Source organism: Myripristis murdjan, chromosome 5 (genome assembly GCF_902150065.1).
Source record: "Myripristis murdjan chromosome 5, fMyrMur1.1, whole genome shotgun sequence".
Lineage (NCBI taxonomy): Eukaryota > Metazoa > Chordata > Actinopteri > Holocentriformes > Holocentridae > Myripristis > Myripristis murdjan.
The window spans coordinates 20,931,018-21,046,942 of record NC_043984.1 but is presented as its reverse complement, the minus strand read 5'-3'; the positions used below and the strand labels follow the sequence as shown (position 1 = coordinate 21,046,942).

At 40.3% G+C, this 115,925-nt stretch overlaps 7 protein-coding genes across 32 annotated transcripts in view; 4 read left to right on the top strand and 3 right to left on the bottom strand.

The window, feature by feature from the left end:
* Positions 1-2,671: 2,671 nt before the first annotated feature.
* Positions 2,672-4,111, bottom strand: LOC115358863 (insulin-like growth factor-binding protein 3). Its single transcript, XM_030050953.1, has 5 exons — positions 3,781-4,111; positions 3,739-3,746; positions 3,180-3,206; positions 2,949-3,068; positions 2,672-2,824 (listed from the first exon to the last, which is right to left on the bottom strand). Exons 1-5 carry the CDS (start codon positions 4,109-4,111, stop codon positions 2,711-2,713), a joined length of 600 nt encoding a protein of 199 aa, XP_029906813.1. The 3' UTR covers positions 2,672-2,710.
* A 3,582-nt stretch (positions 4,112-7,693) lies between these two features.
* Positions 7,694-29,165, top strand: LOC115358838 (SPRY domain-containing protein 3-like). Of its 2 annotated transcripts, none has more exons than XM_030050914.1 (11): positions 7,694-7,790; positions 9,603-9,749; positions 9,900-9,975; positions 14,865-14,989; positions 17,051-17,186; positions 17,334-17,522; positions 19,312-19,461; positions 23,452-23,509; positions 25,187-25,306; positions 25,440-25,561; positions 25,889-29,165. In XM_030050914.1, the coding sequence occupies exons 2-11, from the start codon at positions 9,622-9,624 to the stop codon at positions 26,021-26,023; spliced, it is 1,239 nt and encodes a 412-aa protein (XP_029906774.1). In that variant the 5' UTR covers positions 7,694-7,790; positions 9,603-9,621; the 3' UTR covers positions 26,024-29,165. The 2 variants fall into 2 exon arrangements, with proteins under 2 accessions (XP_029906774.1, XP_029906771.1); XM_030050911.1 differs by having other exon boundaries at positions 7,694-7,844.
* An 853-nt stretch (positions 29,166-30,018) lies between these two features.
* LOC115358816 (LIM domain and actin-binding protein 1-like) lies at positions 30,019-53,357 on the bottom strand. 3 transcript variants are annotated; one of them, XM_030050850.1, is made up of 11 exons: positions 53,318-53,357; positions 48,452-48,591; positions 45,283-45,328; positions 41,127-41,570; positions 35,187-35,241; positions 34,049-34,146; positions 33,807-33,885; positions 33,417-33,448; positions 33,188-33,321; positions 31,927-33,005; positions 30,019-31,881 (listed from the first exon to the last, which is right to left on the bottom strand). In XM_030050850.1, exons 2-10 carry the CDS (start codon positions 48,571-48,573, stop codon positions 31,940-31,942), a joined length of 2,076 nt encoding a protein of 691 aa, XP_029906710.1. In that variant the 5' UTR covers positions 48,574-48,591; positions 53,318-53,357; the 3' UTR covers positions 30,019-31,881; positions 31,927-31,939. The 3 variants fall into 3 exon arrangements, with proteins under 3 accessions (XP_029906710.1, XP_029906709.1, XP_029906711.1); XM_030050849.1 differs by having other exon boundaries at positions 30,019-33,005; XM_030050851.1 differs by lacking the exons at positions 45,283-45,328; positions 48,452-48,591; positions 53,318-53,357 and adding an exon at positions 42,693-42,814 and having other exon boundaries at positions 30,019-33,005.
* Positions 53,358-55,454: 2,097 nt separating this feature from the next.
* Positions 55,455-81,317, top strand: znf740a (zinc finger protein 740a). Of its 22 annotated transcripts, none has more exons than XM_030050854.1 (19): positions 55,457-55,819; positions 58,724-58,892; positions 59,115-59,297; positions 59,853-59,999; positions 61,060-61,180; positions 61,437-61,520; positions 62,310-62,393; positions 64,768-64,851; positions 65,610-65,693; positions 66,171-66,254; positions 66,643-66,726; positions 67,399-67,482; positions 70,620-70,703; positions 71,088-71,171; positions 71,562-71,645; positions 72,095-72,178; positions 75,840-75,923; positions 76,355-76,473; positions 77,435-81,317. In XM_030050854.1, exons 2-19 carry the CDS (start codon positions 58,848-58,850, stop codon positions 77,606-77,608), a joined length of 1,797 nt encoding a protein of 598 aa, XP_029906714.1. In that variant the 5' UTR covers positions 55,457-55,819; positions 58,724-58,847; the 3' UTR covers positions 77,609-81,317. The 22 variants fall into 22 exon arrangements, with proteins under 22 accessions (XP_029906722.1, XP_029906724.1, XP_029906723.1 ...); XM_030050855.1 differs by lacking the exon at positions 55,457-55,819 and adding an exon at positions 55,931-56,180; XM_030050862.1 differs by lacking the exon at positions 64,768-64,851 and having other exon boundaries at positions 55,455-55,819.
* A 2,018-nt stretch (positions 81,318-83,335) lies between these two features.
* LOC115358853 (single-strand selective monofunctional uracil DNA glycosylase) lies at positions 83,336-85,831 on the top strand. The gene is made up of 2 exons (XM_030050938.1): positions 83,336-83,780; positions 84,232-85,831. The coding sequence occupies exons 1-2, from the start codon at positions 83,463-83,465 to the stop codon at positions 84,760-84,762; spliced, it is 849 nt and encodes a 282-aa protein (XP_029906798.1). The 5' UTR covers positions 83,336-83,462; the 3' UTR covers positions 84,763-85,831.
* Positions 85,832-87,651: 1,820 nt separating this feature from the next.
* On the top strand, positions 87,652-93,246 carry LOC115359274 (calcium-binding and coiled-coil domain-containing protein 1-like). The gene is made up of 13 exons (XM_030051646.1): positions 87,652-87,710; positions 88,625-88,769; positions 88,858-88,960; positions 89,299-89,507; positions 89,644-89,856; positions 90,013-90,161; positions 90,250-90,319; positions 90,628-90,882; positions 91,037-91,162; positions 91,556-91,651; positions 91,864-91,927; positions 92,037-92,110; positions 93,163-93,246. Exons 2-13 carry the CDS (start codon positions 88,638-88,640, stop codon positions 93,244-93,246), a joined length of 1,575 nt encoding a protein of 524 aa, XP_029907506.1. The 5' UTR covers positions 87,652-87,710; positions 88,625-88,637.
* A 4,776-nt stretch (positions 93,247-98,022) lies between these two features.
* Positions 98,023-115,925, bottom strand: part of LOC115358830 (retinoic acid receptor gamma-A-like) — a 34,687-nt gene continuing 16,784 nt past the window's right edge. The window contains exons 2-9 of one of the 2 annotated variants that reach the window (XM_030050898.1): positions 115,121-115,530; positions 103,223-103,371; positions 102,412-102,553; positions 102,106-102,269; positions 101,782-101,958; positions 101,318-101,522; positions 100,824-100,982; positions 98,023-99,715 (exon numbers count right to left, since the gene is read on the bottom strand). In XM_030050898.1, the coding sequence (XP_029906758.1) occupies positions 99,396-99,715; positions 100,824-100,982; positions 101,318-101,522; positions 101,782-101,958; positions 102,106-102,269; positions 102,412-102,553; positions 103,223-103,371; positions 115,121-115,265 (1,461 nt within the window). In that variant the 5' untranslated portion in view covers positions 115,266-115,530 and the 3' untranslated portion in view covers positions 98,023-99,395. The remainder of the gene's footprint in view (positions 99,716-100,823; positions 100,983-101,317; positions 101,523-101,781; positions 101,959-102,105; positions 102,270-102,411; positions 102,554-103,222; positions 103,372-115,120; positions 115,531-115,925) is intronic. The other variant, XM_030050897.1, reaches the window with a different exon arrangement.

Genomic DNA, 115,925 nt, shown 5'->3' with positions numbered 1-115,925 from the left:
AGAGTGCAAGCTGATATAGAGCAGCATTTTACACTAATTAGAGTTAATTACAGCTCCAAGTTAACTGGTAATCTAAATTATCTGATCACTAAATAGGGAAACAATAGTGAAGACCAATCATCATACCTTTATTGAACCAGGTGAAGACACATTGGGATTCAAATCTATTTTCCAAGTGTGATCTGGAGAAGAGGCAGCAGCACACATATGCTTGAAAAAATTTCTCTCAGTCACTTAATTTTAATTATTGAAATGGCCTCTTCACCTCAAGTCATCCAACCAAAAGCACGTATGTACACATGTATTTTTAATCTTATTAGTTTTTCTTGTTGTTTTCATCATTTATAGTCACCAATCATGAATGCATTGCAACACTTTACTGTTTATGTGTGGCAAGAACATTCTCACAAAAAAAAAAAAACGTAAAAATTGGTCCATCTTGTCCTCATTTCCTGCTCATATGAATAAAAGATTGTCCGGTTAAAAGACCAAAAAAGCTTTATTTTCAGAGTAAAATAACTTTAATTTACAAACAAAATGGAACAAAATGTTTTTGTATTTGTAATATATTTTCATCTGTCTTAACCTTTTGTTTTTAAATGTCTTCCTCTTGCAGTTCAAGAAGTGAAATTCCTCCACTCCAGCCTGTTAGTAAGAATTTGCTTTAAGCTGCCTAGTTAAATAAAGTTAAATAAAGTGAAAATGAAAATGAAAAAAAAAAGACATAAAAGTAAAAACTAAAATAATGCCTCCATTTAAGTCTGAGTTATGAACAAAAAGGTTACATATTTGGTGTCTGCTAACACAGAAGCACAGATAAATTATTTGACAGCCACTTATTCAGAGCAGCATCAAAATGAACATAAATAGAGTATCATATTTAAGGGAACATAAATAGAGTGACACTGAGATATAGCAAAACAGTAATAAAATTACAGTTAATTACAGTAAATTAAAAGGTAAAAATCTTTAAAAACACTGCAGCACATGATGAATATAGACTATAGTAATAGCAATATCGAAAATAGACACTTTAAGTATATCAAATGTGTACAAATGATCTAATTTCACTTTGAAAACACACTGTATGTATATTATTGTTGCAGTAATGAACCAAAGTAACCAACCAAATCATTTTGGGTTCTGACGCTTGATTCATTGCAGGAGATATATATATATATATATATATATATATATATATATATATATATATATATATATATATATATATATATATATATACACTCAGTGGCCACTTCATCAGGTCCACCTCCACAATCTAATGCAGTTCAGGTCAACAGCTCTGCCATGAATTCTACCTTTTAAGAAAGTTTATAATGTTCAGTTTGTGTTGTCATTGTGGAATATGTGTAAATTTTAATTATATGTTTATTATTTAGGTTGTACTTTGCAGAGGTCTTGTCCTGAACTACATTATACTGAACTGTTTCTATTTTTTTTTGTCCTCCCTATTTATATACATGAGGGGGGACAGAATAGTGGAAACAGCTTCCAATAAAATGCAGTCCAGTACAACAGCAGCACTAACTATGAGCTCAAAGCCAAACATAGAATTGAATGAAGACCTCTATTACTGTGACAAAAAGAAAACCTGAGCATTACAGGCATCAGAAAAGTAAACTTTATGTCAGAACAGTTGCACTGGATTGTATTTGGTTGTACAGGTGGACCTAATAAAGTGGCCACTGAGTATGTGTGAGTGAGTGTGAGTGTGTGTGTGTATTTTTATTATTTTTTATGCTCAGTAGAGGGCGCAAGGATACCAAGTCACCACTGACTGTGGGGAAAAAAAAACGTTTTTTTAGGAGGAGAAATTCTACTTTCCGGTCTTGAAATATTAAAAATGTGAGGCAGTGTCTGGCACCTTTTCAATCAACAAGATGTTCTTTTGTCCATGACTTTTGCTCATTCAAAATGCATCAGTCAGTCCTTACACATACATGAAAACTTCAACATATTACTCCGCTACTTCAATCACTTCATTGGCTCCTGCTACAATACAGAATGACCTTCAAAATGCTGCCACTAGTCTATAAAGCCCTTAATGGTTTGGCTCCTCCGTACATTTCTGACTTGCTCACTGATTGTAACCTGATCAGCCTTCTCAGGTCATCAGGCAGAGGTCTTCCAGCTGTACCCAGAATTAGATCCAGGTCCGGTGAGAGTGCCTTCACTTACTGCGGTCCTGCTCTCTGGAACGAGCGTCCCGCTGACCTGAGGTCCAGCACAACTGTGCATTCAAATGAAAACTCAAAACTTTCCTTTCTATTCTCCCAGGCTTATGGTTAATTAATGCATGTGTGTGTGTGTGTGTGTGTGTGTGTGTGTGTGTGTGTATGTATGCACATGGCAGTTGGTTACATGTGTGGCTATGTGATAGGGTTAGGGATTTCTATTTAATTGTGTTGATGTTTTTGATTTCTAATTGCTGTATGGTGTGTTTAATGTACACTCTGTGTAATAGTTCATTGCTTCATTTTCTGCATTTTACTCATGCTTATATTCTTATATTTATATCGCTCATGCTACTGATATTTTCATGTTTATATCTATATTCTTATATTTTCCCTACAATGTAAAACACATTGAGCTTACTGTTAATGAAATGAGCTATATAAATAAAATCGCTATTGCCATTCTGTCTCAAACTGGTAATCAAACTTTAGGCTGCTCTGCTTTAGCCACGTCTTCATGCACTTTCACAAATCAGGGTGCCCTCCTGTTTTACATTTGAAGGCACTGGCACGCCATTCTCATCCACACACCAGCAGTTGCCACGCTGCATACCTCGAGAGGACCAACACTACACAAAGAAAACACACAAAGGTGCATTGGTGAAATCCTGCTTTAGAGCTGCACATGGTGTACATGCCAAGTTTCAGTCTAGCTGACATGATTAAAACTTCACAAAAATTGCACAAACTCACTTGCTTCTTTCTGAAGAAACCACGCTTGTCACAATTGGGCATGTAAATATCCTGATGTGACTGGAATAACTGGGCATCATGACGTTTCATAATTGTGGTAAGCAGTTTGCGACACGGAGCCTAGTAAAGGAAAAGACACAGATTTCAAGAGGTTTCAAAGTAACCCAATTTCAGGTTGTTCATTTAGTTTTAGTTTTAAATACTGCAGTCAGTAAGGAAGATGATTGTTACCTTCTCTGGATCCTGAGTGGGTGTAGGGTCTGAGATCCAGTGAAGAAAAAAAGATTTTAACATCGTGCAATTAATTATGATGTTATTGTTCAGTGAACTGCAATTATCATACTTGTTTTTACAAGGTAGTCTAGGTGGTGCATTTATTTTTTGTTAATAAACTCAGTGTTGTTGGACTCTATCCTCACTTGTTAATAAACTTAGTGTCTGAACCAAAAACCCATAACTAAACTGTGGTGTCTGAGCCATCAAATATAAATTTTCCCACAACTTTTTGTACAGTAAATGACGTTTCAGTATCCTAAAACAACTATTTTTACTTAACTTCCTATTCTAGAACGAGCAGTTGGGCCATGAACAAAGTAATTCATTACTAAGTTATGTATCATGTAAGAACAAGTGTTCTTAGTCATTTCCTCTAGACTATTTAGAAAGCTTCACTCACATTACAGGAAGAGAACCAAGCACAAGTCAGCACACATTTTATAAAGAGTTTAAAACACAACTCTGTACACCATGAACCTAACTGAAGCCCAAAGGTTGAATGACACCATTCTATCCTTGTAGCTACATTGTCCCCAGGTACAAATTAATATTTTACCTGCAGTGTGAGTCCTTTCAGTTGGGTTGATCCTGCTGGTGTTACTGCAGACACCCCTGCCTTCCAGCAGGGCCTGGAGGGGCCTAGCTTCGTCCTCTGGGGGTGTGCAGCGAGCACCGTTAGCACAGCTCAGAGTGTAGACCCCACACGGTTCTCCAATGGCCAGACTAGTGGTGCTGAATTCTGTAGACTGATGAGGTAAGGGGCTCCCCTGCCCCTGATTTCCTTTACAGGTGGGACAGTCTCTGGAGGGCATCCCGAGACAGGTCAGTGGCCAGGGGCTAGACAGAGCCAGAAGGAGCAGGGCCAGGGTGTGGGTGTAAAGAGGCATCTCACACAACGCAGCGGACAGGAAATCCCTCAAGCTAAGACAAAGTGATAATGAGGCCGACACACACCACTGACAGCAGCTTTTAAAGAGCCAAAACTAGAAAGGAAAGGTATGGGAGTGTACGTGATGGAGAATGTTAGTCTCCCCTCTCATTTCCACACAGCTGAGCTCCCCCCACCCTGATCGCTGACACATGCTATACACACTCACATTATGCTCATACCATGTCTTGTCTGTCATCTTGGATAGTAATGTTTTTTATACATCAACATAAATCACAAGTGATTACTGTGTATGCTACTCCACTGCTCTACTTTTTCCCCACTGGGAATGAAATGCAAAGCAGAGCTGACACTTGCATGTGATCCACCAATCATGGCTCAGTGGGCCAAGCTAGTGACATTTAAGTCTTGAAAATCATTGTTTATCAAAATATATGACAATATATTTTGATAAACAAAGAGATTAAGTTGGTCTGGCTATATGAACCACATTAAACTTATAATGAGTTAAATTGTGAAGTGTTCACTAAAAAATAAAGTTAAGATGAAGTGATATCAAGGTAGAATTCACTTTTGAGGTTGTCATCAGTTTACTTTGAATAGCACTTCAAGCCGTGAATGCGTTTAACAGTACACGATTGCATAGTCATCTGGCATAAGGATAGATTAGGTTTCACAGAAACTGCACAAGAGAGGCTGAAGGAGTGGCACTCAGGTTGCATGACTGACTAAAGCCATTATAGCCACGGGCAAAAGTTACACCTCACAAATTCCACTGTGTGTGAGTCAAAATGTAGACTACTGATCAAAGTAGAAGACCAGCTGTTAAATATTTAATAACCAAGACCTCAATAGGCTTTTGGGGCAACATTAGATCTTTGTCTCTTACACAATGTCAGTACTGATTGGTAGTGATAATAAGTAACAACAACAACAACAACAACAACAACAACAACAACAACAATAACAACATCAACAACAACAACAATTTAAAGAAATAATCTCATTATAAATGATAAAAAAATAAAACACACAAAGTGCAAAAAATGCACATGCAAAAAAAAAAACAATGTACAGAAAAAATCTATCTACATGTGTGTGTGTGTGTGTTATATGTATATGTATGTGTATGTATATGTATGTGTGAGTGTGTGTGCATATATGTATTATACTTATTATATATATTATTATTATACTTATAAACTTCCTTGTATCCTTGTATCCTTGTATTTCAGTGCAAATGAAACAGCTTCTAATGAATGGAGTGGCTTACCCAAGGTCAGATGGTGCAGATCAAGGACCTCCAAAAGGGAACAAACCCATCCAACTACCGACCTATAATCTGCGTCTCCACAACATGGAATCTCCTGTCGGGTATCATAGTGGCTAAGATGTGTGGTCACCAGACTCAATGCATGAGCAGAGCTCAGAGGAGAATTGACAGTAACACTAGAAGACAGAAACACCAGCTACTGGTTGACACAGCACTGCCTGGATCGACAACAAGAAAATCTACAACTCAATGCTACACACGCATACTGGAGTGCTTGAAGCTGTACAACCTCAACAGAAAACTGAGAGCCTTCATCAAGAACTCGATGGGAACCTGGAGGACACCTCTAGAAGCTAACTCAGAGCCAACTGCACAAGTTAGCATCAAGTGTGGCACCAAGGAGACGCCTTGTCCCCCCTGCTGTTCTGTGTATGCCTAAACCCCCTCAGCCAGATCATCATGAAGAGTGGCTTCAGATACCAGTTCTGATTTGGAGCAACCATCAACCACCTCCTCTACATGGATGACAACAAGCTGTATGCCAGGAATGAGAGAGACATCGACTCACAGATCCACATCATCAGGCTCTACAGCAACAACATCGGCATGTCATTTGGACTGGATAAGTGTGGCAGGATGGTATTGAACAGGATCGCAACTGAAAGGGTTGAACTACCTGAAGGCAACATAGCAGACATGCAGGACAGCTACAACCAAATACCTCCATAGAGTGAGGCAGGTCCTGAAGCGCCAGCTGAATGGACAGAACAAGATCCAAGCCATCAACACCTACACCCTGCCTGTGATCAGATACCCCGCTGGTGAAATATCCTGGCCAAAGGGGGAGATAGATGCCACTGAGGTCAAGACAAGGAAGCTCCTCACAACAAATGGAGGATTTCACCCCAATCCAGCACCTTGAGGCTGTACACTAAGTCGAAGTAGGGAGGCTGAGGACTGGTGAGGATTGGTTGTTTCATCCAGGATGAAACAACGAACATCCAGGAATACATCAGGAAGATGGCCCCCAGTGATGACCTGCTATGTGAATATCTCAGGCAGCAGAAGCCCAATCAGGAGGAGGAAGAGGAAGAGGAAGAGGCACTATCATGTAAGGACAAGCCCCTGCATAGCATGTACTACTGACAGGTAGCAGAAGTGGCTGATATTGAGAAAACGTGCAAGTGGCTCAAAAAGGCTGGACTGAAAGTCAGTACAAAAGCAGGCCTTAAGGTCTACCATACCAGGCAGGAGCCCAGTTGCAGGCTGTGCCAAGATGTCCCTGAGACAGCACAGCACAGCACAGCAGGGTGCAAGATGCTGGCAGGTACGGCATACATGGAGCACCATAACTGAGTGGCTGGCAGAGTGTACAGGAACATCTGCACCGACATGGCATGGTCGATGGCATCAAAGGAGAATTCACTCACCTTTATCTGCATGCATCATTTTTTCAAACGTGCACTGCACTAGTCTAACTAAAATGTAAGGAATCTCCTTCAGTTCTTTCTTTCGTCCTTCATTTATCTTGACAGTTATTCATCCAAGCAATTTCACACTTGGTGGGTATATTGCTGAGGACCCACGGAAGTGCAGTGTTGACTGTGAAGTTGTTTGGATGTCCAGAAAAGCTGTTTCCAGGTAGCTGCAAGCAGCAAAAGACAAGCAATGGGCCTGTCGCGAAGAGGCATGTTTTGAACAGGCACTGCACAAGTAATAATAATAATTATTTGTCTTCTTCCTCTTATTATTATAAACTTTATTTGTATTGCACCTTTCACAACATAGTTACAAAGTGCTTAACAACATCAAAATAAAAGACAGAATCCATTAAACAATAAAAGCATTATTAAAAGAACATAAAAAAGCACAGTAATAGTTTCACTTTTGATTACACTGGAGCTCTCCGAGAAAAAGTGAGTCAAACTTTCCATGATTATTCAAGCAGAGGAAATTTACAAGGCGACATAAATGATAGTCTTGGACATAGTTGTGAGGCGACTCTTCATTCAATTATACCTCTGAACTTGTTTCTTCTGTACAGCGTTAGGATTTTCTACAAAGGCGAGACAGTCTTCCTCTACAGTGGAATGCTATTAGTCAAAACAATGCCGTACAATGCCACACACACACACACACACACACACACACACACACACACACACACACACACACACACACACACACACACACACACACACACACACACACACACACACAGGTCTGTATCGCATGCGTGTCAGCACGCCATGGGTTAAAGACACTCACCCGCACTTGCCCTTTGATCTGATTGGTCGAGTGGGCGGGACTTCCGACAGCGCATGTTCGACGTAAAGTGACAGATCTCAGCTCGTCAAAATTGGAAACGAAAACAAAAGGACGACGCGCTACAAGTTACTAAACAGTGAGGAATTAATGTGATTCCGAGGGGCTTTGGATAATGTGTGGATAACTTAAGGTATATTCATGTTCACATTGTGTTATTAATCACACAGTCCGACATTTACGTTAAGCCAGCTAGCACCGCCGCCGAAGTGCTAGTTGTAGTCTGTTGTAGTTTGAGAAATGTGATGCTACCTTCAGGTGTGGCTCGTAAAATGGTGAAACCAAAGATTTATCATACCACTAGTCGTACTTGCGAGGTGATCGAGTTGGGTGTTTGTTTATATTTACAAAAATAAGTTATCAGTTCGATCTGAAGTGATAAATACAACTATTTGATTCAGTCGTACTTGAGCTCGTACCTTTTTGTCATCGTCGGTGAATATGTTCGTTTCCCTCTACTCTTCATGTTTGAAGCATAACCAAGAAACACACCTCGCTAAGCTTTTTCTGACGAAATCACGTTTGCTCTGCCTTAATAATAGATGCCCCCCACTCGTCCAGTGGTTAATAATGTGAACATTTTGAGATGTTTTGATGTGAAAGTATGAATCTGAATGCGTACAGACAAAGCTGGCTGTGTAGGATTGTAAGCTCACCTGGGTTGGTCTGACCTGAGTCCTGACCTGCCAAAATCACACCAGCACCCCCCACACACCCACCTCAACCCCTCAGTGAGGTAGAGGCATTTCACTGCTCCACGTTTTTTCTAAGAAAGAAAGAAAGAAAGAAACTACAAAACAAGGTGACTAAGCAAAATGCCGTGGCTGTCCTGTGTAACTGTATTATAACCGAGGAAGAAGACATCTTTACTTTAGAGTGAAACGTTTAACATACACATGTCTGTCTATATCAGCATACATTGGATGGCAGACAGGGAGAGACCAGTCCATCACTGGGGTAAAAATATTCCAGGATACCCTTGCTGGCATGTCTTCTTCATAACATGGGAGGAAATGGGAGCAGAAAACCCCACAAAAACCAGAAAGCACGGTTTTTGTCCTGGCTGTTGAATCTGGGTGCTTCTTGTTATGATATGACAATGTTAATCCCTTCATGGTCAAATATTTTCTCAGTCTTTTTAAGAGGGATCAGTGCTGTCATTTTGTCATTTGAATACATCCATTGCTGTCCCTTTCTCGCTGCATTTGTTCCATAACTTCCTTAAATGATGCAATGGCTGTGCTGATACACGTCACACTCTGATGGTCCACAATACTGCAGCTATTTTGTCCCACAGTTGTTCTTCATCACCAACTGAAGCTCCAGGAGTTCAATCAGTTTTTGAAGGCAGCTTCAAAATTTGGTAGAAATGAAAGGGTTATCTGATCTGGTTATTTTGAGCCTCCTACTAGACAGTGTGGCAGGTATCCTGTTCTGTGATCAACTTTTGAGGCTGGGTGCCAAGTGCTGACAGGATCTATCCATTTCCATTCACTTTAAATGATGTTGCATGCAGTTGCAAAAGTATCTTGCAATCAAGTTGAATCAAGTTTTTTATTTTTATTTATTTATTTTTTTTTAAGTTTTTTTTTAAGCTGTGCTATAGAAGTGTCAATGAATGTCAAAGTCCTAAAATGGTAATGTTAATATTGAGGAAGCACTTTACGTGACTGTAGAGGACGGGCTGATGAAGTGCGTTTCTGTCGCACATCACAACAAAATCTCAGAAAGAATTCTGACTGTCTTGAATATGTTTTTTGTGTTTTGGGGATATTGGGATGATTGTGAGCCCTGGTTAAATCATATCCTGTGCTCGTAACAAGACAGCTATGTGTGATCACATTGGCCATATCTGTAAAACAACATTTGATTTATTTCCCTTTTTTCCTAGACTGTTACAATATTAGGAGATGGACGACATTAACCTCCACTATCGCTTTCTGAACTGGAGGCGGCGAATCCGAGAAATCCGTGAGGTGCGCGCAGTGCGATACCGGGAGCGATTCAAAAGGATGCTGAGGGACGGAGACATACTGAGGTATCAGTGATGAGCAAAATCAGTCCAAGAGTTTTAACTGGCATCAACTATTAGTCAGATATGTGTTTGACACCAGGTTAAAGCTTTCATTATGTTTGAAATCATAGCCATATTTTTGTTTCTAATTGTCATTTTTATATCTATTTGTAGGTATCAAGGGAACTCAGATGAAGTTGGCTGTTATGTGGCTCCAAGGCCATTATCGAAAGGAAACCGCTATTTTGAAGTAAGCGTCAATGATATACTCTGATTATAGAGATGCAAAATTAAAAATACCTGGCCAGGGAAAGGTTAAGGTCATTCATGCATCTTGTTTGAGTACCGCTTGAAATTAGGACAATCTAACCTGTAACAGAAAAACAAACAAACTACTAATTTAGGCTATAGGCTAATTGATGACTAACTAACATAGTTCCTGCAGTCAAATTTTGTTGGTTGAAGTTTTCATACCTTGCAGTTATTTTAATAATGGCATTTATCAAAAATATTTTCATTTTAAAAGAATCTAGCATGACAGATCACTCCATGTATTTATCATTTTGTTCTAACATGAGTTGGTCCAGACTAAATAAAGACGGGATCATAAAAAGTCCTTGGACTTAAGTAATGCTTAACCAATATGGGCTTGGCTGTACATAGTGGGATATGCTTACTGTGTAATAACTGACAAAATGCCAGATTAATGAGCAGGCTTTGCAAAGGAGGCCTAGTTGTACGATGAGAAGGGACTTGGCAGACCATTGTGTCTGGCTGCATGCCCACGTCTTCTTGAGCCATAATCAACAGGAAATTATCATATCTCTTGGGAATAGCACCTTAGAAATGCACTACCCTATTTGGAAAGCAAAATTTGAAGATCTTTCAGCTTGGAAACAGATTAGTTGAATTACTTGGCAATGATCACTACATTGTGTGCTGGGACCGAACATAATTGCTGAAGCTATTGCTAAATCTTCAAGCGTCATAGATGCCAAAGATAAAGACGCCAAAGCCAGAGGCAATCTCAGCAGTGAAGTCCAGTCCCAGAACAAAAGTAAACCAATCACTTCTTCGTGATTTTTTTTACACCATTTTCTGTGCACCAGATTGATTCTGTGCACCAAATTGATACAAAACTATTGATGTGATTGGTGAGAAGGGACAACAGTATGGTGTTGATTAGTGGCGAAGCTTCATTTCACATGAAAAATGTTTGGCGACACAAGCTAGAAGCAGGTAGGAAGCCCCTTTACCTGCCGAACTGCTTGATTTCATGGAAGCAAGGGTTCAGCCAGGAGCTCCATTGGCAGTGTAGTTAACTAGCACCAAAGTCATGTCCGTGTAACCTTCTGGAGATGACAGTGGATTCTCATCATCCTGGAAATTTCCATCTGAAGATGCATGAATTGCTGCATTGTGAGGGGATATGATGTTTCGGCAACAATACTTCGATGCTGCCAAGGTGTCTGAAAGTGTATCAAGAAAAATTCCCTCTTACACCCCCACTATTGGAGTTGATCCATGAATTTATACTGTTTTCCCCAGATTCTGACCCTGCTAACAGCATGTCGCAACAGAAACTGGTATTTACAATTGTAAAAGAAATCTGACGCACTCGAGAGAGAAATGAATATTGAAGAAATAGCTACAGTTAAAACATGCCAGCCCGTTTCAGTCATTGAAATGTGTTGGCCTGGATGTGCATTTCAGGGGCTGAAAGGCGTTGGCATGTTTTAATTGAATAGCCATGTGATAATAAAGGCTTTTGAAATTCATCTCCCTCTTGAGTGCTCAGATTTATTCTAAAATTCTGAACTAACAGGATCCCCAAACTGAAGAGAAACAGAGGAACATTCATGTCACACCTGAGCAGAGCTGCGTACGTAAAGTTTTTTGAACTGGTATTTGTTTGACCGGGTGATGTATTTTACAGTCTTGAATCCTTCAGTCTTTGTGATCACATGCAGACTCCAGCGATCATGGTGTAGGTCTTGGCTGACAGTCCTCTGCCGCTGTAGCCCGTTTGCTTCAAGGCCCAATGAGTTGTGTATTCTGAGATGTCCTTGTGACCCTCTGCTGTTGTACTGAGCCGTTAACTTGTGGCCAGCCTGTTCACTTGAGTGAGTCTTTTCATTGTCCTCTGACCTTTCTTATCAATGAGGCATTTTTGCCTGCAGGATTCCAGCTGTCTGTGTGTTTTTAGCTGTGACCAACAGCCAGTATAAGTCACTCTCGGCTGGTCAGTGGGGTTAGAGGAGCTGCTCTATTAAACCCAAAAATGAACAACCAAAAAACTATGCCCAGTTATAGCCAGTTGTTACAAAGATATAATATGTATAAGATTCTCAGGCAGCCACACTTGGTAAAACAGAAAACCTTGATTGAGGAATCCTGAGCTCTAATCCCTGGCATGGGATACTCATACTTTGGTTTTCTGTTTGGTTTCACAGAGCCAAATAGGGCACAGTTTATGACAAATGGCGTGCTTGTTTGTTTATTACGCTATTTTGAGCAATCTCTAGATACTGTGGTGTGAAAACATCCCAGATGTGTGGCATTCCCTGAGAAACTGGAGAATTTAGCACCAGCGATCATGTTCAAACTTGTTAAAATCACACACAATGCTTAGCCAAAAAGTGAAGCTGAGCCTCATCTCAACCTCATCTGTATGCATTATACCTGTATGCTTTATGTCTACGTGACTCACTTTGTGGAGGAGGGAGTTGTTTGCGTTAATGGGCATATATGCCAATAAATGTTAATAAAAGCGGGTGCTGATCATAGATATGAGGTTAGATTTGAGAAGCCATCTGAGAGTTACACACCGACAGAACAGAGAGACGTATTGTCTGAGAAGAGTGGTGGTGAGGTCATGGGAAAGGACTTAAAGTTTCCTCTTTTCCTTGCCCTGGATTTGCCAGTGCTCCGATTACAATGTGTCCATGTAGTGCTCCCTGGAGATGATGTCATATATAATCATGGTCAGTATTCACTTTAGGTAATGAGGATGTTGGCCAGTTTGCCACTGGTGTTTTTTTTTTTTTTTTTTACTTCTGATGTCTATGTGATATTGTTATTTTCAAAGAGTTAATACCCTTTGAGGAATTGCCACTAAGTTAACAGGAGGTAAAACTTCTACTATTTTAACCACAAAGTTCAACAACTAAACAGCAAAATACAGTGGCATTTAAAGATACACTATGCAAAATTGTCAAGGGTCGATTGATGTGAGAAGCCTGTAGACTCAGTACAGGGTTCCTACACAGTCTGGAAAAGTATGAAAAAGTATGGAATACAATTTTGATCATTTACAGGTCTGGAAGTGTACGGAAAATCTTTTCCATTCCAGGCTATTGTTTTCGGTGTACACTTCTGTTTGACTGTTTGTGCTCCACATGCTCCACAAGACGGGAAAATGCAAATTTTCAGATGAGTGGCTGACCCATTCAAATTATTCAAAAAGGTTAGTGAAGGATCAAAGTGCAAAACAAAAGCTGTGTGTATATTGTGTGCTAAATCAAACATCAAACATGGGTGAGGCAGCCATTTACAGTCACACAGACGGCAGAAAGCACAGAGCTTTTCAAAATGCCCTCTGCACTGGGCGTATCATCTGTTTTAGGCTTCAGTAATTTACAGGCCTGATAAACATTTAGTTATCAGCAGTCAGATATAGCCCGAAAAAAGTCTACAGAAAAGTCTGGAAATGTGCATCTGGAAAAGTATGGATGAATGAATTTTGAAATGGAAGGTGTGTATGAACCCTATCAGCTGACAGAAAATGTGAATTAAGCATGTAAGCATGTATCAGTGAGATACTGCAATGATGAGAGCCACGTACACTCTACCATCAACCATGCTTATTCCACATTTTTTAGTCAGTTTAGTCTGAATGATCCTCACTTATCCTAACTAACCACACAACCATAATTGTTTTAATTTATTTTTATTTGCTCTTTACATATTAATTACTATCTATGTATTTGTGAATATTATATACAGTCTCAGAAATGAAATGAATAGAATCAGCATTGGGGCAACTGGCAGCCATCTTTGGCAGACTGACTGAATAACTTTTATGACAGTTCCATGGCGACAAAACAAGCATTATTAAAATAAGTTTTAATGGATGATATTTTTACAGGGACGAACCATTTGATTTTGGCTGTAAGATGTTGCTGTGGCTCAGGCTGCCGATGTCAGAAGGCTGTAATTAGCTGCACTTGTGAGATCCTGTTACTAAACCAAAACTGCAGCACAGAGACAGAAGTATCTGCCAGACTAACCCAAGGTCATGTTAAGGTGAAAACCAGTGCATTTACCATGGTTATGATGTCAGATAATCCTAATTAGCGGCATTATTGTTAACAAAAAAATGTTCTGAGAAAACATTTTCCGTTGGCTGTGCATCAGCCGTTCGCCAACATAAACAAGCTCTGCCCTGGACGCAGTGACATCAGTGACAGCGTACAGCTGTTGCGTTGGCCAGTGGAACCACCCAGAAATACTCGCATGACATGAGCCAAAAGCCCTTACTGAATCTACCCATTTCTATTTCTATGTATGCGGTTTATTTTTAATTTTCAGGGGATGAACAGCCCTGGTCTGACGTAATCAACCCAAGAATATCCATGAAAAGTAGGATAAAAAAAAATACATTTCCTCCATCCCAGTCCCTCCCTCCTTGAACTCATCAACCAGTTTTCTTGCTACACCCCCATACACCTTCCTCCCTTGTTCTGCTCCAATAACACTTCATAATGCATCACACTTACACCCCCCCCCCCACCCACACACACACAAAAAATAGAGCAGAGATTCATACACATATGCAGAGTTTGTAGCTTATGACCTGTTGCTCTCTGTTTTGAAAGGTATATTTAAAGTCTAAAAGTCTTTTTAAAAGAGTCCCCAAATTATTCTGAAGCTGAATCTCATGTCTTTGCAATATTTGGTTTACTAGGAGAATTAATAATGAAACGAGGCAGATTTGGCTGAACTGTCCTTCAAATAACCCAAGAAAATCATGTTTTTGGTTTTGAGAAATGATTTTGGAGTTTCAAAGAAAACAGTTCCTTGACAGAAACACTTCAGGTGAAGTTGTAATCCTTCTGTTGTGTCTTGTGGGATTTGCAGGTGACTATCATTGATACAGGAGTGAGGGGGATGATTGCTGTTGGCCTGGTGCCTCAGTTCTACAAGCTGGACCATCAGCCGGGCTGGCTCCCACATTCTGTCGCTTATCATGCTGATGATGGCAAGTATGTGACATGCCTGAAACACTGATGCTTCTCTGAAATTTCCCTCAGAACATATTCGTAAATTGCATTGGACATGTAACATTTATTTTCTCTCACATGAGTTTTAAGCTGTAACACGAAATGAAACTTTTGCACTAACAAACTCACAAAAACACATTTGTTTGCAGCTCCATCCTGCGGTCCTCTTTTGTTAAGTGCAGTCACGTATGTCCTGTTAACCCAGTCTGCTGTGCTGTTTTTCCATTGGCACTTTTGGCTGCACGGAATCGAACCGTGCCACGCTGATTTGCATTTCCATTTACCAGTTTAAGCACACCGAGTTGTGCCGAGCCCTCAAGTGGGCTGTGGCGATGTCAGCTTCGTCGTCACTCATTGGTCAGAGAAAGAAATTGAACAACTCTGAAACAGAGCTGCTTGCAACCTGCAACAACTCTCGTGAAAGTTGTACTTTAGTTGATAATCTAACCCTCTAAAAAAACATTTTTTCAGTGAATCTCTTTGTTACAATAATTTTGTTCATGTGACGCAGCCATTTCAAATTAGTCTTGTTGATTTTATTGAAAATAAAACATTCATGTCGAGTGCTGGTACAGAAAGGAAGAAAGACTTGTCAACGTGTCCACGGGTGACTGACAGGGCTTCAAGCCAGTCGCCTTGTTGTAATGGAAATGCAAATACCGGCCGCACTGGGCTCACGTGCTGAGTGAAACCGAGTAGAGCCAGGCCAGCACATGTGTGTGGAAAAACGGCCCACCTTCTGTGTTTACCTAGCCTGTCAGCTCCCCATGTCAGTTCTCCCCTTGCCACCTGTGCCTACTTGCGTTAATTGTGTGTGTTTAAGTCCTCTGTCTAGTCATGGTCTTAGCCTTGGTAGTTTGTCAGCCAGCATGTTCTCCGTGTGCTGTTGCAGCCTGTTTTTGTCTTCACTTCTTTATTAAAGTCATCTTCACCAGTCATCCTGCCCCTGTTCCTGCGTTTGGGTCCTCTTACCAACATTCTACATAACAGAACATTTTAATTTTGTTAAATATCTGCTCCTCAAGCTTGTAATTATATGTTTGAAAGAGTGATTTCTCTTTAAATATGCCTTCTGACACATGCCGGTAATGATTCCAACAAAACCAAAAGGGTAGATGAATAGAGGCATATGAAAGGCAGAAACAGAGGCATTTAGTGAACTAGATGGCACTGAATTTGTGATAATTTTTCAAATGTGTCAGCTTTGCCACTGCTATATTGAGCAAAAGAGTGGCAACATGTAAATTTTGTAAGCCTGAAGTGTCTTATAAGGCAACAACCAACCTGAAGACCAAATGCATTCATATCACGAGACTGAAACCAGAGACTTTGCCCAGACTAAGGCACAGAGAGCACAAACAAAATAATAACGGGGTTGACTCAGAACTATTGTTTGTGTATTTCAGATGGACGCCAGGAGCGTGGGAGGACGCTTGCCCATAGCCACAATTCTAATTACAGTACATATAAATTACAAACAAGTATTTAATTGAGTTGTACCTAGATTAATATAGGAAAAGGTAAAGGTCCTATTGGGACACCTGCACATAAATGGTCATTTGTCACAAACAGATTCAGTTTGAGAATATAAAACTGGCCTGTTGTTGTAGGAATTGGAGACAGGTTACAGAGACAGCTTACAGTACATACACATTAACATTTTGGTTAAAGACAAGCCCTTTTAAATAGCTTGTTTGCTCCTGTCAGACAGTAAACATCACATTATTCATTGCACAATATGTTGTGTTTTCTGATATGTGCAGGGTTCCTCACCCTCTCCTGGTGTTGATTCTAATATAAAATTATATAAATTCAGTAAAACAACAACATTACATAGGGGTTACTTTGACAAAAGTCGCAAAATGTTATAAAATGAAAGGAGTGTATAGGTTTGCGTTGCTGGAATAAGACTAAGTTATATCATTTCACAAACACTGGGTAAGGTGAGTAACAGTATATATCCTCTGCTGTGGTAATCGCTCCAAATATCCAAAAAACCTCTCAGGCTCAGCTGCTGAACCTCACCCCCCTGTCCTTCCACAGGCTGTACAATGGCAACACTGTAGGACAGCAGTTTGGGCCAAAATGCAACCAAGGTGACAGAATTGGCTGTGGAATATACCTGGACTCTTTCGATGATGGACAGATTACTGTGTTTTTTACCAAAAATGGCAAGGAAGTAAGTTCTCCCCTCCTGTCCTATACTGCCTCAGATGTACAGTTGACTCATCCATTTCATTTTACAAGTGAATGCACCCTGTTTTTCTTAGTTCATAGTCACCAGCTTGTTCATCCTAAGCAGCACTGTATTTTTATTTGTGTCCAGGTAGGCAATGTAGAGATCCCAGGATCTCCTGAAGCTTTCTACCCTGCTGTGGGGATGCACTCACTGGGGGAAGAGGTACGACTGGACCTGCATGCAGAGTGGGGCATGGAGGAGGAGGATGGACTGATGATAGTGGATAGCCATGAGGATGAATGGGCCCGTCTGCATGACGTGAAGGTGACTGGCACGGTAAGTCCTGTGGTGCTATAAATGGAGAATGTTTAAACAAAGAAGATAAAGAATCGTGGCATCCCTATCCCTAAATAAAAGGTAGTATTATAGACGCAGTAAGCTTGTCAAGTGTGTACATCAGTACATCTGTCTCCCCAATAAATGTTGGCATTGTGTCACAGGCAACAGCAGGTTCACAATTCACAGTCTGTCTATATGTTTCCATGTGAGTCCTCGTCTAGGATACTTATTTAATAGAAATCTGAAATATTTGTTGGCTCCTAGGTTTAGTTTGCATTAAGATCACACTAATTGGCATACTGACAGACTGAGTCATTTACCAGCTGTCTTTCAGAAGAGAGAAGCCACTTACTTGTCATAATGCGACTCCATCATCCATGCAGTCCATTCAGTTTTCATTAAGATTTACTGAGGAGCAGTGCAGTACACTGATATGTCTTATGTCTTATGGTAAGACCTGCCATATACACACCTCACCATCTCTACTCTGCTATCCCTTTAGTATGCTGTATACATAAATGTGAGTACATTTTAAGTACAAGGGGTATTTAAAAAAAAAAAAAAAAAAAAAAACTTCACCTATACAAAGTGTCAGTAATTTTCCTATGAATATGAAATAAATGTTTGTGTATTTATAAAATAATCAACTAAAAGAAAAAAAAGAAATGAGGACAGACCAGATGTCTTAGATGAAATTTAATAAATAAGACTTAATCACAGATATGGTACCAGAGTTAAACAGTAAATGTATAAGTAGACAGTAAAACGTGATAACCAGGTAAAGCAGATATTTTCCCAAAGGTGAAATCAAGACATGCCCGCTCATTGTCCTCCTCCTGTCTGGCATTATCCAGCTCAGTGTTGTAATGGGGACGTGGGTGGGCAGTGAAAGAGGATGGGAGGGGATTGCAGCTGAATAGCCCTTGGGCAGAAGCAGCTAACCTGCATACCTCCTACACATTTAATTACCGTTGATTTCTACAAATGCAGCCCTGTCCTGTGTTACAGTCTGAATTCCCTGGAACTCATTATTTACACATTCACACGTGTCATTGCCGGATGAAAGCCATCCGGACTGAATATACGAGACGTGTCATTAAAGGGCAACATCAGTGCTTTTCTGTGGGCTCTGAAGGGTTTTGAGTTTAAAGCACTATGCTTTGATACCTTACAGTGTGATATTTAAATTAGTAGATTGCAGTGTGAAATGCAGGCTTCAGGTTTCCAGTTATTAGCCTAGATCCTGTTTTGTTAGGTTTTCTATTTATACCTCCTTTGAACTGATATGAATAGATTAGAAATGATCACTTTGTTGCATTTATGTCAATGGTTTGGTTTCAAAATCATCTTATTGAACATTAGGTCAGCCATTCACAGGACACGTGCACTTCAGCTTCAAAAAGAAAATGTCATTTCTAGAGCCTGCCAATTACAGCTATATGCCAGTGTCAGCAGATATTGGCTGATCACAGATACATAGGTATATCTTATGAACCTTATGAAAAATATGACAGCATACATTGTGGTAAAAATCACTTGACATCATTTAAAAATGGTGTTATCATTAAATAATTTGCCCTGCAGTGTATGCACTTTGTATAGTTCTTAAGTTTGCTGAGCTGTGTATCAAAGCTGAGGCGATGGGTAGCGTGGATTGTGTTAACACGGTTGTTGTTAAATATGAAGACTCCACTGCATGTTTCTGCAGTGGAGCAGTGGAATATCAACGTTGCCATTGCTTGTGTGTCTTTAATAACAACATGACATGTATTTCTTGGTGTTCTAGTTGCTGGAGTATGTGGGCAAAGGGAAGAGCATTGTGGATGTGGGCTTGGCCCAGGCTCGTCGGCCTCTTAGCACGCGCTGCCACTACTATGAGCTGGAGATCGCAAACGCTGGAGAGAAGTGTTACATCGCCCTGGGGCTGGCACGCAGGGTAAGAGTCTCCTTGTTTTTGTCATCACAACCATCCTCTAGTAAACATATCATCATTATCGTTCTCTTTGACACATTGTATTATTATATGTTTAAATTTGTGGTTATTTGTCAGTGCAGGAAAGTCTTCTGTCGCCCCTCTTACACTAACCCAACGCTGTCCTCACTGTTTCCAGTCCGAGTGATGAATGACTGAGAGAGGAAAAGCTAACAACAGAATAAATATTGTCTCATTTTAGCCTCTCACTTGGTTTTCCATAGAAACCACAGGTTGTTTACGCGCTAGCTCGCTATGTTAACTTGATAACATACTGCAGTGGAGTATGGGGGATCAGTAATATGGGACAAGGTTTCTCCATGCAGGGTGACAACCTCAAACCATTCTGTTTCTTTCTGTCAGTTTCTGCCTGTCTTACTTTCCCAATTTTCTTTATATTCTAATGGTCAGTTGCCAAACACATGAAGAAAATGTTAAAATTTTTATACTGATATTTTATTTTTTTAAAACAGCACTCATCATACATCATACGATACAGAAAATTGGACAAATAATATAATTAACTACAAAGATAGTACTAAAATGAACACCTATAGCCTAAGCTTAATGGGAGAAAGTTGGATGTGGTTAATCTCACAGTAATGCTGTTTATTGAAGATCCTTTAAAGTACCATGAGATGGGTGACTGGGATAATAGGCAGCATGTTGAGATAACTGAGTTCACATTTGCGGAATACTTAAGGAAAGGTTGCCAGATCGAAAATTTTCCTCTCTTCATGCAGAGGAGAATTTAAGCTTCTCAAGGTTAAGGTGAGCCACGAGCTCCTCTGCCCACTGTTTGTGCAATGATGGCAGAGCAGCTCTCCACTTAGCCGTCTAGCTGGGAGTGTGGAGAAGGCCGTGGCCCATGCTTGGCCCATGCTGTAGCCACTAAAATCTCCTCCAGGATTGGTGCCAGTATTCCTGTCACAGGGTTAGGGCTGGCCTCTTGTGTCTTGTAACTCATTTGACTGTTGTAACTCAAGGAATCAGCTCGTTCGTATGGTGATGAAAGTGGAAAAGTCTTAATTGGACAAAAACGTCAAATTCAGGCGTCAGTTTCATTGGGAAAGTATAGCGTCCAGAGAGCATAGACATAGAGCATAGACTAATAATAATCTGTGGTTAAAGATAAACATATTTTCATAGACAATATAGTCAGCAGGGGGATCTATTTATTGTCTATTAAAAATGTTTTTTCTGGAATATGACTGTTGTTTTCATATTTTCTTTTGACAGCGGCCTGTCAAAAGAAAATATGAAAAAGGTAACACATGCAGTAGTTCCTCAGGCTAGGCAATTATTGGTTGATATCCAAATTAACTGAATGAATGGTTCGTTCGAGTATCTAATCATAATTGATGACAGCGACTAATTATGCATATTTTGGAAATATGTAGTAATCACTCGGTTCTGTGAAAAGACTTGTTGGATGTTTACACAACAGAGATGCAGTCACCGGGTTTTAGCCTCGCATGGAATCAACATGAACTCTGCACATCCTGTTTGATATAATTAAAGTAGCATAATGGTTAAGATTCAGTCATTGTGTCAGTTAAATGGTGGATTGAGAGGAATGAAGCGTGGCGTAAATATTGCTGCTCTCCTAGGATGTACAGTGCCCATTCTAGTCGGTCTGCTCCATACTCATCAGTCGAGCGTCAGCCTTCACAATAGCAGTGGTGTTTTGCCAGCTGTGATCCTGCTCACACACGGAGATGACCCATCATTGTTCATCACTGTGCTGCTCTCCTTTTCCTGTCCTTGACGTTAAGCTCCCCCCTACGTTTCTACCTGTTAGTGTGAGTGCATGTTGAGCCCCCAGGCTGGACGCTCTGGAGAATAGAGCTCTGTCATTTCACTGATTGTTTTCCAGGAATTGTTTTTTTGGAGGTGTCTGCGGTTTTGGTGGGGCCTTGTAAATCCATCAATCGGTCATTCCTGAGGTTTCATTCCAACTCCACCACCTCCTACCAGCTAGCATGAGACATCCTTTCATCAGTCTGCTGATGGGACCCATTACCTTTTCACTGCAGAAATCAAAACAAAGGTGTCTGTTTCCCAGGATGACAAATGCTGAAGCCCACTTGTGTTGAAAGCAGTTTCAAGTTGCTCAACTCTTGCTCATTTTATATTAGATAAAGGAGCAATTGTTTATGGTGCATTCCTTTGCCCCCCTGTATTTCTAGCCTTCGGTATTTGTCTCTTATTGTCTCTAGCTCAACATCTACACACCATTCATTACAAACTCCCAGTCTCTTCACTGTATCCATATTCCATGTTTTCTCTTTAGGACGAATTTTCTAAAAAGTCCATTATATTCCCGTCATCTTGCCCTCCTCATCCTTTCTCTTTCTGATGCCTAGTATTCCTATGCCTGCTGCTATCTCTCCATCATACTGCAGGTTTCAGCTACCAGTTAAATGCTCTGCTTATAGGGGCTAACACTTCTCTCTGTCTTAACTGTGATATTGGAATAATCCATAAACTGGCAGGTCAACAAAAGATTGATTTTGTTGTAATGCATCACACAGAACAATCTCTGAGTAGAAAGTAGTGCTGTTGTTGAACCTGGTGATGCCGTCCCGATGTGATGTGATGTAGCTGATTAGCATCACAGGTTCCCCGAAGGCATTAGCTCGCTGTTAGCATAATCAGTCATATTCACAGAAATGACTCTTCAGGCTGCCAGAAAAAAGGTCCTTTGAATAGTTTGGCTTGTCAGTTGTATTCAGAGAGGCCAAATACTTTGCAGTACCTGATAAGACTGAATGCAGGGGAAAATTATGGTGATCAACTGGGCAAACTGAGAACAAGTAGACTCCTGCAAAGTAAGAGACTTCTGTGGAGGCAGAAGTTATTTCAGAGCTCAAAAGGGCACAGAATCAGCTATTCCTTTGTAATTATTGTACAGATTTAAAATCAAAATAGATTTCATAAAAGATTATCGGCCTCATCATCTAATTCCGTGACACTTCTCTACTAACAGGCCAGGTATAATTGCTCAGTAGCTATTGTATGTTCAGGTTTCCTATAACTCTCATTTCACACTTATTGTTGTTCATGCCAAACAATGAATTAACTTCCTCAATAAAAAGTCACTGTCATTTTAGTGAAGTGAAATCCCCCATTGATGTTTTTTTCCTGACAGTGTCTGTTTTATTTTATTTTATGTTTTTATTATATATTTTTTGTTTGTTTGATGTCTTCATGACACACAACCCCCTTTTATTTCTTAGTGAAATTACTGTTTTCCTCCATTTTTTTTTTTATAACTAACCATGCATTTTTTTCTTTTTCTTTTTTTTTTTTAGATAAACGACAATATCACTGTCAATTCACAATTAATATGTAAACAGATCTTAATGTCCTTTCCGCCCCTGTCTGAGGTCATCTACTAGCCCGGGTTAGTTTGTGATGCAGGCCTTGAAGTTCCCAACCTGTCAGTCCAGCCCACTGTCAGGCAGCATTGGTGAAACACCTGTGTCTGCATCTGGAACACTGAACACTGCGTGAAACAAAATTTGATTGTCAGTTTTCCCTGTGCAAACTAACAGGGTAACGTGTTGTTTGAAAAGGAAAGAAAGACCCCAGAGAGGGTAGGAGCATGTGCTTTGGAGTTCCTTTTTATAGTCAAGTCTGACAACCCCCACCCCGTAAATACATACTTTAAAAATAAAATAAAAGTGATATGCACAGCCCCATGGTGTGTCTCTCCATGTGCCATTTATACTATTTGAATGCTGTTTGATTAATTCTCAGATGTTCCAACAAACATTTTAGTTCAGGGCTGGTTTTATTTTACCTAAAGCTACCTAATTTATATTTATTTGCACACACACCTGCGCGCGCACACACACACACACACACACACCAAATTATATGAAATGAAGTGAAGACGCTGTACACATTAGTTGATGTCCTGTTGATATTTCATGTTCATTTGATTCACAGGACTATCCCAAAAACAGACATCCTGGTTGGAGCAGAGGGTCCATTGCCTACCATGCAGGTGAGTGCTGGTGAAAGACACACATCATCTGACATTGTGATTTCTTTTCCCTCTGTTACTCTGATCGATTAACAGTAACAGTCTAATTGCTCTCTGCGATCAAAATAAAGCCTCTTCCAATGCTACAAATGTAAGAACCAAGACTGAGTTTGTAGACACAAACAATATTCAGTTCAGAATAACACCAGAGCAGATCTTAGTCTGCTGCTGCCCCCTGGTGGTCAGCAGATGTTGTGACAGAAACTTTTTGTAATGAATTTCATCGGCACAGTATATAGAACTTGTCAGATAAAGTATTTATTCACAGAGTATCAAATACTAATTAGTTCTGTGACTTGGTACTGGATTTAAATGCAAATAGAGGCAAGACATATTGTGGTAGTTTTAAAATCACATGAAAATATTCTGTGTGATAAAGTCTCCTGCTGTAGTCTGAACTGAGGAACTCTGCTATCGCTGCCATCTGGCTCACTTGTGATGTTGTTGTGGAAGTGGGTCACAAATCTGTTGGCAGCCATCGCAACGTGGTTTATGATATTCACTTTAAAGTCATTGTTTGTTACCAGCTGCACAGTATGAGCAAGGCTCTGTGCACCGTCTTGAGTCCCACTCAGACACCTGGAGCTAGGCCACAGGGATGTAGCAATCATTTTCATCGACAGGCTGTTCGTCTTCCTGTAGCTCCACCCCCTGCTGTTTTCAGAGCCTCTGTTAAAGTTTCAGTAGTGGGTCTCTCACACATCTTGTTAGTTTGTACTACAGCACTTTTTATTTAACAATTCTAACTTGCATAGTGTCATGTTACTGCGGCATTGACAGCCACTTTGCCACTACGAATGTAGATACAGTACAAAGAGACAGAATGAAACATAACAGAGAGGGGGGATGCCATGCAGCCACCGGCCCAGGCCAGAATCAAACCCATGGCGCTGCTACAAGGTCTTAGCCTAAATGGTGTGTGGTATATTTTTGTCCATTTGAGCCATGTTTATAGATTCTGAGTTGAATTGCATGAGCCGGCATCAATCAGATGAACATAGACTCTCCTCTTACCATACCCTCATTATAACCTTATTATTCTTCTCATTATAGACGTAACACTGACACGCTGAGTCATATTCTCTCACTGCACTGATTTATTACCCTGCTCAAGCAAGCGGTGTGTCTCTTGAAGGTGTTTTTGATGCAGTTAATAATGTAGAGGAACCCCAATACAGTAAAACATTGTTGGTGAACAATTATTTGTTGAGGCTATTTCTTATCTTTGCAAGGCAATGCTTAAAAATATTTTAATGTCAGTTTTCTTTCAGCCACAACCATCTCTGTATTCATTCACGTGGTTCTCTTCTTCTTATAGATGTCTTCCAATATTTTGGTTTTATTAACATAAGGACAGTGTCCATAACTAAAGTATTACACTAATAAATAAACAATAATTTAAGAAAAACAATTCTCTCCTTTTTCTTTTTAGCAATATAAAGACTTGTGTATGCTGACATAAAAAAACACATTTATTTGCAGAAAAAATATACATTTTTTTTTCTTTTGTATTTACAGATAAATGTATTTACAGAAAATATCACATGTATCTTCATAAGAATAAAAACAGTAACAACAGTCATGCATGATGACTTACTTTAACATAGCACCAGTCAGCTGACTTCTCCCTCTTTGCAGATGATGGAAAGATGTTTCATGGCAGCGGTGTGGGGGACCCCTTTGGCCCACGCTGCTTTGAGGGGGACATTATGGGCTGTGGGATCATGTTTCCACGTGACTACATCAGTGACGGTGGAGGTGAGCGTCCTCTATTGAGTGTAAACACACAGAAATGCCAGAATGGACACACATGAGTCTCATCACACAGTTTGTCTATGATCATCTTTCTAATCTGTCTCCCCCTGCTTTTATGTTCTGTGTCATCATTCAGACGACATGGATGACTGGGACCTCGATGCGTGGCCCAAGCAGAGTCAGGTTCAGAATGACCTCTATGCAAATAATGACGATGAAGAGGAGGATGGAGAAGATGTGGACGGGAGGAAGGTCACGGTGAGATGCCCTGTGAAATCTGTGGAGACCAGGAAATAACCGAGCAATAAAACATAGCATTCTGGGCTCAATAACTAAACCCCAAACCAAAATCTCTGTCAAGCCTGACCTCTAGTGGTGAAAAGAAGGATGGCTGGTGTTTGGTGGCAGGTGATGTCACCACCCATAGATCACAACAGGTGGTGACATCACCTGCCACCAAACACCAGCCATCCTACATTTCAGCATTAGTCAGGCTTCACAAAGATTTTGGGGTTTAGTGACTCTTCAAATCTAAAACGTGAACAGTGAAAATAATTGCTTCGCTGCCCCCTTGTGTTTGAACAGGTGTTCTTCACCCGCAATGGGAAGGTAGTGGGCCGGAGAGAGGTTGCAATACCAGCGGGGGGTTTCTACCCGACAATTGGCATGATGAGCACTGGGGAGAAAGTCAGAGTGGACCTACACCCCCTCAGTGGCTGATCAGACTGGAGGACATGCAAGGAACTAGGAAAACAAAAGTGCTGTAATCAGAGGAAGACTGGCGGAAAGGAAGAACTCTACTTAAAGCTTTTAGTTGAAAAAACAAACAAACAAACAAAGAAACAAAAAACAAAAAAAAAAAACGGGTGATCTAGTGTATTTTGGAGATGTAACACTAATACCTCTCTACATCTGCTGGTTTCAACATGCTACTTGAGAAGTCACCTCAGCAGAATTTACAACGGTTCCCTCATGGACTGAAAATGACACAAGTGATGTTATGTATTTTAGGAGGAATGGGCAGGATCAAAATAATGTATATTAAAATTGCATGAGTGCCTTGAGAAAATCCTTAGTATTGAAATAGTTTTTGAGGAGATCAGCGCTCTAAAAGGGCGATAACACTATTTTTGACATATGGATCAGACAGAATGTGATAAAAAAAAATAAATGGAAATGTCAACATATGATCTCAAGATATTGAAGAGGATAAAATGCTAGACAGAGCAACCCCCAACTACAGATTGGACCCCATTTGTCCTCAGAAGAGGAGCATCATCTGTGTGAAATCGTCTTCCTTGTCTCGCCCAGAAATCTGTGCTGCTTCGAAATAAGAGGTTTAATGCAACTTATTGAGCTTTTGTTGGTGCATTACTGACGCTTAGAGGCGACTGTAATTAGTTCAAAAAATTCTGCTCAGACATTCTTCCTGAAAAGTGGTTTGCTCTGTCCACCTAAGCACATCACTGATGATCATCAGAGATTAATTCCTCGGTTTTGACTTGGATGTAGCATTCTAAATGTTAACATTAGTATGCATCATGAAAATTAGCTGTACCTCTACAGTTCTGCTGTTTCACTCTAACGTGGTGTCATTCCTATAATGATGCAGTATTTTATGACAGTTGTGCAATAAATAGAAACTTCATCCCTCTAGTCCACATCTATTAGCAGTTATCGACAGTTATGGAATTAAATTTAATAACAGTTTGTTAAAATCAAGTCCAAACCCTGGTCATGACCTTTAAAACGCACAAATATAGTCACAACTGTTTGTTCTTTATAGAAGTAAATCTCAACAGTTTCAAAGGCAAATTTCACGTTATTACAACAATTCTTAACTGTGTAATCAAAGTGACAGTTTACTGCCATTATACTGTAAAGATGGAGAGCTCACTTTGCTTGGCATTAGACTCCAAAAAATACTCGAAGTCCGGCCAAGAGCACCAAACCAATGCAGAGCTGTCATTATTGAAGGACGTCTTTATGCTGGCGTTTTCTTTATTTTGACAATATCATTTTTGCTTTGTCATGTCATTCCTCTGAGAAATGCTTGGCATGTTTTTCCATTACTGAGATATTTGGTATCCATGTGTGACGAAATGTTGCCCCAGGCTTTCACTGTATCTGACAATGTGCCATACACAACTCCAAAAAAAAAACACATAGTATTTAAACTGATGACAATGACATGCCGAATTTTTTTATGACACCGTGCTGTACACAAGGGAGCCTTTTATACAAGAAGACACCTTTTACCTCAGCAGCGTGTCAAATGTAATGTTTTTGAGGCTTGTCATTCTAAATTTGTGGATTATCAGCTCAAAATGCAAATGCCTCAGTAGTGGGAAACGATGAAGAACAATCATCTAGTATTAGTATTAAATTCTATCAAGACCAAAATAATGTTGAACTATGTCATAAAGTACCATAGTACATTAAGCAGGTATTGTTACTAGTTCAGCATTAGAAATTTTAGAATTTTTTTTTTAAGATTCAAATATTGAAAATGAAGCCATAGCCAAAAGTTGCATCTCTCAGGTATATACCAAAATTGAAATGAATTACAATTAATTACATTGAATTTTGAGTCTATTTTAAAGGTTTTCTATAAATTCCGCCATATGCTTTTGTTTTAAGCACTTTATAGTTCCAGTATATGGTGGAAACTTAATTATGTGAATGTAAGTCTTCTTAAACAACCAGACTTCGCCTAAAACAACTGACAGAGAGCCAAGAAAACACACCGCCACACCACCACCAGCCTGTCCTGTAGACATCAGGCAGGGTGGCATGTTGTCTCTGCCAAACTCGGACCGTGCCATCACCATGTCTCAACAGAAACCAGGATTCATTGGACCAGGCATCGTCTTTTTTTTTTTTTTCCACTCCCGAGTCATCCAGTTTTGGTGATTACGTGTCCACTGCAGCTTCGTCCTCACGTTCTTAATTGACAGAATTGGAGCCCTGGGGGGTTTTCTGCTGCTGTAGCCCAGCTGCTGTACAGGTTGTAGGTTTTTTCCAGATGCAGGTGTTCCAGCGAGTAAAATGTGAGCAATATCAGACTTGAGCAAAGAAAGCTTGTTCTCCTGCCATCATGTGAGTGCAGCAGAGGACCGGGAGCTAAACAAGGGAGTGTGTGTGCAATGCTAAAAGTATCAAATGGGCTGTTGTTATACCTGAAATGTCATATGACGGTTGTTCAGTCACAACTGTGTAAACCCATGTAATTGCACCACGAGTGTTATTATGTGGAAAGGATGTGTTCCATTACTTTTTTGGGGTTCAGCTGTTGGAAACTGTGTTTGTATTGGTGAGCAGCACCCACTGTGAACCTCGTGTGTGCAAAGCTTTACAGTGAAGTATGTGACTAAATAAACACAGTCAAGTTGTGATGCCAAAAACTCGAGAGTAAGCCCCAGGTTAAAAATATTTGTAATTATCCTTTAAAGGACACTATACTTACTATTGAAACAATATAATGTATCTATGAGGCTATGAGATTGTCTGTTCATAAAATCTGCCACATGTAATGGTACCAAAGTGCAATCTGCTGCACTAATCACTCCGAAATCCTATGAAAGAATTTCAGCTGCACTTCATATACAACCACAAATGTCATTCATCATTGATACCTATAAAGCAAATGGCCTGAAAATGCTGCAGACATACAGTTTATTGTATCTCTAATAGATCATCATAGAAAACGTAAAAAGTGTTCAGCTGGTCTCTAAACACCTATCTATTTAAATAGTATCTCCCTGTACAGTTCTTTTGTCATTCATCTGAATGCAATGTTTTTCTTCAATTTGTAAATTCAATTTGTAAGGGGACTTTTTACAATAAAGGCCATGGAATCCTCTGGAAGTGGTGATGCCAATTTTTTTTTCAGAATTGATTGCTGAGGAGGATTGTTTTTTATACATTTGGATCAGAGAGCTTGAACATAATCTGCTCTAGGCCAAGTTAGGTGTGCAGCTTGTGCACCCCTGCTTGAAAGTGAGCCACCAATGTGAGACCTTCGAGCTGGGGATAAGCCCAAGTCAGCTTGCTAACACATTAACACCAGCCTCTGGTTGCTCAGTTGCCAAAAGGCCGTAGACCAGTTGTGCAATTATGATTTACTGGGTTTCAAACTGATCCGAGACCTTTGTTGAAGGTAATCCTCCCTCAAACCCATCCTCTGTCTTTCCTGTCTCCCTTCACTGTCACCTAACAAGCAAAAAAAAAAAAAAAAACAGGGTGTGAACCAGGGCTGAGCCTTTTAAATGGCGCCACAAAACAAAAATACTGGTATTTCTTAAATAGCCTGGCCCAGACTGAGGCTTTGGCCCCCACTTGAATTGCCTGTTAGTAACAAAGTTGGTGTCAGCTCATCAGAACATGTCGTCATAGTTCATTACTCTTTGAAAATGCTTAATATTCGTGTTACTCTCAAACCTTTTTTGGTTATTTGTGGTTGGCTAGGGGCCAATTTGTGAAGCCTCAGACAGACTTGAACTTTTGTTCTCTTTTGCTTTGGGATGAAAAAGTCAAAGAACCCTTGATGAGTATTTGGAAAAGGGAGATTATCTGCACACAGACGCTCAAATATTGGATTTCATGGCATGCTTTGGGTTCATCGGGACATACTCTATGAATATACTGTATATGTTTTAAATCAAAAAGCTGTAACTTTAGGCTACATCTGATTCATCAGTCAGTGAATTCAAGAGTGCAGACGCATTGTAATGGGTATTTTATTTAATGCAGTCATTTTCCCTGTTTGGTTTCCCTCTATAACAACATTTTTTCCCTCACCAAATATGTATAAAAAAATATGGGGGTACAAGAAGCCTAATACAGTAGAGCCTCATTTATCTGAGCCACGTAATTAATGAATATGTAATGCGTAAAACACATTGTTTACTTTGTGCAAATTTTGAAATTTCTTTTTGTTAGAAGTAAATTTCAGCCCCAGCTTCTGAACAGCATTTGAGTACTTACATTTAGTATATTGTGGAGATAGTTCACAACTGTGTTTCAATATATTTCAGTCTCTGAAGATTTCAATAATTAAAACAATATCCCCTAAAAAAAAGTGTTCAAATGAATGAGGTTCTGCTGCGGTCCATGCAAATATTCTGGTGCACATATTAAAAGAAAATATTATAAAATGTTTATATACAATATAAAACATACCACTATTGAAGGAGTTAAAAACAAATCCAGAAAGCCAAAAGAGGCAGTTTATATTGAGATCTTACACTGAAATTAGAGGTATCAGTAGGAACTCTCTTCTCCCTTACTGTGGCAATGGCAATCTAAAATATGGGACATTTCATGGTCTGTTCGGGCTAATTTAAGGTCAAATTTTGAAAAGTGCTCAGCTTCATTAAATTGGTTTGAGCTAAATACACGCAGCTGGAAAAATTGAAAAGAACAAGTGTAATGCCTCTCCATTAGAGCTGTAGTGAAGGAGCTCTGACTTTCGCATGAGATAGCCCAAATTACTAGGAACATCCCAGTGCAATTTACTGCTGCAGCTGCATGGTGCAATGTATTTTTATAAAAGCATCGAGCTTTTTACTGGTTAATATTGTTATGGTCTACTGATTGGTCTACATATGCGTCTTCAGTAAAAAGATCTCCACTTTAATTATGTGCATATTCAGGTGCTGGTGAGGGGCAAGGGCTTAATAAAGGCATCCTGCTTAAACTCCATACTGCCATGCTCCACAGTACCTTCATAAGCAGTGGCCGGGTACTTTGCCTGAGGAAGGTGACTTCAAGTAATTGTAATATCTCTGATGGAGGCATGGTAGAGAAGGACTGAGTCCCACAAGAAGAGATATGAAGGCGGCTGGACGCTGGGGAACAATGACAACACTGGTGGTAGAGATGACTTCATCCCTGAGCGAAGACAAGGCCTCTACAGTGTTAACTTAGACATTCGCTGAAACCTCATCAAGAACATTTGGTTGTTTATCTCACTTTTTAACTTATTTTAAACTATATTACTATGTTAAACTGAGGCAGTTTTTTAACAAAATTAACAATAAAATGCACAGCAATTTCATTTTACAACTAGCTGTGCTCTTTATTTTCCAATAACAGCATCTTAGTATTATTTGGGTTTTCACCGTCCCACTATGATGGACGAATGGGCTACACTCCAGGTGGTAAGGCAAAAATCCACTGAACAACTGATTGTTTCACTCTATGCAAGTCCAGGACTGCCTATTATACAATAGCATTTTAAGTGCCACTTGAAAATGATGCTATTTGGAAAAACCACCTTTCAATAATGAGCCACTGATGATGCACATAAATATCAGAAAATAAGGCCCAGATATTCACCGATTCAAGCTTAATAGAAGCCCCTTGCACATTGTAATTATGTGTCATATAAAAGCTGTATCAGATGTTTTTGCAGTATGTAATTTCAATAAAAAAACTAAAAATTAAAGGCAAAAATAGCAATATGCTGTATATACATACATATAAAATTATGATGTTTCTTTCAATTCCCCAGTAATACTATAAAATTCAGCAAATCTAAATTTGTAATTAATGTACCTATAAGTAAAATATGATGCATAAAATAGAGTGTTGTATGGTGGAAGGGCTTACAGTAAGACAATGACATTTTCTAGTTCAGACATCATCCTCATAATAGCGGTTCCTCTTGATGATCTCCTCCGCAGTCAGCTCCTCCTCCACATCACTTCCTTCCTTCTCCTCCCAGAAGCCCACATCCTCAGACGTGCGATTATTTTTTGGCTGCAAAGGTGGTGAGGGCGAGGCTGAGATATCTGGGGAGATGCTTCTCAGAGAGCCCTCTTCCACTGCAAACTTCTCTGCTGATGCATTTCCTCTCTGTTCATCTTTTTCCTCCTGCTGCTCAGGAAGGGTCTCCACGTCCTCTGACGTGGTCTCACTTCCTCTTGCTGCGTCTTCACTTGGAAGTGGAGGGGTCTTCTCCTCTTTCTGCTCCTCTTGCTTCACCTGCTGGAGTTCTGGTTTATCCTCCTCAAATGAGCGTGTTTTCTCCAGTGATCCCCTCCTTTCCAGCAGGGCTTTGAGAGGACGACGAGGTCCCCGTGGTTCCAGGTTGGTAGTGGGGTTGGGGTTTACTGCGACTGTGAAGGGCCGGCTGCGCTCCTTTAGAGAAGATGACCTCCGCAGGCTTTTCAGTTCAGCCCGTTCTTGGCTTTGGAAGGATGATGGCAGCTCTTCCACTGGGGGCCACTTGGCCCTCCAGGCTCGACCTGAAGCAATTCCTTCCGTCGCTGGACTCGGCTGTTGAGTTGCTGCCCCAGACTGGCCATCACCAGTAGGAGGGGGCCAGGCGATCCTCAGCCTGCAGGTCTCAGCAGGCCTCTCTGTCGAGGGAAGTTTCCCACTGGACCCAGTGTGTGTCTTGGTCTGTGTCTCCAGCATGGCAGTCAGGTCTGTAACTTTGGCAAGTGGGGATGACTCCACAGCTGGGGCAGGTTGTTCGGCTGAAACTCTCTCAGCTGGTCGCGTCACTGCTGCTGGTGCCTCTTGTTCCTTGGGCTTCACCACTTCATTATCTTCCTCTTCATCGACTCGTGGTGCCCACAGCTCCTTGTGAGGCCGGTGGCCAAAACCCTCATCATAGTTACCTTTAGCCTTAAACAGCTGGCTGAAATGAGGCTTGCAGTAGACATTGTTGTGCAGAGAGGCATAGTTCCCAAGACTAAAAAGCAGAAGGTAGCAGAGAGATATTTCATGTCAGTACAGCATTATATATATCTATATTTTTGTATCTATCTATCTATCTATCTATCTATCTATCTATAGGTAGTGCTTTACATAGGAAAATACGCAATGCAAAATGGCCACATACTGCTCAGTCATGTGTTGCAATGAGTAACTAACCTGAGCTTTGTGTTGCAGTGAACACAGCGAAAACAGATTTTGTGGTAGATATGCTGATCAGCCACTAGTCTCTCCAGTGGGTACACTGTTTTTTGACAAGCAATGCACGTCTCCCTCACCGGCAGGCAGAACTTCTAAATATAAAAAGGAACATACATGCATACTTCAACAAGGACTGAATATTGATTAGTTTATGCATGTCACTCACTTACTGTGAGGAATGACTCACCCTGGATGCCTTGGGTTGGTCCTTGGTTTCTCCTGTAACAGAACAAATACACAAAACATCAGTCTCCATTATGGCTCACAATGCAGTCAGAGGTACTAGGAAGAAGGGAAATCAAACTAAAACGGAAGTCAGCCTTCAATATACTATACATGTCACCATATATGCAACAGATTAATAGTCACTGGGCTATTTTACATTTAAAGTAAGTAATAAGAGATTCAGTGCAGTTGAAGCACAAGTTATCACTTCAGAGGAAAAAAAAAAAATCACAAGTTTTTGTTTCAAGCATTCCAATACAACTGTGACTCTGTTATGTCCCATCTCATTTAAAATAGTAATATGAGTCATGGAAATATGTTTGGGATATTCCCAGTCTACTAATCCACTCACCATTGTGCTCAGGCACAGGTGTGTGTTTCTCAGTTACAGGTGCAGCTATTTTTTGAGTGGGCATTTCTGGGGCCAGACCCTGTGAATGACAGACAGAGTGATAACAGTAATGTGAGCTTGCATCTAATGTTAACTCACAACTAAACAATCATAGTCAACCTTTCTACAACAATGTTACATTTTTAGTGTGCATAAAAATATGATCTGCAGAGTGAAAAGATCATGAGAGTGAAGGAACTCACAGGGTGTTTGGGTCCTTGTTTGGAAATAGCAGCCTGGTACTTTGCCATCTTATCCCTCAGAGATGTGGTCTCCAGCACCCTGTCAGACAAGGACAGGCCTATAGGCGCAGAGAGGAGACACACAAAAAGCTTTAACTAGGCCTCTGCTGAAGTACAGTCATATAAAAAAATGTGGCTCTGGTTCACTGAGATTGCAGTGTGTGGGCAGATTGAACAGATCTTTGCTCATCAGCTGCTTCAGCTAATAGTGCAGAGTTTAACGTCTTATTTACAATCAGGTTTTGGCACAAACATGTCCCCTGAAATAGCACTGTGCACCCACTTAGCCTCATTCAGTCACCAGTTGCAAGCGCATTCTGCACTCTGCATCCTCAAGATTTGCTTGTGTTAGCAGACTGTAAGATCAAAAAATGCCATGAATAATTATTGTCTCCCACAGCTCATCTGTTTCTTCATTTATCTGTCTGCCACACATGATACCCCAGACACTGCAGAATGCATGATGGAGCTCACTGTTACATTTCGAAAAATATACACAGGCTGGACCACAGGGGGCAATTACAATGCAAAACAAGCCCAGAGGGGGGTTGCATCATTCGTGTGGGAAGACATTTTTGTTGTTGCCTTTTTAAGGTGTAGACTCTGAATAATTTCATCTTCTGAGAGTTGATGTGAGATGTGAGATATCGTTGGATGATAACCTCTCTCTGACTTGCATGACTTGGTGACCATGGTTCAAGGTTCCCACACTCAGTCAATTAAAATAACATTCAAAGTCTTGCATGACTCAGAAGACTCAGATTTTGTATGTTTTAGGGTGAGGCTTGGCATTGAGCAAATGCAATTATCATAGAGGCCTCATTTTTTACTCACAGTTTTGTTACACCAAAGAAAAAAAAATCATGGTGAAATCACTGATCTTAAAACATCTGCTATATCAGCACTCAAATCTATCACAAGGTTTTTCTCAGGTTGTGAAATGTTGATCCAAATTTTTCAAAAAACATTCAAGGCCTTAATGTATTTCTCTCACATCCAAATAGTTGCCTTGGAAACTTGTACGTGTGTGTTTATGTGTGTGTGTGTGTGTGTGTGTGTGTGTGTGTGTGTGTGTGTGTGTGTGTTAACTTATCCTTACCCCCCTGCTGGTCTGTTCCCTCTGATGAAGTTCTGCGTAGTCCTGTCCTGCCACTCTAAATAACATGAGAGCACAGAATATTTATAGGATGAGCAGTTTGCACTGTACCACTTTTCCTCTATTTCGTCCAACTTTTGTCTAAGACATAAATCAAATAATCAAATTTCTTTGTCACTGCTGACCACTTCCACACACCCCTCTCCCCATCCCAAAACACACATTTCAACTTCAACAGCCTAAAAATGCTAACCAAAGTTGAGATTTTTTTTTTTTTTTTTTTTTACCTTGTATATCATTACTATCAAAAAATAAGACAATTTGCTTGAGGTGTACACACTTTCTCTTTGTTTATGCTAAATTTGATTTACTTGATGAAAAAGTAGCCCATGACAATTAACCTATTTAACATAACAGGTAATTGATTAAGATGAATCTGTAAATCTTTCTATCACCATACCAATTTTCACATAACACATGAGCAGCATCAAAGCAAAGTTCAAATCTTCAATCGGCAAGGAGTTAGAGTAGTTGAGTTCAGCATTTCAGCAGAGAATAGGGTTTATTAATGAATATGGAAATTAGTTTTCTGGAAGTGGGGCTGTTTTTCCGGCCCTGGATTTGGTCAAAACATTCTGTCAAATCTGTGCTGCATCTTCTCCCTGTTTTTTCTAACTATCGTGTTGTGATAGGTGGCGTGTTCTCTGACAGCGTGTGTTTCTGCTTGGCTCAGTATCACGCCTGATACAGAGGAGACACGGGTTTAGCTCCCCTACAGGGAGACAAGCCGCACAAACCAGTGGGTCCTGCTCTTGTTACACTTGACACGTCTTCACCCAACAGACAAGTGACTTTGAGAACCTATCTTTAAACATCCTGACTACTGATATGTCTAGTATATTGTTAACCCGAATGATCATATATGGCAAAACTCACTTAAGCAAAATCCTGAAATATCTTGAACTACATACATTACTATCAAAGTGGTTTCATATTAGAGTTTGGTATATGCTCTGAACCTGTAATCTGTGAGTTTCACGATCGAAAAGCATCCACTATGGATATAATCATATTTGACTAATATCTGAGGATATTTGGGCAAAAATATCTCTGGATTCCTGGATTTTTTGTGTAGTGAGAACAAGGCACTCCAAAATCTAGTCCTTTCATGTTGCAAGGTGCAAGTATGAAGTTTCTATCGGGTATTATTGTTGAGTTATTGTGTTCACAAGAATGTGTTTACAGACAAACAGAGCACTACCCTCAAGGCAGTTTGTTTGTTTGTGTTTCATGTGATCATTTTTTGTGACATGTTTAATGGATAATTTATCTGTGCCACATGAATCATCTAGGGGAAGCCCTTAGCCTGGACTGATTTCTGATGTGACATTTTTATTGCAGTATGCATGACTGTATTTTTTCATTTTCCTTTTAGATGGCAGGGCACACTAAACATTCCAGTGTGGTGAGGGCAGCAGTCAGCAAAACCTGCCATGCAGTTTTATTTTCTTTACATAGATATCATACATTAAATACATAATTTGCCTGCAATATCTATATCAATATTGACTTTCAAAAAACAATATTAGTTTAACCTTATCTTAGGTACCCCAGTAGAGAATGCCATTGATTTAGAGTCAACGATTCTGTAATGCACTCAGGAATAAGCATCACAATCCTACCTGCTGCTGCCATGTCTCATCATGACAACCTCACTGTGATTTATTTTACATTACTTTACAAGTGTGGAACATGACAGGTTGGACAAAGAACGAGGAACACATGCACTAAAAGTCATGAGCCACATTTTAACCCACAAAATGATAAACCCTTGGTCCCTACCAACAAGATGCCCAGTGATTTCAAATGTAATTTAATGATATGTGCATTTTATTGGCTATTACAACATCAGTGGATAATATTGACTTTTACAATATGTGTGAACTGGCAGAATGCCCTTGCATTCTTTCAGAGTAAAAATGATTTTTTTTGCAATTGCTATTAAAACAGCTTGACCCCTGAGAAAGTGACATCATGTGAAAATTCTGAAAAATTAAGTTGTTCCAAAGTGAAATGCAAAACTAGAGGGCAGTACCTTCTAAGACAGGCTCACAATCCTTTTCATCCACCCTTTCTTTGGGGAAGGGTGCCCCACTATCTATGGTATGCGGTGGTTATTTGCCCGCACAAGAACAGGGATAAGATGTCAGACTGCCAAACTGCTTTCAAATATCTTTTAATAACATTTCAGGTAAAAACTTGTCCAGAGTTCTTCTTGACAGACTGACACCAATAATTTAAATATAGTCTGTTTGGAAAGCCTTGCGTGCAATCTGGTTTCAACCTGCAACATGGTCATACATGCAGCCTCTTGAGTTTAGCTCCTGAAACCTTCCTCACACCACATTAGATTGCTTGTCAGAGCATCCATTTCTTTTCTTTTTTTTCTTTTTAAGCATCCCCTTTTGTTAAATTTCGTATTAATAATTGTGAACTCATCAGCATAAGCAAAAGAAACCATGTTGTGCGAGCCTCCCACACTATCACCTTTAGCACACTGTTCTCATTGATTCTCTTAATTAAAGGGCTTATAGCCAAAACATAAAGGGCACATGTTCCTCTCCAAGCCTGGTAATACAAGAGCTCCACTGTACAAGATGGCAAAAACAATCTTGTCATGGATCAGCCTGTTTAGCCATCTGCATACCTTTGACCAGTCAAAAGGACTGAAACCACTCCACTGCTTTTTTGATTGCAAAGAATGAGCTTTGTATATGTATGTATCTATGTATGAGCGTGTGCATGCATGTACATGTGCATATGTACGTGTATGTGTGTGTATCTTGCATGCATGTGCATCACCAAGACTAATGAGTAAATCAGACCGTGTGGCTTAGCAGTAATCCTGGACACACATGAGTGGAGAAAAGACTTAGCCAATTAAAACAGCCTGATCCTTCAGGCTGCTTCACAACAACTGTAGAGTGCTGTTATCCACCTCAGCCTCTGTGCTTGTAAATCCATTATAATAAAACACTAACCAGGTCTTTTTTAGGGACAAGCTATTAGTTAGTCACCTTACCAGTATGCTACTCAGTACTAACCGAGTAAGCATTTACAAGGAGTCTCAAACTTGTCAACATAGCTTTTTCACTTCTCTTTTCCTCTCTGTAATTGGATGTTGCATCCCAGTTGTGTTGTAATGATGTTAGTCACTGACGTATTCTCAAAAGATTGTGACATCTCACAACTTCGTTGACACCATGGCAGAAGTGACAGGAATGTTTGCAGCTAAGGAAAATTACTGGGTAAGGCTTCAAATCATGTGTAGTGAACAGAAAAATTAAATTTATTATCTACATTATTATTATCTACTATAAGGATAGAGTGATGTGGTATACATTGTATTAAAGTGTGAGAACAGCTGCACAGACCCAATTAAGGACTACAAAATTTATATTCTCCAGGGAGATTGTTGGAAACTCCTTAACTCGCCCTGAAAAAACTCAAGAGCTAATGAAAAGTGACTGAAAGACAGAGGAATTGCGCCTCAGAGGTGTGTCTTTGAAGAATGAAACAGAGGAATGCAGGAACATTCCTGAGTGAGGGCTGTTAGGGAAGGTGAGTGGAATTGGGTGGAAGTTGTTTTGGGCTGGGGGAGTGAGAGAGAGGGTAGTGGGCAAAAATGCAGAAGCCTGGAAGAAACAGGACTATACTTCAGTAAATATATGGGCCAGAGCACATGAAAAAAGAATAAGTTTTACAAGAGTGTTAGGGGAAATGGTAATACCAGAAGAACACATTAGCACTGATTATAAGTACAGAAAGGGGGCAGAGAAAGAAAGTCAGTTTTAGCTTATAGTTAGTAAAGCTGGAAGGGCAGTTTGTTACACAATGGCAGGTTATTCCTCTTCTCTTATCTTCACATTACTACTTTAGAAAATTATGTTTCATGTAATCTAATGATTTAATCCCAGGCAGTGCTTCCTACTCCTGTCAGTTGTTACTTATTTGCAATAAAAGCCAAGTGGTTACTGTGAAGCTCTGAGCTAATTCTCAGGTAGAATAGTGCACTTTGTAAAAGAAATCAACAGGACTCAGTGTAGGAGTTCAGATAACACTAAATTAATTCAGCCTCTATGTACAACTTCAGTATAACTGCACCCCAAAAGATGTGCACTGTTTTCATTTTGTTTATAACAGACAGCCTGAGCCTCAAGATGTCGCTGCAGTTAATTATCTCTCCCTGTGAAGTTGGATGTTTTCACCCCTGTTGGTCTGTTTGTTTAAAAGACATTTCAAAAGTTATAAATGGATTTGGTTGAAATTTGGTGGACAGATGGCCTGTGGTCCAAGGATCAGTTGATTTGATTTTGGTGGTGCTCCAGATCTGGGATTGTAGCCAGTAGATGATTATCAATCTTTAGCCATAACTATTATGTGCTGGTGAGAATGTCCAACATCCTTGACATCCAAGTTGGCTGCTACTAAGCACTACTTTCATGTGTTATTTTGTCAGAAAATCAAATCCTGAAGACCAATATTTAACAACATAAACCGTCACGGAGGCTGCAGCTTTAGAGGTTGGAGAACTGTTCAGTGTTGGCGAAGACTTGCACTCTGCCTTCTAGTGGGTATTTGTTTGCAGCTTGAGTCCAAATGCAACCGATGTAAAACATAGGATGAACTCCAAGTCAACAAAGCCAACAGACCAGACGAACCAAACAAGTCCTAATAATAGTCTTGTATGGAACAACACTGTGGCCTTTTATTTATGATTTACATGTTTGACCTACCTTTTGAAATTTGGCTTGCTTGTGCTATAGGTAGTGCTAGCAGGAGCTACAGGAGCGTACTGAACATCACTTTCACACTATGACAAAGTTAACTATCACCTAGACTTGTCTGTTTACAACACAGTCCAGCTTTTGAGTGTGTATTTCTCCTCATAAATCTGTCTTTTAATCTGCTAAAGGAAAATGCCCTTGTATCCGAAACAATTTTCGACCAAAGCTACTTCGTGCCACATTGTATATGGTCAAGATTTCCTTGAAAGTTGTACAACGGTCACATCCAGAGACATCTGACAAGCATCAGCACAGCAAATCCCACCATCCACTGAGTAGTCACAGTTAATGCCTGAGAGGCATGGCCAATAGATGCACAGCTGTCAAAAAAGAAGAGGCAATGCATGTCCTTTAAAAAATGTTGGCACAGTGTAGTATGCTGCCAGACAGCTAAACCATTTCAGACTCTGAAGGGAATCTGTATGAAGCTGTGAAATTTGAAAATAAAGATCACATTTGTCTTCCATGCTTAATTGAAAATACCATTAGTAGAGACAATGCACACATTATGTGGGTTCTGGTAGGTTTTCTAGTTGTTGAATAGTAACTGATCTGTGCAGGACTCACTACTTATGAGATGTCAATCATGTCCTGCTGTGTATTGAAGGGCTCATTACATTTGGTGTAAGGAGCAGTGGGAGAAAAGGTTACCAAAGTAATAAATGTTGCTTTTTTAACAGTCAGACTGTGCCTGTCTGGATAATGCACACATTATCTCAACACAAAAGTCCCTCAAATAGCTTTTTAGTAATTTCAGTTTATATGAGCAGAGAAATTAACATTAAGAAGAGCAAAAATGTCAAATGATACTTTTCCATGAGTGCTTGAATACAAGCCTTGGATTTAATTTCCTTATGAAACAATTAAATTCCACTGGCATAACAAGCAGACAGACATCTGCTGCTCCCTTGGTGACATGACTGAGATTGTGTCACAAATAGGAATGAACAGAAATAACACAATGGTGTTATTTCAGGACAACAGTCACACGTCAATGTGAAAAGAAGGCAACATCCGTATGAAGACCCGACACACACACACGCACATACACTGAAGCATGATGACAACAAATAGTGCACAAAATTGCTATGCTTACCTTGTGCGTGGCGTCCTCTCCCTTCTCAAACCTCATCTTCAGGTTACTGAGTGGCACACTGGGCTTTTCAATAAAGGCACTGGGACTGAGTACAACTTGCTCTTCGAGCTTTTCAGGACCATCTCCAAACTTCAGCTCATCACGCTCCATCTCTGTCTTCTCTTCTCCCTCGGATACTTTTGAAGCTGTTGATGGGTACTGGAAGCAGCTGGCTGTACCTTGACCTCCCTGAGGAGTCAGCTGTCTGGGGGACTTGGATGGGGGGCAGCGCTCACTGAGAGGAGCAGGCCTCGGCTGGGCAGAGGGTGTGAAGCGGGAGCTGGGTTGGCTAAGAGGTAGGGCTGAGGAGGCCTTGTCCTGTTGAAGGTGCCCCGCCTGCTCCCAGCGCTGCTTCAGAGCACTCAGGTTGCCAGTGCGCAGGGCGGGGGTCACACTGTCGAATGACTGAGGAAGAGAGGAGATTAAAAGCAATTTAACAGGGATCATGCCAAAACAAATCATACAGTATGAACGGTATTATGCATGGTAAAGTAAGTTGAGAGTACATTCTAAATATTGGGAAATGTTTGTCCACATGGCAACCAATCACATACTGAACTAAAAACCCACTCCAGCTGCAGTACAGTGGAATATAGGAGATACTGGAAAAAAGACTTGGCTACACTGACAAATTGACAGATTAGGTGAACAGCTGTTTAAGGAAAGCTGGTCCAGGAAATAAAAGCTTTGCTGTGGCTGCTGCAGGCAGTGGTTGGTTCAAGATGGAGACAGCAGGGCTTTTCAGCTGCATTCCATTCCACACAACAACTTTACCTTTCCCAAAAACAACCGGGAGGGCCCTGCTTGCTACTCAACCAGCCATGACTACATGTTGAGCAGCAAATAGTACAACAGAACAATAGGAAAAAACATCACTGCAGTGTGGCTGACAGAGAGGTCCTACATGACAAAAAGGAATGAGAAGTTGAAGGATTCATGTCTTAGGAAATTACCCTGAGATTCACACTCTAATGAAATAATGAACCTTGGTCAATCAAGGGCTTTTTCAGGGAAGCTTCCTGGCCAACACTGTAAAAAACACAGGTCCTCATGACACATTTAACCACTAATATGACCCTTTGTTTCTGTCAGCATTCAAAATTGCCAAGCAAAGGTAAAAAAAAAAAAAAAAAAAACTTTTCTACATCTAGCATTCAAAATAGCACAGCATAACCACATAGAAATTACTCTTCTTCACTTCATACAGCAATCAGTCCTTTGAAAACACATAATTAGCAGCTCAAATCCATAACCATTTTAGCAGAGAATGTATACAATTACAGATTTACTATGTAGAAACAAAGAAAAAGAAAGACAGGAAGAAGGAAAGAAAGAAAGAAAGAAAGAAAGAAAGAAAGAAAGAAAGAAAAAGATGCCAGAAGAGTAAAAGAGAGAAAAAAGAAGAAGAGGGAGAGAAAACCCAAAGTGGACAGAAACCAGGCAGACAATCGCTGTCTTTGTGAGGCAGAGAGAAAGAAGGGGACAATGAAAAGATTATTCCCTGTTTTAAAAGCAAAAAGGAGAAACCTCTGTGAATGCAAAGGAGTGGCGAACCAAGGTATAACCAGAACTAGACAGCAGGGAAAGTGAAAGTCCTCTGGCTGGTCCTTCTGTACAGGTCAGAGACAGTGAGAGACAGAGCTCTCCCAGATGTTAGCAGCTTGACAAACTCTGCCTGTAAGAACTAGCCCAACCCCTTTACCACCAGGGCAGCCAGAGAGAAAGCAAGCAAGACAGAGAGGGAGAATACCCAGGAAACCAGAGCAGGAAATGATACATTCAGGGGAAAAGTTAACTCTTTGTTCACTGTGTCGGTACTGAGCACCAAAAATAAAACAAGTGTGGAGTGAACTTAAATGTGCAATAAAGTTATACAAGAGACCAGAGGAAAGGAGTGAATATACTGAACAATATATATATATATATATATAAAAACAGATTAAAATAAATAAACAAGCACAAATGAGATTTTTGAGATAGCAGTGATTTAACCAGCATAACTAGGGACAAAATGCCTCTGAGCTTTAAAACACAGTCAATGAAATCTTAAAATTATTTCTAAAACTGACTGGCAATCAGCATAAAGATGCTAAAATTGGGATGATACAGTCTGTTTGTTAAGCACCAGTTAAAATCCTGGCAGCTGTGCTCTGTAAAGCTGAAGACAACAGATTGGCTTTTTGATTGAGGCAGGTGTAAAGGGAGTTGAATTTGTCTAAAAGAGGTGATATAAGAGCATGAATGTCCGTCTCTGAGTTGGCCAAGGATAAAAATACACTTTTTTTTTATGTAGTCCTCAATTGCATGGCACAAGACTTTACTACCCTCTTGACCTGATCCTCAAAAGTCAGATCACTCGCTAAAACAATCCCTTGTTTTAAGACAGCTGATTTAATTTGAGAAGATAGATGGCCTAGTTTGTTTTGAATCACATTTCTGAGGCTAAAAGGACAAAAAAAAATCTGTGAACTGTTGCGTTCTTAGTGTTTCTGAGAACAGTACTTCATATTATGGTGGCAAAAGCTGAGACTGTCAAGGCTGTTTACGTAAGTGGGTTCAAACAGGACACAAAGCTAGCCATCCCCAGCATAGCCAAGTCTTGTGTTAGGTTTATGGATTACAAGGCCAAGAGGTGGCAAGTGTTGTGACAAAATGACCAAAACCAGGATGTGATGCAGTCCACAAAAAGTAGAATGAATTAGAAGATCAAAAAGTTGATTGTAACTCATTGATGTGAATTTGAAAGAAAGTTACTTCATCAGATAATTTAAAACAACCTTACTGCAATAAATATTTAATCCTGCACAAGGTATAAAAATTGCATCCTGACAATTTCTTCTTTATGCCAGACCATTATAGGGAAAAAAGAAATATTCAGTTAATTATCTGCATGCTTGAAAAGTTATCTTACTTAATCACCATTAACTCAGGTTATTTAATCCCCTCCCCCACCTACACACACACTAAACACACACACACACACACACACACACACACACACAGACAGATGGTCTGTTGCACTGCTCATACAAACTACACTCAGACAGATAGATCAGGAGTGTTAGCTGCCAATATTTCACAAGAATTCTGCACTCCCTTAATATAGGCATTGGCTCATATCCATATTGGCACTGTGACAAATAATATATTGTGATACAAGTATAATAATGAACTTCTATCTATCTGTCTACATCATAATAAATTTATGATGAATCATGTTAATTCTCTTCTTTAACTATTGCGTTTTAAACACTACATCTGAGTGAACCAGCTACCAGAGTGAATAACCCCAGACCACCTTGTCATTGTCATCACACAAGCCATCATGAAACAAAAACTGTGGGGGGGGGGGACAAAAAAAGAAAACATGTTTTCAAGCAGCAAGGTCACACACATTTGCCAAACACTCAGCAAACACACAGCAGTATTACCTTAAATGTCTGCATGGTCCTTCTCATATTAGCTGATCACCTGCTCATTTATTCCTGATCCAGGTTTGTCTATTAGTCTTTGTCACTCACAAAGAGAGCTAACGCAGAGCTGAGGCTGTAGAGAGCATTGTCAGGGGATTACACTGAAGTAGGATTATGGGTTTGATGTCCTGCCCACCTCAACAAGTGGCCAATTAGAGGTCAACCCGGACGGGACATTTGTCCTAGACACTGTGTTAACATGTGTGTGTATGCATTTGTGTGTGTGTGTGCTCCTTCTCAGTATGCAATGGTTACATAAAAAATAGCATCAGCAGCAGTAAAGGACCACTGCTGACCTAATCCACTCAGACATACTCATATTACTTCAGTCAACATGATTTGGTTCAGTCAGAGAGGCCAAACAAAATATATTTAAGCTAGCAACCTCCCAAGCACCTCCATTCCCCCTTGATATAGCTGACATAATGTTATATCTATAGTGTGCTTTTTGTGATGTGGCAGCCCAGCCCACCACAGCAGTGCCTGTAAAGTTGCTTCTAGATTCATTTGGGAACTGTGGATTATTTTTTTCATTACCACTACATTGAGGACTTAGGCTCAGTAAAAATCAGTGTCTTTGGGGGAAAGTGTAAATTAAAAAGTCATCAGTGGCCTCTTTCAAAATCATATCATAAAATACTTACTCCTTTTTTTCTCTCAGCACTTGACTCCTCAGCAGCCCTCTGGTACCTGAGAGGGACAGAGAGAGACAGTGAACAACACTGACCTCTGGTGATCCAGGAAAGGGCTACCAAGAATACAGGCTTTCCTTGAGGGGTCGTCACATTTCTCCTTTCAGGAAGCTTGTGTGGTGTTCAAGCATTGGATACCATTAAACATTCATTTTTACAGGCTGTACCATCTATTTTACCATCCTCAGAGAACTTCTAGCTGCACTTGTCCAACTGATCATATTTGATTTCAGTCTAGGTTTGATGGTGATCACATTGATATGGTCAAAATCAAGTCAATAAAGATTAGCTTTTGCTGACATGCACTTTAAGAAACATTTTATAAGGATGAGATGAGAATGGGTATCAATTAATCACATGGCTACATAGTTTTGAATTTGTTATTAGTTGCTATTTTTATGTAGATTTCAATTTTAATTTCAGTTTGACTATAGTTTTAGTTTGCAGTTGGGAGCTTATTAATTTGTTCATTTATTTATTCATTTGTTTGTTTGTTTGTCTGTTTGTTCATACAAATATGAAGTTTTAAGTTATCTTTATTTTAGGGGCAGTCTGATGTTGTACAAATGAAATGCACGTACAAATGCAACAGCAACCACAATTCACACCATTTAGCTCAAATTAATCTCTAATAGGACTCTTGGGTTTTCTCTCAGATACACTATATGGACAAAAGTATTGGGCCACCACTCTTGATCACTGAACTCAGGTGTTTCATTCAGTCCTATCACCACAGGCAAATAAAATCAAGCACATAGCCATGCAGTCTGCCTTTACAAACATTTGTGATGGAATGAGTCGTTCTAAAGAGCTCCCTGAATTCCAGTGTGGTGCTGTAATAGTAATGGAATGGAATGTCACCAAAGCAACACGTCGGTTTAAGACATTTCTTCCCTCCTAGATATTCCACAGTCAATTGTAAGTGGTTTTACTGCAAAGTGGAAGCGTTTAGGAACAACAGCAACTCAGCCACCAAGTGGCAGACCACGTAAAGTTACGGAGCGGGGTCGCCGAGTGCTGAGGCACATAGGGCCCTATCTTGCGCCAGACTCCCTAAACCCGCTATTTGCGGATTTAGGATTTAGGAAGAGGCGTTCCCCCGTAAAGGTTGCTATCTTGTGCACCTCCCGCTATCCGCAAAACACCTCCGCTACCTGCTATATTATGTATAGGCGTGTTTTGGGCGTTACGCCAGTTAAACCAATCAGTGTGCCAGGTGCCATTGCCTTTAAGGGCAGGCTGCGCTATCCTAAATCCTAAATCCTAAACCCGCGATGGAGAGAGGGAGGTAGATTTCCTCAAGGCTTCGACTGAGGCTAAAGCAAGTTGGCTTTATATACATATTATATATTATATTATAGGCGAGTTAATTTGGGAGATGGAGCCACATGTGTCCAAGTGGACATGTCACAAGGTTGTACTGATTGAGTAAAATCCCCGGGTCACACACCACACACAAGAGGCAGAGGTGGAACTATGTGTAAACTAATTTATTGACAAGGTAGATTGGGCAAATAAAATATTAAAATAATAATAAAAATATAGCACAGCTGCTGGCTTATGATAAAACAATAAAACGTGCTGGGGTAAGTGTCCAATTAAAACCGTCTTTCCTCTAGACAGTCTATATGAGTAATATACTCAGTCCATTCCGGCGGCGTCCCGGTATCAGTCCGACCGTGTGCGTGGCGAGGCTCCGTCGGGGCGCGCATTGAAGCCGCCTGGGCGCGCTCTCGTAACAGCCCAAACTTTAGGGATAGCGGATAGCGGGTGGTCCGGACCACCCGCTATCCGCTATCCCTAAAGTGTGTGCGCAAGATAGCAACTTTAGGGATAGCGCATGAAACACACCCACAGACACACCTCCAGGCGCAAATGACGGAGTCGGCATAAGGATAGCGGGTAGCGGGTGGCGCAAGATACCGTTTAGGGATAGCGGAAGCTCCTAAATCCGCAATTTACGGGTAGCGGGTAGTGGCAGCGGATAGCGGGTGGCACAAGATAGGGCCCATAGTGCGTAAAAGTGGCCCCTTAGTTCCAGTGAAGGGAAATCTTAATGCTTCAGCTCACCAAGACATTTTGGACAATTCTATGCTTCTAACTTTGTAGAAACAGTTTGGAGAGGGCCCTTTTCTGTTTCAGCATGACTGAGCCCCAGTGCACAAATCAAGCTCCATAAAGGCATGGCTGGGTGAGTTTGGTGTGGAAGAACTTGACCGACCCGTACAGAGCCCTGACCTCAACCCCATCCAACACCTTTGACATGAATTAGAATGGAGATTGTGAGCCAGGCTGTCTTGTCCGTGTCTGACCTCACTAATGCTCTTCTGGATGAATGGGCAAAACTTCCCACAGACACACTCCAAACTCTTGTAGAAAGCCTTCCCAGAGGAATGTACGTTGTTATAGCTGCAAACGGGGTCCAACTCCATATTAATGCCTATGGATTTAGAATGGGATGTCAGAGAAGGTGTAGAGTGTAGGTGGCCCAATACTTTTGTCCGTAGCCTATAGTGTACCTTCATCCTGAGTTGAGGCAATGGCCGTGACACCTCTGAGAGCAGGAGGTGCTTATGGGAGCAGAACAACAGAATAGCACCATCCAGTGAAGTAAACGGCAATGAGCAAAAATAGCCAAAAATAGGCTATATTATCTTTTACACTTACATATAAACAGAAGCCATGAACCTAAAGCATTTCATGTATATTTGAGTTTTACAAACATGTAGTTTTAGTTCCGCTTTTTTTCCAAAAAGCTTCATTTTTATTTTTCTAAATTTAGTTTTCAGCTTTTTGTTGTTTTTTTGTGATTATAACCTTGGTTATAATTAGCTAACATTTGCTAACACGTTAGCTAACGTTCGCTAGCACGTTACCGTTAGCTTGGTAGTGTTGGCCGTGTTGCTAGGGACGCCAACGTTAGCTAACGTTAGCTAAAGCTAGCGTCTCTAAAAATGCCGGCTATTAAAGTTCCGGAACTCTCTCCTTCGGGGTAGTTCCGGGAGTGGAGACACCCCAACATCAGCCCCGACCCTGTAAAATTACACCGAAGTTCCTGCGGTGGAAATGGGCCTAAAATGAATAATTATTGAAGGCCATGTGATCAGCTGGTGTTACTCACTTGGAGAAGCGCTCTGCAATGGCATTACTTTTCCCTCGGCCGCTGACCAGTGACAGCTCCTTTGCTGTGACTCGTAAGGACTGTGTAGCCCAAGACCGTCGATTGAATGGAACACTCTCCATCTCTGGCAACTTGAATTGCTGAAACACACACACACACACACACACACACACACACACACACACACACACACACACACACACACACACACACACACACACACAATCAGTGTGTATTACTAACCACATGATGACTTTCCACTGCCTACACTTACTTCTTGACCTTTTACCTAACCTGGGACCCACCCTGTTAATACTTTAACCATCAGCCTATTTTAATTCTTACTCTGAATCAAGCCCTTCAGCCCTTATATGATCCCTCCTCAAAGTGAGGACCAGCCAAGGCCCCCAATCCTCAAATAATCCTACTACTTATACCCAGAAAATAAAATTGTTCTCATGAGCACAATAATTCAGGGGTAGGTAGACTTGCACAGAAAATGGATCCATATTCATTCCCACACATTTAAATAGCCTTCAAATATTTTTACCCCAGAGTTTTTAAGAAATTGGCAATCATCTCTTCTTCATATTTGCTGTAAATTAACTCCCCTCACATGTAACTTTGAGCAACTTGGCATCTAAATGCTAGGTGTTTTAGTCATCCTGACATTACTGCATGGCAAATCAGGTACAGCTAGACTCTTCAAAAGCCACTATCAGAGTTCAGTTCAGTGCCAATATACTCTAAGTGGCCACTTTATTAGGTCCACCACCACTATCTAATGCAGTTCAGTGCAGCAGCTCTGCCATAAATTCTACCTTTTAAGAAAGTTAATCATGTTCAGCTTTTGTTGATATTGTGGAGAATGTTTAAGTTTAATTCTACGTTTATTATTGAGGTTGTAGTTTGCAGAGGTTTTGTACTGGACAACATTATATTGAGAGGTATTTCTATTTTTTTGTCCACCCTATTTATATACATGAGGGGGGACAGAATATTAGAAACACCTCTAAATAGAATGCAGTCCAGTACAACAGCAGCACTAACTATGACCTCAATGCCAAACACAGAATTGAACGCCTCTATTACTATGACAAAAAGAAAACCCAAGCATTAAAGGCATCAGAAAAGTAAACTTTATGACAGAACGGCCATATTGGATTGTATTAGATTTACAGGTGCACCTAATAAAGTGGCCACTGAGTGCAGTTTGTAAGTATACAAGGACTGTATACTGGGTGTCATCACCCACTACATCCCATACATGTTGACATATGAGTGCATGCACATACACATGCGCCTTTTTTTGTATACACATATGCAGGCACACAAACATACAAGCATGGTTTGCAAACTCAAGTCTGTAGTTCAGGTCTGCATGTTCAAACTTGCACTCCAGATTGCGCCACTTGATTGCAAGATGGAAATACAAGATGTTAGCAGTGAAGCTGTTATTTTCTGAATCTTAACATATCATCAACCTGACTCTTGAGTGGATAACTTGCAAAATGGGAGCATTTACAGAGGACCAGAGAATGGCAGGGTGCAACAACTATACTGCTTAATACACAGTTTCTCTTTAATTGCGCTTTGACAGACCCATACTTAAACGAGTGCCACAGACGGATGATAAGCCTTTAATACTGTCCTTTTTTTTGTCTGGACGGACAGAATATTCTAAAAATCCAATAATGTATTGTCTTCAGGCTACAAATCCCTCTTTCAGTACATAGTGAGCATGTCATTACTGTGTATTTCAAGATAAATCACCACCGCTGTGCTCAGCGGGTAGGTTTTTTATCAACAATGGTTTCTCTGATTATCTGGGTCTTTTCACTGAGGTGCAGCTATTACATCATCATCGAGACACAAAGAGACACTGGCAGCAAATAAGGACTTTGGACTGAACTGGCTGTCGACAAATCACTGGCTCTGTTATACTGGGGAAAATAAAGTTTTAAATCATTCACAAATACAGATCCACATTCAGCTGTGCTGCCAACAATTTCACTAAACCCAAAATGTCATTTAAACTTTGCCTCCATGCTTTAGCTCTCAATTAGTCCAGGTTCTGTTTGTTTTAGATCAAGCATTAAACAAATATATTTTCGTATTTAATTAAAGCATAAGCAGCTGTTAATATCAAACAGATGCACCGTTCATATGTACATAGCTCAATTTAATCCCAGATATCTAGACATTTTGACCTGTTTTAAACATTTAATCATCATAAAACTGTTTAATGGATTACCTATTAAGATAAAACTTGTATTCAACTTTCAACCTTAATCATTTAATTTGTAGAGATCCACCGTCTATCAGGTACTGCCAGGCTCTCATTCTAAGGTATCAAATTGATTTCTCTTGACGTCAGTACTTATAGTCAGTGGCGTTCCAGGTATTTGCACTGATTTCATATGTATTTGTTTTACTTACTTCTATTAACCCAATTAGATCAATCAACAACTAATATTGATTTACATTTATTGCCTTCCTAGCATGCGGACAAAAACAAGGCTGAGGTGAAAATAAAAGACAAACACTCACAAATAACCACTATGAAGGTCTGAAGGACTGTCTAGTGCTTGAGCATTTCGGTTAGGTTACTTAACAGTGAAGAGCCGGTGGGCTGTTTACTGTTGTTTTAGGGCCTGTGGCCTGATTAACAAGTTAGTTTACCTTGTCTGTCAGTCAGAGGGTTACTGTGTGCTGTGTAAAGTTATGAGGAAATGAACAACAAGGTTTAAGTGTTTAAAGACTCTCTAATTTAAAGGCCTCGTTGAGAAGGAGCAAATGCACAGGGGTGTATTATCCCCACTGATTCATTCCTTATTCCACCGATATACACCTTGGACAGATCACACTCTGTCACAGGGCTAATGTAGATAGACAGACAGATTCATACCTATGGGGAATTTGGAGCTTCCAATTGCCCTGACTTGCATGTCCTTGGACAGTGGGAGAAAAACTGAAGTTCCCAGAGAAAAGCTTACATAAACACCAGGAGAACATCCTGGTCGACACAGGAAGGACTCAAACCCTGGTCCTTCTTGCTATAAGTGCCTTATACGTCATAGAAGAGGATAGGTGGAGGTTGAACTGTCATCTAAAAATAAATGTATGACTTATCTGCCAGCAGGATGAAATATTGGTGATATTTAGGGTGCGGCCAAATTATTCTTTTTCCTATGTGTGACGGAGGACATGACAATAACTCTTGCACTCAGTGACGCGCCCTCACTTATGTATTTATTAATGGTCAAAATTATGAAGCTGGCCTTTGTATATTAGATTTAAGTGGTCATGTATTCCACATGCAAAAACCTGCTCAATTCTAACAGGCAATGTGGTGCTTTATTTGTTTATGTAATTATTTTAATTGAGCTTTGTTGTAGTCCTTCCTCAAAGGCCACACATGAAAGAGACTTTGAAGCTGAAGGTACGATTATTTGGCATTAAAGAGAGCTGCAGAGGATTTCTGCTCAAAAGGAAGCAGTAAACCATTTCTTCTCAGAAAATTTGTGAATGTAATCTTAAGTAAGCGGTCATGGACACAATATCTGTATATGTATGTATGGAAATATGTTTTTTTTTTTTTTTTTTTTCCTATTTTCATAATCAATTGTGACTCAAAATACAGACCAATTTTTCTCTGATATGTACAAACATTTCCAACAAATGCATTACTGCCTGAAACACATGTAAAAAACAAAACAAAAACAACAACAACAAAAAAATCATAATTATTTATCACATAGGCTGCTTTAAGTCAAGGTATCAACAGATCAGGCAAAAATATCTAAAAGTGGCGAATTATTTTCAGTCCAAAACTGATGATGATATGTACACTAAGTCACTAGTAGGGTGACAGTGTTTCAGTGGAGGAGGCAAATTGTTGATTTTCTGAACAGGCCACCAGTTGCCTGTGACTGTAACTTAGATAACCTAAAACAATCAGCAGCTTTTGTCCTCACCTCCTATTATCAGTGAAAGTATAAGATTGATTTAACATAAATTAGACTGACCTTTAACCCTCACTTTTAGCCAAGTTCTCCTTAGCAACATGTAACCACAACAAACCCAGATGCGACTCATAACAAAGGAGAGGTCCATATTGTGCAAAACATGATTGACGTTCAAGTACAGCATGTCTAACTTAGATCCATGAATCACAAAATTGTGTGTTTATTGGAAAATGACCGTATATGAACAACTCAAATATCTGCACTGTGCCAATGCCAGAAAACAGAAAGTGATACAGGACACATATTGAAGACGGTGACATTGAGTTCTCCCCAATGCTGATTGACCTACATGTTATTTGAAGAGCGGTAAACGGACAGGACAGGTAATACAGGACTGTCACAACTGCCAAGTCTTAGTGGTGGAAGGAAAACCATCTTGCAGAACCAGATAAAGTTTGTATTAGTGATGATCAGCTGACTTTTGTGGATTTGACCTACACTACTCGACTTTACTTAAAATGTATTTTTTGATAACAATTAATCTTTCACATAGTTATACCAACAATGTGTGAAACTTGTTTAGTCTGAACTATTGTAATTTCTGGTCTATTAGTAATGAAAATTCTTGGAGAAATGGAGAAATTCCCTCAAGTAATAACAAACTGGGCAGGTGTGTTACACAAGAAAAGGCACAGGGATCTCGACAAAGATGGGAAATTCTTTGAGAAGCAGAAAAGAATATGCACACATGCGTGAAGTATAAATTCAATGCCTAAACCTTACAGGCTCACCCAGCTATTAAAAAGTCTCTATTTTGCATTTTGAAAAACACACCCTGCTCTTCCTCTTTATATATATTTTACCTGTTTTCACTTCCTAGATTTTAGCGCTCCCTTACCTGTGTGAACTTCCGACGAGTCACTCTTTTTGTGAAACCTTGAGACACCTGACACTTCCAGTGAGTGTGTCACAGTCCACTGGAGTGTAGGAGGTGGAGTGAGCAGAAAGGTGCCATGGGAGTGGAAGAGACAGGTCATGTGATTTTCTGCACCAATGACCTTAGGTATTGCATTTCCCCTACCTGGTACATTTTTGTCTGAGAGAGAGAGTGAGAATGAGTGAGTGAATGAGAGAGAGAGAGAGAGAGAGAGAGAGAGAGAGAGAGAGAGAGAGAGAGAGAGAGAGAGAGAGAGAGAGAGAGAGAGAGAGAGAGAGTTTTACATGCCCCCAGCAAAGTTCCTGAAAACAATAGGCAACAAAACCTTAGGCAATAACCTTAATCAAAGTGTGAAGACAGAAAAAAGTAAAACTGAACCATTACGGCTATGTGTCGTTTTAAACAAACTAATTCCTTCATGAACATCATGAAGATGATAAAAGGAGGAGGCAGGGATGATAAATAGGAGAACAAGTGAAGAAAAAACAGAGGAATGGAACAGAAATGACAGTAAAGGAATGGAATAACAGACATACTGTGTTACCCTGTTTGCCCACTTTTGGTGAAAAACTCATTCACTCTACATTATAAAACATAAAGAAGTGATTCAGGCATTTTTGCACACTTTAAGTAAGATCATTACCTATTTGCATTGTATTGAGGTCTTCGGAACTGAACGGTTGGGTGATGCATCTCTCCTGTGAATGTGAACAGTGTCTTGGCAGGTGTTATTGCTGCTGCAAAAATCTAGGCAACTGCCCACAGTGACAGATAGATTCAAATGAAAAATTAAATGTGTGTGATCTTCTATCCCCGCGACCCTAGTGAAGATAAGTGGTTTAGAAGATGAATGAATGAATGAATTAATGATCTTCTATAATTTGTTGCAATGGGTATGAAAGCAGCCATTGTTGCACATTGTACAGAAACTGGATGATTGTTACACTTTTCTTGCATGAGGGCAAAAGGATGGCATGGTTGTGACCACCCTTTCAGCTGGAGGATCAAGGTTCAAACTCCTGTGCTGGCATGAACAAGCATCCACACTGCTGGACTGTCCTGAAGCAAGACACTTTAACCCTTCCAACTTCATGTAGTGCTATAGTAGCTAACACTTCACTCTGAGCTGCAAATGCATTGGGAATTGCCCAAATGCAATTAACAAAGTTTGCATTTTTGCTTGTTTGTATTTATGTTTGCATTTGTTTGTATTTATGTTTGCATTTGTACTGTAAATAGTTTCAGCCATTGTACCTCAAAACATTAAAGGGATTATGCTAGTTTGAAAACACTGTCCATTATAGATTATTATGCCTGAATACAAACTGTGCTGCAGAGATTCATCAATCAATGGTTCAAAAAGCTACACCAAAGCATGAAATGTGATGTAAAGGGGACAAAAATACACAAATGAGTTCTCAAATCTCTATAATGCCCTCAATATGTGCAGGAACTGACAATTACATTCAGTGTCTCATAAAGCTTCATAAAGTAGACAAGAAGATCCAGCAATATGGCACATATAGTGTCACACTGATGTAATAAAATTCATGACCCCAAAACACACATAAAACACTAATTCTGTGCTAGTCCTTGAGATTGAGATATTGCATTTAGGACTTAAGACACAAATCAAAATATGCACACCACACATGAATGAGATAAAATAATAAACCACTAGAAATCCTATCATATCTTGAAACAGTGGCATTTAAGTTCAATTAGATTTTGTAGGATTTCCTATTAAAAACACAATTATGTTACGAAATAAGCATATGTCAATTCTCCCTCTCCTCTCACTTTGAGGAAAATGGGGGCATTATCGTCTAAATTTACAATGAAAGTCAAAAGAAATACAACAAAGTTAACTCAAAGTGGGTTCTTTCTGTTTTCACATTAGGTCGTGATCTTTCTCTCTTTCTGCTGATTTCTCTTTGAAGACCCAGAAGCTGGTCTCGAATGACAAATTGTTTATTTCTCATATTACACAAATAATTTCAAGGTAGGGGATAAAAAAATACGATTTAGGATGCGCGTAAAGGAGCTCCTACACTCGGCTCTGTAACATGGCACAGGAGGTCTTTGAAAAGGCGTGGATGATGAAGTCTGTTATTTGTCATTTTGTGCAGCCCTTCCTTCTCTTTCTACGTCTCATTGCTCCGTGGTCGTCTGAATCGGCTGCAAACTGAGACAGGCCAGATCGACCACACTATAGCAAGCGAACAATGCGCTGCAGCTCCGGGATAATACTGAAAATGGATTAGTAAGATAAATTTTGTCCACTCTTGCAAGGAGCGCTCTCTTCAGACGGAGAGCTGATTGAAGAAATCGTTATTATGCTGACCCTTTTCTCCTCGCTTGAGAAGGCTTTCCTGTGTGGGGGAGTGGGTTACATCCTGTGGCGTTTCCTGTGTTTGTAAACTAGACGGGGATTGAAAACGTCGGACGAGAGAAGCAGAAAAGGTATTTAAGTAATATTAGCTGTTCGTTTTTTTCATCGATGCTCGATGATTTTTTATCTGTGCAGACTGCTTCCTTCTGAATCGTATGCAAAAAATGCACTGGGTCTAGTCAGCTCAGGGATTTATTTAATGTTTCAGCGTCAATGATAGCCAGTGCTAACTAGCTAGCTAGCAAACGTTAGCTAAATCAGCGGGAGGGGGAGGCGCTCGCAACGACGGCCATCACGAATGTCTTTATCGCTGATTCTAGTCTTGAATGAGCGGAGCTTGCGTTAAAATGTACCGCGGTGTGATGATGCTTTAATCGCAAAATTACTTGGACGGAAGATTTCACAGAGCTGAGATATCGAAGCGAAATCCAGGTGGGTGCACATCATTGTGTGCGATAACTACACTGGGCGAGGGCGCCAGCGAGTGGGCAGCTATCGTTAGCTAATGCTAGCAAGCTCGTTCAACGTCGGCAGAGCTAGGTTTGGAAGCTGTGCTAAGGCCAGCCCAGCTAGTGATGCGGATAGAAAGTGTACATACTGATTTCATACACGGCGCAAACACCATCATTATTGTGTTTTTTTGTTAGAAACTACACGTACAGTTTTGAATGCCTGCTAGCTGGCGTTAGTTATCTATCTCGCTCAGAAACGTTAGCTCACTGCCTTTAACACAAATGGCGAGAGCAGTGTAACGTGAGGAACCGTTAACGTAACGTGCAAAATCTCTGCCTTCTGTGAGCCAACGCTAGTCTTAACTTAATGTTAACTCTAATAACTTACTTGTACTGTTTACAACAATAAATAAAGACTTTATTCACTCGCACACCTTCAGCAGATAGCTGTATCTCGGCTTACATCGACAGTGCTTCCCAAGACTGGGTAACGTTATTTGTTCACCAAATTAATGGCCTCCTCGCAACATATCCAAACCCAGGGAAATATACAGTAGTTCCAGACCCTGGGCTATGTTTTTTTTCCCTCGTGTTTCTTGTTCAGTTCAATATCCCTCCTTAAAATGTGTGCTACCGCATCTGTGTTAGGAAGGGGGCCTCGCCCTCCCTCAATTTCACGTGAAAACAACAGATGTAGACTGAAAGCAAACCCAAAGTCACCCGTTCTCACTAGCTACATGGCTCATTTCCACGCTTTGTTTATCGTTACCTGTTGTTATACTCGCAAAGCTGCACACTTTAGTTTTGCGTAATGTTTTTTTCTTTTTCTACCCTTACCTATTAAATCTTAGCCTCAATCTATGTGTGCATCTCGTCACATTTTGAGCTGCAAACCCCATTCCATCTTTTAGGTATATAGGTTATTTTTTAGATCACTAACTTTTTTTTTTTTTTAATCAGATTTATCACTAACATTTTTGTTCATAGGTGTGAATGGTGATGTGTTAAGGTGAGCTAGAGTAAAGAGGACAGATCAAGTCACAGTTTTCTTGTACAGGACCGGTGAAATACATGGTTGTTAGTGCCCTTAGCCTCCCATTGTATTTTTAACTATATTTAACCATTTATTGTTTCGAGTATTGTCCTTGTAGACAGTGATTATTTTTTATGTGCATCATTTTAAATATTATGTCAATAATCGCGCTAACATAGGCTACTCACATTTTCATGTAATGGTAGTTTTACTGAAAATGCCTCAACTGAATATTTTTGAACTTCTTGTTGGGAAATTGTGCTACTGTCTCAAAATGATTAGGTATATCATCAGCCTTACACAGAATTTTTTTTTTTTTATTTAACGTGCTGAGCTATCAAGGGCATAACTCACCCCCATTGCACAGAAGTTTTTTTTTTTTTTTTTTTTGCCTTGTTTCTATGCAGTAGCATCTCAAATTCTCAGGTTTTAACTCAGATTTTACCAAATACTAGTACACAATGCCACTTCTCACTAAACTTGCAGCAGTTCATATAGAATACTGACACATCCCACTGCATATTCAAACACAGATTTACTTTCAGAAATGTTTGGCTTCTTTTTTGTGTTCCCCAGTACATCTTGGTGGGCTGTGTAGTTAGATTGGAGTGTTACTGTTAATATTCATGTAATTTACTGCTGTGTTAATCAGTGAGCTTAGTTTGGCTATTGGTAGCTATCTTGGTAGATCACATTATCAGTAGTAGAGGGCAGTGGTTTCCGGTTTGGGACCCTCAAGGGGTCACATGATAATTTTAGTAGCACCAACTCAAAAAACTATTTATGGTAAAGGGGAAAAATAAAAGACCAACAAACATATTACTACTGTCCAAGATTACTATCTTGTGTCTTTCTTTAATTTTCATACTTTTTGCCCTTTTGTAAAGTACTAAATATTTTCCACTCCATTTTCTTATGTGATAATGAATCAAATGGTACTGTTTGAATTGGTAATAAAAAATCATTCTTTGGTTAGACTGTTACCCTCTTGTCATATACTTGGCAATAAGAGGTCAAGGGGCCAAACCGTCTTAGAACCATTAATATAAGCTATGCTCATATTGGTCTTTCTGTACAGGCAAATTGTGTAACATCAAAGGATTTTTTTCCCCAAACCAAGTGGTAGTAACAGTCCATAAATTTCTTGCCTTGGTCACCTAAGATAGCTCAGTCACAAGGTGAAAAGATAATTAATCAAATAATAGCCAGAGGAAATAAGCTGTCTCGCTGTTCATTTGTTTCATTGATAGCAAGTGCATGAAGGAGTATGTGTGACCAAAGTCCAAGCTAAATTTATTATTATTGATGTTTGTTATTTGCAGCAACTGAACATTGACAGTGTACAATATTTTGCGGAAAAACTTGAAATGTAAATGTGAAGAAACAACTGTGAGTGGAGTTAAACAAAGGTGTGACAGACTGTATACAACCAATGATGCCGTTGTAATTTAATGTTTGTCTGTTTCATTCATCATCCTCCCCTTCCTCAGTTTTAATGCTAGATGAGTGAGGTGGGTGTGGCTTCCCACCAGACCGACCATCCTGACTGACGGATCTCTGGATGACCTTGTCCCCACCCCTGTCCCTGCGCTCACATACACCGTTCCCACTGCAATGTCACATCTGCCCAGCAGCTCAGTCCGCGACCATATGAAATGGGTTTGTTTTGAGAGCACCAAAATGGTTACAAATAACATTATTACTTACAGTCATGTGTCACTCAGGATGTTGTCGTTGTTGACATAAGTAGTCAGATGCCGTGTGAGTGGTAATAATGGCTTACATGCAGATAATGTAAAATTACAGCTTGTTTTTTTTGCTGAATGCATAGGTTGTTTATACTTTTTTTCTTTTCTTAAACCTGCTGTCTTCCGTTTCCAGGCGGGGCTGCTTGGCTGTGAAGCTGTCCTTTCCAGCATGGCCCTGATGCAGGCCAGCTCAATGGCCGCTCCGCCCAAAAAAATGATGGCTCCACTTGGCCATGCACCACCGCAGAGAGAAGGCCCTGACCGTGCACCCCAGAGCCACATGATCCTCCCATCTGGAATGAGCTGTCCACCTCTGGTTAGGACACACTCAGGAAATGTGTAGTGGAACGGGGCTTTTTTGTTTTGTGATTTAATATCATAGAACTTGTAAACTCACTACCATCATAAAACTGAAAACGCAGTTGTGCGGCTTTCTTTCACAGTCACAATTTGAAATGACTGTTAAAATTGAATTTTCCAGTTAACACTAAGTCGTAATCCAGTTATTGGTAATGAGTGCAACCTTTTAACCCAATTCTGTAGGGTATCCAAAAGTGAAAAGGCGGTCATCTTGGCAGTGTTGTACTGAGCTTATTTTTCCTCAGTCATAATCACTTTCCCCGTTTACTGACACCAAGATGCATAAATTACATATCAAGTATGAAACACTAGCCACTTAATCTAGTTGTGGGAGAAAACTGAGGTATATAACCAAGGCTCACATGTCCCCTCATTTAACTTATGTCCTGTTGAGATACTTTTATCTGGTCTTAAATTAAGGGGAACTTATTTGAAATAATATACATTTTGCCATGACAGGGTAATATGTGGTCTTTGAGGATCTAAAGCCTCTATTTTTTGTAATCACCAGCTCATCCGGAAGGAAGGTGAATTCCAAGCTCCCCGCCTGCTGGATGAGAAGGAGATGAGGGCCAACGAGGACATGCAGCTGAAAAAAAAGAACAGGAAGTCAGGAACGCCCTGTAAAGTGAGAGAACAAGAAGGAAGGGGAGGGAAGGTCAGTGGCTGTGAATGTTAAAGAGCATCAGCCTCTGTAATATCTACTGTGTACATTTGTTTTTTCTCATCATAGAAAATATAGCTTTAGGCTTCTGTATGTGTTTTCGTAGAGAAATTTAACTTTTTAGTGTCTCCGATTGGGAGCTTTCATGTGTGCACATTTTGTTTGTGTGGGGGTGGGGGGAGGAGTTCAGGGAAGATGTGGAGGGGGTGGAGGATCTCTAGAGAGGAAAGAGGGGGAGGGGAATGGAGAGAAGAGGAGCACAATAACTGCAGTTGTGTGCATAACGGGGAGCAGTAACAAGAGGGCATTAGGCCGTTGGAAAGCGTTGTGGCTTTTGTCTTTTAAAATGAGCATATACTAAAATGGCCTTGCTTTTCCAAAACAGTTTAGGGTGATATTATCTTCCTTTTTTTTTTTTTTTTTTTATTATATTTTTTTTAAATTGGCTTTAGCTGTGTTAGGTTAATGTTACATATCCGCATGATCCCTTTCAGGGTTTAAATCATCCCCTATTCCCTAGTGAATCAAAAATCCCCCCAGTGTTTCCTCTACGTTCACTGTACTCCAATACACCACCATACTAAGGACATTACCACCAGGGCTAGGTTAAATAGGAAATGAATAAAACATTTTACCTCACTTTGACTCAGCAAGCACAAGCAAGCATATGCCCAGTGCGTAGAAGTAGTCCTATAAACATAAAGCTGTAGTGCTACAACCTGCACTAGAACCAAAACTAGGACTAATAGCAACTGACATGGGACAGTCGTCCTATTCCCCCTAAATCCCCTATTGCCAGCACTGCGACTAAAAAGCTATACAGGAAACATTACCCTGCCATCCCCGAGTTGTCAGAGGCACTGCAGATTTTCACCAGATCCAGTAAAATGGTGTGTGGGTGTTTACTGGAGACATAATTGTTTCCCTCAACAGTATGAGAGAAAGATTGTGTAGTTGAATTTTGTGGTAAAATGTACTGCATCAAAGGTTATAACATTACATCAGTGACTTTTGATTCAAATGTTCAGCTGCTCTTTTTTTTGGCTCTCAATAGGGGACAGGTACAGATGAAAATGGTCCAGCATCCAAAGTGCAGAAAAATTTTATCTGCGATCACTGTTACGGAGCATTTAGGAGTGGTTACCACCTGAAGAGACATATTCTCATTCATACAGGTATGTGTCATGTCTGCAACAGCCTGCGTTCATAGCATATCCATAAGCAGTTTTTAATACCTGATTGCTTAAATCACATTTGTACATAGAGGTCCTCAGAGCTTGAGTAAGTTGGACTGAATCTAGGAGTGTGCAGCAACTGTAAGGTTTTGCAATGGCCTGCTTAAAGCGCTTGTTTGGTATTAGCTTTTGCCTCACAGCTAAATTGGTGGTATCTGTGGGGACCTTTCACTAAAACTGGTGCTCTTCGGTTTAGGGGAGAAGCCGTATGCTTGTGCCATATGTGACATGAGGTTTATTCAGCGTTACCACCTGGAGAGACACAGCCTCATTCACACGGGTATGCGTCCTCTAACCGTACCCATATTACATTAAATCAGACTACTTCTGTAGTCTTCCACTTGAATCAATGGACAAAAGATACTCAGGGTTCATTTTGTCTGTGGACAGTAATTTCCAACAAAGCAAAATAAATAAATCCGTTCACCCCAAATTACAAAGCACAGGTGTTCTCTTGTATATATTGGTCCCCCAACACCAGAAGAAAATATATACACAGTAATTGTCTATTTGTGAAAGCCTCACTGCACAGGCTGCACAAAGCACGTGATTGTTCAGTATTTGACATTTGTTTGTAAATCTTTTTGTATTTCTGTGTAACTGAAAGCCAATGCATGGACATCAAAGGACTATATTCCTAATTACTTACTTAAAATGGAGAATGAGGTTTGTACTTAAAACCTTTGCACCGTATTTGCGTTGTACCTTTTGACACTGCATTCTTTGTTTTTCATTGTTTTAAGAGTATGCACTGTGGGTAAGTCAACTTCCAACCTAATAGTTTGTTTACAAAAGTGACCTTTTGCCTCTTGTATTGACCACATGAAATGCATTAATAGTCAGCTTTTGCTGATCAAATTAATCCTATTCAGTTTGCAACGCTTATATGGTAGTTTATATATTCCGATATCCCAGTAGCCTGAGTAAGCAGTTGCGTTTCTATAGCAACAATGCATCTTTTCTTTATGTCCTCAACTTAGGAAAATTTAATTAGTAAAATTATCTTTTTGCTGAGTTTAGCATATTGTGCAGACTGAATAGCTAATAATTTTATGCTCTGTGTGCATAGGGGTGAAGCCGTACGCTTGTTCCATGTGTGACATGAGGTTTTTCCAGCGTTACCACCTGGAGAGACACAGCCTCACTCATACGGGTATGCGTCCATTTACCGTACCCATTTCAAGTCAAACCAACATTCAGCCCCAATAAAAAAAGTCTTTAGAAGTTCAGTAGGAAAATCCTTTTCAAAATCCACCCAAGACCTCTCATATTGTGGACTAATTGTACCTTTTAGTTTCCGACAGGATTTTTAGATTTTTAGATGTAGTTTATTACTTATTAGTAGTCCTATTTGAACCTTTTGGGTTGCACAAAAAGTCAACAGACAGCATCAGTATTTGATGTGGGTCTTGTGCTACTCTTGCCTTCGGAGTTGATACCTCAGGCAATTGCTTTTCCTTAATGTTATATAGGTACTTTATACCTGCTTGGTGCTAATTCTTGTGGTATATGTCCATTGTATTTGTAATGCACTTTACACTCCTGAAAACCTTCCAAGGTGTCACTTTTTTCATATGCTTACACTAGTTAAGGCTTTCTTTGCGTACTGCAGACTCTACTTCAGCTGAATCTCTGATGTATCGCTACACACCCATGGTATATAATGGATTGTGATGCGGAGTTTCATGGTACTTTTATTATAGAGGAGGAGTTCTGCCTCTAACATTGATTGTTTTTTATGATGGGGTGGTAATATTTACAGCTTGTGGCACATATTAGGGCAGAAGGAGTAATGACAAAAAAACCCATTAGCAGCATTGCTCAAATGAGCAGCTGGAAAAGAAAAAAAAAAGTGAAACTTAGCAAGCAATGTTGTGCCTGGCATAGGTTTTCAACCCCCCGTTTAATATTTTAATAGAAATAGACGCTGAAGAATCATCTGAGGTATTAACTTCCATCAAGGTATGAATTACAAAGAACCCACAGCCCAAAATGCAAATATTGATCTTTCAAATGGTGCTAGACTAAGAAGCATTACTGATTTGTTACTAGACAACTGTGCTTTTGAAATTGATCTTTTAATCAATGACTGCAGAAGCACCGAATCTTAACCATTTTTCACAAAGAAATGGTGTTTTCAAAATGGCACACATGACACATGGCAGTGTGTCTCAAAATATTGTAATGGACCTTTAGAGGCAAATAAACATTTGATAGGAAGCAGAAATTTTAATGGACCCCTCAAAGTGCTTTATCCCTCTTATACCATTGCCATTGCCAAAGCTCACCAAGAAGTCACAAGTATTGATTCAAAAGTACTTGAAGTGTACTTTTTTTTTTTCAAACACAATTACTTCATTGACATCTTTTATTTCCTGGCAGCCTGATTCCTGCTTCAGCATGCAAGTAGAGCTTGTGAGCTAAAGCTTGTCATCCACAAAACATTGTGGGCATATCAAAACCTGAGTTAATTCTGCACGCTAATACAAAACAATTTTGCTAACATTATCATATTGTAATTATAGATATTTGTTGAGGAGTGGGTGGTACATTTTATGGGGTGGCACATTAGGACAAACTAATTGTAGGGATTGCACGTTATTCAGAAAACTTGACTTCTAACCTGGGTAACATGAAAATCTGTTTTTTAGAAGTATGTGGCCTTGCTGTAATGCTGAAACTTTGCAAGTGCATTAATGTTGAATATCTTGCATTTAAGTTGCGCAGGGAGTAAATGTCTGTTCAAAGAAATGACCTCCGGCCAGATTCAGTTGCATTTGAGTAGCCAATTCACTTAGGCCATGGTATAATATGGGAATAGTCCTTTGATGTCCACATGTATTTGACCAGCAGATTTACTGCTGCTAATCTTGACGTGTCTTAAGATGTAATTGCCTGGTCTTTTAAACATTTTTGTTTGTATGTTTTGATCTTTGGTTTTGTTTTGTTTTTCGGTCAATATGTAGCTGCTCACAGCTCTACAGATGCTTCTACTACCTAAGGCGGCGATCAGATTGGAGTTTTTGAAAATCTGAGGCTTATTGTCACACTCATAAGTAATTATTGCTGTGCCACCATAGAAAATTCAGTGAAATTGTGATACATTGAAATTGAACAAAGTTTAATTCAAGATGCCACACTCACTATGACAATTCAAATGCTTGTTTACACTGCCATAGAGACAGCTACATTACTATGCTGGCGTTTCTGCTACAGCTTGCCAGTGTGATCGCCGTCTAAGCGCTTCTTTGCTACCTTGCCTCTTACCTGAATGTCTTGTTTTAAACATGCCTGGCATATTTCCTGTTGCCATATGTGTTTCATGATGTAGGACAGAATCTTTCAAGAGGAATGCTCCCCCCAACAAACTCTTTGAATAAGTAGAAGTAAAACAAATCAGTCCCTGACATGAAATATTCACTAGAAAGTGAAATGTCTGCCAGATTCTAGTAATGCCTTGTGAATGATGCTTCACCTTGATGCAGAAGGAACCTCCCAGCTAATATGTTGATGCTTTGTGTATGTAGGGGTGAAGCCGTACGCTTGCTCCATGTGTGACATGAGGTTCTTCCAACGTTACCATCTGGCAAGACACAGCCTCACTCATACTGGTATGCGTCTGCTTACCCTAGCTCATTAGACTGTGGTGTTTTAAGGATGCCTTATCTTGTGCAATGAAAGCACACAAATTAGCATTGGGGTTTTCTAATCTGACTTACAGTATTTAGACTTGATATATTCACAAACTTCTTATAGATGTATGCAGGACATATGTAGGACTGTTGATGCAGGCCTAAATTTTGAACATTTATGATCCTGTTAACCCTAATCCATGTTAATCATTTCATGCCATGTGGTAAAGCATGTTTCCAATGATTTTATTAGATCAAACGTGGAATGAAGATAAATATTACAGATGTACATGTAAATGCACGCACTGAAGGAAGGCAGATATGTGTGAACCGTTTTAAAACAGAGGTACTTTGGTGTGCTGCACATGCACAGCCGCAGTTAATAGTACAAAAAGACTAGAAACCAGGGCTTAATTTTAATGCAGCCTTAATGTGTGTGTGAGAGGGATACCTGAATCGACTTTTCCCCTGTTGAATGCTCTGCTTTTTTTTCTGTGCAATAATTCTTCCATTGCACCTAAATTTTTAAATCCAGCAGTCTTTTTTGACTGAATTGACCCAATTCCCAGTCACAGCACACACAACCATGAGCTTCACAAGAAGCATCTGTTTTTCAGGCCTATATGAATTGTTAAAGATGCATCAGAAGAGCTATCTGAAGGGAAGAAGAGTTGATGGTTATGTGTTGAAACTTATTTTTCATGATTCTAGCTAATACTTTCATACTCTGTGTATAGGGGTGAAGCCATACGCTTGCTCCATGTGTGACATGAGGTTTTTCCAACGCTACCACTTGGCAAGACACAGCCTCACTCACACGGGTACGGGTTCGCCCTTCTTTATTACATTAGAGCCCAAATATGTGGGGTACTGGAGTACAGCAGTTCCTCGCTTTTAGACTAGTTACACAACAAACTTGAGTATGGCTTGTAAAACTATTAAAACATAAATCCCCTTTACTGGATATCTTACCTTTTTTGCTAGCATTTCCCTGGGTGACCAGGATTGACACTTAAGTGCTTCGTTTTTAATTCTGTATTTGACTTTGAAGATATTTTTTCCACGTTTACAAGCAGCATGACTGCTTTCAAAAGCAGCATTGAGTCCTGCAGAAAAGATATTTTAATTCATTGCATTGAGGCCAGTTGTTTAAACATTTTGACAGATTGTGAATTCATTGAATTACTCATTTTTAAACTATTACATTGCTGCCACTCGTGTTGGCATGTATAGATACATGATATGAATGGGTGTAACCTGTTCACTTTTCATGAAAGTTTTTACTCTTGTGTGTGCAGGGGTGAAGCCATATGCTTGCTCCATGTGTGACATGAGATTTTTCCAGAGATACCACCTGGCAAGACACAGTCTCACCCATACGGGTATGAGTCTTACCTCAACCCTCTCACCTGACAGTACCAGGGGTTCTAGAGATTTGCCCTGGTGCGTAGGCAGCGCCTACCTGTGAGAGTACTTTGACATAGGAGCATGTCTATTTTGTAATACTCAATCCATGTTTATTATGGATGATGGAAGCTTTGCTGAAATACAAACTAAAACTTGAACACTTGCATCTCTTTTGTTTTGTTATGTATTTCATGGTATATACTAACTGCTTTTAGGCTGTGAAATTTATCTATATGGAGAATAGTTGGCTGTGGATATACAAAGGGTCTTGTAATTAAGTAAAACTGATCATTGTTTGTTAAATGATTTTGTGTGCATAGTTAATGAGAACAGATTCTAAAGTTTGGTACTGTATGCGTTTAGGGGTGAAGCCATACGCTTGCTCCATGTGTGACATGAGGTTCTTCCAGCGTTACCATTTGGCAAGACACAGCCTCACTCATACTGGTATGCTTGTATTAATTGTTATCCTCTCACTGTGAAAGCTTTCTCATGAAAGAACAATTTAAACATGAATGATGTTTATTGATAAGCCCCAATATATCTCATACAGTATCATATTTTGCTATTATTGATAAACTTCCCCTACTAAAAAAAAGTTGATAGAATATTAGGCTTTGTTGGAAACTGTCCACTGGAAAATGACTGATATCTTTCTGTCTTTTAAGCTTGTATTGTGATCAACACTGTAAATGTATTATTTATTGCATGTGTAGTAAAATTTTGTTGCTTAGTAATACTGTATAACTGATGAATCAATCAAAGGCACATTACACTAAAAAGTATTAGAAATTGAAGCATCAGCAGTCTTAATTGTGATGAGGAAAAAGGGTTGGTTGTCTGTCACACAGTTCTATTTGTGGGGTGACCAAAAAGAACTAAACATGGTCAAAACCTCATCTTATGAGCCCTTCTTTCCCTAAAACAGAGAGTGTACTTACTCCTTTGGAGTAAGTAAGTGTAACAATCAGACCTATTGATGTCAGACATCTTACAATGTCTCACTTTTTTGTGTAATGTCCCTCTGAATTATAGGTTCAGTAAGACATGTAATTAGCAGCCTTTTGAAAACATATGCAATAAGTTGAAATATATCTAATACTTTTGTCCTCTGTCTAGGGGTGAAGCCGTATGCTTGTACCATGTGTGACATGAGGTTCATACAGCGTTACCAACTGGAAAGACACAGTCTTACTCATACGGGTATGTCTTCATTATTTCAACTTTGTCTGTCTCCTTCACTGTTGCGTGGCCGCATCAAACTTGAGTTTGCATTTCCTTCAGTTAATACATTGACCAGTGCTAATGTTTTAAATATAGAGCAACACCTAAAAGGAGCTCCGTTAGTACTTGAGCAGCGATATATTTTTCTCCATACTTTCTATGTGAAATGACATGTCAATTGAGCAAAAACACATATACTCTATTTCAGTTTTACATATCTTCAAAAGAAAAGGTAAAAGAAAATGTGTTGTAATTTGGAGCAAACTATATAATTTGAAGTAAATAATAGAACATCTAGGACAGTCTAATAACAGTGTTTCCCCTAGGTTGACTACTCTGAGGGGGTGGATGGATGGACATACATTTTGGCCAGAATTTCAAATATTTAGAGTCAACGTCTGTTCGTCTTCACTTTTAGATGGATCGTGTGTGTGTGTGTGTGTGTGTGTGTGTGTGTGTGTGTGTGTGTGGAGGAGCTAAGCCCCACCCTTGGTGAAAATCAGGGAGCAGGGAAGAAGAGAGAAACTAGTGCAACTGTAAATGACAAAACACAGTAGAGACTCGCACTGAAATGAAATGAGTGCACATAAATTGGGTAAATAACATAAAATATTTTGTTTCTTTCAGAGGGGATCCCCCCAAGGCAATGGTTGGGGAAACACTGATTAAGTCCTGAAAATTTCATGCCTTTACTCTAATGAAGCCCATGAAACCAGGAAAAGACAACACTTGGGTCACATCATGATATTAAGATATCCAAAATGCCAGACAATATCCAGTCTCATATCATGATGTCAATATAATGTTGCTATGTTGCCCAGCCCTGTGTGAGCTCCACTTAAATCAGCTTCCACATATGGACCAGGTTTTCTTTGTGGCAGCTGTGCTGATATTGGGGCAGTCTGCCACAGATGAGCCTGTTTTTGGAAACACTGATAGCTGGCAGGACTAAAACGATTTGAGGCTGGCAGGATTAATCAGGTTGTTGTTTACCTGTCATCTTTGAGCCAGCCACATACTCCATCCTCCCTTTGAGTAATGTAGAGTCAATAGCCGTCCACAGGTCCCATAAATACTCCCATAAATACATGAAATACATCATGGCTTCAAAGGGCCTGTAAAAGTAAGATTCCAAGACTGGTTGTGTCTGTGCACTGCAGACTCACAGAAGCCTTTGAACAATAAGATTTATTTATTTTTTTGCTGCATAGGAAAAATAACTAATTGTTATCTTGAACAATAAGATTTATTTATTTTTGCTGCATATGAAAAATAACTAATTGTACTCTTGACATGTTTCCACATTGCACAAATTCATAAGGATTAGAACCAGTGAACAATCCGTTCCCCTGTCTGAAAAGATCTTCACATTAAAGCTGCACTAGACAACTTTTCACATTGGATGTTGCAAATTGTTGCAAGGAGTAACATTTTGAAATTTGTAGAGCTCACCAGTTAACTGTGCTCATTGTGCATAAGTTAACCAACCTGTGATCGTTTTATACAAAAGGGTACAAAATGGACACGGGAGGCAAGACTCTGAAAATCAGTCCAGCTTTCTATAGACTCACCAGTGTGGCTGTTTAGGAGATAGTTTGGATTATGGATTATCTGTGTCCTCTCTTACTGCAGGCAGGTCTCAGAGTCCTGCATTGTTTAAAGTGCCTGCAGGTACCAGATGGGTGGCCTGCAAACATGCAGCCAGTAGTTAAATTTTGTTTTGGTTTTATCTCTTGATTTGGGTGCAGCAAACATGCAGGTAATAACATGCAGTAGCCTCATTTAAAAATGCATTTATCAGTTGTGTGCATGCATGTATAGGGTTTTTATTCTCTCTAGCCACCTTCTCACTATGGAACAGATAGGCATCTTGCGCAGTGCATTGGCTAATAGCATGCATATTTCCAAAATTGGGTCATCATAAAAGTTCCCTACTACCATGGACGGCTACTGTAATTCACAACATTTCAGGACTGCATGTGCATGCTTTTGGATTTGGAGTGCATATTAGGTTTAGAATGAACCAGTCGAGGTACTTTGCAGGACATAACTGGTTGTGGGGCAGGTACAGTATTGCACGGTGTGGCGATGGGATGGGCATGGATTTCCAGTCTGATTCATTCAGGACTAAGGGGGATGGGATGCTCTGCTCTCTTGCAATCCCAATTGGTGATTTAAAGTGATATTTGAGTATTAAAAAATCTTGTCCAGTGCAACTTTAAAGTTGACAGTACAAACCTACATCTTAATCACTGTCATTTCACATTGAAAGTAATGAGATCAAATATCAGTATAACTTTACAATTGCTTGTGAGGCTTAGCTTTCTTCTTATTTGAGAACAGTTTGTATTTGTATATTATTCTACTTTGTCACTTTGATTTCATAGTTTAATAGTTTTTTAATCATAGATATTTAAAGATTAGTTTATGATGCATTTTTTACTTCCATACCCTTAGAATGGAAGGCAGGTTTTTCTGTAACGGATTTCAGGACAGTCGGTTAAACTAAATCAGCTGTTTGTTAAATATGTTATACATGAGCGTTCCTCTAAGCATTGTCATCTTATGTTTTGTGTATAGATGTTTACCAACTGCCTAAAATTGTCTTACCTCTTGCGATCAGCGTGAAAAATTCTAGTTTCCCCTTGACAAATCTGTTCTGCGCAGCTATATGTAATATTTGTGCGTTTGGGCATATGTGAACACAAACTCCTGGTAGCATATTGTGATTATCTGAAATTTGATTGTACTTAGAATCAGTTACTATGCGCTCATTTGATTTGGCTCGATTATTTGTCTGGTTATTTTTTACAGGGTTGGTGATGTAAATGACTTGTTATTGATAGGAGATATCTCCATTATCTCACAATCTTGCAAATTTGAACATTGGCCTTAGACCTATCCTAATTAGTTTTACTAAAATCAGATGTGAAAATGCAATGTTCCAATTGGAGTAGCAGATATATTTGGAAACCTGCAGGAAGGGCCCGTGTTAGAAAAAGCGCTGATGAGTGCAACCAAACTTTACTAAACATATTGGTATTAGTAAAGTTTAAAATCGATCATTTTTGGCAGTTGAGTTTGTTTATGCTAAAGTTGGTACTTTGTGTGTATAGGGGTGAAGCCGTACGCTTGCACCATGTGTGACAAGAGGTTTTTTCAGCGCTACCACCTGGCGAGACACAGCCTCACTCATATGGGTATGCGTCTGCCAATCTTACCCAGCCACAAGATTAAGATGCTTCAACACCTGTATGCTTGATCTAGTCTTAAATATTTGTATTCATGTACAAATGATGATGGATGAGATTTATTTTAAGTGTAATACCCATTAGATGACATCACCTCGTGATGTGTAAGTGGATTTAAGAACCCCTTTTGAGATTTTTGTAATTTGAGACAAATATCTTATTCACTGTTGTTCACCTGTAAGTAATTCTAGGGTCTGACATTGGTTATTAACCACCAATAATCAATTTAGTCAAGTTTTGTACTCTTTAACTTTCTTGAGTAATAGGATTGCTGATTTTTTTTCCCTTTCTGTGGCAGAGACACACAATAATATTGATGCTCTGGTCATTTAGGTGTGAAACCTTACGCTTGCACCATGTGTGACATGAGGTTTTTTCAGCGTTACCACCTGGCGAGACACAGCCTCACTCATACGGGTATGGGTCCGTGCACCGTGCCCATGACATTTAGTGTCAGGAATGGATGTGTGAATTTTAGTTAAATGTAGAAATAAGTCTATTGTATTGAAGGGAAAAGTCCATACAGATGTGCGGTTAGAAAGTGATTTCCTAGTCTGTTGATGGTAGCCATTATCAATTCACCAGGGTAATTTAAAGAAATTATCTTTTGTTGTTTTGGTGTTTGTTGGCAACAAGAGCACTGTGAAATAGATGAATAAATTTTATGTGAGGAATATCTGAAAGAATTTTTTATTTTTGCATGAATTGGCATATGTGTGGTTAATAACCAATAGCTTAGATATTCACTCCTAAACCAAATAATGGGAAGTGAGGCAAAGTAATATAATATTGCTACTTTGCGTTTAGGTGTGAAACCTTACGCTTGCACCATGTGCGACAAGAGGTTTTTTCAGCGCTACCACCTGGCGAGACACAGCCTCACTCATATGGGTATGCGCCCGCCCACCTTACCCATGTCATTGAGATCAGAGTAAACAAATTATTTTAGACACAGGGTCAGTCATTTTAAGACAGTTACAATTTCCTCTAAAAAATTAACATGCAGAACATTTCTCGTAATAAAGCCTATCCTACGTATTTGTGCAAATGCAACATAAAAAACGAATCTGAAGTATAAAAGAATACAGGATAGTGACATCATCAGCTCATGTGATGTGTTTTAGTTGTGGATTTAAGAATTGGTTAACACAGTTGGATGCTTCTCTTAATTGGACTGGTGGAACATCAAGAGTTTGAGCACTGAGCATGAATTCCTAACCAAATTGGTTAAACAACCCATCAATTTTGAATACACTTGTTTGACTTACATTGCTCATTGATGGATTGTGAAACAAAAAAATAAGCAGCCTGAAAATAATGTATTGATGCTCTGCATTTAGGTGTGAAACCTTTTGCTTGTACCATGTGTGACATGAGGTTTGTTCAGCGTTACCACCTGGCAAGACACAGCCTCACTCATACGGGTATGCGTCCATGCACCTGCCCATTTCACATTTTGTAGGGCATCACCACTTAATCTTTATTGTGCTAACAGGAGGGACGTTTGTCTCTGGTTGCACAAACATACTGCACAGTAGTGTGAAAACAGATGTTTTTCGTAGGTCTTTTCATAGGTAATTGCCATCTACAAGCCATTTTAATTAGAATATATGCTGTTTGTGTTCTATTTGTGTAACCTTCGGTTGAACTGTGTCAAAGTATTTTATTTTTAATTTTACTCTCAGTTTTGAATGAATGTTGCCCTCCAGAATTGTTGGCACCTTTGATGAAAATGAGCTAAAGGGCTGTAAAAACAAACAACCCTGAAAAACATGAGGTGGGTCTTAAAGTTCCAAAAATTAATTTTTTCCTCTTCATTGCCACCTGGGGTGACCTCAGTGTGATGATATCCAAAATATGGAATGATTGACAACACTGGAAAAGGCCCAACAGGGTAATTAAAAGATTGTGCAACAGTGGAAATAACTTGGAGTAGACCTGACAGTCAGTTCTGTTCAGTAGTGTGTGACATTACTAGCATGATGTGAGCAGCTTCAGGTTCCAGGCTATATATTTTGTGCTGGGTATGCATTAAACTTGCCTTATGAGTTGTACTGTGGATTAGGTTATGATAGTATAGATTGTGAAGTTATAATGAGGCCACTTCACAATAGCAGGTGTCCATTATTGATGGACATTTGCTATATGATGGGAGTTTTTGCTTGTATACTTAGTTTTTAACTACCTATTATGTACAATATCTAGGATATGGTGTACTCTGTTTAGATGGCACAGCTTGAATGTTAAGTGCCGCTGTGGCCAACTTAACACCAATGCCCTTCTAATTATCAGATTTTGCTTTCTTCTTTTCTTGTCTTTTTCAACATTAGCTTTTAATAAATGATATATCAGTTGCATTCATATTAATGTACCTGTTCTGAGCTCCTCTTTTTCTCACTAGCATGCCTGTGAGCCACAGAACCAGCATGGCTTCGGGGGCATCTAGCTCACAATAACTGCTTTGTTTTATAACAAGTGATGTGCCACCCACACTGTGTTTACAACACAAAGTGCACAACATGCTCAGCAGCCAAATGTTTTCTACATAGGGTTCAGACTGCTTGACCAATGCTTCCTGAACTCAGAGGGAGAATGCAGAACACATAAAATCATGAGTTGCCTGATAATATATTATTATATATCTAGAGTATATATATCTAGAGTATCTGAATCCAGAGTCTTCCTTCTCATTGTTGTCCCTCAGCTGGACCTTTGTTTTCCTCCTGACTGTTCTGTCTTTCTTCACTGACACTCCTTTCTATGCTATATCTTTTCTCAGTCTCTTGTGCATGTTATGCATCTGTTGTACACATTACTGTGGCTGTTTATACAGGTGAGGGGCGCTCAAATGATGGGGTAAATCTAGCAGCAAATAACCTGCTGTTGAATGTGCGAGTAATGACTGTAGCTGTCTGCTGTTGTAAAACACAATTCATTTGATTGTGCTTATACAATATTCAAAATGTCAAATCTTCATTTGATATGAGATCCCTCACTAGGTATCCAGTCAGTGATCTTTAATAATAGCCTGCTTTTTGCCTATTGACCATAGTAAATGCCTCACCCAAAAACACTGATGTTACGCTTGCCTTATCATGTTGGTATCCTCGCTTGCTTCCCTAAGAGGTCTGAAGAAATGGGTAATTTTTCCTGACTGTCCACTGTCCTTTCTCATAGACATCTATGTTCTACTAGTATCTCTTGGCTGAGAGTTCTTACTTTACTTTGCTCTTGCCACTGCAAAGTTGACCTTTAGCCAGGCAGTCACAGATTTGACTAAGAATCAGCTGGCCTCTTCTCACTCTGGGCTGATGAAGGCACTCTTCCAAAAACACACGGTACCTGGAGCAACAAAGTCAAGGCACCCAGCATTGCAAAAGCAGCACACAAGCTACACCTAAACCAACTAGAAAAGGAAGCCCTCTGTTGTTAAAATCATCTTCTATGTGATCAGTTACAGGGCCCATAACTCCCACAATATAATTTTGTGGCAGATTTCTTTTTTTTCCAAAGCCATCGGCAGGTACTTTTGAAAGTGGGGTCATGAAACGTGCTTTTCACAGGACAGTTTTGCCTCTCCAGGGCTCAGATTAAACTGGCCGTACCTGCCATTTAATTGTGCATTTGTTTACCGTATCTCAGCTACCTGGCTGGGTAGAGCTCTCCATTCTTAAGAGTCCATACTTAACTTAGTGTTGTGTGATACACGATACAAGGTTCGCAGTACAGGCTTAGGATAGAATAACGGTAAAACCTGATGAACAGATAAACAGCTTTATGAATGTTCGTGCTATTGTTGGATGAAAACCAGAGTGTATAATCCACTATTCAGTTAATTTTGGCTGGTTAAGCTGCATCTTGAGCACCAGACAGCTGCGCTGTGCTGGTGGGCGTCCTGGAGATCAATCTGCCGTACATTTTTGTTTGTTCTAGTACTTTGCTGCTGGAAAGTACAACTGCTACAGCACTTGTGAGCATTTGATTTGAAATGAATCTAACAGGTTGGCAGCAGTTCAGTGTTGAGCTAGGCCTGCAGCCCTTATATACTTGCTTATTACCCTTTTCAGCCTTTTAGCTATTTTTTACTCTGTGCCAGTAATACTGGAGGGCAATGTATGAGTACTGTTTTATTCACACAGATTACATTGTGAAATGTTCACAGTTTAATTAATGGAGAAAGCAGTCATAATGATAATGAAGTACTATATTTTGAGTCCCTTTGAGCTTGTCATTCCAGCTGCTATTTATGTGCTAGTTAATCTAAAAAGATTTCTAAAATGTCTTGATAAATCAACACACAACTCCCAAAGAGCACCCAATTCTGCCATGACTGCCCTGGCCTTTTGAATTTGTTATACCATTTGATTGCATCATTGCATTCAAAATCACAGTGTTTTTGTTTTACTTTAAAAAAAACAAAAAACAAAAAAACATTGTTATTGTGACTGTAATTGGCCCAAAAGCATGTTATAACACAGCCAAGTTGAGTCTCTAAAATGTTTGAAATCAGCGATGGAAAAACAGTGGTGTAAATGCCTCTACAGATAATCAGTGATCGGTCAAATTTCAAACTCTTGGCCGCTTAGATGTGTGTATTACATATGAAAAATGACCATCAAAAATGTTACTGTTTTTTGTGAAACAAAACAAACAAAACAGACATTGAAGAGGGAGAGGGCACTGAAATAGTGAAGCCTATTGTTGAAGTGACAAGTGAGGATGTCCATGATATGTATTCAGGCACAACATAAAATGATAAAAGGTTTGTCACACAGCCCATTTGGCAACTCTAGATGTTTTTGCTTTAAAATCGGGCATATTGAGTTCCTATTTTCATATTTGATGTAGTGAGAGAATTGCCTCATTAAGAAAATCTGATTTGAGTGTATTAGTTCTTTAGTTGATGGAGTCACCTGCATGTCTGACGACTTTCAACATTTTTCCAACGAGGTGCAAACTGCATACTTACAATTAGGATAGAATGTTTCTCTGTCTCTACATTAGTCTTAGTGCTAGCCTGAGATTCTAAGCTGTATATTTTGTACTTTTGGGAGATAGGGCTAATATATTGCTCTGTGTGTGTAGGGGTGAAGCCGTATGCTTGTTCCATGTGTGACATGAGGTTTATTCAGCGTAACCACCTGGAGAGACACAGCCTCACTCATACGGGTATGCGTTCACTTACCGTACCCTTACCACTGAGGAAGGCTCTGGCGCTTGCAACATTAAAGGACGACAACAAACTCGAGTTTGGATTGTGAAGTCATTTGATGGGATGTTGAACCAGCCTCAAAATACTTGGCCCAGTTTTTGGGGGCACCATCTTGCGTAGATCTGGGACATGAAAATTTGAAATTCCACTCTGATCTACACATAATGAGTTGATGACGAGGCATTTTAAAATATCAATTATCAGATGCTGAAACTGCAGTTGGAAAATATTATAAAAACTTACCGGTAGGGCAAGTTTTTCCATCTCTTTTTGTAGGTGTTGGAAATGTAATCGCCAAACGAAACTTAGTAAGTGAAAATTGCACGCAGTTTATTGAGGTGCGACCCCGAAATTGATTCATTGACTCTGTATTTGTGTGCTCTTTTAGGAGAGAAGCCATTTGCTTGTGACATGTGTGATATGAGGTTTATCCAGCGCTACCACCTTGAGAGACACAAGCGTGTCCATAGTGGGGAGAAGCCTTACCAGTGTGAACGGTGTCAGCAGGTATGTAACAACTGAGCCAAACAAAGTGGACAGGACTCACCCTGGTCACATGTACATCCTCATACCCATAATCATGCCCGTAACAATATTGTGGCAGCAGAAGTCCAGAGCATAAGCGGAACATAAGCGGGCTTGGGACCAAAGGTTTGCTGGTTTATCTTTGGACAGTCTAGGAGAGAACTAGGTTAAGTACTTGAATGAGAGATATCCTCAACAGATACCACTAATGTTCGGTTGAGCACTGCATGTTAACCCTAACTGCTCTAGTAAAGCAAATAAATGTTTACTAACTAAATACATTTGGACATTTGCTCAGTGATATCATAAATCATAAAATGACAAATGAGGATATTTTTTTCCCCAACCCCTGTTCAAATGACATTGATGGTACGGCATCACACAAAATTGTCATTCAGTCAAAATGGTCTGTTTTTACTCAGTTTCTGTCACAACTTTTTTCTGTCATTTCTGAAAACAAAATATTGCTAGATATTCATAATTAAAACATCATCTCCTTGAGCAAATGGTAACCAACTTTAAGATAACCACTCAGAAAGGAAGGTGAGGAGAAATAAGGATGACTACTGCTTCTGTTTTATCAGTTCTTCACATTCACAGCACCAACTGACCTGGGTCAAGTGGTATGCAAGCTTAATATATATAACATTTTAGCAAAGGATGAGACTACAAAATACTTGCTGTTGATGCTTAACTGGTAAAATAAAATTAAAAAATGCTGAGAAGAAACTTCAAATAGCAAAAACACTTGAAATAATCAATGTGTTGGAATTGAAAGGGATCTACTCAGTTTTAACCATCAAATGTTGGGATACTCCAGTAGTATAGTAGTTTGCACTGCTATTTACCGCAAACAATGAATAAAGGAGGACCTGTCATTTGTTACCTTAACGTAAATGATTTGCTTTAATTGTAAACCATGTCTAATTTTTGTGCTCCAAAGAACTTTTCACGGACAGACCGGCTGTTGCGGCATCGGCGGTTGTGCCAGGGTCGTGGTGTAGCCAAAGTGGAGAACCAGCCGTGCTGCGAACCACGCCCATACCCCCAGGAACCCCCGCCTGCACCCCCAACCTGGAGTCCCCTGCATCCCCCTCCGGGTCGGCTGGCTGTCTGACATTCCACCTTACGTACATCCATAACATCGCCAGAGACGGGACAAGCCACAGGGTTTCTTCTCAGCTCTGTGCTGAGTGGCGCCACACTCAAGCACAGACTGATCTCGCAGCTCCAGTCTTGGGATTACTAATGACAGAGGGACATTTGAGTTTTTTTGTTTTGTTGTCTTTTTACTGTATTTCCTTTTTTGATTTCCTTTTTTTTTTTCTTTCTTTTTTTTTTTTTTGAGACCGAGACTTTTCTGTGATAAACAGTGGTCCTGTTTTGTACATTTTTTTTTCTTTTTCTTTTTTTTGAGGAGAAAAGTTTGTATTGTTATTCAGATATATCTGCTTTTGGTGGTACTTGGGGGTAGGACAGTGGGTTTTGTTCATCCTGACACCTTAGCGACAAAATGGGATTCATGTGTGACTGTTATAGTGGTGAGGAAGAGTATTTGAAACTCATAATGGTTTTGCTTATTTAGCCCATTTAATATATATGTATATATATATTTTTTAAAAAATACCTGAGTTGAAATCGATGAAACTAGTGTCCCTGCAGATAAAGCGAGTAAACCAGTTTGTTAAAAATTTCATACAGACCAGAGCTTGCTTGTTGTTGCTGGGTCTTGCTCCGGTCACAGAGTCATTCCACTCTTAACCAGGATGATGGGTTTTTTTCATCTTCTACTAGTAATTTTGAGAGCTTAATCTGGCCTGAAAATGACTCGAACAACCAGGGTTTCCTGACTTTATCAACAAAGGGACTGCAGTTATAATATATGATTTCTATGGTATGTAAATAATTGTAAAACTTTTAATATCATTATTTGACTATGGGACTTATGTGCTGATTAAATATTTTTTTGGTACAAAATGGGCTGAAAAGAAAATGAAAATAAGAAAGTTCAATTACTGTTCCTTGCCACTGTAACACAGAACAGAGGAAACCTAGAGAAAAAAATATTTGTTAAAAGGAAAAAAAATGGTAATATCAAACAGTGCTACATAACTGTAAAACTATACTTCCAGCAGTGGGTGACATGAGGGCAGCCTGCATTTGACTCTAGTCCTTTGTAAGATGTCATGGGTTAATGTTAGGTGATAGGAAAGTTGCCCGTGTATCATGTTCTGTGTCTTGTGTGATGTGCTAAAGACTCAGGAAATGGCACAGGATGACAGCCTTAGCAAGTCCTCCCCCTTCACTCTTACTGGGAGCTATGCTGTTGGAGGTCTGCAGTACTACAGCAGATAGTTGTCTCTCCCAACTCTGTTTGTTCATAGATCTTGGTTTAAAATAGTGCAGGTTGGCCGCTTCAGCAAGTCCCATTATGTTGTTTGTACAGATTCTAGTGGGGGTATACAAAATCTTGTGGCCTTAGTGTGCTTTTTTTTTCTTTTTTCATTTGCCTTTTTCTTAACTAATTGTTTATTATTGTGGATCAGATATATTTACTAAGACGAGACGCAGCCTTTTATCATCGAGGTATGTTTTTTCCTAAAGCCGTCACACTAATAGAATGTGGACGGCTTCAGTGGCGCTAAAACAGACTAAAAAATTTTCTCCTGTTGAGAGGTTGTCTTTTGATGATATTTTGAATATTTTGGGTCGTTGTTACTGATTGCAATGTAACACATTATATAATCATTCAGGAACCCCTGGGAGTTTGACAGTCCTTGTGAGAAGTCACTAGTGCTAACTTGTTTCCCACTGCAGTGCTTTGGCTAGCTGCAGGCCATAGCAGAATCAACACTTGGCTTGACTCTGCTACACACTAACAATTGCCTTTTCATCCAAATATTATGTGGTTGGTGTGTATACTGGATGTCTGTTATGTTATTGGGCTTAGCCTTAAATAAGTGCGGATACACAAATAATCATTGTAGTGCTAAATGATATTGTACGGAACGATTGCTTTTACCTATGATGAACTTTGGTCATACTGTGTGAAAGTCTGTCATGGTCAAGACAGCAAGGAGCCAGTTGATCAGGGCCACTTTGCTGCCTTTCATTTCTCAAACTTGATCTTTCTGTGACTGGTGAGCTTGTAATTCCCCGCTCCGAGCCAGACTCTTTGACATAGAAATATAAGAGTTACAGCTGGATGGGAAGTCTAGTCCACTACGCTATTCTAGTAAACTCTATATAATAAAATCTTAAATTTCAGAGGCCAAAAAACAGACACAGATGGGTTGGTAAACATCCTCACATTTGTCTTTTCATTGAAATGTTTTGTAATCCTGGGCTAGGCCTCATCTGGGTTTGGAATTTGGCCTGAGGTATCAGCGATTTAAATCTGTACCTATGCATTACTATTTTAGTTATACATGCCTTGTGCTCATCACACCACACCTTTCTAAATGCCGTTAACGTCCCCTAATCAGTGAGGTCGCACCAGTGTACAGATGTATAAAATGGGATGAGGAGCATCAAGGGTGATTTCTGGGGGCCCATGATCTTGTTTGCCAACTTAAGGCACTTGGTGCATGTGCTATATGAAGATCACTTGAATTTAAAACTAGACAAGACACCAGTCAAAAAAAATTGTTGATTGATGAAAACAGCCAGGGTTGTATGTTCAGGTGACATCCTAAAGTAGATCACTGGTACTAAGGTTTGTAGATTGGACAGAGAGAGGGTTTGTGTTCTCAGTGATTCAGTGGCATAGGGCTGTGGAAATAAGTTATGAGTTCCTAATTTAAGTAGTATTTTCCTGAAAGGGACTTGGGATGTGAAATTTTCTTTAAATGGTTTGTCGATATCAGGACTGATTTAACGGACAGTTTATGCGTGCTCACGCTTGGACTCGGTTCAGAGTGACTTTACTGAAGTAAAACTCCGCGGCATTGAAGGGCCAGGTTTGAGAAATGTACTTTTAATTTATGCTCTGGAAACCCCCAGTCCAAATCTGTGGAAGGGATACTGCTGGCACGATCACATACCAGAACGGCTAATGGGCAATAGAGTTGACTTCACCTGTTAAATTCCTATTTCCTTTTGTTTAAGTATTGTTATCAATATCATTGTTTAAATGCAATAGAATCCTTGAGTCTCGGATTATTTGTTAATAAGATTGAGATTTAATTTTTCAGAGAGATCAAGGGATTGATTTATCTGAGAACTTCTCTCTCATCACATTTTGATGATTGTTTCAAGGACCTTTTTTTATTCTGATAAAATTGTAAACACTGGAGTGAAAGGAAAAAAAAGACAAAAAAAGAGATATGGATATTTTTCCTTCAGACTGTACTAGATTTTAGGTTTTAGACAGAGCCTATTTCTCCTCAACTTGGCAGAGAAGGTGGACAGAACAATTTGGATCAGTACAGTTGAGAGCCCAGTATGTTCAGTAATTTTGACATTAGAGGCAGTAGTACCACAAGAAAATGTTTTCTTTATTATACAAAGTCCCTGGTATTTGTAGTGAATTATATTGATAATGGTATTAGATGAACAACAGCATAACAGTAGCTATCACAGATTAGTTGTTTTCTTTATTAGTCTTGCATGCAGAGTTATGGTCCTCAGTTAAGATAGGATCTTGATATTGATTATTTTGTGTAGGCAAAATGAGTGCATAAGAATAACTTCCTAAAAAATGTTACAATGATTATTGTAAAATGGGCTAACTAATATGTACCCTTGTGATCCAATTAGTTTCAACTGTATGAATTGAGAGGAAAGGCTTCTTACTATTATGCTGAAATAAAAGAATTTGTAAAGGACTTTTTAAATTTTTTTGGTTATTCTTCTTGGGTGTGTTGACTTATTCACTTGAGTTTTTCACCTCAAAAGCAAAGTAACAGCAAGAGAAAGTTCACAATAGCACACTATTACATCCTGGACAGATTAGTATAATAGGACTGGGAAAGCTTTTAATTAGACAGTCAGAAACCTGATGGATTTTGGCCTAACCCATATAGTCTGTCACATGTTCCGCCTTCTGTTCGATGTGAAACAAGTGTTTGCATGTCTTGTGTGACAAGTGATGACTGGTTTTTAGGCAATCAGTTGCAAGCAATTAATTCACAGCTACATTTTTTTAGTTGTCTGCATTCAGAAACCATCCTCCAAGGTGTAAGGATAACAGAGAAAGCCATTATGATGTCAGTGTGCCTGTCAGTATACAACAGTGTGATGGCTATTATATATGCTGTGTAATAATGTGATTCTAGCACCTGACATTATATTTAATAATTAGAATCAAGAATGTTTAATGTTTCCACTATTAACAGCTTGGGGGATGAAATACCTAAGCCCTACAGATCCTGACTGGATGATATTTAAATGTGATGGATCACTATTTTGCCACATTTGCTGCATAGGTAGAATTATGGATTAGTATTTTGCCTCAGTGCAACAGCATTGATTATGCATCAAAACTGTGCCACAGTGCAGATTTTCTTCTCCCTGTGTCTTGTGCACACTTGCATTTCAAAAAGGCCTCTCTTTGCAGGTTATGTTGAAGGCCAGTGTCTTCATATTGGCAAGTGTTTGATTTACTTTTGTCCCTCAGGTAGTTTTACACACTGCTATTATTCCACACTTCCCAAATCTCCATTAAAATCTGCCCATGCTCCAGTTAGCCATGCCTGACACTACAGTCCACTGATGCTACCTTTCAAATAACCAACCCAACCGTGATGATAATGGCCAACTCTCAATGTGTATTGGATACATGGTTATCACAATGTAAGCCAAGCCTGTTAACAATTGCTTTTTATTATCATGTTTTACATTTATGGACTGATCAAACACAACAGAAAAAAGCTTTTTGTTATTAAGGATTAATATATGGTATATGATACATGGTTTATACAATGTAGCAGTTCATGCGGGCCTGTAGAGAGAAAAATCCCAGCTTAGGCCATTGACTGCTGAGACAGAAAAAAAGGAGTGCAGTACAGTCTTTTGGACATTGGGGGCAGTGCTGAGCTCGGGCTTAACACAGTAGAATATATGACAGTGTAATAAATACTATAAAATTATAATTGCATTTGATTTAAAATATTTATAAGTAACTGGACTATTATTGTTATTGTCACATGACACAATATTTAGAATTAAGATATAATTATAGACCGACATGAAATTGATGGTTGTAAAAGTAAACAATTAAAAGCAAACAATGTCAGATGATTTCCACTTGTATTGAGGATATGTGCTGCTGACTAGTGGCAAAACCAGCGGAGAAATTGCGGAAAATGTATTTTTCCCTAGATAATTGCAGATTTCGTTCATTTAAGGTTTTGTGTATCTTAACTGCCATCTGGGCCAGTTTTAGCGCTCTGTGTCGCCCCCTGGAGGTTGTCTCAGGTATTCTTGCAGTGTGTATTTCAGGACCAAATTAAATTTCTGCACTGCCAGGCAAAAACAAGATGAAAACTGTTTTATAAAAGGACAGCCACACCATCGACACTGCTGTAAACTTTATATATCAGTGTCACAAACTCCTGGAATAATCAGAGTCAGAGATACTTTACTGAGCCCGAGGGTAAATTGGGTCAGTTGCATTTGCTCAAATTCTCAAGGGAAAAATATATTATTTGCATAAGTGAAATGATAAGAAATAGAAAATGAAGACATGACGCCCAGAGGCTGTTTCTGCCCCTCACCGCAGCTCACTGGCATGTCCACGGCATGAGCCGCTCTCACCGGGCCATACACATTAATTTCCTGCAGGGGGCAGCAGTTTTGAAAGCACCAGACAACGAATTCATGTCAATGCGGAGAAGAAGATGATAATGGTGTCCAACAGGGGACAGTAACAAAACTTACCTCTTATAATGAAAATAGTCTTGGTAAGTATACGGTTTTAGGCTGCGTTTTTTGTCTCAGAGACCTGTCACATAACGCTTTAACAGCCAGACATGTCGAGCGATAACACGACCGATAATGAGACGGGGGGTTTCGCTAAAGGAGACCAGGAGAAGAGGGAGGTGGGACTGCCTTTGTGCAAACCAGTTTCGGAAAACAGCACAGCATCTGACAAGTTTCTCCAGGTGGAGCTGGAGCTGAACGTCCACCTCGGTCGCCTGGTGTTTGGAGAGCCTGTCCACTACATTTACAACCCCCTGGAGTACGCCTGGGACACACACCACTGCTACGTGAAGAAGTACTGTCACGGTGGACAGAGTGTCCTCTTTTTGGGGATGAACCCTGGACCTTTCGGCATGGCTCAGACAGGGGTGAGTAGACCATTAAGGCAGCTAAATCACCTGAATCAATTGTGGGATTAAGGCGAAGACCTATATTATCAGGCGCATTCATAATTGGGTAGTAGTGCATGGGCTGACGTTACTTCTTCATTGTTTGCAAACACTGGTGAAGTCATAGGAAGACGGAAGTAGAGCGACTTTGGTCTTGTTTCAGCCAAACCAGCCTAACCCAAGTGGACAGCATGAGACAAGTTTCACATTTCATCATAAAAAGCAGAAGAGCCAGCTGGCTTAAATGTAAAAGCAATGCACATTTGAAATGAAGCACCACTGGGAATCATGCGTTTTATGACTGTGGCTCATCTTTATCACTTCTGTCATTTGACTTCTTTGGATTGATATGATGTTGCTTTACAAGTGTAATAAATGATGATTGTGTTCAAAAGCAAGCCTCAGTGCACATTTCCCCCTCTCTCCTCAGGTCCCCTTCGGTGAGGTCAGCTCAGTCCGTGATTGGCTCAAGATAACAGGAGAGGTCGGTCACCCCGCTGACGAGCATCCAAAGCGGCGTATCACGGGCCTCGCCTGTACCCAGAGTGAAGTGAGTGGCGCACGTTTCTGGGGCTTCTTCAGAAAGCTGTGTGGCGAGCCGGCTGTGTTCTTCCGCCACTGCTTTGTGCACAACCTGTGCCCGCTCATTTTCATGGCTGCCAGTGGCAAGAACCTGACCCCGCCTGAGCTGCCCGCAGGGGAACGTGAGGCCCTGCTGGCCCTCTGTGACACCGCACTGTGTCAGGCAGTGGAGGCGCTGGGTGTCACCATGGTGATCGGAGTGGGGAAGGTAGCAGAGCAGCGGGCGCGGCGAGCTCTCTCCGCAGCAGGTATTAAGGTCAGAGTCGAGGGCATCATGCACCCGTCCCCAAGGAACCCTCTGGCTAATAAGGGCTGGGAAGGAGTAGCCAAAGCCAAGTTGGCAGAACTGGGTGTCCTGTCACTGCTAAGCAACACGTGATTTAATTGGCCTGCTCTGACACTTGCTTCATCAACAGCAGTGTTTGTAGCGCACGAGCTCTGGCGGTCGATCAGGATATGAGGTGTTGCCTTAATGGGTGACTCACTGAACTGCTGTCCTTAGCAAGTTCACATTTCACCTCTGAACTCCATGAGGTGACAACTCTGTCTGTCTAAGCAAACAGTCCCCTGCTCTGAAAAGGCTGGTGCCAACATGACGAGTACAGCCCTATACACAAATTCCCTCCAGCTCTGCCTTTACAAATTGCCGTTTTCTTGATCTGGCATTATTGCATTTCCAGGATTGTCGTTTCTTATGTTGTCTGTCTGTATCTACCTCTGCATTTTGAGATGGGTTTCCTGCAAGGTACAGTGGGACGGTGTAGCTTTGTGCATGGAGTACAGCACTTTCACTGTACTGTACACACTAATGGTACTGTAAGAGGTGTCATATACATGTGACAACTCAGGATGCTCATGAATCATCCGTCTTCTTTGTAAGTTAATCACATCATTCAAACTTATTAAATCATCAGTCATTGCGGTGCATTTAATCTCAAGTAGAGATGGTATTCTTGAGAGGAAGTCCTGTAGTCATTGTCCAAAGGCCCATGAGTATCTCTAATGTGTAATTTACCTAAAAAGAAAAAGGTAGTTAAGACTTTGCAGCGTATATCAATGTGATCTGGCTGCGGTTCCCAAATAAAGAATTCAGTTCAGCACACTCCTACTAAAATGCAAATAATCAAATTCAGTTTGTAGTGCTCTTTTAAATTGTCAGCTCAGCTCAGGAAAAAACAATTAACAAACACACATGCACTTTGCAGACATCTGGAGATTAGTGTTCAGAGATAAATACGCTAGTATGATGAAGAAACTTCTCAAAATATGACTCCAAGTCACTCTTGTGGACTGCTGTGCTGTTATTGAGTATCATTTTTGTAATTTGTTTGTATTGCTATCAGTTATTTTGATGATGTGTTTTATTCATTTACTTTTTGATACACTACTGTTTTACCTACTACTCTTTTGGTTACATTGGAATTACACTGCACAAGTGTAAAGGTTAAAAAAAGATGAAATAATAAATGTTTTATCATTTTTCTCTAAGTTTCCTCCTCTTTGTGTTTCAGATATGAGGTCATATGTTGCTGACACTGTAGAAGCATGGTATTACAATCAGCAATATGGTTTTGTGTCGCTGTCCTTTGAGTATTGATGTCATGGAAATGCCTCTGATCCTCACAGGCATTATATAAACAGGCATTTAATTGTATTGTTTAAAGCTATGCACTTACACTCACCACTAGTAAAGCTAACCTAAACTGGATCTATGTTATTTGGGGCGTGAAGTGGGCATCTCCATTAACAAATTTTGTGAAATCAGGGCACAAAGGAGTGAGGTCTGCACACTGTTAAGCTCCCAATAAATACTTTTCTTGTTTTTTTTAGGCAACATTTTGATCTGTAAGATCTTCCTCAGGTCTGTTTGTTACATGAGGCCCACAACACCTCCATACCCTTCAGCAGCTTCACATTTATGCATTAGAGCTTCTCACCTATAATCTAGCTATTACAATAGTCCAGGGTTACAATACATCTCAATATAGGTTCCCCATATTTTTAGCAATATGAATAAAATGGTATGGTTTGAAACTTTACTTGTGATTTTGTGAGCTCCTTTACATTAATGTGTGATTGTGTGAGTGGTCTGCCAGCACCTTGAATGTGGGAGCACCAGTTTTCCATCACTGCACTTAATGACCCATGAGCTCGAAGATAAATCACATTCTCATTGAAATTTTACACCCATAAACAGAGCCATTTAAATGAAGAAAAGTCTGTCTATGTAGGTTCCCTTACAATAAATGGGTATTTGTCAGTCTTTTAAAAAATATATGCCCACTATCTGGTCTGATAAGACAGTTTTTATGTCTAGATATATAAAAAAAATAAATATTCAAATTCATTATATATCAACTTTGGATATCAACACAAAACTTTGATCACCATCTTATTACATGTTCTAAACACTGCAGTTTTCATTATCTGTACAGTCATTACAGTTTGTTAACTGGGTGTTTACAGACAGAAAATTGTCACACGCTGTTATGTCTGTCACATAAATATTCACAGCGAACTGTGTCAATCTGTTTTCATAATCATTTAACAAGAGTTTGTGCTGAGACTGCATTGCGATCACGTGTTCAGAAGTGGCGCCGTGTTTATTTCGCAATCACACTTGTCATGTTTCTAGGGAAAACTAAACCTATAGAATATTTCTGGGTTGCATCCAAACTGGTGAAACATGGCATTGGTTGATGAGTTTTGTATAGAATCCTGTTGATAATCTGCCAAATAATAATCTGTCTCTGCTGTTACATTCTCAGATCTATTTGAAAAATCTCCATAACTCATAAATTAATCAGACACTCCAATAAGCATCATACTGGGAGTGTGGATTGTTTAACTGGGGCCTTCTTATAAGGCCCTGGAGGAGCATATTCTGCTGTTTTTAACTTCACTGGTTAAAGCAGTGGCCTCAGTGAACTTGTTGTGGGAAATGTCTAGCCTTAAGTATAGGGCTTAAAACCTCCTTCCACCCCCACTGGCCCCCTCCCCCTTCCATTAGCACTACTGAGAAATGCAATGAGCAAGAAGTCACAACAGCAGATTCTGTGTATCCTGTATCCCCTTTTCTGAAACGGGAGTTGAAGTCCACTCCTGACAGGACTGATTCACCTCGTGATCCACTCTGCTCTCAACAAACTGCATCTCCCATGAGCGAGGCAGCATCACTAATGTTACATGCTGCCCACATGCTGCAGCTGATGTTGTGAAAGTCTTGCTCCTGACAGGATTGCTTTTCACTTTCTACAAATACAAATTTAAAGGCAGCACTAGCCTACATGAGGTAGCAGAAAGAAGACATCTAGGTATTGCTATCAGGTAAGTTTTAAAACATCAACACCACTATATTGAGGAAGTATGCAATTAAGTATATCTTATCTTCAATAGCAACTTCATTTTTGCTGCTTCTGCATTGTTCTCTAGTATAATAATAAGTGTATGTGTTATTATTGAGCATGACTCAGAATTATGAAGATAGAGGCTGTATTTTGTTGGCTGATCAAACACATTAACAATATAACATAGCCATATGAGCTCCAATTTGTGGCCCTTATTTGTGGTGTTTATTAAAAACAAGATATATTTTGGTATGCTGTTATGATGCCAGAGATGTGATTCTGAGGAAATTAATATAAATACATGACAAAACAAAATCTTAAGTAGGATGCTAAGCAATTAATCAGCCACTCAGGTAAGAGAGGATGGCCCTATTACCATAATCTGTTTAATAAAGTTGAATACTATTTCTGTACTGGTAAGTGAGCCTTAATTGAGGTAGTCGGCTTAGTTATCCCTAACTGATGCAATGTTGTTTCTGAAATTTCAGAATAACAGTTTATCACACTTTTTCTTCTTTTTTCTAACTTCATTTTCTTCATAATTTCAGCTTGTTTGAATAGAGTTTCACATAATATTGACTCTGGATATGATGAGATCATATGATGGGTGCATTTACACTGGTTAATAAATGGATATTTTCATATTCTCTGTGTTGAATTATGCATAATATCTAACCTGTTACACTTTCTTCTTCTATATCCTTGTGCAGACTGTGTGGCATAACCTCGATACACAGGCAGTGTTGTTTATAAACATATTGTGGGGCCATAGGCATCTGGTGTTGTGACCATGCTGCATTCCTGACCTAACTCTGCTATCATCTTTCATCAGCTGCTCTCTTCTGGACTGAAGCTGGAACACATTTCAGTGATCTATGTCTTCTTCCTAAACAGCAGGACATTAACCATGGAAAAACAGTCCAAAGTGGTGTTTCGAAATGTGGGGCAACTCTACTTTCCCCAAACAAGAGTTGAGTGCCACTACAGCCTGACCTCAGACCATCACTGGAGCAGCAGTGACTGGATAGGGCTTTTTGAGGTACAATAGTGCACTGTAACAGTATTCACTCATAAGAAAAAGAAATGTAATCCTGAAAAATTAATTTGTGTTTCCTGTCATGCCACAGGTGGGCTGGTCATCAGTGAAAGATTATTATACATATACATGGGCTCTCGCTCCTGAGGGCTATACTAAAGGAACTGATGTCAATTGCTGTGCACTTTTCCACTGTAAGAATTCAGCCATTCGTTTTCTTCTTTTAAATGGTAACCAAACCCCAAAGCTAAGTCTCTGTGAAGCCTGACCTCTAATGGTGAAAAGTAGGGTGCCTGGTCTTTGGTGGCAGGTGATGTCACCACCTGTTGTGCACGATGGATGGTGCCATCAACCTGCCACCAAAGACCAGGCGCCCTACTTTTCACCATTAGAGGTCAGGCTTCACCCAGATTTGGCTTTTGGGTTTGGTTACTCTTTAAAATTGGTGTATTCACAGCCACAGTGAGATGAATGGATGAATTTTAAATGTGGTATTTAATTTAAAAAAAAAAATGTCTACTTCCTGATACAGCTTCTTACCTGCCTCGCCCCAGTGCTACGGAGTACCAGTTTGTCTATGTGGATGAGAGGGGAGAGGTGTGCGCTTCTAGTCGCTCCTTCACTTTCTGTGCTCCCAAGCCACTGGAGGAGCTGGAGACTATGAAGGCGGAGCAGGGTGAGGAGGAGGAGGACGGTGCCGAGGAGTTGCTTCTTGTCATCCCCAAAGCCCAACTCCTGCAGGTGAGAGCAGAAAACCCTGGTAATGAATGCCCTAGTTTGAGGTCTTTAGGTAAACAACCACCGTAAACTTCTCAGGCCCTTTAATGTGCTGCTATCTGAGCCTTTGGTCTTTTTCCTCTTCCGGTGTTATGAACAGAGTCGGCTGGAGGAATGCCTCAAAGAACAAGCAGATTTAAAACAGGCTCTGGAAGCGGCAACAAAAGACAAAGACACTGACAGAGAGAAGAGCGAAGAAGACAGGAAGGAGTGGGAGTGTGAGAGAGAAGCAATGAGGGAAGAGATCTCAGAGCTCAGAGAGAATCTGAGAATTAAGTGTGAGATGCTGAAGAGGATGGAGGGAAAGCACCAGGTACATCAAGTCACCCTTGTTTGGTACCCTTGGCTATTTCACCAGACTAGAATGAGTAGTACAAATTTCATGAATCAGTAGGAGGAGGTGTCAGTTTAATTTTAAATCAAGCATTAGACTCTTTAATCACTTTCCCTCTCTCCCCAACATTGAAAGGATGTGAAGTACAACCAGGAAAGCCTGTCCTCTGAGCTTAATAACCTTTTGGCTGAAAAAGCTGAAAGTCAGCAACAAATAAAAGACCTCCAAGATGAAATCAAGGTTCTAATTGACAGAAGAATAGAGGAAGATACTGAACTGCAAAGGTTGGTGTTTCAGGCGAACACCTGGGCATTTGTCTTGATGTTTTGATCTCTTTGGGGCCATATGTTTTACCTTGTTTCTACCCCACAGGATGAAGGAGAGAATGAAGAAAATGTCCAGTCAAATGAAGCATGAAGAGGGAAAAATAAAGTCTCTGCAGGTTAATGATTGATACTAATGGATTTCCTTTCTTGTGCAGCACAAATAGCCAGAGAAGGAGACAGAGGACAGGCAGGTCTGTAACATAGGGTAGCCTTCCCTGCTGTAACCAGGCCAGATTTACACCATGAAAGAAAGAAGAAGATGAAGAAGATGAGAAAGAAATGTTCATTTCCCCATTCCCCACTGGCATTTCTTTAGACGTCTGTAATGACACCCAAGGAAAACCTGACAATATTCCTCTCCCTCATTTCTGTAAACTCACTGTTTCTATTAGTGCAGTTACTCCCTCCTGTCCCTTTTCGGCAGGGAGAAAATGGGTCTGCTCTGTCGGAGATACGAGGACTGCAGGAGCGTCTGGTGGCTAGTGAGCATATAGCTGAGAGTCTGCGCCGGGAGCTGAGAGAACTGGGGGCCCAGCAGGGCCACACCCACACTGAGCTGCACCAAGCCCGGCTGCAAGTAGCCCAGCTCACCCTGCAGCTCTCAGAGGAGAACCTGATCCTCAGGGAGGAGCGGGCCAACTGGGCTCTGGAGAGAGAAGCTTACAAACAAGCAGCAGAAGTGAGGGACACTGACGCAGCTTTTGTCCTTCCAGTTCAAACTATTGGGTGTACAATACACAGTTTGATACTAGACATGCAGAATTTATACCAGTACAACCTAAAGGTCATTACACTTGCTGACATCTATTAACATCTATCTTTTCATGCTGCAGGCTGATAAAAAGAAATTGCAGGAACTGAGTTGTGATGTGCAGAGGAAAGAGGAGTGGCTTCAGGAGGAGAGGATGGAGAGGGAGAAGCTCGAAGTAGAGCTTGGGAGTGAGAGAGACTGCAGTCGAGTACGTAAATCAAAGTATATCGCAATCGCTATTATTGAGTAAACACATTCAGCTCTAAATATAACCGCTCGTGCACTGCTAATCTTCAGCTGCTCAGATTTCAGAAACTGGAGAAACCCCACAGCCTCATAGGATCCTTGCCAGAAATCAACACGTCTGCCTTTAGTGCTTTTATTACCAGGCATACTGACACAAATAGAAAAGCTTCCATGAACACTGCAAAAAACATTTCCTTTAAGTGTTATATGATCAAACTGCAGTAAAGAGGACTGGCCAGTCATCTCAGGTCAGATGTGTGGTCTGGTCTTTAAGAGTTGCCCGGGAGGTCAGGTGGTCTGCTTATACTTGGTCTGTTATTATTTGACTGTACAAACTCTTTGCTGCCCCCTGTAGGTGCTGCTAAATGATGCTAAGCGGGAGGTGCAGGAGTTGAAAAGCAGCGTGAGAAAACTCCAAAAGGAGAGTGAGCAGCAGCAACAGGAGAAACAGGCAAGGCATTCACACTAGATCATCTCCCCAGATCATTTTCCTTGTACTGGCACAGATCTTCACAGCATGGCTCTTTTAGATGGAAATTCTCACATTACCTGCCTTTATCACTGCACCAATTGCCTTGTTTTTTTTTTTTTTTTTTTTTTTTTTTTTTTTTTCCCTTTCCCATGACACACACATACATGCATTTGAAAACTGGACACTCACAGGACCTGCTGGACTGCATCCGTCAGCTGGAGCAGAAACTGGAGACTGCTTCAGAAGCTAAGTCAGGTGATGAAATTTTCACTTCCATCTGTGTGAAGTGACGTCTCATGGTAGACAGCACTGCTAGAGCAATTTAATGAGTGTCAGACTAAAACATCCCTGTTTATTATCACAGCTCACAGCTCATCATCTGAGGACGACAAGGCCTCTTCCGAGACAGACTCCATCCAAAGCGAAGGAGACACACAGGTGTGCCACCCCCATAGTTACTAAACCTCAACAAAGACTAACACTGTCTGCATGCACACAGTTAATATTCTGAAGTAGGGCTACGTCATGATAGGCAGATATTTGTCTTGTGTGATGTCTCTTAATCCACCCCGTCCTGCAAGTTTTTCTCCTGGTTCTATTTGTACTCACAAGATCTACTTAAGTGCTTCATTCTGATTGGTTGAGCAGTAGAAACAGATCTACTTAAACATGGCTGGCATGAAAGTGCAGATGTGAAAGAGTAAAGATGGAACAAAACCTCACACATTCCTTATTATTTATCTGGTGATGTATTGGATGATGATGATGATGATAAAGACCTTTTTCACAGCAGCCATTTTGACATAAAACAGCAGGGTAAATACATTAATTAACTAAGGTGTTAACTGAGTTTCTGCCACATTTATTGGAGCAGAGCCTTTCCAGTGAGCCACCATGAACAAAAGACCGTGACTCTGTTAGACCAAAAATGGAAACAAACCTTATTTAGTGTCACTAGTAACATCTATATTTACCCTGCTATTTCAAGTCAAAATGGCTGCTGTGAAAAAGTATCCATTGGGTAATGATTTGATGTACAGTACATGGCAAATTCATTGCACATTTATATTCACAGTTATATGTAACAGTGCTGTCTCATTTATAATGTTGGGATGAACTTCATGTAACCTATCACCAGACTAATGTATTGGATTGGTTGTTTTGACCATTGTTTGTGCTTTAGGTTCAAGATATGACCAGCCAGCACTAGCATACCATTAGGGTTATAGACTAGCCAACTTTGCTAGCTTGAAACAATAACTTTATAGCACATTAATAAAGACCCGCAAGGATTTTGACAATGACTTCAAATGAAATAGGGTGTGAGCTCTCTTCTTAGTTTAGAAGGAAAGCACAAGTAAAAATGTTTACAGTCAATCAGACATGGGATAATTATGTTAAATGACTGTGTATGTGTTTGCAGAGCTTGATTAATCTTCAAGTGTCATATCATTCATCATCCATATCAACCTATATGTCTGTTCATTCAGGATGAGAAGAAGCTGTGTTTGGGGCCAAAACCTGCTGAAGTCAAGGTGCTGCTTCTGACACACCTCAACCCCGCCCTGAGGTGACAAATCTGTAATCCCAACAAGCATAGAGCACACTCTGTTTCCCTCTCCAACACTCACCAGACTTTCTTTCGCTTTTATAAGAATAGCCAAAACACTGTAGAGTCATACAGAATAAACACAAAACTCCATAAGTAATAAAAGCCATAAATTTTATTATAACCAAAAGGCTAGATTGGTGGAGTAGAGTTGGAGTAGAGATTCATTGTATTGTAAGTGTTCTCCTCTTTTCCAATACACCCTCTCTGTCAAACCTATGATCAAATGATCAGTCATTCTCTTTCCCTCCACAGTGAGCTTGCTGACTCCCCCATGTGGTGATACAAAGAAAGATGGATGGAGGGCGAGTTGCTTATTTATGACTGCCATGCAAATAGGCATACGAGTCGTCAGGAAGCCTAGTAGTACTTTGCTGTTTGTCTGCAGGTTCTGCTGGTTATTTGTTGATGTTTTTGTATATCGTGATGGTGAAAAAGGCATTCATAGAGCTTGTGTCTCATGAATGCCCGTATTCAAAAACAAAACAGCACAACTTGTTCAGTATGTCTTAAGTGTTCTGATGACTTGAATAGTCCTTTTTGCTTTTGTGGGAAAAACCTGCCGGTGTGTTGGGAAAATTTTGTAACTCATAATCCAACAATTTTATGATTAATAGATCTCAGGATTGAAAGTAAATGATATGACTTTCTACTGTCATGTGTAACATAAAAGATACAAATGCAAGTCTGTAAACTTTGCAGATCTGCTGACACTCCAACAAATTATCTGCTCACACTCATAATCCTCAGTTTATTCTCGACACTATGTGAGTTTTAGCTTTTGTAGCTTTTTATCTGAATACAATAGATCACTGTCTGGGTGTATTGACACTAATCTGGGAAAAGTCATCATATGATGCTGTCATTACATCTTGTTTTGGTGGCGTGTCAGCCATAGTCCTTGCATGTGTGTGTGAATACTGAGACAGTGTCAAATGTGTGGGAGTGTGTGTTACAGGTGAGTGTGAAATGTTTTGGGTTAGCTTTGTTGAGTGAGTGTGCCAGGCTGAGAGGACAGAGACGTTTATTAACTGTACTTGAACATTTATTTATCTAAACCACTGTTGTGGAGAGGAGGCTCTTAAATGATTATTTTAATAAATATGTTTTGATGCCGGTCTGTCTTTTGATGAGAATACAGAACATGTATGAGCATGCACACACACACACACACACACACACACACACACAAAACACTAGTGCAATACACTCCTGATCAAAATTTTAAGACCAGTTGAGAATTTGCAAGAATTTACATTTTGCACTGTTGGATCTTAAGAAGGTTCTAAGTAGAGCTTCAAAATCCAAAAAGAACAAATGGGAGTGAGACAAAAAAAAAAAAAAAAAAAAAAATTGAGTAAGCAATTTATTGCAAACAACCATTAAACTGAAATAGGCTGTTCATCAGCTGATCAAAAGTTTAAGATCACAGCCTTTAAAAGCCCAAATCTTCCCAAAAATGTGGATTCAGTGTCATTTTCTGTCAGGTATCCACACTGTCATGACCTCCTGATGGCAAAGGCAAAAAAGAAAAAAAGTCTATGGGAGTCATTAGCTTAGCTCCGTCAAAGTGAAAAAAATGAGCCTTACAACAACTCTGACGCTGTCTTATTTACACACTGTATCAGGTTTATTTGAAATACATGTCTTGGAATTAAGAAAAAAGAAACAAGAGTTGCTTTAGGAGAAGTTAATTTCCTGTATCTTCAGAAGGATACACAGAAGGATAAATTTGTTCAGCGGTTACAGTTCTGCCATCTAACTTCTCCTGAACTCTCGTCTTTCCCAAAATGTTGGAGTAACCTCACAAAAGACTTTCTAAATTATATCAGTTACAGAGTGCCACTAACTACAAATCTTGTCTACACATGCACTATATAATAGATGGGCTTGCATGGACGTCACTGCAGGGTGTCTCTCAGGGGTCTTGAGCCGGAGATTTTCTCCTTATTTAAAGAACAGCACTTGCATGATAAAAATCTACGTATCAAATCTTGCATTTATCAAATCTTTCGTTTGATACATCCATCAAATGTTGCAGTGCTGTGGGATCTTCTGCCATAGACCAAAGGGAGGGTGTTAGGTCTCACACACATAAGGGGCCCCCCACTGTCACAAAAATAGAATATGTTTGCTGTGGACCAATAAGGAATCTTAAAACTAATTATGATTGAATTTTAGAATATTTTGAAAGTAGGCATGTAAAATATGTGATGTGCTCAGCATTACTCCCCTCAACAGTCTTTTGAAGTTCTCTTTAAGATGCATGTTACTTTATTTTTATTTTTGATATGACTGCCAGTTTTGGTCATGATTAAATGACTTAGGAATGTGGAGTTGTTTACTCATTCCATACCTGCATAGCCTTTATTAAGAAGACTCATGCTCATAACTAAACCAGTTTGATAGGTGCTAGGAAAAAGGAGATCTCCTGTGGAAGTACAGATCACAGAAACCGCACTTTAGTGTACACCATGCACTTGAGCACTACTGCTGTCCACGGTTTCATGTACATGGCTTATAAAAAGACTGCAGACACAGAAATCAGACTGTTTTAACCTGACAACTCAAGTGTAAAGATGCACAAAGTGATGACAAAGATAAGGACTTCATACTGAATAATATGGGGACAAAGTGTCTTTATCAAAATACAAGAAACACAACAGCATTAAAACAAACAAGAAACATTTCATTATCTTTTCATTAAAATGTGAGAGCGACAACAAATCAGCCCAATTGTGTGTGTGTGTGTGTGTGTGTGTGTGTGTGTGTGTGTGTGTGTGTGTGTGTGTGTGTGATTTTGGCAGAGAGATGTGCTATTTTGGTGCAAGTCAAGCTGAAAGAGAGCTCTTGAGCTGACTGAATCCCTGAATATGAGGACAAAGATATCTAGACACTTTAAAGCTTCACAAAACGTTGTGGTTATGAAAATGAACATCAAGTAAAAAAGTAGAGAGAAGTAAATATTGCTGCGATAAGACTGCCTTAGTTTCCAAATTAATTTGTGGTCATGAAATGTCCTGCTCTCTGATTATGAGAAGAAAACAGAAAGTGCACATGTTGTATTTCAAACCAATGACCGGACATGGCATATTTAACAAGTCTAATGTTTAGTTTTTCTGCAAAAATGTAATATTGTCTTCCAGGTTGTCACACAATGTAAAACATTTGAGGCCTTTGTGGCCGCTTGTATTGACCTTGCTTTCATGGCTTACTTACTACACCCCAGCTCAAGTTCACACAAGAGAATAACAATAACAAAACAAAAAGAAATAACAAAACAAGATATTATGAAAGCTCATGTCTATCTACTGAGCGCGTATATGATGTAAAAACATCTTTGAAATGGTACCAGACAGATTAACAAAGTGCAAATTACTGACTGTATGTGTGTGTGTGTGTGTGTGTGTGTGTGTGTGTGTGTGTGTGTGTGTGCAACAGAGGGAGGATAAGAGAATATAAAGTCCGCAAAGTGACAACTGCTTTTCCTCAATAGTATGGCTGTTTATTTTCATTTCGGGCTCAGTGTGAATTATTCCTCTCAATGAATTTGAAAATAATGATTTTCATTGATGGATGGCTTAGCCAAAGGCTTACTGTAACTTTTGCCCACACTATGGCTTAAAGGTTCATAGCAACCTGGGTACCCAAAATCACCGGCTGTATGCTCGATGGCTGTGTTTTCTCTCAGGTTTCTGAGCTCTTGGCAAAAAAAAGAAAGAAAAGAAAGAAAAACATTTTTAACTTGTAATTAATCTGAAGCTGCAGATGCATAGCCACCAGACTTACATATTGGCCATGGATGATCACAACCCTTGCACACCAAACCTGAAGAATACCTAACTACCTTGTGTCAAAATATTAAGTTAAATCAACCACCATAGTGATATTTTTTGACACACATCTGCATCTTCTCTTTCTCTGCTAATTTCAGGGTTTTATGGCTCCATAATCCAAGGCGTCAGAGGGATGCAGTCTTACACTTTTCAGCTATCATACCCTTGCTTCCTTTTTGAAAAATGCTCCCCCTGTGTATTGACAAACCCAACTTGGTCTAACTTCAATGCTGCTGGTTTTCTGCAGCCATGAAGGAGAATATAAGTAAGACTGTTTACCTTACAGCCCTTAAGAAGGAATTTAGGAACTCAGCGAGACTCACAAGCTCGCTCATTATAAACTCAACAGATCAGATAATCTCTGAAATAAAAAATATTACACATGCTGTAAAAAAAAGCTGTATAGTCTAAATGAACAACAAATTAGTACACTTTTATTTTACAAAATTCAGGTTTTGCATCACTCATTAGATATATTCTTATTCATAGAGCACAAATGAACACACACAATTTGAGTCCAAACTGTATTCCTGTGCTAAGCATCTCTGTTTTTTGGATTATGCGGGACGGTTGTAACCTCAGAAATGTGCAGTGCAATATTTCATGTTTTTTTTTTTTGTTTGTTTGTTTTTTTGTTTTTTTTGCTGTTGATTGGTTTTGTGGGATGGCTGTACCGTTAGGGAAGATTATGTGTTGTGTTGTGTTGTCTTTAAGTGTGTGTTTCTTTCCTAGGCAAATATTTCAGATCATAGAGTGGCATCTCATTAAAACATATACATCATTTTCTTTGCTATAAAATGTCAACATAGTAATATTTGGGTTTCTGTATGAATGTTTACCCTGGTTTTTGGCACAAAGAATGGCAACAACTAACCCTGCATATTGGTAAATCCTGTCAGTCTCTCTCTCTCTCTCTCTCTCACACACACACACACACACACACATGCAGTCAAGTAGATTGATTGCTTTTTTGAGAGTGTATTAATCTTATGTCCATTAGTTATTGAATAGATGCCACTGGGGCGGTGCAGCATAATCAACGACTTCAATCTTTCCTTATCCCTATCGCAGCTCCTTGATGTCAGAAGAACCTCTGTTGCATGCTTTATTTATACAAAAAAATGGAGAAGAGGTGCAGGAGCATCCACACTAGTTGTTTCTAGAGAATACTGTATTGACTGGTGACATGTGACCCTGATATTTTCAACCTGAGATAGTGAGGTGGCATTAAATCTATCCTGCAGATGTGTAAATCTAAACTTGCCGTTTGCATTTTGCTCAGCAGGTGGATTTATGGTGTTGCTTTGGTTTCTTTTCTTAGACTCTTACCTTGATCACTAGAATCAGAGTTGAAATTATAGATTTGGATGACAGGACTGTGTTCTCGTTCGAAATGCTCTACCCATCGCAGATTACCATGACTCGGAAGACTGAGTTGCATAACATGTGCTTGTCACATCTTGGGTTTGAGTCCTGCTCATGACCTGTCACGTCATCCTGCTCGCTCGCTTTCTCTCTCTGCCTCGTCTTTGCTGTTGCTGTGTAGTGTTCCAATAAAGCAGAAATACATAAAAAATAATGGCGACGTTTAAAAAAACATTTCCCATCGAATGTGAACAGAACTGAGTAAAAATTATACAAAACAAACAAACAAACAATGCAATGCAGAGTCCCACACACGGGCAGATATGACAGGATAGAAATGTCAACATGCTTAGGAAAATCATACAATAGAAAAATAAGTAGCATATTTCTCAATAGGAATAACATAAATTCTAAAGACATTCGTGGCAAATGGACGCCACATAAGAGTTTTGTTGCAATGTATTTTTTTTTTAATCATCAATTTTATACAAAGCATAGCCCTTAGGGGTAGTGGAGTGCATTTTCTTCTGTCCACTACCTTCTAGCTGCTGCCTCTCTTAGGCTTAACATCTTGTTCCTCTTTGTGTGGACACAAAGGTTTGAAATAATCTTTAGAAAGTCTCATTTTGGCACAGTGCCTTTTCATGGCCCACTTGTCAACCCACTGACATTTAGTGCTTTTTCCTCTCCCATGCCTTGTCTCCTACACTGCATGTTCCTCTGTTTCCTCTATGGCTCCATTGATGTAAATGTGGGTACAACACATGTGTATGTGTTAGGCATGGAAGTGTGTGAAATAGGTGTGTTGTCTGTTGCCAGTTCTTGGATAAGAGCCGGAGTTTGTGGAGGGAGCTGGTGCGGATGTTCTGTAGGGCTCAGTGATGTGGATGGGAGGAGCATCATCGTGTCTTTCTCACTGTGTTTTCCCAGCTACACCTTTCCTTGGCACTCCGGCGGCCTCGCCCCAAAGCTCTGCATCACTGTCCGCCCCCCTCTCTCTCTCCTCATCCCCGTAGTCGTCCTCTTCATCCTCCTCTTCGTCCTCCACTGCTGGCTCATACATGGGCTTCTCCTCCTCCTTCTTGATGGCCTGAATGGCAGGGGGAGCAGCTGCAGCACTGTCCACAGAGTCACTGCTGTCCTCGAAGGCATCGGGGTTCTCCAGCATCTCCCTGATCAGCGGAGGCATGGGGCCGGGGATCTCCATCTTCAAAGTGATGGCTCTCTCTGCGCCTACATGTATACACACACACATATATAGGTAATGGTTAGTGTAGAAAGGAGACCAGGTGGACACTTCTGAGACACATCACTGCAAGTCAATTCTCATTTTTTCAAGGTGCAGCATGTAAAATTTCATTAAAGTGAAGACTGTTTAGACTCAACTGACAAAAAAATGGAAAAAAAAACATGTAATTTAAAGGTTCAGTGGTTCTCATCGCTGGTCTGACTCACTAATAAATGATGTACTTGTTCCATGTTTTTTTTTTTTTTTTTTTTTTTTTTTTGCTCAGTTCAGTCTAAACAACATTACTAAAGTCACACCCTTAATTTTGCATGAACACTTTTAAATTGGATTACTATTTCACAGGTTTCACTCCAAAAACTCTTCCCAACCTGGTGTATCAAATATGCAGATGATAACAATTTCTCAGGAGGCACTGTTTTGCATGCAAGATGCTGAGGATATCTAATAACCTAAATGGATAGATAGATACTTTATTTGTCCCCATGGGGAAATTGGTTTGAAGCATTATCACAAAGGCATTTCATGACAACATCACAGAGTCACCAATAGACAATCAATAGTCATACACACATCCATACAATACCTCGCACAGGTTGGGAGCAAAACAGAAAAGAAACAAGAGAACCATAGTTAGGATGAGGACAAACTTAAACCCAGACCAGCTGGCCATTCTCCTTAATTAATAATATGCATTTCCTATTTAAAAATCTAATGGCCTGTGGGACAAATTAAAACTTTGATATGTTTTAGTGAATATCAGGAGGCAATACAGTCATCCAGATGGCAACAGTTCAAAAAAGGAGACAAGAAGGTGCCTGATGTCCCCCACAATGTTGTTTGCCTTATTCATCAATCTGCAGATGGATTCTATACTTGGTAATGTGATTCCTAACAGTTTACTGTTAGAGTTGCCCCACGGTGAATTTTTTTTAGCCATCATGTTGTAAGAGAGGGTGTGTGCACTGTTTTTTGAGCGAGAGATAATTAATTTTTGGATGAAGCCTTTCAACTGATCTCAGTGGTCATGTTTGTTGCTATCAGCTTGTTGACTGCTAAATAATGATTGTGATGTAAGGTGAAGCGGTGGCTGACCCTTGGTGCTGATTCCTCGGAGGTCCGTGACTTTCATCAGCATACGCGGAAACATGTGAGGCTTGTTTGGGCGGCGGCGGCGGGCGTAGATCTTCAGAGCCTCCAGCAGGGGCTCCTGCAACTTGTCCACCTTCTGTGGCTCCTCCAGATCCATACGATCTGACACCGGGAAACACAGCCGGTCACAAGGAGACAGGAAAAAGAAGGCACCATGTAAGGAAATTATTAGTTTACAAAGAAATAAAAATGACTCAACTTACTATGAATTTGTAAGCGACTGGCTGGTAACTAAACCTAGAAATGATTATTTATATAGACAACAGTGCAAAGACTTTGATATAGAGCTTATTCTACTCTCTGTCCATCTCTGTCCTACAAGTTGCAATGTTTGCTGTGAGTAAAAACTCCAAAACAATCAAGGTCAAAGTTGTACAGATACACACATCCACCTTGGACAAAATACTGTGCCAGTGACCCAGACTGGACTGCATTACCTCCGCAGATGAGGCAGATGGCACTGAGGAGGCCGGTCTCTGTGTCGTCCATCTCCAAGGGCAACAGCTGGCCAGCAAAAGCAAACACCAGGTCTGTGAGTGGGCCAAAGCCAGCATTGTGCATCTGGGTCCGGTTGAGGGTCAGGCCATCTGAGAAGGTCATGGTGTCCTGTTCTGGGGTGTAGCGTGTGCAGATCCTCAGCATCTGACCCGAGAGAAGACAGCAGAGGAGAGTGAGGCAGAGAAAACAAAACAGAAACAAATTATGGAGCAAAACAACGGTGACATGCAGCACCACACAGTTTCATGTGAGCTATTCAATGTCAATTGCTGTGATCTAGTAATTCCCAGAAGCTGTACCCTGCCTCTCACTTTACAGGTTAAGCAGTGTGATAAATGAGAGGGCGCTAGGAAAGCAGAAGGAGTGGGAGGGGGGAGGTTAAGGAGGAGCATGTGGTTGGTACCAGAATGTCCAGACATGCAGATTTGAGGAGGGTGATCTGGTCAGCGATGGTGAGCGTAGTGAAGCCTGGCAGCCGCTTGGCAAACTCCACAATCTTTATAATGCACTTAGTGGAGAGCTCACTGAACTTATCCCACAGGCCCAAGTCCAGCTGCACTCTGTGGTCAGCACTTGAATTCTGGGAGAGAGAAAGAGGAACATTGTATGCAGCAATTTGTGTGCGACGGTGCCGAGTCACATTCTGTGTTTGACTGCCTGGCGAGGCCGTGGGCTAATGCTCAAGTGTGAGTCTGTGGGGGTGGACATGATTATGCATTAAACTCACTGTGGTATATTTGCCAAGTTGGCACAGAGATGGGAAGGTCTCTTGGTGAGCTTTGCTGACTTTGTTAACTAGCTCCTCTAGCTCTCCACTCAGCTCGTAGCTCTCTGGTAGCACCACCTCCTCTTTCACGTCCTTCTTCCTTTTGTTCCTGTCATTACGCACCGCTGCAGAGAAACAGTTTCATCATCAGCTCTGTCTTCCATTTCTGGACATTCCCTTGTGATAATGCAACACTTCATGAATAATTACACTTACTGTAATACTTAAATAATGATCACTGAGCCCTGTATCTTCTCAGGCACTCACCTTCTTTGGACATGCCAACTTCGAAGCACTTCTGCAGCCTGCAGTACTGGCAGCGGTTGCGTGTCACTTTGTTAATCTGACAGTTCTTGTCGCGGTGGCACGTGTACACCATGTTCTTCTGGATACTACGACGAAAGAAGCCCTGAAAGAGTAGAAGGAACTTATCTTTTTGAGCTCTCAGTGTCTATACTACTGCACCATATGCAAACTAGACAGATATAAGTTTTAGAATCAACACTGATTCTATTTTTTTTTAACATTACAAGTTGCCAATAGCTGATATTGTGTGAAAATTACTATGCAAAAAATAAACAAGAAAGCTAGTATTAGGTTAAAATGTAGGGTAGGGTAAAGCACTTTTACTCTATCACAAACAATATATGTGCTCTCCAAAAACTAAATATGATGTGTATTCTCTGAATATTTTGTTTGTTGAGTTAAAGTATCTAATATTTGTGGAATTTGTCATTTTTTTAGATTTCCTTTTACATTGATTCATATATAAAATCTTAACCACAACCTTCATTTAATTTAAGAAATAACTGTTTTAATGGTCACTTAAAGAATACTGTATTATGCCCTTATTTCTTTAACATTGTGCAGTGTTGGTAGGGAGACACTAGGGGGCAGCTCAGCAACAACAAAAGGAACCAGTGTGCAGTCAGATGGCTTTGAGGCTTCCACTGAAACATCAAGTTCCCAGCCTGGCCTTATTTTCAGCAGGCATCAGCTGTTCTTTTCACACTGGTCCTGTGACTCAGGAGTCTTCTTGTGGCTAAATCCGTGTCTTGCTCTATTTTGTTTGGCCTACCTTGCAGCCCTCGCAGGAGCTCACTCCGTAGTGATATCCAGATGACTTGTCCTGGCACACAAAGCAGGGCTTGTACACTCGAGGAGGTGGAGGAGGAGAGGGAGAGCTGGGTACCATCTCCTCTGAACTGGTGCTCTGGGTTTCCACCGCTGCAGAGAGACAAGAACAAGGAGGAGAGGGGGGTGGAAATGTATTTAGGCTCTGTAGGTGTTTCATTATGTCAGGGCATAATCTTCTTTACTTAAGTTCTTTTAAACTCTTTGAAACTATGATGAAAGCTAATACAACAACTGATGAAGGAAGAGTGGTCAACAAACAACCCCCAACACTTACGGCCCACCCCCTCGGAGCCTACCCAGAAGGCAAGCTCAAAGACAGACATTTTAAGAGAAAAGGGAGGGGGGACAGTGCTGACTGACAGGGACTTAAAAGAGACACAATTAGCTGATGGCCAGATGGCCCTGCTGATAAAATGCTGATTGGCAGCGGAGATTTGATTGGCTTCTCCACTTACTGCTGAGTGGGGGTGCAGCATACCTCTGCTGCCTTTTTGACTGACATCTGAATTTTGTGTGTGTGTGTGTGTGTGTGTGTGTGTGTGTGTGTGTGTGTGTGTGTGTGTGTGTGTGTAAGCTCACATTTTTATTTGAAAGGCTGCCCAACCAGACCTGCCAATATACCTTGAGCCCCATGTGAACAAACAGAAGCAGGGTGTTTATGAGACTCGGCTGTCTCCCCCTGTTCCCTCTCACTGTCTCGCTAGAAAAATGGCACACAGTATAACACCATTTGCTGGCCACAGGCAGTCATTCAACTGCTGCTAATGAAAACACTAGGAAAAAAAACCCCAGTATAAAACACAGACGCACAGAAACATGCGTGTTCAGACAATTAATGCCAAACGGCACCTTACAGGTGGCACACAAATGAAAGGAGTAAGCTCAGAGTGCCACACAGTTACAACTGATGAGTAAAAGAGCAACCAGATTTGGTCAAGCATGTCTTTCAACTTTCACCTTCAGTCACCCCAACTTCACCTCCCTCTGCCCATTCCCACCCCCACTCCCTTGTTTCCTGGCCCTAAATTCCTCAGTGCAGGCTGGGCAGGGTTTAATAGAGGCCCAGGCTCATAAGCTGCCCTATAAAGGTTGCGTCTGGGATGGGAAGGAGGCCCCCGGCCAGGCTGACTGCCTCTTTATTGGGATCCAGTCACCTTGGGCAGCTATTCACATCAACAGCTCCATCCTTGGATCCCTTCCTAGTAAAAATAAAGAATTTGGGGTCAAAAATCCAAAGTCACAGCCCCTCCTGCCACCTTCAATGGATAGCCCAGGACTGGGGCAAATGTGACCCCCACCACAACAACCCCAACCTGAACCCAGGGCTTGCCATTAACAGCAGTGGTAAGGTTTCAAAAAGAGAGGAGAGGAATAAAGGAATAATCTAATAAAAGGAGAGAAGAAGGAATAAAAAGCAAAAAGAGGGGGAAGAAGGAGGTGAGTGTGAGGACAGGAGCTTCCCAGTGGCTGAAGAGGTTAAATAAAATCCTGACCATTTAACTTTGACCTTGACTGAGATGAGATGCAAGACCACCACTGCTAACTACATTATCACCAGCATGTTATTAAACAAAACAAAACAAAACAAAACAAAACAAAACAAAACAAAACAAAACAAAACAAAACAAAACAAAACAAAACAAAACAAAACAAAACAAAACAAAAAACAAAACAAAACGTGAAGAGTTAAAATGCCACAAAACATATAACAGTTCATCATGTTGAGTGTGACTGATTGAGTTTTGATTGCTCTCAAAGGTGTTTTTACTCAAATCTGCGACACTTCGTACAGCCCTGTAGCTTCTGTTGGGTGAAAATGTCCTACCTCCACAATATCAGCTGTTCAACTGGTTGACCAAACATTTTTGAGATATAAGAAAGTTTTGACATTCAAGAAAGTTTTGAGAAACAGGAGGAATTTTCTCAATCCAAAGTGGAGAATACAATCTTAAGTTAAAACATGAACCTTGGCAAAATTTAGAGCTACAAGGTTTTCACCCACGCAGAAACAACATTCATCGCTGTGCAGACTGTTCCTCTCTTGTTCTGTATGAAACTCTAATTCAGTATCCACTTGCTGAGATCACTGCACACCACACACCATTAATTTAATGATGCCATACAGGCCTACTTTTAATATTTCTATTGTTTTAAATCCCCAGTCTGAGACTTAATAAAGGTTTGATATATTAATGTTATTTTTAACTTTTACACGTCCAATAAATATGTTCAAACCTTGTTAACACATCGTAACTCGACACACTGATCTGTTGTTCTGAGGCAAACATTGGTTTTGCCTTTTATTTATTTATTTTAATGTGGGACACATGCTTGTGGCCAGCGTTTTGGATTTTATTCAAACTAAACCGTTCCTTAGTGGGCTGATGTGACATGCTCTTAAACCTTAACCATTCTTTGCTTACTAATATTTTTTTCAGTGACTATCTCAATAGTCAGTTTATGGTTTCTATTAGCACAATTTTACAATGTTGATAAATAACAATTACAAAACAAGGTGAATAATATTCAACAGAACGCAGGAATTAAAAACAAACAAAAACAATCTTTCCTGTATTTTCTTTCATGCATTTTCTTAATCACGCCATTGCTTTGATAAGACTAATCATTTACTGAGATGGGTTTTGTGGAGCAGATTGCCATGCAATTGAGAAAAGCAAATACTTGGGTGAATGAAAAACATTTTAATACAAGGCAGTGGTAATATTAACAACAGAACTGATGATTAATGTAATGGTGATGAGTCAGAGAGATTATTACATTATATGGGAATATTGTTTGTACTGGACAACTGATTAAAAAATGTCAGGGTCAGGCTAATTTGAAGGTAACATGAGGGTTAAAAATGGTTGTGGCAAATATTTACCTAAAATGAGCCAAAACGTTGTGTGTGTTTTGCATACTTTTTTCCACAAGGAGAGTGCTATCCTGGAAAACAGAAAATGATGCTCTGCAACAATCTGTGATGCTGGAGAAGGTGTAATGTTTTGCACATAAATTTCAAGAAAAGGCTACTGAAGTTACTTGTGAGCACGGAGTAAATATGTTTCTGTGTAGGTGGTGGAGGCCAGGTGCAGGAGGCGGAAGTGAGGAGGGTGGGGCTGACTGAGTGACACTGTAACTTGAGCGCTGTTTTGTGTTTATATAGTAACACTGACAATATAAAAGTGGCCCTGAGAGAACAAGTGGAAAAATAGCTCCTATTGAAATGGAGAAGCTGCATCTGGCGCCAGGGGAGAGGTAGTGACTGACACTGTCTGAGGCTGGTGAGGAGGGACGTGACTCAGAGAAACATGACTGAGAGAGACAGAGTGAGAGACACTGAGAGGACAGTGAGCGAGCGAGAGAGAGAGAGAGAGAGAGAGAGAGAGTGTGTGAGAGAGAGAGCGAGAGAGGGGGGTGGCTTTACCTGGCTCGGAGACAGAAAGCAAAGGAGCCAAAATCTGTCAGGATCTGTCATCACCATGAACTGAGCTCAGCCTCAGAGCCTTGGCTCGAAAAAAAAAAAAAAAAGAAAAAGAAAAAGCCTCTCTCCTCTTCACCTGCAATTCACCCCGTAGAGTGTCACAACAATCAGCACACCTCTGTTGGACGCAGACGAGACAACCTGACTCGTGCCTTGTGAGCCACATGTACCAGTTTGCGTGATACATCTGGAAATCAATTTGAGAGAGAAATTCCTGCACAGAGTTTTATGTGCAGGAGGAGAGGTGTTTCATTTTAATGCTGCTACAATCTAGATTTTCTCTCAGCCGCTCTGCAGTGAACCAGCTTTGAAGTTGAAGTGAGTAAACGGCACAAAGAAAATGTGGAAAATTGTTGATTATTTCTCGATTTCTGCCAGTCTGTTTTATTCATACATTAATGTGTGTTAAATTGTTGTGGTTTATGTGCTCATTGATGAATGCTATACAAATGAACTTTGCTATTGAGGGTGCACATTTGTATTTTAATGCATCTACCTTACAGCAGATTCAAAATGAAAAGGTCCTCTGACGTCTAAATGTGCTGGCAGAGCATTATTATTTGTTTGAGCAAAGATGTGAAAAATCCCTCAATCTTACTACCCCTTTTTCTGTTTCTCTCTTCAGTTTTTCTCTGTCTCGCCCCCCTGCATTGTCTCCCATTTACTCAGTGTTTGTTGTCAGGTCAACACATCGCTGTTTAGACAACACAAAAGCCCCTCCGAAATCTGAGACCTTCCTTATCGGCTCAGAAGTGAAGATGTCAGTCCTGAGTCCAGTGCAGGAAAATTACATTATTGAAATAATTTCTAATGGGAATTAATATGAACACAATGTGGAAACAGGAACATGGGCGGCTCTAGTGACAGCTCTTCATGCATTTTTTTTTACTTATACTTATTTGTTACATTTTTATGTGTGTGTGTGTGTGTGTGTGTGTGTGTGTGTGCAGTTATTTTGTAGAGGTTTAACTTTCACCGTTTTCACAGTTATGTGTTTACCTCGGTTTTTCAGGCCACAGTTTGGTTTGTATCATGGTTTGGCTTGCCACTTTGCACAAAAATGCCTTTGTATAAGGCTCATGGAAAAGACAGTGATCAGGCGTAATGTTACCATTAATCAAAAACAGTGTTGAATTACTTAATCTACATTACGAAAGTGTCCGCGGTAATTTCCAAATTTAAAAAAAAAAAAAAAAAAAGAAAAGCAAAAATTGTTCACCACAGAAGCACCAAGGACAGCAGAGTCCTGGTTTTCTGTTTCTGTGCAAACATGCAAACATTCTGTACAAACATTTTATTTTACATATGAAAATAAACAGATTTAGGCTGCTGAACGTCTAAAGAGCGGCCGCATGCCTCTCCCTGCAGCAGATTGGTCACAAACTGGTGCCAGCTGTGACCTGCACGGGCGAGGCGGCTGATGTTTCATCCTGATTGTGAACATCAAAGATTAGAAGTGCAGAGGACTTGAACTCAGACCCACAGTCAACATGAACAGCCACAATTAGCTGATTAGTGCGCTGGCCTGTGACTCAAGTGAAGGGAAACTGCAGGCGATATACTAAACTGATGACACGATTGCCTGGATGTATGGACAAATATGCACACACACAAACGTAGATACAAACACACACAGAGACTGAACATGTGGTTTATTTTACATTTGATATGAAGGAGTTCTTTCTTTGCTGTCTGAGTGGCTGTGTGGGCAACAGAGTGTGACATATGGCCTATAGGGCCTGCAGCCTCGCTCAATCCTGCCAAGCTCATACATCTCATTGAACTAGACTTTGGCCTGGGGGCTTCACAGACCCTCACAGAGCAGTGGAGGATGGGGTATGATCACAGATATTTTACTTTTTTATTAAAGGCTATATCCTTGCTCTTTTTGTTTATTATACCCCTTTCAAATTGGGTATTTCTTGATTTCTTGCCTGATTTTGATCCCCAAGCTGAGACTGTTTCTTTTTTTTTTTTTAAACCATGAAATGAGGGGCGCCAACAAATGTAAAAATTCAGTACATCACTCACTGATGACAGGAGACCCCTTTCAATGGTTTCTTCAGTAACACAATCGGGCTTTGAAAGAATCATTTGGATGGCAAATTCAATTTTTACATAACTTCTTGCCTCACAAAATGTTCCACAGCACACTGTGGAATGTGCGTGCGCATGTGAATATGTGTGTGGGCTGGTGCCATGAGCGTGTTGGACTGTGTGTGGTGGTTTTTCAGAGTGACTCCGAGTTCAACGGCGCTCATGGAAACAAATACACTTCCTACAAAAGTAGTGGACGAGAACGACGGGAGAAGAGAGCAGCAGAAGACACTCTCCTCTGTTTTTGAATATCCATACAAACTGAGAGAAGGCCTTGTGTAAATCTATCAGTGAAATGAGATTTCTGTGAGTTATGCGAATGAACAAACTTGTAAGGCCGTGGAGCTCTTATTTTGAAACTCTGCTCTTTATTTAGGAGTGTAAGAGTTCATTCATTGCACTTATGCATCAATGCAATGCCAATTCAACTGGGTTGTTCTATTAAAATGAATAATAATAATAATAATAATAATAATAATAATAATAATGATAAAAAGGCATAATGTTATGATGATCTAACAAATAATATGATTTGCAACTTTTTTAGCAGAAAGTTTTTTGTTTGTTTTGTTTTGTTTTAGAATAATGTTTAAGAAACTCAGTTTTTTGTTACATTTCAGAAGAAAAATAAAAGTCTTATATTAATGCATATCTTTAATGAATTGATACAAGTTTTTGGTAAAGGGACTAAATCGAATCAGGCTCAAATTGTAGTTTATTTTATAGGTTTATTATATCGTCGTAGTTTTATAGTATATATCTATAGTATATGTAGTTGTAAGTTTATTAACTGAATTGTTCCAAAAGAGAAAAATGGTCTTAAACTGAATAACCCACTGCTGCATCATGAAACAATTTCAATCTCTGTCAAGCCAAAAACTCACACTTGTACTCTTTATTGTTCACTACTATCACGCTCACTGATTTCAAGTAACATGTTGTTATTTATCAGCAGATGTGCTGAACTGGAGAGCTACAGCCGCAAATATGCTGAGTGAGTAATTACCAGGGGGTTGGGGTGGAGATGGGGGAGATCTGAGTGACAATCCCTTTCATCAGCTGTTCTAAGTTCACTACCACAGTCCCCTCCCCCAGCTTGACGACCCCCCCACCCCCCTTCCCTCCCCCCCTCCCGTCCCTCCATCCTCTCCCCACTCCTGCCTTCCTGCCCTGGCAGGAGGAGGAGCCCATCCTGTCATTGGCAGCGCCTTTGAAAGGAAAGGCTGTGAAAACCAGGCTACTGTCCAGGAGATGGCTCCATAAAAACAGCAACACCAAACACTTAAAAAAGGGGGCAGGGACACACACACACACACACACACACACACACACACACACACACAGGCATGCACACACAGGGGACACAAACACAGACACGTCTTTGCACGAGCCCACTAACAACATCACAGATCCAAAACAAATCCTCAAACCCTCACCCCGTTTTGCACATTTGTGGATCTTACGACACCCGTTGGCCCAAATGCACGGTGGAAATGTTGGAAGCGGGAGCAGAAAAAAGTAATTCACAGTTCATCAAGAAGACATGGTTCATCTGCGGCTGAGGTCAACATCATGATCATTTAATACTCTTCGTTTGTCCCTACAACACCTGGGAAGCACCATTCATGTACTAGGCTTATTTTTGCTCCTTTTTTTCATGGCAGGCTTTGTTTGAAAAGTGTGTGTTTGTGTGTCTGTGTGTGGGGGGGTGATTTTACGGGACAGGTTGTTAAATTGGGATTGCCCCTCCTGTTCATCACTATGCACACAAAACAGCCTTTCTTCTTTATAACACAGCGTAAACATATTTTTATATTTTTGCCCTTCTTGATATGACACAGCCAACATTTGGCCAGACCCCGTCTCCTAACTCGGCCCCCTTTATCCTCGGGGCAGCCAGTGTAACACTGACCCAGGAAACCCCCGACAAGGTTCATAAAGCTATCTTGTCTGCAAAACAACCCTCAGCTCTTCACAGGAACAACTACTTTTTGACTTCGGTGATGAAGTGTGTATCATTTAAACCTTTTATTTTTAAAAGGTTGTGTCACTTTGATTACTCTGAGATTTGGTGTACATTTTCTACTTTTGCCATCACTGAGTGTACACACCCATGATCGCCTGTGTGCTGATGGCCATTAATCTTCATATTAAAAGCCCTGGAGGTTCAGTTGTGCTGCAACTATTCCCACTTTAAGTTGGATGGCTTTAAGTTTGGAGGAGACTTGTCTCTTTTATAAAAGTGACTAAGATAAAATAGCTTGACAGAGGTAAAAAGAAGGAGAGCTGATAATATACAGTTTCATAAAAGCACAAGACACACTCAAACTCATCAAAGAGTCACCAAAGGAACAAACTCAACAAAAGTGAATGTGGCTTGGTGGAGGCAGAGCTGGAGAGACAAGTCTGAACAAGACTGACTGGACAAGACCCTCACAAGTTTAAGTGATTCCTCACAGTAACAGCCGCTCGTCGCTGGCCTCAACTTGGCTCCATTCCCAAATTTTTAGAGACTTTGTTCCAAATAAGTGGCTCATAAAATGTTTACACATTAGCAATAGCTTAATAATGATTCATAGAAAACAGAACATGACTGAAGACCTATATTTTTAATTAAATCTGCAGCCATCTCCTTTTAGAGTCAGATCACACACACTCACAAATTACACACACTTGCCTACACACACCCTGCCACATACCCACTTAACACACACACATAGGTGCAAGAAGATGTAAACTAACATTTATTTTCTCCGTTATTCTATAGTATCTGTTGACAAAAACAAAGCAGCCTCCCAGAGATGTGACTGACTTGAATTTTCAGGAGGTTGTTTGGGCTTCAAATTATAATTCCTGTCCTAAAAGTGCTAAGCAGGTGACAATGTAAGGAGCACAAGCCCGCAGGCGATCAAAATGGACCGTTGGGGTTTGGACCAGATGGGCAGACAATATTTTTTTGTGTGTGTTTCCTCACCCAGAGGAGACAGATTGTGAAAAAAACATACCAAAGTTTACCAGGGGCTTGTGATATTTGTGCAGACACAGCCAACAATAAAAGTCTAAACCCCTTTCTCCTTCAAGCAGTTAGAATCGTATAACACACACACACACACACACACACACACACACACTCAGACAAACACATGGATTGATTTGCTCTCACTGGCTTTATAATATCCCTCAACTGCTATCTTTTATTTTTATTTTCAAAACCACTTATTTACAGAAAGCCTTCCACATGATCTCATGCTATGGCAAACAGTAGTTTGCCTCAGTTGCTCAAAGTAACAGCTCTTCAGCTTCATCGTTTTAGCATAGTTAAGTGCCCTCCCGCTATGCGATATGATGGTCTTTAAGGCTTCGAAAAGCTTATTTAAGAGAACAGTCTGACTGAGAAAGAAGGGGATTATCACTGAATGAAGAGGAGAGCATTTCCCCCGAAGGACTGAAACACAAAGATACAAAGAGTTACGGGAGGGGTGGGGGGTTAATCCCAAATCCAACTTCATCCCTCCCTCTCCACTCCTCTCTTTCATCCCCGTCTTTTAACTGCTTTGCCCCTAAACACGTCCTAATCTCTTAATTGAGCCTTTGTAATAGTAATTGAATAATTAAAAGCTCTTGCGGGACACCAGTAATGTGAGCTGAGCCATGCGTGAGTAAAGAATAAACACACATTAGTGCTGAGGGGGGGCAGCAACACACTGACAGGGCATTGGAAAAAGACTGAGAGGAGGGAATGTCAAGTGTGGAAAGAGAGACTGTTCAGAAAGAGACAGAAAAACAAATGTCACCCAGGAGAGAGACTTTCCCCGCAGACGGTGACAGAGCAGAGAGCAGAGGGACTTTGGCATGTTCTTGCTCCCTTTAATACCTCCTGACGTTGAAACAAAGGAAGGCAGAGAGGTGCTGAACTGCCTCACATAAAAACACAGGAAAAGATGACCCCCCCCCTTCTTACCACCACACACACACACACACACACACTGAAACAAGGAGAAAGTGTGTGTGAAGGAGGCCAAAATGCTCTCAGGAATGCAGAGACACAGTGTGTAACAGTACGTGTTCACTGAAAGCGATATTTAAAGGCAAACTAATCACTTTTGTTCACTTTCAATAGAGGGCTGGTGATCAGCTATTCAGTGCAATGTGAACCTGCAATATGATGAAAGAAGTCAGAATCCTGCCAGTTTCACACAAACCAATGCAATACTGGCACAGCCAAAACCGAAGTTATCAGTGTCAACATGTCAATGACGATATTTTTTTCCACAATGAGGAAGATAAGAGGAGTGTACTTGCACGCTATCAATAGCTGAATTTTGACTTCTGACTTCCCAGATGAGGCAAATACAGAATGAAACACGTGCAGAGAAAGAGGATTTTATGTATTTTGTATGCAAAATAAGGGAATGTCAGATGCTCAGTACTTCCAGCACAGCTTACCCAAAATATTTTCAATTTTAAAAGTGCCTTAGCTAGAGAGATTATCTGAGTCTACACTGTGTTGATTTGTTCGAAAAGGGAACAAAGGAAGCAGAGTGGTGTGAATGGCAGGGGTGAGTAACACTTCCTTGCATGTCATTGTCCATTTATGTTCGCAGGTTATTCAGAAACAGAGAAGGCTGAAACAGAACACTGCTCTGAGACTCGCTCTGTGTTCCTCGACCACCAAAAAGCCTTCCAGCTCAATCCAAGAACATCTTGTTTTTCCTTTTTTTTTCTCTCTCTCTCTCTCTTCGGATTCCTCGCAACAAAACATGTGTACACATATATTTTGTGTGACATGTTGGACGGTAATACTAGGCCTGCAAGAAACAAAATACAGTGTTTGAGTTGCATGCTTTTCGTGGTTTTCTCGGCAGTGTGAAAATCTGGGATTTTGCAGAGGGTCAAGAATTTTATTAAGTAAAAAAAAAAAAAAAATGTGCAGGGTATTTGCACAGTCGTCCAGCCTGGCAACTGGCAGGGCTTGTAAGCGAGTTGGAACAGGCTCTGCTGTGGTCTTTCTCATGCTGACTGCTCATCCATCATCATTAGTGAGCAGCGTGGGGTTAAGGAAGACATATAGACTTAAGGCTCTCACCTCGGACATCTCAAATCATATGAACTCGAATACCACGGCGGGAATTTATTTTGAAATCAGAACCCCACATGTAACTCAACAGAAAGCGGGCCTACAGATAGACTGAGTCAATGTTTGAATTTCGAAGGTGCAGCATGAGGAAAACCTTATAATGCTAAAGCCAAGTGTAATCAAAGAGTCTGAAAATGCTCTTCATAACACTGATGATAGATTTACTTAGTGTTTCTCTCACTTGTCTTTGGGAATGCATGTGTGTGTGCCTGTGTGTGAGTGTGTGTGTGCTACTATCTGGTGGTTAGGCTTTCAACACAAGTATATCAGAATACCTGATGCAATCTGCGTCTTGTCTACAGCAGTCTCCTGGGGAGCTGTCAAAAGAATGCCTAGTCTGTTTCACGCTGTGTGAAGCGAGAAAACAGGGAGTGCTTTAAACGCCAAGTGATTTACATTTGATCTTTTAACAACCAACTAACTTTTCATTCCTGCCATTCTTTCCTCCACAGGAAACTCCTAAAATGAGGTATGATGCCGCATACTTTTCCTCCAATTAAATGAAAGCCAAGAGAAATAATATCTCTGTGCAGGATGAATCTCATGAGGAAAGCCCTGGGTGCCAGGTGCAGGCAGGACACAGCGAGGTGCCGGCTGGAGGTGGAAGGTTTGTGCATCTGAATGAAAAGTGTCTGTCCATTTATATCTGCATTTCCCTTTTTTTTTTTTTTTTTTTGGAGAGCCACATGTGTGCAAATGCCTGAGTCTGTCTATCTGAGTTACTGTTGACACAAATCACATTCTCCTTATTTATCACAACCATGTGATTCCAGCACCGGCTTGCCCTCCAAATCTGTCAATGCTGTTTTGACTTTGCGTGCTGGGTTGCAAATGCGATGCGAGGTCAGGTCCCATATTGTTTAAAAAGAGCTGTCCTTCATGTGAAGTCATTCATAATGAAAACACACGCACTAAGCACACACACACTAAGCACATAAACAAACAAACTGGAGGGTGAGAATGAGTACACAGAATCGAATGGAATCTGACTCTTCCTGTGGAGAGAGCTCTATGATAACAAAACCAGGACTCTGATAAGCACACACACACACACACACACACACACACACACACAGCCACCACTCTGATGGATGGGATGAGGAGGTAGAGCAAGCACTTACACTGAATGCTGCCTGTCCCAGCCCAGGCGAAGGGGTCCAGGCCGGAGAAGTAGGGGGTAGCCTTGCCCAGCATGCAGGAGCCTTGGTTGGACACATCGAAGAGGGGCCGCGGGGCCAGCCCCAGAGCCTCAACGCAGTCAAACATGCTCCTCTCAAATCACAGCAACACAACAAGAGTCCTGTGCTATTGTCGTGAGCTAACAGCTTTACAGGAGTTCAGCCAGAGAGAGGGTAGCTCGGGACGGGATCCTCCAGGCTCAGAGTTACTCAGGGGGAGTTTGGTCCAGGTGCTCTCTGTCTGTCTGTCTCTGCCACTTGCACCCCCTCCTTCTCCCTCTCCCTGTCTCTTGCAGATAAGTCTCCTGGATGGACAGAATTCCTCCCTCCTATGTGTGTCTGTCTTTTCTGCTCTGCAACCCTAACTGCTTTTCCTGTCCCCCCCCCTTTTGACGCCCCTCTCTTCCCAGATCACTTGCTTGTCCGGGTGTTTCGCCTGGTCTGCTGTAACTGATCTCCACTAACCCTCTCTCCCAGCGCTCAGGGCCTCACACACTCAGCGGCGCAATGACACTGTAGAGCCAACTATCTGCATGTTCTCTGAGCAGAGCAACAGGAGGCGGGGCTGAGGAGGACGAGCTGGGGAGGGACTTGAGAGTCGAGTGGGGGGGTGTGGACCCTGTCTGTGATTGGACACACAACAAACTTTCTCTCCCTCCCTAGTTTCTCCTTCAGCTCTCCAACTCGCCTCTTCATATTTCATATTCTGCAAATGAAAACAAACACGACCCGTCTCACCCCCTCACCG

Coding starts and splice junctions, on each gene's coding strand:
- LOC115358863 (XM_030050953.1), bottom strand. CDS start 4,111: ATGCCTCTTTACACCCACACCCTGGCCCTGCTCCTTCTGGCTCTGTCT. Junction 3,069..3,179: donor CCACTCAGGATCCAGAGAAG/GTAACAATCATC, acceptor TTCCTTTACTAG/GCTCCGTGTCGCAAACTGCT. Junction 2,825..2,948: donor GTTTCTTCAGAAAGAAGCAA/GTGAGTTTGTGC, acceptor TTCTTTGTGTAG/TGTTGGTCCTCTCGAGGTAT.
- LOC115358838 (XM_030050914.1), top strand. CDS start 9,622: ATGGACGACATTAACCTCCACTATCGCTTTCTGAACTGGAGGCGGCGA. Junction 14,990..17,050: donor TATCATGCTGATGATGGCAA/GTATGTGACATG, acceptor GTCCTTCCACAG/GCTGTACAATGGCAACACTG. Junction 17,523..19,311: donor ACGTGAAGGTGACTGGCACG/GTAAGTCCTGTG, acceptor TTGGTGTTCTAG/TTGCTGGAGTATGTGGGCAA.
- LOC115358816 (XM_030050849.1), bottom strand. CDS start 48,573: ATGGAGAGTGTTCCATTCAATCGACGGTCTTGGGCTACACAGTCCTTA. Junction 45,329..48,451: donor ATTGCAGAGCGCTTCTCCAA/GTGAGTAACACC, acceptor TGTCCCTCTCAG/GTACCAGAGGGCTGCTGAGG. Junction 34,147..35,186: donor GGGAACAGACCAGCAGGGGG/GTAAGGATAAGT, acceptor CTGCGCCTATAG/GCCTGTCCTTGTCTGACAGG.
- znf740a (XM_030050854.1), top strand. CDS start 58,848: ATGTCACATCTGCCCAGCAGCTCAGTCCGCGACCATATGAAATGG. Junction 60,000..61,059: donor AAGAAGGAAGGGGAGGGAAG/GTCAGTGGCTGT, acceptor GGCTCTCAATAG/GGGACAGGTACAGATGAAAA. Junction 71,646..72,094: donor ACACAGCCTCACTCATATGG/GTATGCGCCCGC, acceptor CTCTGCATTTAG/GTGTGAAACCTTTTGCTTGT.
- LOC115358853 (XM_030050938.1), top strand. CDS start 83,463: ATGTCGAGCGATAACACGACCGATAATGAGACGGGGGGTTTCGCTAAA. Junction 83,781..84,231: donor TCGGCATGGCTCAGACAGGG/GTGAGTAGACCA, acceptor CTCTCTCCTCAG/GTCCCCTTCGGTGAGGTCAG.
- LOC115359274 (XM_030051646.1), top strand. CDS start 88,638: ATGGAAAAACAGTCCAAAGTGGTGTTTCGAAATGTGGGGCAACTCTAC. Junction 91,163..91,555: donor GTGAGAGAGACTGCAGTCGA/GTACGTAAATCA, acceptor TGCCCCCTGTAG/GTGCTGCTAAATGATGCTAA. Junction 92,111..93,162: donor AAAGCGAAGGAGACACACAG/GTGTGCCACCCC, acceptor CTGTTCATTCAG/GATGAGAAGAAGCTGTGTTT.